The sequence below is a fragment of the Ambystoma mexicanum genome, chromosome 1p, assembly GCF_040938575.1.
Source record: "Ambystoma mexicanum isolate Mex_15411 chromosome 1p, UKY_AmexF1_1, whole genome shotgun sequence".
Classification (NCBI taxonomy): domain Eukaryota; kingdom Metazoa; phylum Chordata; class Amphibia; order Caudata; family Ambystomatidae; genus Ambystoma; species Ambystoma mexicanum.
In genome coordinates this window covers 2,255,699-2,399,877 of record NC_090921.1, presented here as the reverse complement: position 1 = coordinate 2,399,877, position 144,179 = coordinate 2,255,699, and the positions used below count along the sequence as shown (strand labels likewise).

The 144,179-nt window shown below is 46.5% G+C and overlaps 11 non-coding genes across 11 annotated transcripts; 3 read left to right on the top strand and 8 right to left on the bottom strand.

The window, feature by feature from the left end:
- Window positions 1–20,361: 20,361 nt before the first annotated feature.
- On the bottom strand, window positions 20,362–20,443 carry TRNAS-GCU (transfer RNA serine (anticodon GCU)). The gene has a single exon. It is a non-coding gene; the product is annotated as a tRNA-Ser (tRNA).
- A 63,467-nt stretch (window positions 20,444–83,910) lies between these two features.
- Window positions 83,911–84,005, bottom strand: TRNAI-UAU (transfer RNA isoleucine (anticodon UAU)). Its single transcript has 2 exons — window positions 83,968–84,005; window positions 83,911–83,946 (listed from the first exon to the last, which is right to left on the bottom strand). It is a non-coding gene; the product is annotated as a tRNA-Ile (tRNA).
- Window positions 84,006–88,827: 4,822 nt separating this feature from the next.
- Window positions 88,828–88,922, bottom strand: TRNAI-UAU (transfer RNA isoleucine (anticodon UAU)). The gene is made up of 2 exons: window positions 88,885–88,922; window positions 88,828–88,863 (listed from the first exon to the last, which is right to left on the bottom strand). It is a non-coding gene; the product is annotated as a tRNA-Ile (tRNA).
- Window positions 88,923–89,476: 554 nt separating this feature from the next.
- On the top strand, window positions 89,477–89,550 carry TRNAN-GUU (transfer RNA asparagine (anticodon GUU)). Its single transcript has one exon. It is a non-coding gene; the product is annotated as a tRNA-Asn (tRNA).
- Window positions 89,551–98,756: 9,206 nt separating this feature from the next.
- TRNAS-GCU (transfer RNA serine (anticodon GCU)) lies at window positions 98,757–98,838 on the bottom strand. The gene has a single exon. It is a non-coding gene; the product is annotated as a tRNA-Ser (tRNA).
- Window positions 98,839–107,099: 8,261 nt separating this feature from the next.
- Window positions 107,100–107,194, bottom strand: TRNAI-UAU (transfer RNA isoleucine (anticodon UAU)). Its single transcript has 2 exons — window positions 107,157–107,194; window positions 107,100–107,135 (listed from the first exon to the last, which is right to left on the bottom strand). It is a non-coding gene; the product is annotated as a tRNA-Ile (tRNA).
- Window positions 107,195–107,748: 554 nt separating this feature from the next.
- Window positions 107,749–107,822, top strand: TRNAN-GUU (transfer RNA asparagine (anticodon GUU)). Its single transcript has one exon. It is a non-coding gene; the product is annotated as a tRNA-Asn (tRNA).
- Window positions 107,823–117,016: 9,194 nt separating this feature from the next.
- TRNAS-GCU (transfer RNA serine (anticodon GCU)) lies at window positions 117,017–117,098 on the bottom strand. The gene has a single exon. It is a non-coding gene; the product is annotated as a tRNA-Ser (tRNA).
- An 8,261-nt stretch (window positions 117,099–125,359) lies between these two features.
- Window positions 125,360–125,454, bottom strand: TRNAI-UAU (transfer RNA isoleucine (anticodon UAU)). Its single transcript has 2 exons — window positions 125,417–125,454; window positions 125,360–125,395 (listed from the first exon to the last, which is right to left on the bottom strand). It is a non-coding gene; the product is annotated as a tRNA-Ile (tRNA).
- A 554-nt stretch (window positions 125,455–126,008) lies between these two features.
- On the top strand, window positions 126,009–126,082 carry TRNAN-GUU (transfer RNA asparagine (anticodon GUU)). Its single transcript has one exon. It is a non-coding gene; the product is annotated as a tRNA-Asn (tRNA).
- A 9,111-nt stretch (window positions 126,083–135,193) lies between these two features.
- On the bottom strand, window positions 135,194–135,275 carry TRNAS-GCU (transfer RNA serine (anticodon GCU)). Its single transcript has one exon. It is a non-coding gene; the product is annotated as a tRNA-Ser (tRNA).
- Window positions 135,276–144,179: the final 8,904 nt, after the last annotated feature.

Below are 144,179 nucleotides of genomic sequence, written 5' to 3'. Positions count from 1 at the left end.
ACGCTCCTTGCGAAACGGTGAGGTGTGTTTGTGCAGCATGGGTTGTCTGACCGCCACTACATTTCCTACCTCTATGTGGGCCGCTTGCGCCCGCCAACGAGTGTCCGCGTATTCCTTCATTCGGGCCTTCACTGCCTCATCCTGCTCCCGCACCTCCAGGTCTAGAGCAGGGGGTGGGCTGATCGCATCAGCCTGTGGAATTTGCGTTTGTGTATTCCGTCCAAACATTAATTCGGCCGGGGTGTTCCCCGTGGTGCTGTGGGGTGTCCCCAGGTAGTCTCTCATGAGTTGGTTTAGCACTTGCTCGTATGGCTGTCCTGTCAGCCGGGCAATCTGTAGAGCCCTCTTGAGATTCGACATGAAGCGTTCAATCATCCCATTTGCTTGGGGCCATAGAGGGTGATCTTTCGATGGAGAAACCCTAGATATTCGGCGAATTGGGCAAACTGATGCTTGCAGAACTGGGGTCCATTGTCAGTCTTAAGTATCTTCGGTACTCCATAGGCTGAGAAGATGTGGTCCAAAGCGGGGATGACATGATGAGCTGCCGTCGATGATATTAGCTGAACGTCCGGGTACCGTGAATATTCGTCCATCACGGCCAAGAAGTATCTTCCTCCCTCAATAGGTCCAAAGAAGTCAGCTGCGACTGCCTCCCATATTCTCTGCGTGAGCTCGGACATGACTAGTGGTTCGGGGTGACAGTTTGGCGTGATGAGGCAACACGTGGGACATGCTTTCAGTGGTGTCTCTACCATGGTGTCCATGTGGGGAAACCACACTTTTTTGCGGAGTATGCGTTTGGTGGATACCATGCCCAGAGGGGTCTCATGGGCTAGCTCAATGACTTTTGCTCTCATGGCTTCGGGTATTACCAGTTTGCAGTCTTTCAATAGCAAGTGATCTTCAGACAGAGCAAGCTCGTCTTTCACTTGTATCAGGCGTTCCACGTCCTCTCTCACCTTGTCCCCTGCTGCTCTTCCCCTTTCCTTGGCCCTTCGTCACAGCCCAGACTCTAGTCCTTCACATATGATGCGACAGGCTGGGTCATTTTTGGTCTCCCTCGCGAGTGTCTCAGTGTTGACTCCCTCTGGCGTGGTCTGGTGGATGAGATATCTCAGGTACCTGTCGGCTACTGAGGGTTCGGGTGCACACCCTTCCCGTGGTCTCTGGGACAGGAAGTCTACAGGGTTTTCCCCTTTTCCCGGTATGTGTATGATTTCAAATGCATAGTCCTGTAATCTCAGGCCCCACTGGGCAATCCGAGGAGGCATCTTGGCTTGGGGGTTTCCATACAGGAATAATAGGGACTGGTGGTCAGCGACGACTCGGAACGGTTTCCCATACAGGAATAGGTGAAAGTGCTCACACGCCTATACGACGGAAAGGCCTTCTTTCTCTGCTTGAGAATACGCCTGTTCGGTGGTGGACATGCTCCTGCTGGCATAGGCCACAATGTGTTTCTGAGAGGGGTCCTTTGGGTCAATTTGTGCCAGAATGGCTCCCAGACCTACAGGGCTGGCATCAACAGTAAGCTTGGTGTTCCTGCTGGGGTCATAGTATGCCATGTTTTCCGCTTTTGCAACCCTTTCTCTTATAATTTCGAATGCCTTTTGACAGTCATCGGTCGATTTGAACGTTACATCCTGATGTGTTAGATGTCTCAGCGACTCGCTGACAGACGCAAAGTCCCGGATGTATTGATTGCAATAACTGGCTAGGCCCAGGAAGGACAGAAGTTCTGACACGTTAGCTGGGGCGGAGGTATCATTTAGTGCCGCTACCTTCTCGGGGTCTGGGGTCATTCCTGATTCCAAGAAGACGTGTCCAAAAAACTTAAGTGTGCTTTTGCGAAAATTCACACTTGTCCCTGTTCAAAGTGAAATTGGCATTGTGCAGGGCTTTGCATACTTTCATCAGGGTTTCATCATGCTTGTTCACGTCCGTTCCATACACCAATATGTCATCAGAGTAGTTGAGACAATTTAGGATGTGTTTGATGACGTTATGTACCTCGGCCTGGAAGATTTCTGCCGCTGAGTACACGCCAAAGCTCAGTCTTTTGTACCTGAAGAGGCCAATGTGAGTGACAAATGTTGTAATGTTCCTACTCTCGGGATTCAGTACCAGCTGGTGGTACCCTTTCTGCAGGTTGAGTTTGGAAAAGACCTTCACCCCATTCAGTAGGTGAATCATGTCTGTGATGTCTCTCCCGTCGGATGGCTTGATTCGGCGCCGCAAGTCTACGCACAGTCTCATGGCCTCAGACCCCTTTTTAGGGACCGGGACAATTGGGGACACCCACGTGGTGGGGCCTGTGGCATGTTCAATAATGTCCTGTTCCAGTAGTTTGTGAAGCTCATCCTCAACTTTCTTCTGGATGTTGACAGGAATTCCACAGTATGGTTGGGCCACTGGGCGTATGGAATTGTCCACGTGGAGCTTGATTTGCCTGTTTTTGAGTTTGCCAATTCCCTTGAATATTCTGGGGTATAAATTGGTGATCATTTCGACAGGGTCTATGTGTTTATGGACCATTATGTTGTATAGAATATGGATCAAGCCCATGTCGGCGGCCGCCTTGAAGCTTAAGACGCAGCCACTGTCTGTCTCTGTGGCCAGGACATGTATCGGTATATTCATTTTGTGTCCTTTGTAGCGACAGAGCCCGCTGAATTGTCCCAGACACTTTAAGGGTGTCTTGGCCCCATAGGAGTATATGTGGACAGTTGCTGGATGTAGCTTGGATTTCTGAGGTAAGTCGGCGTAGACGTTCTCACTTACCACTCTTACCGTGGCTCCCGTGTCTATGAGAAACTCTGTCGGTCTCTCATGAAGTTTGATGATGAGTGTTGGGCTGTGGGCTGTTGCCGTGGGGTTTCCAGGGCATAGACGTAGGCCTTTTTATTCTGGTCGCTCCCTGACGAGCTGGGGTCAGAGTCAGTGAGGGATTGTTTCACCAGATATCGTACGTGGCACCTCGATCTGCGCTCGGGTCTTGCGCACATCACAAATCTCCTTCTTTCTTTCCTCTCTCTCTCTTCTGCCGGTCCTCTCCTGAGTCTCTGTCCCTGTGGTCCAGAGTGGGTTGACTCACGATGCTTTGAGTGCTTGAGGCTGGGATGGTGTTTGACGACCCTATGTTCCGGCCTTTTGAACAGGATGGATTGTCTCTGGGTCGGTCTCTCCCTCGGTCTCGGAATAGTCTGCATACGGCCTTAAAGTACCCTTCTTTGCCACAGGAGGTGCAGCGTTGTCCAATCGCGGGGCATGTTCCATCATGTGGGTATTCAAACCGGCATTTGTAGCAGAAGAGCTCTTCGGTTTTTCTATCTAATTGTAGTCTGTTCACACTTTCCCCTGGGTTGGTGTTACCAAAGCTCTCAACTTGGGAGTCAATGGCCCTTTCAACTCTTGCTAGCGCCAGTATTTCCTCTGGGGTGCAGGATTTTTGAAGTAGCTTTCTGCGGAATGCTTGAGACTCGCATCCTGAGATGATTTGGGACCTCAGCGCCTCAGTGTTTGAATAGTTTACGAAGTCGCAGTGCTTTAGTTTGGTGCATAGTCGCATTACATAGGCGTCCATGGTTTCCCCCTTCGCTTGTTCGGTGCTGTGAAACAAGTGTCTTTCCTAATACACGTTGGTGTGTGGAGCGAAATATGCTGCTAGCGCATCTTTGTGGTCCTGAATCGAGTCTATGGAGTCTGGGGGCATTTCATCGATGATATCACGTGTGGCAGACCAACGGCCAATTTTAGTAGGCAGATTTGCATGGCGTTGACGACAGGCTCTGTTGCTCCCATATATACAGATCAAAGTCTCTGATCCACTTGGTCCATCTGGGACCCATATTACTGGTGCCAGTTACATCAAATGAGCCTGGCATCTGGGCTGCCAGGCTGTCTGGTAGGTGATAGGGCAGGTGATCTGTTGTCGGCACCGCCGGGGCTGGGCGCCCATTGCCCTGAGCCTGTGCTCCTTTCCCGTCATCCTGGCCCGACATTTGTGCACAGTCGGGGTTCACTTACTGGTTCTGGGCTTTCCTGGCTGCTTGCTGTGCTCTCCCTCTCCTTGATGGCCGCCGCTGGGGCACAAGCACCATCCGTTTGTTGCCCTTGGGTGGTGTCCTCTCTATACCCTTCTCCCTCCTTTGCAGGGCGTGGCCTCACCTGGTTTGAGGGTTGGATGGCCGCCAAGTGGCACAAGCACCACCAATGTGTCACAGTGCCATGTCGCAGTGGGCGTGTGCAGTGGAGGCTCTCTCCTGAGAGCGGCCCCACTTACTGGTTCTCTGTCCTCGTCGCCATTGTGGAGGTCTCGCTAGGCCCAGGCAGCGCGTGGCGCAGTGAAAGAAACACGGACACGGGGCTCTGCAACACACGTCCAACTTTATTCACTCCTCACAAGAACTGCCCCTTCCCCCACCCCCTCCTGCGTCACTTCCCTTCCCTACGTCAGTTCCCCTCTAACTCCCGCCCCTGCTCCCAAGACAACATAAACATGACAAAGAGGGAGTAGGATAGTGAGAGTAGTGGTGTCCTGTTGGCAGCTTCAGTTAGGTATACACTGTGCGCAGAGCTTTGGCGCGAGCATCGGATACTGTCAGTCCTCGTGTGCTGTTGGTGCGGGTTATGTGTTGTTTGTTTGTTGTTGCGGTGTGGTCAAGTGCGTGCGGCTTGCTGTGCGAGAGGTGGTTGTGTGAGTTTTTGTGTGAGTTAAGTAAGCAGAAATGTTGAGCTTTTTGGTTAGTGAATTATATATCTCTCAGCTAACCTTTGCAGTATGTCTCAATGCCTAGATCTGAGAATCCTATGTAGTGGGGGAGGTCCAGCTCTCATAAAACACTGCGCTTCACCATACAATAGACAAAGATGATTCACGTTTGCATTGCAGCTTCACAACTGGTGAAGTGTGGAACTGGAGTGGTTGAAATTACAGTACATTTTGAGAAATCTTCATGGATCTTGGCTTTTCATTTCCTCTATTGTCCATGATGGGACTAGTAAGGTGTGTGTAATGCCAACTGCGACTACCATTACCAGAATGCGCCAGATATGGACGTGAAAACATAGACTGGATTTAACTACAGAATGGACCGATATAAAGTTATTTCAAGTGTAAATTTGGATGATCTTGACAATAAAACCAAGTTAAACAGCAGACAGCCTGCAGTTTTGGAACCACAATTTCACAAAGGATCCTGCAAAATTTCAAGATGCGTCACACAATTTAGGGCCTGATTCACAGAGCATTTTCCTATGGGTTTGCGCCTTTATACCACTTGAATCAGGCCCTTCCACTTCTGTGAATCAGGCCCTTAGTGACGTAAGCAGGAAGCTGAGATCAGAGTTGTCAATACACCCATAGACCACATATCCCTTGCTTGTCTATTGGCAGTTATGTGATAAGCAATGGCCTGTTATTAACCATTAGCACCACGGTGCAGCCAATCAGGTTCAGCGGATGACAACTATAATCTGAGCCCGGGTTCCATGAACCTGCAGGCTGCCACCCTCGCCATGGGCCACCATCTTTCCTCCCGTAACATTTTGTTTCTGGTGTCCTGTTCCATTCTCCATGGGCCACCTGCCTAGTCTTTGACCACCTGCCATTGTCCATGTTTCCAGGACCCCTCCTTCTTACCTTCATTTAATTTATTTGTGCTTATATAATGCTTATCGCCGAAGCCCTGAACAAAGGATTTATACAGAAGTGAATCCATCAACGGTACATAAAATGAATGAAGAATAACAAGCCTTTAAGAAGAGAATAGGAGTTTTCAAGTGTGCGTGGAATAACGCGAACACAATAAAAAAGCAAGTGGGAGGGCAGAGAATTGCAAAGTTTAGCGGCTAGAAGGGAAATAACCTGGAGCAGTATTGGGCACAAAGTGGGTGAGGAACTGAGAGGAGAAAGGGGGATTGAGAACGAAGGGGGCGTTCCAGGATACAAGAGAACTAAGATAAGGAGGAGCCATATCATGAAGACAGTTGAAAATAATAGAGAGAAAGTGATATTAAAGACGGTGTTCAAAAGATAACCATTGGCATGAATTAAGAGCCTTGGACACAGAGCCAAGAGGAGTGAGGGAGCAAATCAGCATACAGACGAATGAACAATGGAACAACGTGGGGCGAGACGAGAAGTGGGGCGAGACGAGAAGTGGGGCGAGACGAGAAGTGGGGCGAGACGAGAAGTGGGGCGAGACGAGAAGTAGGGCGAGACGAGAAGCAGGAAGTCTGAGAAAGAGAGGAGGAACAGTCGAGGCGAGCAAGAATAAGGATAGAAGTAAAGAATGTATTTGCCCAGAATCGTAGAAAAGGACGAGCTGCGCATTTATTAGATGGATGAGGGAAGCAGGCATGGGAAGCACCAAGAATATACTAAGAAAAGGACAAAGAAGGGTCAAAAGTAATACAGCAGAAGTAGAGATAACTGTAGGCGGAAGTAAATAGAGGGCGGGGAATTGTGAGAAGTGTCACGGTTTTATTACACGGCACATTCCAGCTAGGGACTCCTTCCCCGACAATGAAGGTGGCGCACAATAAAGCGCTTTTTATTTTTTATAAACCACAAGTTCTTTTATTTGAGTAGGCCCGCAACCCGTCTCGCACCCAACCTACCCAATCACCCCCTGTCACAATGGACCAGGAATCAGGCCGGTATGTATCAGTAAGATATTTATTAATTTATTATTTAATGAAAAAGGAAAATCTTTTTATTTTTTTATTTTGTTCTAGTAACATTAGTTTAATAGAAAAGAAAGAAAAAACTTTAAGTTACAGTTCATCAAAAAAGGAATCAGTTTCCTTCTAGTTCTTTCTAATACATTCCATGCTTGTCATGTTGATTCAGAGATTATCACTCCTTATTGTTTAACCTCAAGGCATCCATGAAATGTATTGTGGCACAGATTAACTGAGTATTGAAACCCCCAATCAGATAACTCCACCATGCGTCCAAATTTCCTGACAGCGGTGCAAATTGGGCTAAATGCAATGAATGCTGTGCTGTAATCGCCTCACATTCGGTGATTAGATGTTTCACAGACTCTTCAGCATGATTACAAAACCGACACAGTGAGTCCTGGACAAGCGGGTCTCGCTTTATCAATTGAATATCCTTGGTGTAGTAAAGATTGAGACGTAAACGTAAGAACATGTTCCGAAGGTAACTTGATGGGAATTGCTCCAAGTATTTAGGGATCGCATCTAATTTGTTCAAAGCAATACCCAAGTCAAGCAATGTTACAAGATTCTTGTGCTTTTCTTCGTTTATTATCCAATTTCTTAGCCGCAGTTTCTTTTTTGCTTTGTGAGGTCTTAACAGCACGGTTTCTAAAGGAACATTTGCATTATCTAATACATGTTCCAATCTTGCACTCCACTCATTCAACAAGAAGGCAGAGGAATGCTTTGAAACTGAATGCAGGATTTCATAGGGTTTTACAACTGAGTTCATGCGCATTTTCCTGAAGGTAGAGACTGATTTCCATAGAACTGATCCATAGAGAGAGTCGATGCATAGCTCATACCGTATTGCAGTGGTTGACAAATTATTCGGTAACCTTAACACCTTACGCCAGAATTTACCTTCAAGCTTATCCCACAACTCGTGTGGAATATTCCAACTTGTTTTACTTCCAAACGTTATCGCTGGGACCACTTTTTGAAGATAAAATGATAGTACTGGCCTGAGAGTGAATTTTCGATAGGCCGCGTGCAATTTCGCCCCCTGTAGCGCGAACATTTGCATGCGAACCAACAGATCTTGTGTCCATTCCCATTCACGTATGTAGGTGTTAAATAATACACCTAGGTACCGTATGCTATTTGTCACCAAAACAATTTTACAGCCACTAAAGTTGTGGTACACATTTGCATTAATCTCTATAAAACAATTAGGTGAAGATATCTAGTTACAATTCTCACAATCTTTAATGGCAACACAGAAAAACAGCAATTTAGAAAGAGATAATACAAAAGATTTAGCACTCCCCCCTGCAACACTCACCCCCAAACATTAGCTAACTTGATTCCTTTGAATGGAAGGCAATGGCAAGGAGTAGGGATAGAGAAAGAACATTGGATTTAGAGTACAGCCCACAACCCCAGAATGGGAGGCCAGCAAAGAAAGTGAAAACCCATTTTTGGAGCAAAACGGCAGAATTTGATTTTGATTATTACTCACACGGCTACTCACAACTGCTACGGGACAGAATGAAAGGAAATTCGTGTTGCTACACTTGAGGAGATAGGGAAGCTTAGAGACTACTAATCAGCACACAAGAGCAACGTAGAAATAAAGTAGGAAAATCGATTTTGGCGCGAAAGCAAATGCAAAAGGAAAAATACAGACGCAAACGAAAATTCGTTTTAAACTGGATATACAATGAAAGGCAGCTCAGAGAAGGGGTATAGTTCAGAATAGGAAAAATGGTTTTCATTGAAACAGACAGCGACACATAACAGATAGACTTGTAGGCAAAAGGGATTGCTCTCAATGGGACTACGGTTTGGGGTTTTAATAGGAATAGATGCAGATAGGAATTTGTGGGGTAATGCACACAATACACAGGCAAATTCGGTTTTCAGTTACAAGGAGACTAATTCTTTAGAGACAATACTTTAATGACTATAATTATTAAAGAAAGACACTAGGAACAAGGGGGTTAATTTCAAATTTTGACCAACTTGTACCATGAATTTCAATGGGAAATTAATTGATTTACTTAAGAATATGCTAAGGATTTACGCAGACACTGAGAGGTTTACCAACGGGAATATGCTACCATGCTTTGACACAGGCTAAACACAGATTCTTCTATGGGAAGGTGACTGAATTACACCACCAATGTGAGGTTTTCAATTGGGTTTCAATGTGTTGTCAATGGGGTTTTCAATGGGGTTTTCTATGGGGTTTTCTATGGGTTTTCAATTGGTGCAATGCTACAAAAGGAAGGGCTTATGCAATTGAGGGCTGGGGTTATTTGCTACTTACAAAGTAAGCATTGGTTTTGGATTCTGGAAAGTCAGCTGGATCTCAGGACCCTCTGGACAGCTAGGCAAGGGGCCCGGTCACTGCACTCTCCTTGGTTTGGTATTCTGGACAGCCAGCTGGATCTCAGGACCCTCGGGACAGCTAGGCAAAGGGTCTGGTCACTGGACTCTCAAGGATGGTATGGATCAGCAGCCTCCTCTCCGTCCTCCTTCTCCTGTCTCCCCGGATTTCTGTGTCCTCTGACCTAGTACAGACCCCGTTATACAGCCTAAATGACATCACTCACTTTACAATCTAGGGGGATTACTCTATAATTACTGCTACCCCTCGGATAGGACAGTTTACCATTCCTCTCTCTGCCACCTGGCATGATTGGTCCAAGGGAAGAGAGCAGCATCTGTCTATTGGCATTTATTACCCTTCTTTGTTCTCTTGGCCACTTTTTGACAAAAAACCCAGTTATGTCTCATAACTTCATATTTCTACTAGCCCTTGACATATGCATTAGATATGCGGTTTGAGGGGGTCATAGGGAATTAGGTAAGCCGATCGCCAACTCCGTACAAGGCAGCTTGTCCCTTTAGCACATTTTTGTCATTTTCATAAAATATATAATAGTTATGACTTTGCAAATGATCAAGTATATTCCTAATTTCACCTTCCAACTTTCCATCAAATCCCATACTTGCCACATCTTCCAAGCAGCCAGAATCTAGTCTTAACTGGCCATTTCAGTGCCCAAAGTCCTAGGAAAATACTCTATAACTCTTAAAAATTGCCTGGAAATTACATAAAAACATAGCATAAAACGAAATTATTTCTCATTCCAATTGTTACAAAAATGCCTAAAATTGGACTCAGTCCTTTAATATCAATTTGAAGGATCTGTCCCCCTCTGTGGGAGGAGCACTTTATCCCCCACAGCCGGTGACCCGAGATTTTGATTTTCCCCTTTGAAGTTGTCAGCTTGTCCTTGGTAGTGAGTGCAGGAGGAATTCACACCTCCCCGTCATGTTTTAAGCCACGCTTGCTTTCCTTGAAGTCCTTGAGCGCCTGCCTTCAAGTCTGGCAGAGCAGGGAATTATAACGCCCTCAGTACATCACATGTCATTACAGGCTGATTCACTAGTAGGTGCGACTTTCAGTGGAGAGCGGGCTTTCAATTAAGAAGTTTCCTGCCTGAGCCCAAAAATAGTTTTTTCCGGTATTGTGAGCCTCTTCCAATGTGATTGAAGTCTTGTGGGTGGGAACATAATGTACATTGCTTAATCAACCCCCTCCCCACAGCATTTTTCACTGACATTTCTGTGCGAGCAAAGCTATCCTTTCACAGTGGCTTTTAAAAGTAATTTCTTTATTTTTACATGCGTGCAAGCCGTTTCTGCGTCTGATGTTTGAACTCCTACCTTATATGTCACGGGATTCTTTAATTTGTCATTTTTGAGTGAGTTGGCATTTGCTGTTGGTCAATGAGGTGTAGGCCCCCTTCCACAGTGTTCTTTGATTTGACACTGAATAAAAGAAAAAACCCAAGCCGTTTTTCATTTGCAATGTTTGGAAAGCAAAAGCCATGTCTGGTTGTAGGGTTGCAATTCTTGCCCCTCATGTGAATGAAAAGTACAATAAGGCGGTTTGTGATGCAGTGCATGACTTAATGTAATTCAATGAAAATAAAACAATGCAGGGCTGTATTTTTTTCTCGCATTTCTCCAATGCTTGCCACTCATGTAAAATAATTGCAAAGCATGCTGTTTTGGTGGCATTGTTTAAATGCAGTTTTTCAGTTGGAAGGCATTTCTGTTTAGGGTCTTTAAATGCACCCCACAGAAGGGACTTGAAAGGAAGGGAAAAATAAGATGACTTCCTTTTTGCAATTATCTCCTCAGCCGTCCTCCGAGTACCTGTGGCTTTAAAGTATCACTGTGGCTTGTGTGGCTTATTAGCTGAGATGGTCTGTTCTACTTTCACATTTCTGGTAGCAGCTTTTCTTTCATCCATTGCTTTCACTTACCATAACATCCATGACGTTTTCTCTCACCACACATTTTGAAATCCATGTCTTCTGAAAGAAGGGATTTCTTTCTTTTTAGGAATTGCAGACACTCTTTGTGTTAAAGTACCGGACTCCTTTAAAGCTCTGACAATGGGCCTCATTACGAGGTTGGAGGTAGCCTTGCCGGTGGTACCGGCAAGGCTAACTCCAGACTCGCATCCGGTTCCGGCACCCGTGAATGGGCAATTACTGGGCTATTCTGGCCCAGCCGGACCTGGTAATTGCCCTTTCGTTTGTGCCGGGCCCGGGACATTCCATTCCCATTTGAGCCCCACAGGGCTCAATGGGAATGGGGAAGGTGGTAGCACCGTACCGTTAATAACGGTACCGGTGCTAGAGTCCTGTTCCGCTCGCGGGTGCCGGTACGGCCACCAGGTCAGACCTGGTGGCTACTAGGGCACCCGCGAGCAGAACTCATAGTCTGGCGGTACGGTAGCAACGGTGCCGGTAGCTCTACCGGCACCATTGTTGTCTTACCGCCTTACTTGTAATGAGGCCCAACGACTTCCACCGTTTCCTGACTTCCGTAAACCAAAATCCTGAAGTGCTTGCAGCAAAGATAGTGGGGGGCACTACCCTGGACAGAGGATGCAGTAAGAAACATTTCACCTAGCAGCCCAGCTCTCGTGTTGCATGCCTTTCAGGATGACATCACTTTGTTATTATTATTTTTATTATTATTACATTTTTAAATCACAATGTTTATCACCAAGGTGGTCTCTTGGTGCTGAGGCAGGCCAGAGAGACTGAGCATGGCAATTACTACTGGAAGGGACAGTGGTGCAACAACCACTGAGCAGATTGGGCATTACCCCTTCCCTCCCCGAAATTTTGGGTTAGGTTGACTTGATCTGGTGACCCTACAGAGCCTTGGCATGACAGGACACAGACAATAATTACTAATGTAAAGCGTTTCATTGTTAGCACCTGAATTCGTAGGCATCCATTTTTATGCAATTAAAATTGTGATAGTGGTTGGAACTTGCATGCCAGGGAAGTGATTGGAAGGGTGGGCATTGGGGGCAGCAGAGAGCTCATTCTCACTGCTGTCATTACGTGTCTGGTTGCAGACATGGAGAGGAGAGTACTGATTTTCCACACTAACGTTATAGAAAGTCAAGATTCTATTAAAGACACAGAGGCAAAGGATTATGCTTCCTCTCTTTACTTCAATACTTGAGCAGCATTGAAACTATTACAATCATATAAAAATATTTCACATCAAAACTAAATTTCCCATTGAAAAGTCTTTTTGTGTGTAGTCCAGTCCATTTTTGATATGTCCATCAGAACACGTGACAATTTTCAACTAATCCTGACACCCATAGTCCATTATCTTTCCTTCCATTCCTCTGTCCATCCTCTTTCTTTGTCTGTCTCCAACTTTAAGACTTGCGCCCCAACCGGTAGACGCTGCATAGTTCTGTGGCCTTCTCTATCCTTGGTCATGGTCATGTCTTCACATCTGTTCCTGTGGATTAATCAAACAACAAGCTGAGGCTAGCTGTAATAGGGTGGGCAATCGTTACGAAACAGCAATCTTTCACAACATTAGTGTTCCATATGCATTACATGTATTTCATAAATTCCATATAACGACTGATTGGGTGGGATAATCCTTTGCCTCTGTGTCTTTAATAGACTCGTGGCTTTCTATAAAGTTAGTATGGAAAATCAGTATTCTATGTCTAGACCGGAGGCCCGGATAATGATTGTTCCAAGCTTACTTACCACCAACGCGGACATCTAATTTGTTGGTCTAAAGTAAAATTGTTTGTATGTTGATTCCCTTGACCAGTCCGCTGCCTTTAGGATGTCCTCCAACCTAGTTCCTGTGTTATAAGCCTTAGACGCCATAGCTCCTCTAATAGAATGTGCCCTGTAGGTTCCAATGTCAATGCCCGCCTGGAGCATACACCATCTAACCCATCTGGCAAGGGTTGGCCCTGATACGACCTTGAAAAGTTTTCTGAATGAGACGAACAATTGGGTTACACCAGTTGCTCTAAAATTACGTATAATTTCTTTGTAATTTTTCAGACCCCGGACCGGGGCATACTTTAGGCTGGTCCAGAAAAGCTGAGCAGGAAACTATTCTGATACCTGTCTTAGTTCTCTTGTTAAGGTAAAACGTGACCTCTGAAGGGCTAAAGGATATCCTGTCCATTTCAATATATGAGGCATAGCAGTATAGTGAGCTTTGCCAATATTGCTTTCCTTGTCAAGTGTTCCTTGTACGGCCAGTTATTAAACAAATTCAGGACCGTATCCACGTACCATGTTTGTGAATTTTTGGGTAACACTGGTCTTAAATGTCTCACTCCTCTGAGGAGTCTACATACAAGTGGGTGTTCTCCTACGGCCACATTCTCTATCTTGGGGTGCCTGGCAGATATGGCTGATCTGCATGTGTTCACTGTTCTGTATGCCTTGCCTTGTGCTGCCAGAGCTGCTTGAAAATTCTCTATCTGAGTTACATCCTCTCTAGTGGGATGAATGTGCTATTCCACGCACCAGCTTCCCCACTGTGTCCAGGCCAATCTGAAGGCTTTTCTGTTACCCAGTGCCCATGCTTCCTCAATGAATTTATTTGCGTTTCCCGAAGGTCCTGTGTTCTGCGAGGCTGCCCGGAAATCGCCCACACAATCGGTTTCACGTACCCTTCCTGGTTCAGCAGATGACTCTCCCCCATTGGATTCCGAATCAGTTCCTTGAACTGGGGCAGTATCAGTGGTCTGTCAATTGACAATTCGAGAAGGTCCGGGAACCACAGCTTACTCCTCCAGTCTGGTGTTACTATTATTAGTGTTGCCCATTGTCTCCTGACCTGTGCTACCACTCTCGGAACATTGCAAACGTGGGAAAAGCGTATTCCTTGTCTGGTCACCATTTCTGTAGGAATGTGCCTGTTGCCTCTGCTGCTGTATCCAGCCTCCAGCTGAAGAAGTGACTCAGTTGCGCGTTCAGCCTGGATGCAAACATATCCATCCTGCATGGTCCCCTCATTTCCAATAGTGATAGAAACACTGTCCTATCTGGCTGCCAATCGCTGGAATCTCTGAGATGTCTCAAATTCCAGTCTGCCACCTGGTTCTGCTGACCCGGGAGATATTCTGCTGCAATACTTATCTTGTTCTCTAGGCACATGTGCCAGAAGTCCTTTGCTAGTTCCGCTGGCATCCTGGACTTTGTCCCGCCAGCCTGTTTATGTAGCGTACTGCAGAGACATTGTCCATTTTCAGTAATACGTAACAGTTCACCATGTCTTGGGTCCAGCACCTTACTGCAAAGGACCCCGCCATCAGCTCCAGACAGTTGATATGTAGCTCTAGCTCCTTTCCTGACCACCTTCCCCCTTTTGTCATCTCTCCTCACCGGCCCCCCGCCCCAACAGCTGGTATCTGACTCTATGATGAGGTCTGGGGATGGGCCAAATATCGCACTCCTATTCCAGGCTTCCATATGCCTGAGCCACCAGCATAGTTCTGGCCTCTCTGTTCATACAATAACCCCTTTCGCAAGTGTTGGATCTTCAGGAGGTGCAGAGACCTGTAGCGAAGTGGCCCTGGGAAGATTGCCTGGATGGATGACCCCAGTCACCCTACCAATCTGGCTATCTCTCTGAGCTATAACTCCTCTCTCGCTAGTATTGAGCTGATCTCTTTCTTGATCCCATTCACTTTGTCCATCGGTAGGCTGAGCATGGCTGTTCTCGTGTCTATCACAAATCCTAGGAACTCTATTGTCTGTACTGGTTCCAAAGCAGATTTCTCCCAATATATGAGAAATCCCAGATTCTGCAATAGATAAATTGTTACCTCCATATGTTGCTCTAACATCGACCTGTCCTGCTCCATTAGACAAAGGTCGTCTAGGTACACTATCAGCGTGCTGCCCTGTTCTCAAAGGTGACTCACCCATGTCCTCATCAATTTCGTAAATGCCCAAAACGCTGATGCCAGACCGAATGGGAGGCATGTGAATTCCCAATTCTGGCCTCCCCACCAGAATTGGAGGAACCACTGATGTTCCTTCGCTATTCGGATCGTTAAATAGGCATCTTTGAGGTCTATCCTGACCAGCTAATCCTCCGTCTGTAACACGTCTCTCAAGAGATGGATACCTTGCCTTTTGAAATATCTGTATACTATGAATGTGTTCAAACTACTAAAGTTTATCACTGGTCTCTGTTTCTTTTTGCCCTTTACCAAGAACATATTGCTTACAAACTTGTTTGAGGAGTCGGACACTGGTACAATGGCACCTTTCCTCTCTAGGTTTAATATTTAATTGTCTTATAACCTTTTGCCTTCCTCGCTGTACCTTATGGGTCTCGGGTATTCTATCTGTACTGGATCTTGCCAGAATTCAAGCTGGAAACCCTGCAATGTCTGTTCTACCCATATATCTCCTGATACCTCTCGCAGGTTTTCTAAAAACTGTGCAGTTATCCCCCTATCACTGGGGTCCTAGTATCTACTAGTTGATTGTGTAATACTGTGTTCAGGCTCACCTGTGTTTGTTTGTTGGCCTCTGTTGCTGCCTCTACAGCCTCTGCCTCTAGCCCTTCCTCTCGACTTAAAGAAGGGGTCGACTTAATGAAGGGGTTGGGTCTGCGTTCCTCTTTATCCTTCCTGTCGTTTCTGTTATTGTAGTTGGGCCTGTATGAGGAGTAGCAGCTGGCCGAGCGGCCCCTTCCTCTGCCAGCTCTTCCGAAAACCTTATGACCAAAGACTTTTTTTAATGATGCCTGTGCCTTGTCTATCACGGCGTAAGTGTTCGCAAACTTGGCCATCTCTTTGATAAATACATCCCCAAAGAGTCTGCCTTTACTGATGGAAGTTGATTCTGCAGTAGCCATCTTTCTCATTTTGGGGTCTATTTTGACGAGGATGGGCTTTCGTCTCTCCGTTGTTAAGGCATGTTAGCATTGCTGAGCAGCCATATTGCCCTCTGTGCCCACCCTGCTAGGATCTCCGGGTCCACCTTCTGTTCTGGCTGTCTTGCTTCTTCTGCCATCTGCCAGATTTTTGTTATTGGGCCTAGGACATCCAGGAGATCTTTCTATGCCCTTCTTGATGTCCCTACCGTAATGCCCCATGAAGGATAGCATCTTCTCATCTATTTCTGGCGTTTCTGCCATACCCTCTGGCACGTGGGGCCTGGTGCATTCCGCCCGGAGCTTGCTCCTGGCTTCTTTTGACAGGGGGTTATGAATCCTCCCTTTTATATAATTTGCAATTTTGGCAGGGGCCCCCCACTCCGCCGACCTGGGATGGATAAGAGAACCCAGGTCGAACATTTTGCCCATCTCTTCCTCCTCCCTTTGTCTTTTCCTTTTCTTGGCAGGCTTACGCTTGTTAGGAGGGCTTGGGGATGATATGTCTCGCTCTTCGACCTTTCTTCGGACGTCTCGTCCCATTATTCCTCGTCCAAGTCTTCTGACATGGACTCCTCATCCCTGTATACCTTGCCTCTCCTCACCCAGGACCTCACTCTTTTCTCCTCCGCTCTCCTGCCAGGTGTACCCGGGGAGGGTCGACCTGCTGCATGCATTTCATGCTTTTTATCTTCCCCCTTGTCCCTCTCGGTATCTCTCTTGGGCTTCTCCTCTTAGGACCTCCATCCCCTGGGAGAAAGTAATTAGGTCCTCCACCAAGCTCCTCCCCTGTGACAGCGCACCCAATCCTGTACCCAGTACACATTGTATTGCTTGTCCCTGGGGTTCCTCAAACTGTTCGCTGGAGCTGTTCATTTTTTAATGCCGGTAGGTCTCTGCAGGTTTACTGGGCCTGTACCCGTTCAAAAAGCAGCTATTGTGGGTCTGGATTACCTTGTTGCAGTTCGACTTGGGTCTGTGCCCGTTATTTAGTACGTAGCACTTCTTTAGAAACAGCTGCGGCCTTCCCTGCTTGGCTGCAGGTGATTGAAGCCTTGACAGCCTTTATTATCTGTCTTTAGTATTGAAAGCCACTAAGTGGTGGTCTGTTGCTGCTGAGCGGCAGCGTTCGCCTGACAGCGCTATGAGCAGCACTTTCACCGTGCTGGCAATAGCGCATGTGTTCAATATCTCTGTGAGATTCCTCTGACTACTGTTGAAGCATTCTCTCTCACCTCCTAAAGGTCCCGGAATGTGATCATAGAGCGCTGGAACTTTAATTGGTCCGGTCGCACTCTGGATCACTTCCGTGAAAAAACTTTTCCTTTTTCCTATCTCCATAACCACCACCCTCAAGTCCAAATCCAGTCCCCTGGAAACACCACCCGCAAGTCCAAATCCAGTCCCCTGGAAACACCACCCGCAAGTACAAATCCAGTCCCCTGGAAACACCACCCGCAAGTACCAATCCAGTCCCCTGGAAACACCACCCGCAAGTCCAAATCCAGTCCCCTGGAAACACCACCCGCAAGTCCAAATCCAGTCCACTGGAAACACTACCCGCAAGTCTTTGCTTCCCGCATAAGGAATAATCACTCTAGACCCATGGAAGCACAACCCTACTGTAGTGACATAGCTAAGATGAATTTCCATACTGGGACCCAACATGCACTATGAGGCCACAACAAAACACTCCACAAGGAAGAGACAACGGCCTCGATAAAATCTACACCTTACACTACCAGGAGTTCAACCTGCACCCACAGTGGGCCACAACATCAACACAACAACACACTGGCCCAAAACACTAACCTGCAATGTTCAATATTGTTCCAATTCAGACGGTTCTTTTAAATGCCCAAACACGAGATCTAAGAAGCGAAGGTCAGCGCCGGCACATAAACTCCCATCACACTGTTCGCTGTCATCTGCTGGGCTTCCAATACCAGGACCAGGACAGCACGAAGCACTCCTCGGAACGGGGTGCAAAATCCTCTGCTGGCAGACCCCACCAGGACCAGGACGATCCACCGCTTCTGACCGCCTTGCTGAAAAGGAAACATCCACGGCATCAGCCACATCGCCGTACTTCCGCATCACGTGACCGCCATTCGTACCCTCCGGAAACAAACTACGAAAGTTAGCATTGACCTCAATGCTGACATGGGCAGAACACCTCCCACAGGAACACCAACGGCCTTGGCGGTAATTGCCTAGCTTAGTGAGAGCCAGAGACGACGTCATCACTCTTCCTGCAGCCTTCGACCTGGCAACAACACTACCGAACGTTGCCGATACCTCCTCCGAGGACTTCCCAGGATGGCTCACGTCCGCTCTCCTGGACGCAAAAGTCAGTCCTGAGGAGGACCCTGGCACGCACAACTGCCGTTTGTCTGGCAGACACCCGGGCATGCTCTTCCTCTCCATGCCCGAAACCAGCCGTGTGCCTCTTCTTCACCGCTCCCCCTGATAAGCACCGCGATCAAATACGGAGCCTCGCCGGCATCACGCTCCGACTCCCAACCGCTCCCTCATACAGCGGACGGAACATAAGTGCCACCAAGCACTGGCAAGCCACCAAACCAGCTGCTAACGCGGGCACAAACCTCCAGCGAGAGCCGACATCAGCTGGAGTGGTACCTGTCTGTCCGCCAACTCCAATGCAGCGCTCCCAGGTGGAGCCCGCAAGACAGACAGAGGTACCTGTGCAAACGAAACCGCTCGGGGTGCGGGGCTCCCTCTGGGGGCAGTGTTCTCCGGTGGCACAGGGCTGCACCCCCCCCAGAAGCAAAGGTCTCCCGCTACAATCCCATCCTCGTCGCCAGTGTAGTAATGAAAGCTCCACAGCTCTCAAGGTAAGTTGTACTCTTTAATGTCCAGGTCCAGTTCCTTCTTCACACAACAGGATTGTAGGGGAAACACTAAGACAAACAGAAGGGAGAAACACTGGGACAGCCCCACACCCCATAAGCACCTTAACTCCACTGACTAGTCCCAACCGTCAATAGTAGAACCTCTGAACCCTCACATTCCACACGATGACACCCTCATCATTCCACTAGCTCATACGCCTACATTATAACACAGTGCCCCTTAACACTGATATAGGATGTTACGCTTGCCGGAGCTCACCGCCCCGTCGCGAATGCTACTAAAGTAATTAACTTTATCTGCCTGCCTGCGGATAAGCTCCGCCAAGACTCTGTCGCGCTGTGCTCGCGTTACCTGGCTGCGCTAGGCTAGGAGAATTACTACGTCTCACACAGTGCAAACATCATACACAATCAAACACTGTGTAAAGAGATACATCACTTAACTGGCTGCCCAAGCAGCAAAGAAAGAGGAAGGACAGAGGAATGGAAGGGAAGATAATGGGCTATGGGTGTCAGAATTGGTTGAAAAATGTCACGTGTTCTGGTGGACATATCAAAAATGGACTACACACAAAAAGACGTTTCATTGGGAAATGTAGTTTTGATGTGAAATATTTGTATATTGATATTTTATTTATATTGTGCTCGTACACATGTGTTTCAGAGCGCGACAAGGCAAGGGAGGGGAACAGGGGAGAACAAAACAACAATCTTACTAGGCCCAGTGACATTGAGAACGGGTAGGTACATGGGTGAGGGGGAGGGGAAAAGTGCATGGAAGGGGGAGAAGTGGAAAGTGCGAAGCAAAGGAGAAACAGATAAATAATATATGGTTGTAATAGTTTCAATGCTGCTCGAGTTTTGAAGAGAGGAAGCATATGCTGTGCCTCCAGTCTTGACATAGAATTAACTGCTTGTAACATTGCAGCTGCAGAACAGTAGTCTCATTGGAAACTATTAATAGGTTAGATGCCCCCACACAAGTAAGTTTGAGGCCCCCTTGAAGTTAGCCCCTCTCTCAACATGTGATATTCACCTCACAGCCTATCCCCACCAGCCCCTCCCCCAGCTCCCCAGAGTTTGAGCCTAGTTGCACTGATGGGAACGGCCCGGTATTCAAAACTGTGCAGAAAACTAAACAGAGTAAAAAGTTGCACCAAAAACCACTACCCGACTCTTTCATTCCTGCGTGATAGGGTAGCAAAAAGAGAAAACGCGTACAATCAGTAGAGACTGTGCCCCCGTATTTAAGGATTGAACTTGGTTCATTTTAAGAAGCTATGCGGGCATGTACAGATACGTTTCTATTATGCAGCCTTTGTCGGGTAAGATACGAACCAGGGACTCGCAGTTTGCAGAAAATTCTATGTTTAACTAAAAAAACACAATTTAATTTAAAACTAGGATTCGCTGTCTTCACAATGAGACGCGAGGTTCCTTCTTTTGGGTCATTTACTGCGCCTGTTTTTTCAAATCAAGTCATGATTTAGGCAATTTTAGGATTGGGATTCTTTCTCATGAGTCAATAGTTTGTTTGAATGGGAAGAAAAACAAACGACGAGGATGGGATTCGAACCCACGCGTGCAGAGCACAATGGATTAGCAGTCCATCGCCTTAACCACTCGGCCACCTCGTCCGATAATGTGTGACACCTGAGCCAAGTACACACGCATCTTTGCAAACACCAGGCAAATACTGCAGAACAAATACTACTTTGCAGAATACCAATGGTTAATAGCACTAGCAAAATGAAAGAAACGATATTAAGAAGGTGTACGAAACACATCATTATTAATCTGAAGTAAAAAAAAAAAACAACTAAACAATACATCAAATGCATTGGTTCTTTACATTTGAATTCATTTGATTAAATCAGACTATCTAACTTCTCTATTTTACCTTCAGAGTTTTCCAAAACAAATTCTATGACTCCAACCCTTTGAAATTGATATTTTATTGTACTCCTAGGTTATACTGGCATCTACTGGAGAAAAGTTGTATTGTCAATTATCATCTTTCCATTGTCTTTAAGGGGAGGAATTAGTCAACGTCCTGGCGGGAGTGCACTTTTTGGACCCTGTGACCCTGAAACGCAGTCAGCCCTGGCTCACTTAAAGCACCTGTGATTGATATATTGGCCTTTAATAGCTCACATGCTTTTTCTAGATGCCTGCCTAGGTAGATGCACAAAGAATATGCCAAATACTTCAGTGAGTTAATGGCGTTCCACGCAATTAATTATTTTGAAAAGATGTTATTTTAAGTTTGTTTCAACACATACTAGTTGTTGTATGCTGCGAATGGTCTCTCTAACGTCTGTGGTGTAGGCTTTTAACTGAGAATTCAGTCTACGCAAGAGCAATGTCAGTAGGTGGAATGTTCTGGATGCCTTTGTAGGACAGGTGTAATCATATACAAATGGCTATTATTGTACTAGTATATAAGGTTCAACATGGTTAGGCTTCCAATTTTATCAATACAATATTTCAAGCGCAAACATTAGTTTTGAAATACATATTTATTTTGTCAAAAGATCTCATGGTTTCAATGTAGGCCATAATAACTGGATCGTTAACCATTTCGATCCATGTGCAACACTACATTACCTCTCCAGACAGGGTGTTAATCCGTCTGCACTGAAGGCCAGTTACAGGGGGGTGACATGTACTGATCTTCTACTTTTTTCTAATTAAGTGTAGATAATTAAGTGTAGAACCATTGCCTTTACGTGGGCCTGAGTTAGCCGGGGCAGAGGCCTGACCGTCTCCAAAAAGGGCTCCTGAGCCAGGTCCCTGCTGGGCCCCCTTTCACAAACTAGCCCAAGATGAGCCAACCCCCTCAGGCAGCCCATTTAGTCAAAGTCCCGGTTGGTTAAAGGTGTTGGAGCTTCTGATTAGAAAAAAGGAGAGGCATTGGTCAGTGCCTCTCCTTTTTTTCTAATCGTGGACACCTTTAGGCATGCGGCACCTTGAGTGAAAGGGCTGCCTGCTGGGGGTTGGCTACTCTAAGAAACAAAGGGAGAAGCCTGGTGCCCCGGCTTTCCTTCTGTTCCTCGCAGCCTGACAGCAGGGCTTGGAGCCCTTAATTTAGGAACAAAAAGGAGAGGCTGGGTGTACTAAAGGTATGCTACCAGTGCGCCAGCTCTCCTGCTTGGCTCCCACTGCCTGGGAGTCAAGCCATCGCCCCCGCCCCATAGGCAAGTCCCCCCGCCCCTCCACTCCCTCGATTCTGCCTCCCACACAAAGCACTGTGTTTAACCATATTCAGTGATGTCATGAGCGAACTCTCGACTTGCCCATCTGCATCATCACAGCTTCATCGTAGGAGCCACTACACTGTGTCGCGGTCACCGGTGAATGGTTAAGTGGCAGCTGGGGAAGCAGGGATCACGGAGAGTGGGAGGTGGGACCCGCACTTGGCACTCAGACTCAGTGCAATGGGGAGGGAGCAGCAATGGAGCCAGCCAATAGCTTGTGAGGGCTTGCAATTTGAGGAAGGGGCCCTGCTGTAGCACTCAGTCCGTGGCGCGAAAGACTGCCAAATATATCGCCAATATAGCAAAGTTTAAGCCTCCATAAACAGGCAGCAGCAGTAACCATATAGTGGCAGAGAGGAAACGCTTGCCCTGCCCATATCCATATCCACCACGCGATGAGGCCGCTGGTCTGCCATCTCAATGAAGGGAAAGAGGGGCTCTAGTGGGCAAAGGGAAGGCGTAACATATATACATATATACATTAGATGGCCACTGTAGCAATGTAGTAATGGTTAAGTTGCTGTTTCCATAGGAAGAGCACTTTTTGGGCGGCTTATAACTCTGCTCTCCCTGGACGAATCCTCACCAAACTTTGCAAAAAAGTATATGGGCCACTCTTAATATTTTTGTAAAGTTTGGTCCGAAATCGTCCAGGGGGAGGGGAGTCATAGGCAGGTACAGGGGCTTGGTGCGGAAAGCGTGCTTTTGTAAATTTTATCACCAAACATGCAGTACGTTTATTTATAATTATGAAAAAGTAGGTCTGAAATAATTAGTGATATCTATGCCCGCTCAGCGGTCACACTTCCCTGTTCGGTCGACGAACAAGAAACCGATTGGCTAAGGGGCTGCCGTCATGACCGACCACGTACATGCAACGTCTCTGTCCATTGGCTGCTGCGAGACGTGTACTGCGTCAGATGGTTTGGATGCGCCTGACATCTTGGATCCGCGGAAAGCGGAGCAACAACCAGCGTACACATGCTTTTCTCATTACCCTATTTTGCTGTGGCACAGAGCATTGGGAAAGGTTCACACAGTAAGAAATGGGTGATCTATGCATTTGTTCTTCGGCCGTCATGATGTAATTTCTATGGACACCTTGTACGTACAGTAAATGTGTGGGGCAATAACGATAGCACTTCAGTCCATATAGTGGGCAGGACATTTGTAACACTTGACTGCATGTGGTGGACAGGAAATTTGTAACTCTTGAAAGCACACGGGTATGGGTAGGCAACATTGAAATTGACAACATGCCGTGACCGTATTATTTCTCCTAATGGGTATTATTACATTCATTAGTACGCCGCCATGGGTGGCACATGCTACGGTGGTAGTGGCCAGGGGCTACAGTCTTCACATATGGGTGATTAATGCACTTGTTCTGGGGGTCGGTCGTCATGATCTAATGTGTATGGACATCTTGAACGCACAGTACACTTATACCTACTTAATGACGTATGTTCTATGGCCTCCTTGTACGCACAGAAAAGGTGGGATCCAATAAGGGCAGTATTTGAGGCCGTGCATTGCACGGGGGAGTTGTTACATTTGTACGGACACGTGTGGTGTTAGGGAACATTGAAATTGCCTACATGCTGTGACTACATGACTGTTTCCAATGCCTATTCTTATATTCATTAGTACGCTGCCATGGTTGGCACATGCTACGGTGGTTGTGGCCAGGGCCTAGAGTCTTGGATGCATGGCCGTCGGCCAAAGGCCGAAGGCCTTACTTCCAAGACTCTAGGCCCTGGCCACAACCACCGTAGCATGTGCCAACCATGCATACACCCCTTGTGTTGCATTTTCATTGGCAAGTTGTGGGGAGTATGTGCAGTGTTGGGTGCATTGCCAAAGGCAAAAAAAGGCATTGGAAACAGTAATTACGTAGAGTAATTACGCAGAAATATGTAGAGTATTGAAACAAATGAAAATGCTACTAATAGATGAAGTGAGCATGGTCCCCAATCTAATGTTGGCTTTGATTCATCTCCGATTGCAAGAAGTACTTAAAAGTAATAACGAAGAACTCTTTGCAGGGAAACACATTATCGTTTTCAGAGATCGTTTACAATTGACACCAGTAGTAATCGGTGTAAAGTCACACTGCCTATGTTGTAGGCAGCTAAATCTGTGGGAGCTCTTACAACAGCTGACAGTTTGTTGTTTGTCAATTGTTGCAGGACCTTGCTGATGATTTTGATTAAGAATGTTTTCCCTGATCCAGCTTCACCACTGACGTACAGCAGTATAGGTTTGTAATTTTGGCAGGTACATTCTTTATTTGCGTGCTGTATGCCATGTACTATTTGTTTTGTTACCTCTTAAAAAATGGTGCGCTGATCGTTGTTAAGTTTTCGTTGAAGTACAGGTAAGTCGTCTGTATCTTCTTGATATTGATACATGGTGTTTTCTACTCCTGCCATAGCAACCTCAGTCTCATTTGCTATTAGTGGTTGTCATAATGGCTCTTGACTTCCTGTTACAGAAGGTTGACTACTGTCGGAAGAGTCTTTATCTAGTTGGGCCTGAATTTCTTCTTCCTGTTGCTGCTCATTGTGTAACATTGTTTTGTACTGCGTAAAGTTAACATCGGTGATAGTGCTTTCATTTGCTTTGAAAACATCTTCATAGCACTCATAATTATCTAGTATGTCTTCCTCTTTTCTCCATGGTTTGATAAGTTGTAAAAGAGACATGTAATATAGTTCTTTCTGTTGAGGAGTTTTTAATGACAATTTCACGTGATTAATTAAGCTTAGTTTGTTAAGTTTCACTAAGCTCCCTTCACAATCGGTCACTCTATATCGACGTTTGCTTTCATCGGGTTTTACATTATTTTTGTATGCAAAGTTTTGAGCTATGTGGTCCAGACACATGCTTTCCAGAGTGGTACTCCTGTTCAGATAATATGTGTCCAGTAAATTGTTTTTTAGAATGTCTTGGCTGTTGGGACCATTTTCTGGCAATTGTTTATATGTCCTCATATGATTTTTGCACTCTTTTTCTAGATTTTGCAGGACCAAGACTGAGCCATACTATGTTGTCTGATTTTCTGTACAAAGCAGTGCCGGTTAAACGATCTGCTGCTTCATAGGCCCTACATTCTCTATGAGAGAGCATTTTTATACCTAGGCTGTACAATTTCTGTGATAATGTTTTGTCTGATGCTCGGTCATCCCACAGGTCTTGAAGCTCTGTTTTTTCTGCTTATGTTCAGTAGGCTGTAACATATCGTGCAACAGCAGTTGCGTTGTCTGCAATGTACTGCACATCTACATTTGCATCCTATAATAGGGCAATGATTGCATTGTAATCATTGATATATTTTGATTCTTCCCTTCTTTTTTATGAAATACGTGTTTTTAGGTGATTTACTTTTAACACTATGTTGAACTGAAGACATGAAGTTGTTTACTTCACCTGTTTCTGTAACTGGTCTGGGGAAACCAAAGCGGCATTTGGTGTAGTATTTATCTTTGTTTTTGTATTTACGGCGACAATATTTGCCACATTTGTGTCTCTAAAATTGTAAAATCTGCCCATGCAGCTCACTATGAGTCTGTTGTGAAGGGATTTCACATGTGACATATTTTTGGATAAACTGCAAAGCAGTGCTATCACTGTCGTGCCCAAATTTCGGTGCACCTTTGATCCATAACAGCATGTGAATATGTGGTGCTCCTCTCGCTTGATATTCTTTTCTCCAAAAGAAGTGTTGCACTTCTCCAAGGGGAGGAACAGTTTTATTGCAAATAAAGTGTAGCATTGCAATGAAACAATGATGGAAATATCTTGAGACATTAACTGGATCTAGAGAGCAAAGTTCTCCAGGTGTTAATATATCTATGTTGTGTTTGTTGCTGTTTGCTATGCGTAGGAACTCATGTAAATCTTCCCATGCGTATTCTGCACAACTTAGCGTAACAAACCAAGTTGGTGGTCCAAGGTTTCTGATCATGCAACGCACGTCTCCGTGCCGTCTAAACCAGTATTCCTTTGTCCCGCTCATGTTTGCAAACAAATTTGTTATACTTGATTGTAAAACCTCATCTTTTTCTTGTACTTTTTGTATTAACTGCGTAGCTGACATATTTTGAAAGTGCGTTCCAGATTTAAGAATGTGTGCAACTCCATAACATAGTGTTGCTAATTCACTTTCGTAGAGTAGGTGGAATATGTTTCCACATTTTGTCTAAATCTGGGATCTTGGGAATACATTCGTAATAAGCGGTATTCTGATGCCCCAATCTGAGTCTGTCTATCATCGTACCTGCCACCTTTGCCAGTAGGAAATAGCAGTGGAAAAGCACGTGCTTCTATACTTTTTCCCCAAATACTCATTGGTGACCCTTTGGTTTGTCGCATTTGGTACGTTTCTAGTGCATCATCTATACTTTCATTGGAATGCAATGGATGAATTGTGTAATGGTCCAATAGGGTGGATACTGTAGCTGGATCCAGAAGTTTGAATTGTCCAGTTTCTGATGGCTCTTGAATTATTTCAGTTGTTTGCCTTAAGCTTTCATCAATATTTATTTCCTTGTAGTACTCATTGTTTTCTTTTAGATATTGCAATGCTTGTGTAACTTTGTGTAAGTCTACTAATTGTTGCCAATTTTTTTTGTCCTTTGTTGGTACACCATTTAACAAGATTATTAAAGAATGCTCTATTGAACGTTCCACTCCTAGAGTGTGTACATTTTCAGTTAGATCTAATGGCAAATAAACTACTTTGCCACGAATGCCTTTCACCAATTCAGAGCAAGGTAAATTTGCTGTTTTTGGATGAAGGCATATAATTGCTTGAAATGGGTGAACTGTTTGAATTATTATGCTCTCATACAAATTGAGCTGTTGCAGGATTTTTGGTAATGGAAACAATTCCAAATTATTTGTAATTGCACGTAAAGGAGTGTGGTTGTTGTCTAATTTTGCAGTATAGTAACTGCAACATATTAGGAGTTCAGTTACTTCATATTTGCTTTCAGCTAAAAGGTGCAAAGCTAATTCAAATCATTTAGAGTCTTCATTGTTTTCTATTTTGTATGCTATGTCCACATTTTTTGTGTTCCTTTTGTAAAACGTTCTGCGGCAACATACACACACATGGTTTGGTACTTCAGCCGATGACCTGTTACATTTGAGTATTTCTTTTCTGTATGTGTGTAATAGAAGGTTGCTATGTGCAGAATTGTCGCTACTATGCTCTAAAACGCATTTTCTACGTGGCTCTCACTTCCAAAATACTTTTTCTGAACACGGTCCATTTCTTCTTGTAAGTATTTGGATGTACCATGCAGAAGAGTGGTGTTTAAATTGCCTAATTCTGAAGCTGGACTTTTTGCACAGTATATTTTATACACTAAATTTCTTACTTTGGATTGATGTACTGATATTCTTTTGATATCATGGAAGGTACTTTTGCAAATAGGCCCAGAAATGCAGGCTAATGAATGTCCTTTTAGCTCTGTGTGTTTCCGCACTACACAAATATCCATATTTTGCAGCACTTTGATTTTACTTTTGTCTTTACCTTTTAAATATTGAAGGCGAGCGTCCCCAGATAGCACGATACTCCCCACGATGAGAGACAATAATGGACTCTCCCAAGATGGGAATTTGGCTAAGACAAAGTGCGGGTGAGCTTAATGGGAATTTATATAAGTCAAAATAGGGCATGCAAAGGACTCTGCAAACTCCGAGAGCGCTCTGTCTGACATTAGCAAAGACAGGCATATATATTTACAAAATACGTCATAAGAACCTAAACACTATAGGGGGCACATGTTCGTGGGGATTGGGTGGCGACGACTAACTATAGGTGCATCTGTGATGTGGTGCGCCGTGGTTGGCGGACGTCACTGGTTGCCAACGTGGGCCGGGCAGGTCAGCTGGGCTCATCGGGGCGGTGCTGTTGTGCCAGGCGTGGCCAGTGTCATTGATGAACGTCTTCCTTGACTTTCTGCCCTAAGGCCACGCACACCGCAGTCATTCAATACCGCAATATTATCTTCCCCGCTAAATCTTCCAATAGGTTATTCTACAGGTTAATGCAACACAGGAGGAATGCACCTAGAGTGGGGTCCTTTGGTAATACATCAATAAATGGTTACCATTATCCTGTTGACCGGGTATCATAGGTCACGAGGTTGGGTCTCAGGGTAAGGGGCGAGCTGTCCAAGTTATCATGTCTCGTTAGAAGTCATTATGAATGTGTTCCTACAGTGTTGCTATAATATTGGGTGTCCTAATTTTACAGGGGCCATTAACCTGGGGTGAGCTGGTGGGTCGTGGAGCCTAAGAAAGGGCACCTTTTGGCCTGTGTTTATGGCCGGGGTTTACTGCTGGGTTGTAAATAATTCAGGTGGCTGGCCGCGGCCCTGGGAGCTGCGGGGGAACGTGAATGCTTGAAGCGGCTCCAGCCGAATTGGGGGAGGTGAGGAAGAGCAGCACAGGCCTCTGCTTTCCGTCTGGCAGGCTTCAATGGGGAGGAAGGGGGAATGGCCTTGGATATACCCACAATGGTATTTTCCTCGTGTGTTGCAGATTATGTGAAAGAGGCATAAATATTCATGTAATGTACAATACTCATTGAGTCTTTTCAAAGGCTATGTTTCTACATTGTTAGTGCCTTTACATGGCCATTTCAAATGCGTTACCTATACCCATTTTGCAATTGATAAATATATGTTAAGTATTTAACAACCACGACATTTTGTTACATTTTATGCATGCATGGTAAGCGAGGTAGTATTAAGGTTGGTGGAGCACGCAGGAACAACTGGCCACTGAGACTGATGGCAGTGACACATGGTGAGCTTGGACATTCAAATATATTCTGTGCATTTTCGTACACAATTTACATGAGCTCCCAATGTGGTTGCACTTGTCTTCATTTGCACTCTAGCAGCATTAGTTCAGTTATGGCATAGGACCTTGGAGTAAATTCTTCTCGGCGAAACATATAACATAAAAACCCCGGGACACTTTTACCATTTGCGCATAGCTACGGGGATGTGGGTACTTCAACCAGAATGCCACATGAACACACATTCTGCCATCTTCATGGAGGTTACATGTTTTATCCAAAGGTCATGGAGAGAAGAGTTTCATCACAGGCAGTTTGCTCATCAGTATTTGAGGGCTCTACTTTTATCGGGGGACCATTTTACAGTTCTTTTCCACCCTGGCCCTGCTGGCTGGGTCATACTGAGGACAGTGATACACAGCGGAAGGTGAATGTTACAGTGTTTGCGTCTAGCACTAGCTCACTAGCTCAGTCTGTTCGTGGGAACGGCTTCTCAGCGGATCTGCCAGGAAGCTGCAGCCGCAGGGACAAGTGAGGACTCGCCAAGGGTGGGGGCCGTGCTACAGCGCACAGGGGCTCATGTGATTCTGGTTTCACAAAATGGTTTCCAGGGCCTAGCGTAATACAGCATGTTTGGTCAATGTCTCAGCCAGTGGCCCGCCCGCCACCTGGGCCCTGGTGGCAGGGTGGACCCCCGACAAGCCATGGACTTCACAAGGGGGAGGGAGAGCTGCAGGGGAGGGAGGTCCCTTGGACCTATCCTCCCATACATTTCCCTCCTTTCGTTACTTAAGTAACGAATACTGTAACTGCCTCAACCTCTGCCGTTCCTCTTCTTCAGCTACTGCCTCATCCCATGCAGGGGTGCCTTTTATGGGCATCCATGCCCTACATACCCCTCGCAGGCTTTCTCCCCTTCTAGCATACTCGTCTGGTGTGCAGGTCATATATATACAACCACCGCCCCCTTCCAAATCCACCCACACCTCTTCATACCACTCGAGTTCATGGGGCCCTTTGATTGTAGTGTGCCATAGCCTGTCTACTACATCCCCGCTGTGGTATATGGGCACCATCTGGAATCTTGGTGTGTTTTCTGCTCCTGTTTGTACCTCTACCTCCTGCATATTTTGTATTGTACCGCAAGCGTTGCCCATTGTCACCATCATCATTGCACCATTTGGTACTGCGTTTGCACAACATCGAAGACCCACCTGGCACACGCAAAAAATAAAAGGAAGAAACACCACTGCTGGCATCAGTAATTTAACAGTCATTCCCAGCCATGACGGGACCCAGGAGAAGATGTTGTCGAACCAAGTGCTTTCTTCTGCTCCACCTTCCATTTTCATTCTTTCTCCTAGGTTAAGTACGGCTTTGATCACGTGGGATAAGGAACCATTATCTGCATCTTCGGAAGGTACGAAAGTGCAGCAAGCACTTCCAATTTTTCGGCAAACACCTCCGTCCATCGCTGTTAACAGGTCTAAGACATACCTATTTTGCATGGTCATTAGCCGCAGTGCTCGCAGTTCCACTTTTATTATGTTAAATCCTTCTTCAGTGTCATTTGCCAGCTGGATCACCTCCCAGCGTGTTATTTGGAGCCATTTTGCATTTGCCCTGGCCTGGATGCTGGGGATGAGTGAAGCGAAGAAAGTCTCTGCAGAGCTGAACAATCGATATCTGTCTGGGATCTGTGCCAGTAGTTCTGAGGATGCTTTTGATATGTAGTTCGACGATTGTCTGTTCCGAGACAGCATCTCCCCCTTATTACTGGAAGACAGGACATATAATTGTGATTCTGCAGTTGGTTGGGCCTCATTCTGCTGAGGGGTCTCTCGCATTTTCTTGCTCCCATCAATGTGGCTCTCCGGTATCACCATTAGTGCAGAATGTAGGGTGGCCAATGAGCAGCTGCCACTCAAGGATTGTGGGAGGTGCAGGTATGTCTGGTTGCCACATACCCAATAAGTGTCCATGAGGGCCGCTCTCCCTTTTCTCATATCCGGGATGGTGAGGGTCTTGTTGCAGTTTTTGTTTCCCCCCATGATAGTTTTCCCGTCTCCCTTGAAACACAGTTCATAGTTTATTTCTTTCTGTAGCTTGAAGGGCTTTTCAATGGCAGTCACGCAGGCCAATTTTGAGATGTGATCTTTCCATACTGATGTGCATGTCTTCTCTATCCACTGCATTTTCTCTGGTGCCACACCTCGCAGCGCTTCAGCTTTGCACATTATCTCTTCATCTTTCCACTTATTTTCTAAAAATAATGTCCCTTGTATTATAAAAAATGGTTCTTCCAAACATATCACTCCTTCCGCTTTTGGGTAGCAGGTCTTCTCATTCTGCAGCATTTTAAAAGTTACCTCGTGTGCCTGGAAGGTGTTCTTAATTCTACAGAATGTGAGATGAAGGAGGCATTGGGCATCCATAATAGGCAACTCTTTTGGCAGCAATATTTTGGGTGTGCCTGAAGCATGGGGAATAAGGGAGCAGACATAGCAACACTCATTTGTTGTTTGTTTTGCAGTTGCACTCATGTCTGCATACCATTTATTTGTCTGGTGGGGGTGTCGTGGGTCTTCCATCTTGTCCAGCCCCAACCCGTAATATTCGTCATATTTTCTCCTCCCCACCTCCCTTTTCCTCCTATTATTTCTCAGATATCTCCCAGCTTCATGGGCGAGGAACAGTCTAGGCCCCCCTTTCTCCCCTCCGCCCCCCTTTTCCCATTCATCATATAATGCTGTGCATCTCACTGCCATCTCTTCATTCTCTTTCTTTATTCTATCGGGTAGTGTGTTCTCTATGTGGGGGTGGTTACATGTGTGGGCACACTAGTGGAGGTGTTGTACATCCATGATATAACAGAGGGGTTGCGATCATTTAAACTGCGGGCATTGTAATCGGAGACATTTGGCGGGGAAGTTGTGCTATTTTGCATTTTATCCTGCATTCTTTCATTTGGCGGGGTAACAACATTGGGCGGTTTTGTGTAATATCCCCATACAAGTTTAGATCCGTCCCACCTAAAAAAATCACCTTCTCTAGTATCCGCAGCTGTAGTTTGATTTGTTACCTTAATCCTGTTATTCCCTCCCCCCTCGTTCATCTCGATAGAGATGAACGCTATGAACCAATAAGTAACCAAACCAAACAGCATTGTAAAAAATAATATAATGCATACAGACAATCCACACTCATACGAATATCTACACCTTTCAGCAAAAGCATCCCTACATCTAGTCAATCTATTCGTTGCAGGCTGCCCGTTTGTTGCCATGGTAGTTCCTGTTTGAGATATAAAAGTGCATTAAGTACGTGCATGTAAACATTTTTGTTGGCACTCTATGTACCAGGAGGTCATAAAAAGGGAGATGGTTGGGGGGGAAGGGGTGCACAGAGAAGGGTGCAGAAAATACATATATTTTACACTGTTATTTTCAATTAAACAAAATTTTCTTTTTTTTTCATTTATCTTGATCAATGACCTGTAATAGAATGGTTTCGTTAACAGCTTTATTTATCAATTACACTCATCCATTCATCTGTTCATGTTCACTCATCATTTCCATTATGTTGGTTTGCTGTTGTCTGTACTTCCCCATCCACTTCTTCCTGCACACTAGTATATGCCTTCCGCACATCTGTCAAATGTATCCAATACCTGAGTCCTTTCACCTTTACAGCTGTGGGTGTGCAAAACACTACTTCGTATGGCCCATGGAACCTTGGGGCATTCCACTGGCGCACAAAGCTCCGGACATAAATGAACTCTCCTGGCATTAATTGTCCTTGTGTGTCCGGTTCCACAAAGGACACCGTTGTGTTCCCTTCTTCCCTTGTGAATGGTGGTGAGAGCTGCCTTGAAATTGCACGCGCTGCCCTAGTTAGCTTCTTCAGGTAATCTGTGAATTCATCTCCTAATATGGTGGCGCTTCTGTGTGCATCTGAGTGTTGGCGCAGTGGGGAATGTGCTGTGTGCATCCGTCTCCCTGTAACTATTTCGTGCGGGGACAGATGGTGATCCTTGCTCGGCTGATTCCTCAGCTCAAACAGTGCAAGGGGTAAGCAGTAGATCCAGTTTTTCTTTAATGAAAAACCCAATTTAGACGATCTTCCTTTTAACAGGCCGTTCATCTTTTCGACAACGCCGTTACTTTGAGGATGATAAATCGAGCAGAGTTTATGCTTTATTCCCAATAACGCAGTCACCTCCTTGAAGAGCTCGTTCACAAAATGAGTGCCGTTGTCTGAGCGAATTACGTCACAAATTCCCCAGCGTGGGAACACTTCCCTCACTAGGAACTTTGCAGCGCTCTTAGCATCAGGTCGCGCACATGGACCCACTTCCACCCACCCGGAAAATGGACATACAACCACTGTGATGTAGCGTGCCCCATTGCACCTCTCCCTGTAGTGATACACAAAATTGCAAATTTGCCAATCAGGGCTTTAGATGACAGCATTAGCCGCTGAAAGCCAATAGTTTATTCAAAGTATGTGCCAAAAATGCTGACAGTAGTCTGTTGTAGCACTTCCATTACACAGTAGTGAGCTACAAGGAATATGCAGGCCTAGTAGGAGTGGTAGGTCACATTATGCATTGTAGATAGACAGGCAGGGCGAAGGCCCCAGTTCTGTAGCTAATAGACATTATTGGAGTGTTTGTAACATTATGGCACCTATATAGCGCTTAGATAGCCAATCTTAAGCGCTATGAACACTAAGCTATGAGTGCATGCCTTTTAGAGCTTGCTCACATAGGGTTAATTCATCTCGACTTCTCTTAGAATATTCTGCCTTTCTAACTGTAGCCCTTAATGGCTTCGTAAACAAATCCTCTTTCTCTGGGAAGGCACTGATAAGACATTCCTGAGCTTTCGCGCAGATGGGCTCCAAGCAGGGAGGGGCACAGAAAAGGAGCACGGTGGAAATTCACAGAGCTGGGTTTTTCCATGAGCAAGCCTATATTTTGCACAGGGAAAGTTCTGGAACTGTGCGTCATGGACTGACAGCACGAGATTATAAAAATGCATGCCCACATGACTCAGGTGGGAGATCGATCTGTGGACTTGGTTTGAGCAAAATCGAGTGTCCGGAACCTGCTGCTCTGTCGACACCCTGCAGCGCTGTCCTCTGAGCGGGGCTTGCAACAGCTTTCTTATGAGGGCCAGGGTCTCCCAGTGCTGATTGAAGGGGCGTAAGACTGTGTTTCTCTATGTTTCTGTAAGTATTATGTTTCTCTATATTTTGTATTTCTCTAAGTTTTGTGTTTTGTAATCTTCTCTAACTTGAATCCCAAGATGTTGCTGAAATTCACTGTTTAGAATAAATGCTAAAACTTTTTGAAGGTGTCATTTGTCACTAGCATGAGTTCACTGCTCGGCACAATAGAACCTGTATTTTGGGCTGAATTGGGTAATTTTTGCTCTCAAGGGCTGGTCCCGAGGAAGATTTTCCCCATATCAAGACATTTGGTGGCAGCAGTGGCATATGTGCAGAGCAGTTCCTTGCTGTGAAATGACAAATTGTGTGAGAGAACACAGTGCAGAGTGAGGAGCTGGCTGTCGCATTTCCTTGGTGGTCTCACTGCTGCTCTGAGACACCAAACAGACAGCACATTGGTGTCGGCTTGTCGCGGCCGATAGCTTGTGTAGTTAAGACTTTCCCCTTCAGTAAATCAGTCGTGGCTGACTTACTGCTTGGGAACGAAGCCAGGGAGCACAAGGCGATAAACAAGCGGGAAATGGCTATGTTTAAAGCGCTCCGATGAATGGTGAAGAAAGATTTATGTTCAATTAGGAAAGAATTTTATCATGCGGTTTCCCCAGTTTAAAGTTGCAATTTGGAATGCAAAGTGAGACGGAGTTCTCACTCTATTCTGTCATGAGGGCAGGAAAATAGTTGTGAGGATTTGACATGCAAATTGTGAATAGTAATTCAAACATTGTGATTCAGCCCCAGTGTGCTAGCGGTGGGGGGCTGTAATGTAAGGAGGCGAAGGTTCGCTTTTTAAATGTATGCTTTTGAAGTATTGACATTCCTGAAGATAACGGTGGAATGAGCAGAGTTTAGGAGAAAGAGTAACATCTGTGTTGAGAGCCTAAAGGGTTTGTTTTTTGGCAACTGTAAATTCCATGTGCTGGTGGTGAATTATGTTTAAAGAAACACACTAAAATGGCTACATTGCATTTTAGCTGTGCCATGCTTACAATGGGTGAGAGACTCACTTAAAAAAGAAAGTGAGTGAATGGCATTTGGATTTTCGATTTTTGTGCATTGATTTGGAATTGCAGAATCAGTTTGCAATGGGTTGGGGGAAAAGACAATTTATATTTTCTAAATTGCCCCTAGAGTATTTTTGACTGTTCCCACGCTATGCCATGGATTTGCTGCTAAAAGACAAAGTACTGTTGCGTTATAAGTGATGTATGTTTTGGAAATAGTGACCTGTTGATTGCAGTACATGGTGAAAAATGTTGTTGACACATTAACAGCGCACAAGCAATATAGAGTGTGGGTTGCTCTTGCAGAGAAGAAAAACGTGCAGGGAGCTGCACTACACATGGCATGTTTTAAATGCACTGAAATAATTGGGTTTAATTTGGCAATGGTACAACAGAATGAAAAATCTGTGTGTGATAAGACAGCACAAAGATTTAGTGGGCTGCAGGTTCTTTTTTTTAAAGATCGCACATTGCATTGGAGTGAGTTTGTGAAGCCAAACTACAAGGTTACGAGGAAAAAGAAAAATGTATGCCTTTACATGGGACATTGATCAGTTTAAAACAGGCTAAAAGACATTTTGCAAAATTACGTGGAGTTGAATCTGATGACAAGAAATGTGCCTCTTTTGAAAATAAGAGTCTTGCTGTGCAGTGCTTGTGCCTTGAAGATAACTTGCACTGTCTTGGGCGAGGTGCGCAAAAAAAAAAACTGTTGGAGGAAGGCAGGAAAGCAGAATGCTGCGCTCCTGTTCAGTAAAATGGTGTTTACAAAAGCTGGCAGATATGGGAGTTTTCTGAGTTGCTGAAGCAGTGCAGGAAACAGTTAATCTGGATGAACTGTCTGAAATGAGTGCCTTCCATTGAAGCCGCCCCAGCTTAAGAGTTATAGGCAAAGAGATAAGCTTGCTCCGTGCATATGGCGCTGCCATGTGCACAGGAAAGATAAACAATGACATTCCTGCATTCCATCCCCTGTGAGAGACACCGTCAGTGTGAGCAAAGACTGAGGAGGGTGGTGCAAAGGCAGAATGCTGAAACAGAACTGAAGGCAATAATTGCAGTGAGTGAGAAGATGAAAAAGAGTGCAATCTACCTTACACATGCTGATGTACGCATGCTTTCTGACACTGGCATGCAATAACAGAGCTGATCAGAAGTAAAGAATTTGCCCAGTATTAACACTGCAAGGAAAATAAATGCTGCATGCAGAATGGCAGATGGGCGCATCACATCTGAACATTTGGGGAAACTGTGCATCTGTGAATGGGCTAAGAAAAAACAGTTGCCCATTTCAAGAGACATTGCCATGCAAGCTGCATCCCCATGCCCTATGTGATGTGAAGTGAAGAGACATTGCCGTGCAAGCTGCATCCCAGTACTCTATGTGATGTGAACTGAAGTAAAGCGCTGTGCACTGGAGAAGAAACCTCCAGGTGCTTTGAGAAGTGAAAATACACAGCTGGCAAAAATGCAAGCTACATTGCCAGGGCTGGAGTAACTGACAAAGGCATTATGGCATTCCAGATGGAAGCAAAACTGACAAAGGTAGCCGTTTTGCAAGAAACAACACGCAGAGCGGGGCTTTGGAGTATAACATGAACACTGCACATTAGCCATGATCCAGAAGCCTCACGGCTTAGTGCAAGAATGAATGATTTGTTGAAGCAACAAAAGAAACTGACTTAGACCATTGTTCTCAAAGGGTGGCCCAAGAAATCAGCAGACACCCTTTAGGAAAATGACAAGTGGAAAACCAGAGGCTTGAAAGACACTAGCTGTATGGAGAAAAATAAACAAAGCTGCTTGTGCAACTGCAGGCGGTATTGGACTGAAGGACTTTACCTTTGAAAAAATGGAGTGATGCCAGCAGGGCAACCTAAATCAAGAACATGAGACACTGGAAGTAAGTTGGCGCCTGGCATTCATGATCACTTTGGTGACAAAGAAAAGCATTGATCCATTGAGAAGTGTGACCTGGGTACTTATTATATGGCTTTTGTAAAATCACAGATCAGTCTGAGGTACCATTGACCAACTATGATCGCATTGCACAAATGAGTTTGTGATTAGGCAGTCACACCCCGTATGGTTGAGTGCAAATAAGCCCCCAGTAACATGCAGAAGGGTGACAAATAATTGCAGTAGCAATGATAAAGTGTGTAGTTACCTGATGAGACTTCTGAAGGGGAGGGCGGTAGTAAGGGAAGGGGTGGATAACGCTGATATTGTAGTTTTGATGACATCCTAACGTGAATAACAATGACATTGTACTTTTGATGAAATCCTAACATTTCTGTTTGTATTTTGCCTAGGCAAAAAACCAAGACAGTTGCGTGCCATGATTGGGGTAGATATGTGCAATTTGCGGGTGACACTGATCAGTCGAGCAGACGCATTCTCAGAGAAAGCGAGTCACTGCGAGATGATATGTGAACTTTGAACCTGTCCTGCACCGCACTCAATGCTGCTAACATGCATTACGTATGAGGACATTTGTTCTGCAACCTGTGAGAAGTGTCCAACAGAGTAATAACTTTTGCTGAACTGGCACGGTGCAGACTTGGCTAGTTATCAAACATTTGATGCTGCACACTCAAATGATTCAGTTGCTGGAAATAACCTGGTTGATATGTTTTGCCTTTCTTGTTTAAAGGACTGTGGACAATGGGTTGTGGACGGTGACATCATGCACCACAAACAGCTGTGTGACACAGCACTTGAATGCTAACACATTGAAAATGGTTTTTAAATGCACTTTTTGAGATGAATCTGAAAAAACGAAATGTTTTGCTCTTCCAACTTAATTGCTTTAACCAGAGATATTTTGCCTTTTCTAAAACTACTACGTTGCACGTAGGCAGGAAAATGATTTATGAATTGTTGGGGCAGCAGGATTATGCAAGCAGGAGCGTAATATATTTTGAGATAAAATGAGTGCGCACACCAAAGTTAGCTGTGCATAGGTTAAGGTTCTTAATTTGTAGTAATGCTGCCAAGTGTGTGAGCTCTAATTTGAGATGGTAATCTTCGAAACACTGGATACTTTTACAGCCAGCCTTAAGGCGGGTAAATGAAACCATGTCATGTTTCTGTGGGGACAGCTGTCTCCAGCACACTAATGCAAAGAGTCACCTTTTGATTGTAGACATTTAGTATAATTCCTTGGAAAAGCGCTACACATGAGTATCCACATGGAATTGCTAGCGTACTGGCCTGGCACGTTGTCGGGCATCTTTTGTCACTGACTCATATGACTGGTGCTTATGAAATCCTAGGCCCAAATGTTTCAGTGAATGGATCCAACAATTTGTTTAATGTTTTATGTTTTTCCTGACCAAGAACTGCAGCGAGTGTTCTCGCCAAGATTTTATGGACTATAATTTGACTAAATGCATTTCACACAATGGTACGATGAAACAGCCACTGCCGGATGGTAGTATGGTGTTTGTAGCTAAAACTAATATTGTATATGGTAGGCATCCCACTTGAAGAAGGGTATTCTCCAAGTCACACAAGGTAGAAACTGTGAACATGTTAGATTTTCCAGTAGTAAGGCAACATTTAAAGTGTAAGCTGGTAATGCACACCTCTATTATTACAGTGATACACTTGGACATAGATTTATCACAAGGCAATGTTTGCTTGGTACTACCAAGCTGCTACAAATGGAGTCAATTCCTATGGCCCATCACCAGAGTGCGCGTAGCTAGGGAGCTAGATTCATTAATTGCGGGAGCAGCGGGGGGTAACAGGAGCTTTATACGATTTTGACATAGAAACTGTGCACAATAAGCTAGCCACTATGGGTTCTGATGCCAGCACTGCTATAAAACCTCTGGCCTAGTGGGGTCCATTGATAAGCCCAACACTGCTACAAGTATTGGCCACCACTGCAGATGGCAAAACTTTAGTTATGAAGACATTTTTTTCTGCCATAGGGCAGGTCAACAAGACTGCTAAATACACATGATGCATTTTATGGCAAACATTGTTTAATCAGCAGGTGTTGGCTTTTCGCTCCGAGTGGGTGCGACCATCCTCAACCCACTGCCTCACAGAGCTACAGTTACCAGCAAACATATGGATCAAATCGCTTGCTTTTGATTGCATGAATAACACATGCCATGCTTTGATGTAAATTAGTAGAATTGTTTTTATTTAGATAACCTGTTGCCCATGGGTGCACCTTGCTTATGAAATTAGATGGTTTTTGGTTGGGTTCCACATACATGGGGGAAGTGTCTAATCACACAGCCCATAGTCACGTTTGAATGCCCTGGGATCAGGGGGAGGGTAGGCCCTTAGAGTGAAAGGCTGCCAGGTTTAGAATTGGTAACCATACATAAATGCAATAGTGCATTGTAGATTAAACTACACCGGATTGCCTTGATATTCTAACTGCATGCTGCTTTTTAACTGACAATCAGTTATACGATAATTATTTAGGTGTTTTTGTGTAGGCCAGGTTTTGGCTAGAGTAAATGTCCATGTTCACTTTGTGTAGGTATTTTTGTGTAGGCCAGGTTTTGGCAAGGGTATATGTCCCTGTTCACTTTGTGTACATTTTTGTTTAGGTAGTGTTTTTACTAACCTTGCATGCCACGCTGACTAACCGCTAGAAGATAGTTTGCTTAAACCTTTTGCAAAGCCCCAAGGTCTTTATCACTGCACTACATACTAAGTTGATGGGTATTAGCCAGCATTGTCGCACACGCTTTGAATAGGGGTGGAGTGTAGTGATACACAAAATTGCAAATTTGCCAATCAGGGCTTTAGATGACAGCATTAGCCGCTGAAAGCCAATAGTTTATTCAAAGTAGGAGTGCTAGGTCACATTATGAATTGTAGATAGACAGGCAGGGCGAAGGCCCCAGTTCTGTAGCTAATAGACATTATTGGAGTGTTTGGAGCATTATGCCACCTATATAGCGCTTAGATAGCCAATCCTAAGCGCTATGAACACTAAGCTATGAGTGCATGCCTTTTAGAGCTTGCTCACATGGGTTTAATTCATCTCAACTTCTCTTAGAATATTCTGCCTTTCTAACTGTAGCCTTGCATGGTTTCGTAAACTAATCTTCTTTCTCTGGGAAGGCACTGATAAGACATTCCTGAGCTTTCGCGCAGATGGGCTCCAAGTAGGGAGGGGCACAGAAAAGGAGCACAGTGGAAATTCACAGAGTTGGGTTTTTCCATGAGCAAGCCTATATTTTGCACAGGGAAAGTTCTGGAACTGTGCGTCATGGACTGACAGCACAAGATTATAAAAATGCATGCCCACATGACTCAGGTGGGAGATCGATCTGTGGACTTGGTTTGAGGAAAATCGAGTGTCCGGAAACCTGCTGCTCTCTCGGCACCCTGCAGCGCTGTCCTCTGAGCGGGGCTTGTAACAGCTAGCTTATGAGGGCCAGGGTCTCCCAGTGCTGATTGAAGGGGCGTAAGACTGTGTTTCTCTATGTTTCTCTAAGTTCTATGTTTCTCTATATTTTGTATTTCTCTAAGTTTTGTGTTTTGTAATCTTCTCTAACTTGAATCCCAAGATGTTGCTGAAATTCACTGTTTAGAATAAATGCTAAAACATTTTGAAGGTGTCATTTGTCACTAGCATGAGTTCACTGCTCGGCACAATAGAACCTGTATTTTGGGCTGAATTGGGTAATTTTTGCTCTCAAGGGCTGGTCCCGAGGAAGATTTTCCTCATATCAAGACACTCCCCCATGTCTGCATAATCGATGTGCAGTTCTCTGAATGGCCCTGTTGGTTTTGGGATTGTCCCCCTGAGTTTCCATAGGGTCATCCCGGAGTTATATATTTGGCAAGTTGTGCACTCCATTGTCAATCTAGATATGTGTTCCTGGAGACATGGCACAAACCAATCTTCCTGTATCTCTACCGCAATGTGTTGCTTGGTATTGTGCGCTGGAAAGTGTAATTGCTGGAATGCTATCTCAAACAGTTTGATGGGCATTACTACTTTTCCTGAGTTATTTTGGCGCCACAATAAGTCTTTTGCCAATTGGCTGCACCCCCTTTTTTCCCACACCATCTTTTCTTCACAACTTGCACCTTCCTGTAGCTCTAGTATTTGCGATATGGGCATGGCATTGTATCCTTCTGGAAGCTCTTCGTTCGTCTGGTGCTGCAATAGGTACTCACCTGTTCCATGTCTTTCGAAATACGAAGCCTCCTTGGCAGCAGCGTCTGCTGCCGCGTTTCCTAAAGAAACAACGTCGGTGTTGGACGTATGTGCTTGGCATTTCACTATTGCTATCATTGTTGGGCCTTTCAGGGCCTCAATCAATTCCTTCAACAGTTCGGCATGTTGCACTGGGGTCCCATCCGCCCTTCGAAACCCTCTCCGCCCCCACCGGGCTAGACCTCCGTGTACGGTGGTCGTCATGTAGGCTGAATCTGTGTATATCGTTACTGCACATCCTTTAGCTGCATGTAATGCTTCTATTAGGGCGATAAGTTCTGCTGCTTGGGCTGAGAAATGGGATGGAAGGCGGTATTGTACTAACACTTCATACTCACCTTCTTCTAGCCTCACTACTGCTAGTCTCACATGTTTCTCTCCTGTGTCCATATCAATAGATGCTGACCCATCTACAAAATACATATCTCCTTCGCTCAGAGCATTTTCACACACCGCCATGCCCTCCCCTGTTTCTCCTGTGTATGTTGCACAATTGTGTTCTTGCATGTCCTCTAGTGTGCATGGTTCTGTAATGAATGTTGCTGGGTTTACTGTCCTGCACCTCACTACATGAATATTGGCGCTGGACAATATTATCTCATAGGCAGTTGCTCGCTGTGTAGTCAGTGTACTTTTTGATCTTTCCAGTATTGCAAACAATGAGTGTTCCACGAATAACGTCACAGGGCACCCCATTACTATTGTTGCACTCTTCTCAATGGCGAACGCGGCGGCAGCGAGAGACTGCTCACACGCGAACTGGCCTTGCATTACTGCATCCAATGTGCCGCTATAGTAGGCCAATGGTTTGTGTCCTAGGGAAGTCTTTTGTGTCAGTACAGCCGTCATAAGAGTCCCCTTGCAATGTGAGAACAGGTAAAATGTGCGCTCATAATCAGGATTGGCGAGTACTGGAGCACTCGAGATCAGCTCCTCTAGCGACTCAAACGAGTCACTCATTTCTTTTGACCACTCTATTTTCCTGTCCTCTTGCTGGGCCTCTTTGAGTGCTTGCAGTAATGGTCTGGTGTAGGCTGCATAATCTAGTATCCATGCTCTGCAATAGTTACACATTCCCAAGAATTTCTGCATCTCCTTCACTGTGGTTGGTTTTCTCACTGACCTTATTGCTTCCACTCTGTCAGGTATTATTCTTTTCCCGTCCTTTGATATCAGCTGTCCCAGGTACAGCACTTCTGACTGGCAGTATTGTAGTTTCCCTTTGTCTACTTTGTACCCTTTACTGACCAGCAGCGTGAAGCGGGTAACTGAGCCTCTTCTGCACATCTCTTCACTTTGTGCGCAGACAAGCAAATCGTCTACGTACTGAATGATCGTGCTTTCAACTGATAGATTACCCAGGTCTTCGTGTAGTATGCGGTTGAATATGCTTGGACTTTCACAGTACCCCTGAGGTAGCCTGCAATGCTCGTATCTCTTCCCCCCTAATGTGAATGCTGTCAAGTATCTGCTTTCTTCTGCCAAGGGGATGGAGAAGAATGCATTTTTCAAATCAACCACTGTGAAATGTGATGCCGTTTTTGGGATACTGCACAGTATGGATGCAGGGTTCGGGACCAAACGAAATTCTTTTTGTATGACGTCATTTAGGGGGCGTAAATCTTGGATCATCCTCCAAGCTCTCCCTTTGCTTTTTTAATCGGATAGATACAGGTGTTACATGGGGAGTTTGAGGGCACTATTATCCCTTGTGCTAGCAATGCATTTATTGTCTCTTTTATCCCTTCCTCAGCTTCGCGGGACAATGGGTATTGCTTCACTCGGGGCACAATTGCCTCTGATTTGAGTTTCATTACCACTGGTGTCACTCCATGCAACAAGCCTACATCATGGGGGCCTGTTGTCCACAAATTGTTTGGCACCAGTCGCATGTCATCATCAAAAAATGACGGTGGTGCTCCCACCACTGCCATCAACTGGACGGGCACTTGTCTTGTTTGAATTAAAATGTCACAGGGTATTGCTATTTCCATTATTATCTCGCCATCACTCTCCGAATCAGAGAAGAGATCCTCATCAGATAAGTCTCCTAGGGCAATACCAGCATTGATGCACAGTACAGTGCGCCATTCACACCCATCTATGTCCATCCCAATTACTGCAATCCTTTTTGCTGATACTTGTACAGCATGCAGGTCTAATGATACCACTGAACCTGGTGCTATGTCTGGGCGTACTATTGGGCGGAAGATAAATTCTGCTGGTATCCTCCACTCTAACTTTTTTAGCTCGGGAACTACTTGGGCCAGTGTTTTTAATCCTTCGATAAACATTGTTTCGTCCACTGGCATGCCGCGTATTTCTTGTGCTGTTGCCCGGGCATGTACCACCAGCATTACGCGTAATGGTCATATTCCTGGGGTTCAGCACACTATCCCTCTTTCTGTAAATGATATTGTCATGTTTAGCTTGCTAAGAAGGTCCCTTCCGAGCAGGTTTATTGGCGATTGTTCATAATACAGTAAGGGTGTCTTTACCCCCCACTGTCACATCCAAATCTTCTGTGTAAGGAACTTCAATTACAGCCCCAGAGAACCCCTGCGTCTCTAACTTCCGGTTAGATAGCGGAAACCGGCCCTCACGGATACATGATTTCTCGGCTCCCGAATCTACCATAAATATGAACTGCTTGTCTCCTATCTGCGCCCCTACCAATGGTGCCTCCGCTGCATCGTAGGTGGTAGATAGTACAGGACACGCAAGTGTTCTCTGTGGGCTGTCCTATGCTGGTTGTCTCATTGTCCCCCCCTGCCTGAAGACGTTTCCTGAAACTACTGACACACCACTATAGGGGGCCGGGGCTGGTGCTCCATTGGCATTCGTTGCGAAAGGGTTGCCTGGGAGTAGTGCATATTATCGTTGTTTTGTGGGTGATTCTGTGTTCTGTAATGGTGCGCTTGCCTTTGCTCTGGGTACCCCTGTTCTTGTTCCTTCTGTTGTCGTCCCATTGGAAGACCGTATGGGCTTCCCGGGTGAGGGTTACCATAGTGTTCCATCTCTTGCAATCCGTTGTTCGATCTAGTCCTGCACTCTCTGGAAAAGTGCCCCCACCTCCCGCAGTTCCAACAGCTTCCCTGCGCACCTCTGGGACCTTGCCATCCATTTCCTCCATTTCCCTGTACCCTTGTCCACCCCTCTGCGACCCCTGCACCCACCTCGTCCCCCTCGAGGGGCCCAATCTTGCCACTGCGGACCTCCGTTCTGCTCCTGCTCGTTCCACTGTAGTTGCCCTGCTCCTGCCCAATTCGTTGCCATCCTCCCCTGTAATGTTACCAGCCCCTCCTCCTCCTCTTCTCCCTCCCTGCTGTGTAGGAGCGCGGCTACTGCTGCAGCGACCTTCACCAGTTTTGTTTGTACTAGCTTTGCCTCGTCTGCCGATCTTCTTTGCGCTATCTCCTTTTCCCTCTCCTTTATTCGTTTACAATGGTGAACTATTATGCTCTGTATTTTGGGCCACCCTTTTGCTTCAATACCTGCAATTTTGTCAAGTGCCTTTTGTACCTCTTTAGGGAGCCCTCTCTTTATTATAAAGTAAAATAATGAGGTTGGCTGATACCAGGGCGTGCCCGTTTCCGCTCTCCACATCTCCTGGACCCGAAAAATGTAATCCATAGCATCATCGTACATTGCATGACTGACTGCAAATCTGGGGTGTCTGGGAATGTCTCTCTTAATGCGTCCCACACCCTTGCACGTACTGTGTTAAAAGAGGCCCCATCATGGCGATCGCTGTCCAACGTTACTCCCGGGAAGCCAGCCTTTACCCATACTCTGTCAGCTTGATCCCCAACTGCCGATACTAGCAGACTTTTCACGTCACCTATTGCTAGTGGTACCCCGGCCATGTGCTTCTCAAATGCATATATCCACGTGCTTGCCCCTCCTGATAGCGGTGGTAATAGCTTTAACAAATTGGCCTTGTCCATCTGAGCCCAGGGTATGTAATTCGGCCTCCCTCCTCCCCTGTGTATTAGTGGGAGTTGTAACTTCCCCTTTGTTATCTTATCTGTACTCACCTTCATTCTGTTCTTTCCTAGTGGCGCCATTTTCCCCAACCTATTCCTTAGTCGTCCGGTCCATTCTTCTTCCATTGTTCTTCCCGAACATGCGCCATCCAACCCCTCATTTCCTCCTCCCATCGCCATGCTTAATCTTTCACTTTCATCTAAGTCCTCTTCTATATCACACAATAGTTCCTCTCTACCTCCTGTGGCCATTATCTCATTGTCAATATGCTCCTCCCTTTCCTCTCGCTCAATTATTCGAGTTGGTTCTTCTTGTATTCTGAACAGTATCTTCCCCTTCTTCCACCCTTCCTCAATTGTTTTATCATGACTCTGTGCTCTTGATGTCAGCTCTGACCGTGCAGAATTAGCCCCAGTCTGTTCACCTATGCTTTTTATCCTCGAGAGCTTGTCTTTTGCTACAGAGAGCCTAGACTCTAGGTCTTTTGTTAGTTTCTCTATGTTTACTATTGGTGTACTTACCTGGTCGCGCTCTCTATGGCTCTCATACGGTGGGGGTGCTGTTGGCCCTCGAGTCGCGGTGACTGATGTTGGGGGCACGTATGTGGGATCACTGTATCCTTCTGCGGCCACTGGTTTATTTAATATTGGGTACAATTTAGTTACCTCTACTGGTGGTTCCCCTTCTTGCAATACCTTGTCGTCTTTTGGTATCAGCAATGGATTGTCAGTAGTAGATGGCAAATCAGTACCTAGCTCTCTTTTTTGGGAGGGGGTACTTCATCAAACAATCTCCATAGATCTAATATTTCTCTCCTATTATGTAACTGCTTCCCCTTGTATTTTAAACAAATGCATGTAGCTACCATATCTAGGACACTCTTGTCAAACGATCCCCCTTCTGGCCATATTTGGGTAACCCTTCCCCCTTTAGTTCTGTAATCCACTTATCGTGATATTTCTTACTACGCTCAGCGTACCCAGGTAGATTCTTACAAATATGGGCCAATGGTGTTTCTGCCCCCATGGTTCGTGGTTGCACGATATAGATATATATGTATATATATATATCACCAGATATATCTATGTATTTGTGTATCTCTGCGTGTAGGGACCTGTGTGTGTTTCCGCCACCTGGGCAATATGAGAATGGGCGTGCACAGCCTCTATTCCGTATAATTTAGGGGGCACATACAAAAGCAAACCACCCTTTGTACACCACCAATATCTTCAGCACATTTATTCAAAAAACAGTCACTTAACTGCATCGGGCTCTTCCCCGTAAAATTTCTTCTGGTCACACTTACCATGACCACACCATAATTATGCACTTTTTACCACTTTTACACATTCATCTTGACAAATATGTTCTGACACATGTGATGCGTACACACCAATAGGCAACACTCTATTCACAGCTCAATTTGTAATCCCTTTCCTCCCTTGCTAGCTGTCCCTTTCTTTCTTAATCTGATATGAATTCGTCTTGTAGTTTTGATATAAACTCGTCTTTTTACTTAGGTTATCTTCTTTTTTTATTTATTATTATTATTATTTTTTTTTTTTTTTTGGTACTAACCCTGTTTTTTCCCCATAAACCCAGAGAGAAGGATAGAAAGAATAGCAGTTACTAATGAATTCACTGTCTCTTCCTTTTACCAGACACCTTTATCTCATTTTCCATTTCTTCATGTATTCCCAGTACTAGTCAAGATAGCACTATGCGGCGCCGCCTTCTACCCCCTCGCGGAGCTAGGTTCCCGTCTCTGTATCTCTTTTCACCTCTTGATCCTAATGGCCATATGCAAAGAAAAAGTAAAGAAAGCCTAGAGTGGTTCTTAGTAATCCCAAAGTGTCCCTTTTCAAACAACCTCGTTTCTGTCCTGTTTTCCTCCCCTTCTCCCTTTATGGTCGCTCGCACTTAATACGCACGTGCCCGTCTTGAACCGAGAGTCTCCGAACTGGGTCCGTCCAGGCAGTGTTGCCGTACGCTCAACCGTCAGCCCCGGCTCCGGCGAGCGGTACTCAAAGGGGATTTTTCAACCGGGATCCCGTACCCTCTCTCTGTTGAGTGCGCACTTCTGAGCGTACCGGTCGCCGTTGGCGGGCAGCCTACCGGAGCCGGCGCACCGTGCGTATCCCTTTTCGACCAGAGATTTTCGTGCCAAAGGGGACGGTAGGGATATATTTAAGGAAAAATAATCACGCTGTCGGGGTCACCATTGAAGGCGAGCGTCCCCAGATAGCATGATCCTCCCCACGATGAGAGACAATAATGGACTCTCCCAAGATGGGAATAAGGCTAAGACAAAGTGCGGGTGAGCTTAATGGGAATTTATATAAGTCAAAATAGGGCATGCAAAGGACTCTGCAAATTCCGAGAGCGCTCTGTCTGACATTAGCAAAGAAAGGCGTATATATTTACAAAATACGTCATAAGAACCTAAACACTATAGGGGGCATATGTTTGTGGGGATTGGGTGGCGACGACTAACTATAGGTGCATCTGTGATGTGGTGCGCCGTGGTTGGCGGACGTCACTGGTTGCCAACGTGTGCCGGGCAGGTCTGCTGGGCTCATCCGGGCGGTGCTGTTGTGCCAGGCGTGGCCAGTGTCATTGATGAACGTCTTCCTTGGCTTTCTGCCCTAAGGCCACGCACACCGCATTCATTCAATACCGCAATATTATCTTCCCCGGTAAATCTTCCAATAGGTTATTCTACATCTTAATACAACACAGGAGGAATGAACCTAGAGTGGGGTCCTTTGTTCATACATCAATACATGGTTACCATTATCCTGTTGACCGGGTATCATAGGTCACGAGGTTGGGTCTCAGGGTAAGGGGCGAGCTGTCCAAGTTATCATGTCTCGTTAGAAGTCATTATGAATGTGTTCCTACAGTGTTGCTATAATATTGGGTGTCCTAATTTTACAGGGACCATTAACCTGGGGTGAGCTGGTGGGTCGTGGAGCCTAAGAAAGGGCACCTTTTGGCCTGCGTTTATGGCCGGGGTTTACTACTGGGTTGTAAATAATTCAGGTGGCTGGCCGCGGCCCTGGGAGCTGCGGGGGAACGTGAATGCTTGAAGCGGCTCCAGCCGAATTGGGGGAGGAGAGGCGTAGCAGCACAGGCCTCTGCTTTCCGTCTGGCAGGCTTCAATGGGGAGGAAGGGGGAATGGCCTTGGATATACCCACAATGGTATTTTCCTCATGTGTTGCAGATTATGTGAAAGAGGCATAAATATTCATGTAATGTACAATACTCATTGAGTCTTTTCAAAGCTTATGTTTCTACATTGTTAGTGCCTTTACATGACCATTTCAAATGCGTTACCTATACCCATTTTGCAATTGATAACTATATGTTAAGTATTTAACAACCACGACATTTTGTTACATTTTATGCATGCATGGTAAGCGAGGTAGTATTAAGGTTGGTGGAGCACGCAGGAACAACTGGCCAATGAGACTGATGGCAGTGACACATGGTGAGCTTGGACATTCAAATACATTCTGTGCATTTTCGTACATAATTTACATGAGCTCCCAATGTGGTTGCACTTGTCTTCCTTTGCACTCTAGCAGCATTAGTTCAGTTATGGCATAGGACCTTGGAGTACATTCTTCTCGGCCAAACATATAACATAAAAACCCCGGGACACTGTTACCATTTGCGCATAGCTACAGGGATGTGGGTACTTTAACCAGAATGCCACATGAACACACATTCTGCCATCTTCATGGAGGTTACATGTTTTATCCAAAGGTCATGGAGAGAAGAGTTTCATCACAGGCAGTTGTCTCATCAGTATTTGGGGGCTCTACTTTTATCGGGGGAACATTTTACAGTTCTTTTCCACCCCGGCCCTGCTGGCCGGGTCATACTGAGGACAGTGATACACTGCGGAAGGTGAATGTTACAGTGTTTGCGTCTAGCACTAGCTCATGTCCGTCTGTTCGTGGGAACGGGCTCTCAGCGGATCTGCCAGGGAGCTGCGGCCGCAGGGACAAGTGAGGTCTCTCCAAGGGTGGGGGCCCTGCTACGGCACACAGGGGCTCATGACATTCTGGTTTCACAAAATGGTTTCCAGGGCGTAGTGTAATACAGCACGTTTGGTCAATGTCTCAGCCAGTGGCCCACCCGCCACCTGGGCCCTGGTGGCAAGGGGGACCCCCGACGAGCCATGGACTTCACAAGGGGGGGAGAGCTGCAGGGGAGGGGGGGTCCCTTGGACCTATCCTCCCATACAATATTGATTGAGGAACAGACGTAAAGATTTGAAAGCTTTATTTGGAATGGCACACATTGATGTGCACGGCCATTTGTATACTGGGCGGTGTGGTTCGCTGATTCGAGAGGTAATTCTGAGTTTTCAGAAGACAGTTTTGTAAGCAGTGTTTCTTGTTCCATGATGGTAGTATTGATTTTCTCATACCCACGTCCACTGCTATGGATGGGAATTGTGTTTGTTTTATTTTCTTTGTATGCTTCTTCATTGAAATATGGCTCTGTGGTTGTTGTGTGACTCCATTCATCACCACAAACATGCAAAAAATAATTTTTGTTCACATTACGTTTATTGCTGAGTTTCATTTGTAGTTTGGTACTTAGTTTTTTGTTAGTGCTTTCATCCTTTTTAACACTAATATGAACTTCCTTTTGAGAAGGATTGCACTGTCCACGAGTGCTTGTACAATTAACTTTCTACGGTACATTTTAAGGGGTGAGGATGACTTTGGTCCTCTTCTTAGTAGATTCTGAAGGACTCTGTGACAAAACATTTTTACTAAAATACTTTTTTTACTATGGGTTCTGCTTACACTATCAGGATTATTAGGAACATTGTTAGCTGTAAAGGCAGACTTTTTTTTTTACATCATTTCTGTGTTTTGTGACACTTTTTGATGGAGGAGGTACAGTTTCGGTAGTTGAGACTTCTTTTATTATGTTACCCAATTGCATTAGGTGGTTTGTACCAAGATTCTCCCCTAACTCTACAACAGGTGGATGCTTACATTGGGTACCTTTATTTTTATTTGCTCTAATTCTGCGTTCCTTTCTACAGAGCTGCTTTTTGGTAGGCATTCTTTGGTGTCTGTTGAGAAAAAATATATACTTTGGTCTGTTGTCCAATGTATGTGTGCTGTGTGCATGTGTGCATAAGTGTGATGGGGAAGCTCTTTGGCATGGTGCGTCAACGCACAGTGACCTCTAACTATCATTTGGTAAGGCTACTTTACTGTTTGTATGCTAGTACAATGTGCTTTAGATGAGAGTACAAAGTGCCCTAGTTGTGCCGAGAACCATTATTAATAACCGAAAAGGCAAAAACTTGCTACCGCCTCTTATTTTAACAATCTAACCCTCCAAGGATTTCCTATTTTATTTCAGTACCAAACACACAGGGATTGTCAGCCATTCCACCTGTTAATCTTTGTCCTATAAATGGATATTTGTAGGTAGAATGGTTTACAAATGAATGCTTCCTTTGGTGCCCAAAATAAACAAATAACCCACGTAGCCTCTTTAAGGAGAAGTTACAATATGAAGGTTGTACTGTACTTCCTTTTTTGTGCAAGATGACCAGGTTTCTTTGGATATGTCGTCTGCAGTGTAGATGTTGTTGATTCTCAGTAGAGTAGTCTTCACTGTGAATTAAAAATACGATATCAATTACTTTGTGTGTTTGCAGCCGTCATGATACTGCAGACTTTACTTGTACTTCTTTTGTCATACGATTCAACTTTCATATTTCAACCCAATCCACGTGCACATTTCACTTCTCTCTGTGCAGTCTTTGCATACTACTTTCAATATGGTACTTCAAAGTCCTTCAAAATATCAACATTTTTTAAAGGTTTGGAAATGCCTTGTTCTTTACAAAGTGTAGTATGCATAGGAGAGTGGTTTGTAAGTGATAGGGCAACGTAGTAGATGGGCAAACATTTTGTACTTCTTAATGAAAAGCACGATGCCCAAAAATCGGGTGACTCTGCGAAGGACATATCAGCACCACAATCAGGAGCGATTACTATTCTCATAAGATCACATTGTAAGTAGCATTACTGTTGGCAGTACAGAGGACAGAACTCCGACATTTTCACATACAAAATTCAGGTCTGCCCTAAATTATACTTCTCAACTCACACGCTTTTGGCGGGTGTCACCCGCCTTGTAAAGGGCAGACTCACCCGCCAAGCCTCCTGCACGGCCATTCATTCCAATGGGCGTGTCACCCGCCAAAAACAAAATCAGCTCATTTCGCCCGCACTTCAGACAAAAATGGTTGAGAGCTATGCCTAAATAGGCATGCTTGCAACGTATGTACAGGTTATGCAGAAGAAAGTAAGCAGTCGTGCAATTTGTAAATGGCTGAATCGGCAATCTTGCACTTTAAAAGGGGGAGCGTTGTTATGTGTTTCCTATGGAAACTTACCAGCATTATTTTGTCTATTTTAAATCATAAGGCTTCCACATGTACTCTGATTAAAATGTACATACCTGTACTCTATACTGATGTATGTGGACATTCATGGAGCTGTACGTATAAATTTGCAATCCTTGCACAGTAGCTTGTGAAGTAGGTGCTTTGCAATGGTATGCGATTTCCATTAAGAATCATCGACAGTAATTTTGAAGTGCGCAATGTTGATGAGTTAAAATTAGCGATGTTCTATGTGATTGGTGGATGATTGTGCGCCCGCTTAGTTGTGTCCAATGATGGACTCACTTTGGTACCGCTGTAGAAAGGGTGGAAGGACTGGATAAGAGTTAAGTGCCGCACGTAGGCAACGCTTGTCCGCTGGTAGGGCGTGTCACATACGGGTTTCTACAGCAAATCCTGCATGGAAAGACGACTGTAGGCATCAGCCAATCAGATGTTCACATTACATCTTACAACACTATGCCAAGAGTAGGCATGTGGCACACCATTTCGATGTGCAAGGAGTGGAGGTGGTCTGGAGCACTGACACTGATGCCAATGCTGCAGCAATTCTGCAAGTTTGCAGAGACATGCGTAGAATGACCACTCCTCATGTGGTAATTTTGCACTACGGTGCTTGCCACTTGGGATACCTGACTTCACGTACTTTGTTGGCAGATTTGGCACAGTTGGTTGAAGCACTCATGACCATCTTCCCAACATCGAAAGTCATTTTTTCTGCTTTACTCCCCAGACTCCAATGGACCAACACTGTTTTCTGTCCAGATCAAAGCATCGGGAGGTGCATCATCAATCGCGGCATGCGTGCATTCATGCTGCGAGTTGGTATGTTTTTTTGTAGCCACAATAACATTGCTCCAAGCAATGCACATTACTTTGAAGGAGATGTCATGGCGCTATCCTTTTTGGGAAATGCGATATTCGGGGATTGAAGGGTGGAGCCGCATGTAAATGAGAATGAGCAGAGCTGGGGATTGGTCCATAAAGTTTAGTAGGTGCGTTCTGACCGACGTACGTAAGACTGTCTTCTCCCTCCCAGGACACCACACAGCCATGGCTTTCCATGCTCAAAAACAGATTATCTGGATTGTGGGAGACTCATGGCTACATTGGTTGAAGGTGCATGCAGAAAGCTGCAGTTTATCTACAAATCTCCGATTTCCACATGCGGAGGTGCACTGGCATGGCGTGCGTGGCATGAGATGGCTGGACTTGGTACCTCTTTGTGTTACTTTACAGACAGAGCATCCTCCAGATATACTCATCATTCATTGTGGCGGAAACAGTTTATGCCATGTATCTGGAATTTCTTTACAATTTGCCATGAAGGAAGGACTCGCGAAGCTCATGGACATGTTTCCAAATTGTCAAATACTTTTTTCCTGTATTGCCCAAAGACAAATATGGTTGCGTTCTTCTGCATTTGGTCCACAAATGGAGAAAGCGAGATGCAATGTGAATAAGGCTGTGTGTGCCTTTTAAAGAGATGTTGGTATGTCCTCTTTCCACAATGAAAACATTTTGGGGGTAATTCATAGAATTCAGCGCACACGGCTGGCGCACAGTGTGCATGTGCGACTTTCTGCGCCAGCCGCGTGCGCTAAAATCCATTCCTGCGCAGAGCGTATTCATGGATTTTAGCTTCCAAAACAAGCCGCGGCGCAGAGTGGTGCAGCGACCCTGCAGCAGCGCCAGTTACGCCCCCAACCCCTCCCCGTGCGCCATGCACAGTGCACAAATCCCGTACATGGTGCACAGGCCCCCAACCACGAAAACGCCTGTTAAACTCCCCACGCACCCCTCCGAATACACGTACCCCACTGCACGGGGAGTCTCACACGCGATTGGAGCAGTGTACGTGTATAACTGGGGTTCAGGGGAAGTTTCACATGCGATTGAAGTGGGGTACATGTATTTCGGGGGTGCGCGGGAAGTTTCACACGCGATTGGAGCAGGGTACGTGTATTTCGGAGGTGCGCGGGAAGTTTCACACGCAATTGGAGCAGGGTACATATATTTCGGGGGTGCGCGGGAAGTTTCACACGCGATAGGCCCTGTGCGAGTGGGGTATGTGTATTTCGGGGTACGTAGGAAGTTTTACACGCGATTGGAGCAGGGTACGTGTATTTCGGTGGTGCGCGGGAAGTTTCACACGCGATAGGCCCTGTGCAAGTGGGGTACGTGTATTACTGGGGTTCGCGGGAACTTTCACACGCGATAGGCCCTGTGCGAGTGGGGTACGTGTATTTCGGGGGTGCACGGGAAGTTTCACACGCGATAGGCCTTGTGCGAGTGGGGTACGTGTATGGCTGGGGTTCGCAGGAAGTTTCACACGCGATAGGCCCTGTGCGAGTGGGGTACATGTATTTTGGGGGTTCGCGGGAAGTTTCACATGCGATAGGCCCTGTGCAAGTGGGGTACATGTATGACTGGGATTCACGGGAAGTTTCACACGCGATAGGCCCTGTGCAGTGGGGTACGTGTATTTCAGGGGTGCACGGGAAGTTTCACATGCGATAGGCCCTGTGCGAGTGTGGTACGTGTATTTCGGGGGTTCGCGGGAAGTTTCACACGTGATAGGCCCTATGCAGTGGGGTACATGTATTCCGGGGGTGCGTGGGAAGTTCCACATGCAATTTCGCTGTCAGAGCGGGGTACGTGAATCCAGTGGGGTGCGCGTGGTGTCCCACACGTGAATTAGCACTGTAGGTCCTCCCAGGTGTCCCCTCTACCCACTCCACGGCCCCTGCAGGCAGCCCACACCACAGGGGACTACCCTGCACCCCTGGTCATGTGCTGCAGGCAGTCCATCCACCATGGGCATGCCACCCAGCCATGCCACATGTAAACTTGCACTAGTGGTCACCATCTCATGTCCCCCAGCACCCCTACCCCCCAGCATTCAGGGGTACCTGCCAGCAGGCCCCCACACATGTCCCCCAGCACCCTCACCCCCCAGCAGTCAGGGGCACCTGCCAGCAGGCCCCTACACATGTCCCCCAGCACCCCCACCCCCCAGTAGTCAGGGGCACCTGCCAGCAGGCCCTCACACATGTCCCGCAGCACCCCCACTCCCCAGCAGTCAGGGGCACCTGCCAGCAGGCCCCCACACATGTCCCCCAGCACCCCCATCCCCCAGCAGTCAGGGGCACCTGCCAGCAGGCCCCCACACATGTCTCCCAGCATCCCACCCCGCAGCATTCAGGGGCACCTGCCAGCAGCCCTCACTCATGTCCCCCAGCACTCCCACCCCCCAGCAGTCAAGGGCACCTGCCAACAGGCCCCCACACATGTCCCCCAGCAGCCCCACCCCCCCAGCATTCAGGGGCACCTGCCAGCAGGCCCCCACTCATGTCCCCCAGCATCCCCACCCCCCACCAGTCAGGGGCACCTGCCAGCAGGCCCCCACACATGTCCCCCAGCACCCCCACCCCCCAGCAGTCAGGGGCACCTGCCAGCAGGCCCCCACACATGTCCCCCGGCACCCCCACCCCCAGCAGTCAGGGGCACCTGCCAGCAGGCCCCCACACTTGTCCCCCAGCAGCCCCACCCCCCAGCAGTCAGGGGCCGCTGCCAGAAGGCCCCCACACATGACCCCCAGCAGTCCCACCCCCCAGTAGTCAGGGGCACCTGCCAGCAGGCCCCCACCCATGTCCCACACATGTCCCCCAGCACCCAAACCCCCCAGCATTCAGGGGCTCCTGCCAGCAGGCCCCACTCATGTCCCCCTGCCCCCACATCATGACGATCCTGAATCATGGGCCTTATGGCCAACCACTTCACATCCCACGCCACCCCAGCCCAAAGACCCAACCAAGTATTGTATCGACCCACATAGAAATGCCCATTACATGATACAACCCAAATGGCAAGTATGTAAATGAACACATGTCCACAATGGGTGCAAGTGAATGTGAAAACCCACATCATGACATGCATGAAATCAGTGAGAGAATACCACACATTGAAGTATGAAAGAAAAATGTATTGAACCCAAAATGAATGTAATGAAAAGAAAACACACAATAATGTGAAGAAGAAATCAAACGCAGCATGTCCGGAAAATAATCAAAAATATGAAATCAGAATCCAAAGAAATCGAAATGAAAATGTGTCCAAAGTCTCAGTCCAACAAATCAAATCCAAGGGAAAAAAATAAGTGAAATCCATTGCTCGATGGTGAAATGAAAAAAAAAAGACAAATCCACTGTTGAACTATATACAAATCACCAATCCAGGGTCCATGAGCTCAACAAATGAAATGAAACCTACTAAAAAGACTTCCTAATAAAGAACTATATACAAAAACGTGGTGCATTGTCCAAGCGCCCCAAAATTTAAAAAAAAACAGAAAGGAAACCTAACACTATCTAACTATATCCAATGGCGGCGGGCAAGTCCTGCGGCTCACTCTGTGCTGTCCTGGGCCAAGGCATCATTGAACTCCATGTCGATGTCCCGGAGGCGGGCCTCTGCCCTGGCCCCGAGGTCTCACAGGGAGGCACTCATGGCCTGTTCCAACTCCCTGCGAGTTGCCTCGAGGCACGCCTCAACGCCCGACGCATGGTGAACTCTGCCCTGACCATGGTGAGCTGCGCCTCTTCCGCCCGCCGCCGCTCTGCATCTATCCGCTGGCCCAACCGCTGCCACACGGAAGACACTCCCGTTCCTGGGTCCTCCTGCCCTCTGGCTGATGCCTGCCCCTCCGATGTTGATGGCCCCAAGCCATCAATGCTCCCACCTACAGCCTGCTCCTGCTGCTGCTGCTGCTGTCCATGTGCCCTGTCCGATGATGCCTGCACATCCTCCATCAGCTGGTCTCCAGTTGTGGTGTGCACCCCTGCTGGACCGCCGACTCCCGACTGTGGCAGGGATGTGAGCTCCACCAAGCTGGCTGTGTTGGTCGGGCCAGGTCCACAGGGGGCCCTGGTGGAATCTGGGCCGGAAGACGGCAGGGAGAACGACTGGCGCATTGTCTCCACAGAGGAGGAGAGGTCCACCAGAGTGCGCGACACATGCAGGAACCCACCGACCAGGGCCCCTCCCAACAGTGCCATGTCGCGACGCTGCTGTTTGTGATGGCGTGCGTTCTCCGCCCAGGAAGAATGCACGTCATCATGAATGTCACGCGTGCGCCACGCGATACCAATCAGGATGGAGCCCATACAGTCATGGGACCCCTCGTCCGCAGGTAGAGGAGAGGCAGATGACATGGCACTCTTCCCTATCTGCGGACGGGCCTAGGACGGGGCATCCCTGCTGGTGCATGGTGGTGCAGTCACAGTGTCAAGGACAGGGACATGCACAAGCCCCTCCGCGGTGACCTGTGCTGCCTCCTGACCCTAGCCCTGGACTGCACTACTTGCACCAGTAGTACTACCCCCACCAGGCCCCATGTGCGGCTCAGTAGCGGGCCCCTCCTCCTCTGTGGAGACCACCAACTTGGGTGTCTCTGTACCGTCTTCCGCCATTGCAAGCCCCTGTGGGGGCTCACCCAGCCCTTCCGCCACGGCCGTAGTGGCAGACGCGGCACCAGCCCCCTTGCTCCCGGATGATGGGAAGTCCTGGGAGGGTGGCTGGGCCTTGCGCCGCCGCCCGGTGGAGGCATCCCCGCCGCTTGGCTCCACAGCACCGTCTCCGCCCTCTTCTTCACTTGACGCTGCATAGAGGGAGACATAGAACACAAGCATCAGGGTACAGTACAGCATTCCCCTAGACAGGAAGCAATAACACATGAGATTCAGTGTCTAAAGTCACTTCCATCCTGTCCCTCCACAACACATGGGTGAATGCACGCAACATACATGCATCAACAGGCACGACGCCTGCAATCAACATCAGCATCCATGTACAATGACCTCTATTAACCAAAATCTTGCCTTCAAACTGACATGCATCATGGCTCACACTGATCCCATGCACACACATCACCGGAGGGTCATGCATCATGCCTTGCACACCACAGACACAGTGGATAGACACAGTGCATACAACGGTGACCGCACTGCATGAGTGAATGTACACATCCTCACAGACATGTGTCATGAATCCATGGCGTACCTAAGTCACACACACACTTCTCAGACACACACACATGTGCACCATACATGTACATGACAGTAGCACCCATCCCTCACACCCCCACCATGTGCAAGAACAGACACTGGCATGCTTTCATGTGTGCATTTGCCATACTGCATTGTAACTCATGCTCCAACCATGTGGTTCACACATTACTGGTCTCACATGCATGACCATGATGTCCCTGCACACACACATCCATACATGGCCTATGTCACATATACAGGCAAGTATCAGACTACCAGCACACTGCAACATGCCTTGTCCCACACACCAATGCTTGGCCACTTACCGCTCAACTCCAGACGGGTCTTCTTCTGCATGATCTGGGTGTGGAACGCTGGGCCTACGCGTTCCAGGACCCTCATCTGGATGTCACTCATGCTGACCCGGCCCCCCTCTGTGAGGCGCCGGGCCTTGTAGAGGGTCCTGGACCTCAAGTCCTCTCTGCGCTTCTTGACGTGCTTGATGTCACGGGTTGCCATCCCCTCCGCGTTGATGGCAACCACTACGTCATCCCAGATCCTCTCCCGTCCTTCCTTGTTGGTGCGTGATGTTCCGAAGAGGGCATCAAAATGCCCCAGGACATGCTCCACCAGGACACCAACTTCCTTCACACTGAAGCTGGTGGCCCTTTGCCTCTCTGGCTGGGGGTCGCCAGTGGTCTCAGATGGTGTTTGCACCGACATGGCGACCCCCGAGGTAGGCGAGGTTGGGCAACTGGGTCCTGGGGCTGGGCTGTGGAGCGATGGTATCCCAGTCGGGAGTCTTCTGTTCCAGCAGGGGTGGACACAGCAACTGGAACCCTGGCTGACGTGCAGGCACCAAATAGCAGGGCATGTGGGCAGCAGGCAGGCAGGCAGCAGCAGTTGACAGGTGGGAGCGTGCTCAGGGCTCTGGGGGGCAGTAATTCGGCCTTCTGGGCAGGAGCGTGGTCTTCCATGTGTTGTTGTGTGGCCAGCTTGATACGGAGTGATTTGGCACGTGAAAAAATTGCACGTCAGCGTGTAATTGGAGGAAAGGCCCTTAGCGCGTAAGCGCGTCAGCACACGTACGTGATTTCATTGGACCAAAGGCCCTTAGTGCGTAAGCGCTACTGTGACGTTATGCGCGCGGGCGTTTCCCTCGTGACGTGGGCATAGCGGTTCAGCGCGCGTAAAAAAACTGCACATCCGCATGTGAATGCGTGTAATCCGAGGAAAGGGCATACGCACGTAAGTGACGTGACGCACGCGGGCGTTTCCATCAGCACGGGTTAAAGGTGAGTGGGGGCAGCAGTTTGCTGTACATGCCTTTCGTGGAGACCGACGTGTGTTCCTGCTTCGTGTTGTTTCGCGCGCCATCACAACTTCACACCTATCAAGGACGTATCTCGTCTTTTGGCGGGGGTATTGGCTATGCGTGTTTTTCTGCATCACGCTAGTCAGACGGTGAGTCGCGCACGCTATTTTTGCCACTGTGGGTGCCCCTGTGTATCGCACCCATTTTCGAGGTCATAGTAGTCTGCGTGTCCCACGCGTATGCGTTTTTCGTGTTACTGGGTGCCACCGCGTACTGTGGGAGGTTGATTCCACGCACGTAGGCGCAGGTTTGTGTGCACGGTTTTACTGCAGTTTTTGGGTGCCTGAGCGTAGCGTGACCCGTCACTACATCACAGGGGTCACATACAGCCTTGCAGGTGCAGGGGGGCTGTTAACATCTTGCATCCCACCCCCTTCACCCCAATTGCCCAGGTCAATTGTGGTGTACACCTCCCATTGGCACTACTCCATCTGTTCCGGCACTACTACATCTGTGGCATGGTTGGGAGGCCACCAAAGGTGAGGGGCACCTCAGCTGGGCATCCTCCTCGTGCCGGGCGTGGTCAGGGACGTGCCGGGGTGACCAGGGAGTAGGGGGACTCCAGGGTGTCCAGGGTGGCTGCAGAGGGGGAAGAGGCAGGGGTGCGCCACTTGAGCACGATGTTGTGCCATGTGTCGGTGCAGTCTTGCCACCACCCCCTGTGGTTCCGGGAGATGCAGCTTCTGCATCTGGCACTGGCGCCTGTGTGACCCGGCAGTCCGTTTCATCGACTGCCACGGGCCCAAGGGTAGTGGTAGCTTCAGGTGCAGCTGTGGACACCACCATCCAGGCTCAGGGTCTGCCAGCGCAGGCTGCGTTGGCACTTGAAGAGCCCTTGGAAGATTACCAACAGGCCAGGAGGGAAACCGTAGGGGCACGCAGGGCTGCCCTGACCAAGACACATGTCCCAGGGGAAGTTATGTCATCTGCTGCCCCGAACAGCCGGGTGTTGGCAAGTGCAGGGGCAGATGCACCCAACAACACCCCGGTCGTGAGTCTGCCAACCAGGACAGTTGCGGTCAATGACCGTGCAACAGCGGATGTTGCTGCGCAGGGTCCATTAGAGGGCACCCAGCTGCCACTGACACAAGTCAGGCCGTTGGTCGTCCCTCCACCTGCCATTCCCTTGGCTCAATCCACCGAACCCACTGGCCATACTGATCAGGGCGGCATTAGCCAGCCAGGGTCTGCGCCACAATCCAAGAGGAGGAAGGTTGCACCTGCAGCACAGGCTGGGACCCCACACACACCCACGACTTCCTGCACGTCGAGGAAGAAGCCTTTCTGCAAACAGGAACTGGACTTCCTTGTGGACTACGTGCGGAACCACAGCCGTGACATGCTAGTGGGTGCTAATTGTCAGACTACGGCTGCTCACCGTGATACCCACTGGAAGCAAGTTGCGGAACATGTGAGTGCATTCGGCCATGAGGTGCGCACGGAGTAAGAGTGCAAAAAGCGTTGGAATGACCTCAAATGCAGAGCTAAGGCTAAGCCTGCTTCAAATTACAACTTGGCTCTGGTGGGCCTGCACCAGAGGAGGAAGACCTCAGTCCGCATGAGTCACTCGTTGCGGAGTTCATACCATCTGAATCGGTCGAAGGAGTGGGAGAGATGCCGGACTTTGATGCCCAGTCCAGTGAGTGTTGATGCGTGTTTGTCGAGGGCGAGTGTGTTTTACTTGTGTGATGTGTTGTGCATGACTGCCACTACATGTTACGTGTACAGGGTTCTGATGTGCAAGTAATGCAATGCTTCCCTGATGCATGTCTACTCTGCTGGATGGTGGACATGTGGAGCAGACAGGGACTGTCCGCATCACCACTATTGCACCCTACTCACATGCTGGTTACCAGTATGCCCCTCCGGTCCATGTTCCAGCTCACTGGCACTTCTGCATGTAGTGTGGGGTGACCTTCCTCTCAGCCAAGGGACTATGCATAACATGACTGGCGTGCATGTGTCTTCTGCCTGCAAGCGGGTACTCAATGTAGGCATGCTCCCTTGCCCCTCAACCCCCGCTCTGCACCCCAATTCCACCTTTGCACTGGTCAGCTACAATATTGCCGTTGGGTACTTCCCTGTTCATGCCTCCTGTGTACATGCTAACATCCAGCGGCCAATCTGCCAGACATATGCTGTGCATTACATCCTTAGTACTTGATGCAGGGTGTCTCACTTGGACTGTGCAGAGGTCAGATGCCCCGCAGGGACATGAGTGCCCATTCATGCTCCATGTGCATTCCACGCATGCCCCTAGGTGTCCATGACTGGATGATCACTGTAATACAAGTCCTGGATGACCTACATTGCATGGCATTTCATCAGCCTTCCCATGTCCATTGTGGCTCAATCCTGTGTTGCACACATGTTTAGGGTCTTGACAATCTGTGTGGGTCACAGGCCTCAGCCTGTTTAATGGCCAATGACTCTCTCCAACTGGTGTAGTGTCTTCTTCACAAGTGGGTGGACTCCAGAGGTTTCATCATGTGTCCTGTTTACTGTCCCATCATCATTTGCTGTGTTGTCACTTGACTCACATGATGCTGTTGATGCTAGTCAACACTGTCTGTCAATACACAGGTCTATGGTCAGCCTTTTGATACCATGCTAGGCATCCCTGCTTTTGCACTTGGGGGGAGGGGTGGTTTGCTTGTAGACATGCTACCCATTGAATGCACATTGCACGTGATGGCTGAAGTTGACCTTGCACTGCCTTCACATTTTCGGACACACACCATGAAGTCCTTGTACATGTAGATAGTGAGTAACATGCATATTTGCTGCACTGCATAGACCCACTTCAGTGCAAACTGCCACCTTTCCACATGTCTAATCACAGAAGCAATTTCAAGTTGACCCAGCATGCATGCCAGATTCTGTTTTGTGTGTCACATGTCTGCCTGATGTGTTTGGTGTCAGTGTGTGTGTGTGTGTGTTGTGTGCTTCTAACATGTCTAGTGACCTTTTTTCTCCCTATTTTTCAGATGATGACGCAGCAGCAGGTGGCACGGTCCACGGCCCACTCGCTCAGGGTGGGCATGGTGGCCTCAGACAGGGCACGCCAGGCTGAAATGTCATCTCTGCATCAAGCAATGGCTGCTCACGCAGAGGCACACATGAAGGCCCTGAGGGAGGGTTATGCTTCCCTCAGATCCACTCTGGGTGTCCTTCTGATGTCCCAGAGGGAGCAGGCAGAGGAGAGGTTTGCACAGCTTGAGCGTACCATCTTGGCTGAGCTACATGCTTGCTGGGAGGTGCAGCGGTTGTCCAGCCAGGCCTTGCAGGAGGAACTCCGTGTTACACTTGCTACCTTGCAAGAGGAAGCACGTGTATCACGGGAGGTTCTGCATGCAGACCTACGTGTCATCGCCACACAGGACCAGGCTCACCCATCTGGCAGACTTGTTGCCGACGAGGGGCAAGCTGCAGCTAGGCGTGGTCATGCTCCTGTGCCACATCCTCCTTTCCATGAAACTGTCATGGGTGGAGCCAGGGTAGTTTGCATAGACAGAGGTGATGATTCCCTTTGCATCGCATACCACCTGTACATTGATGGAATGCCAGTGCTTGCGGTTTCGGTAGATGTGCTCAGTGGCCCTAGGTGGACGTAGGGCCACATGGGTGCAATCTATGGCACAGATCACTTTGGGGAAGTGTGCCACCCTGTAAAAGTCCTGGACAACGGCCTGCCTTTCTGCGGGTGTTCTGGGCATGTATATGTGCCTGCGGACTGAGGGGCGCGCTGTCATGATTGCCAAGACCTGGTGTAGGCAGCGTTTCTGCGTGGCCTGTGTGTGAGACCCCCCCCCACTATGGCAGTAGTCCGCTGAAATGACCCAGTGGCCACAAAATGCAGCACATTGAGCACCTTCTCCAAGGGGCTCAATGCTTGGGAGCAGAGGGTGGGGGGTGTAAGGTCATCTCCCACTCCCTGACCAGGTCTAGGATGATACGGGGTGTAAACCTATACCTGCCATAGACCCGGTCATCAGGCATCCCAAAAAGGCTTGTCCGTGGTGATAAAATGCGTGCCCTGGCTATTCTTCTCCTCCTGCGGTGTCCCACGATCAGTGCTGCGACAAATGGGGCATTCATCGTAGCTGTATATACGTGTTTGTTGTTTGCGCGCACTTTTATATTATGCACGGGGACGCTTCCACCTGCCTTCGTGTGGCGGATGCGTTGACGCCTGTTGCCGTGCGCAGGTTTCCCGTATTGGAATCCATGAATACGGGTTGTTTGCGTGCGTGTGTGCCTTCCGTGTGGTTCCCTGCAGTACTTGCCCAGTTACGCCTTCTTTTTCACGTGTTATTCCCCATGCCGCGTGCAACGCCCACTGTTCTGCCCGCTTTTGTTGTGTGTACCGCGCTATGTGTTCTTTTGCTGTGCGCGTAGCGCATGCCGTTGGATGACATGTGTGCCCGCGTGCGCCATGCACGGATTTGGCGCACAACCAGTGGGAAAGAAGTGCAGTGCCTTCCTTGAATCGCACATGTGCGTGTGCGCTTGCTTTCTCGCGCTTGCGCCACCTTGCGCCTGCTGGCGCTGGGATTTCTGGCGCACGTTTGTTCCATGAATCGGCCCCTTAGTTTCGTAGCAGTTTCATTTTCCACAGAGATGGAGTCCACCTCACATATGCAGGCAATCAGATGTTTCTTCACAATATACAAAATGCATTGCACCCTCTTTTGCATTCACACTTACTCCTACGTCCCGTCCCCTTTCCTCCATACTTATGGGACATCTATCCATCCTGTGGGACGGGACCGGAGCACTTTGTAAAAAGCATCCACATTTTTTTCAAAAATGTGTCCCTCCTCTCTTTCCTGCATGGAGCCCGGCACACGGCCGTAACCCGCCCACCTTGGCTCCGCCCTGCGCATCGCCCATCAGTCCTTTTCTCTGCACGATCGGGGCCGGACGCACTTGCATCCTTGGAAGATTTTCTTCCCTTTTTTTTCCCTCTCTGGCTCTCGCTAGCGTTCGTTTACTAGTCTGTCTATGTCTTTTAAACTAGATTTTCCAGACTGTTCATCGTGTCACCGTCGCTTCGCGAGGGCGGATCCCCATCCTCTGTTTATAGTGTTTGGGTCCGGAACACCGTTGGGACTCCTGTTTTTACTGTGACTCCCTCTCGGTCCGGGCACTTCAACGTCGGTTGGAGCGGTGGGAAGAGGTGTTCGGACGGACTCCTCCTTCGCATTTTCAGGCGTTCATCGACGAGAAGAAAAAACACTCGGTAAGTTCTTTAATTTTCAGAGCACCCCGGCCAGGGGATACCTTCCCGGGTTCCTCTCGAACCGGGAGGGGCGTTGTTCGCTCTGTTACCGGGTTTTGCCCTGAGGTGCCTGTTGGGCCTAATAATTCTACCGAAGTTTTCTCTGAGGGTCTCCGTAAGGGGCCTGTGAACACCAGAGTATGCTCCAAGGCCCCTCCTGTGGGGGCTGTTTGTAGACCCAGTTCTACTGAGTCGTGGGGTACCAGAGCCTGCTCTCAGGCCGCTCTTTCGGCTTCCCTCAAAAACAAAACCGGGGTATGCCCCGAGGTCTTGGCTGGACTTGAGGTTACTGAACGGATGTTCGAGGCCCGTGCTGATAAGGCTTCTACCGGGCCTAGGTCTGAGGTCTCTCGTACAGAGGCTAAGGAAACCAACAGTTCTGAGGGGCCGGGCAAGGCCCTGTCGGTTGCCAGCGCACCGTTCCCGCTCTTGTGGTGACACCAGATCTGTTAAGGGGGCAAAGAAGAAAGTTTCTTCTTTTACCGGCAGTGCCGAGGCTCTTCCTTCGAAGGCTCAGTTGGCGGTTGGTATGTCGCAGAAACATTCCAGGCCTCATAGTACCGGCTCTGCCGAGGTTCCTTACGTTAAGGCTAAAATTAAGACCCCTTATCCATCGACGGGGACCCCTGCCTCACTTCCTCACGTGCCGCAGTTCCCCTCAGATGAGGACAAAATGGCGGCCGTTCCCGCCACGACCACGGCAGCCATTTTGGGTACTACCCCTACAACTACGCCATCGGCCCCTGGTGTAGGGTTCAGTCCTTCGGGTGAAGCCAAGGTCCCTTGTGCGCATCCTTTCCGGCTGGTTTATGATTAGAACGCCCGGATGCCTCTTCCGCACAATGTTTCGTTGCCCGCGGGGGTGGCTCCCTTGATTTACGTAGATTTATTTTATTTTATTTTTATTTTTTACATTTGTAAAGCGCCACACAGCCCAGAGGCATCGGGGCGCTGTTGCAAGATAATGATTTAGTTGCAGTGCAAGGAGGGGTAGATAGAGGAGGTTACAGCAAGATCGTATCTACCCCTAGCCTGGTGGGATTTGATACCTCTAATCTCGGCGGGTAATAAGTTCCAGTTGGTGGTGGCGAGGACTGGGAAGCTAGTGCCACCTGCTCTGGTTCTGAGGCTTTTTGGAATTGCTAGGCGGTTGGTGTGGCTAGATCTAGTTGGTCTGTTGGAGGGGGGATCAGAGAATCTCTGCGCAAGGTAGCGTGGTGCTGTGTCCTGTCGGCATTTGTGGGTGAGTGCCAGTGATTTGAAAAGGATTCGTTCCATAACTGGAAGCCAGTGGACGGATTTTCTGGTGGCTGAAATGTGGTCTCTTTTCGAGATTCCTGTTGCTGCTCTGAGGGCATTGTTTTTTAATGTTTTTGGCTGAAGTGCCTAGTAAGAGTGCATTGCAGTAGTCTAGGCGGGATCCTATGATAGCTCTTGCGATGGTGAGGGAGTTTTCCTGCGAAAGGAAGGGCCTTGCTGCGTTGATAAGTTTTGAGTAGTAGGCTGCTGCTGAACAGATTGCGTTGACCTGTCTGTCCATGGTGAGGTTGGAGTCCAGGTAGACTCCAAGGGTTTTGACTGTTTTGGAGACCAAAATGCAGCAGTTGTCGATGATGAAGGAGCCATATTGGGGCCCCATTTTATTGATTGTGGCCGGTGATCTGATGATGAGTAACTCTGTTTTTTCGCTGTTGAGGCAGAGCCAATTCTCAGCAATCCATGTTTGGATGGTGGTGTAGATGATGGAGATGAGGGTTTTTTGGTCGGCTTCGTAGTCTCCGGTGAGAGGGATGAGGACTTGTGTGTCATCCGCGTAGTTTGTGTATGTGATGCCCATTGCATCGAGGTATTTGAATAGTGCCCTTGTGAAAAGGATGTACAGAGTAGGAGATATGCAGGATCCCTGCCGGACACCACATTTAATTAGATGTGACTGGGTGCAGGATGTGTCCGAGAAGACTTTCATTTCTCTGCCCTTACGGAAGGATGCTATCCAGGTGGTGGCTTCTGGTGAGAAGTTGCCCGCTGTAGAGAGGTGGTGGCAGAGGGTGTCATGATTGACCAGGTCGAATGCCGCCGAAAGGTCTAGTAGAAGTAGGAGAGCTGGTTTGCCTACGTCTCTTAGGTCATTGATTTGGTTCTTGAGGTCCAGTAGTGCTGTTTCTGTGCCATGGTTTGGCCGGAAGCCAGATTGCTGGAGATCAAGTAGGTGATGCGTTTCTAGGTAGTTTTGAACTTGGATGTATGCAGCTTTATCCAGGATTTTGAGAAGGAAGGGAACTGTTGTGATGGGCCTGTAGTTCCCTGGTACTTTGGGGTCTAGTGTAGGTTTTTTCAGTAATGGGCGGACCCAAGCTTCTTCTTCTAGATACATCGGCGAAGGGGCTGGTGTGGCACCCTTCCCCGTTACGTCCCTGGATTTGTCCACCTCATGAGAGGCCTCCTGAGGTTCCGAAACAATCTCCTGAGGACGCTTTTTTCGGTAAATTTCAAGCGCTTATGGGCACCGACCCCATGAGGGAATATTTCAAAGGGCTTTTCAAGGAGATATGTCCACCCACTCCTCTGGCTCTGCCCGTTCTGACGGTGGTTCTGCCGGTGGTTCTGCCGGCGACTCCCTTGCTCGTGGTGCCTCCCCCTGCGCTTCCGCCTGTGCCACCATTGTCCCCAGTGGACAAGGCAGTGCCTGACACGGTTCAGCAGGATTCTGACCTGTCAGATGACCCTCAAGGCGATCAGGACAACGAGGACCTGCCCCGCTCTACCAGAGCTTTCCATGACCGGGTTCTGGACATGATGAGCTTCTTAGAAGATCCGGTGCCCGAGGCACCTGCTCCGCAGGAGGGCGTGCTTTCTGGGCGTTCACCTTGTCTCTTTTGGAGCGTACTGGCCTGTTCTTGCAGAAGGACGTTCTGGCCGAGGTCCGAAGAGTTTGGGAAAAGCCACACTCAGGACTTTTTGTCAATAAAAAGATTGACGCGAGGTACAGGCTGCATTCTTCGGAAGAAGTGGCCTTGTCGTCTTGTCCGCCTCCCTCCTCCACAGTGGTGGCTGCGGCTACGTTGTAATCCAGGCCTGCAGCATCCTCCTCTGCGACGGCTACTCAGGTCTTGGGAAAGGAGGACAAGCTCCCGAATCCCTAGGGAGGAAAATCTTTGCCAATTCGGCCTTACAGCTCTGGCAGGCCAATGCAGAATTGATTTTGGCGGGAGCTAACATGCGGATGTGGAGAGGTCTGTCGGAGTTTGAGGAGCACATTCCGGTCGAGAAGTTGGAGGATTTCAGAGGAGGCCTTCCGATGCCAGGGTCTTGGCCCAGGATCTCCTGGAGGCTGCGGCTCATCACATAGACACCTCGGCTCGGGGTCTGATGCTTGGGGTTGATACCTCGTGGCATGCGTGGCTGCATGCCACTAAGTTCTCGAACGAGGTGAAAGACAAGGTTCTGGACCTTCCATTTGATGGTAAGGAGCTTTTTCACTCTTCTACTGATGTAGAGCTCACCAAAACCAAAGATAGCACTCAGATGGCTAAATCATTGTCTGTTCTGGTTAAAGCTCCCTTCAAGTCTCAAAGGCCGTTATCGCAAGGTCGACCTTCCTCTGGTTTTAGGGGCTTCCTCGACCGCACATCTCGCAGGGTGGATACTCCTGTGGGGAATAACCGCCGTAGACAACAGCGTACGCGGTTTCTCTCCCGCTCCTCAGCCTCCTCATCAGGTTCAGGTGGCACCGCCACCAATAAGCCTGCCAAATGAGGGTTTTCCGCGCTCGCACGTGTCCCTGGTGGGAGGACGCATTGCATCTCATTTGGAGGCATTGCAGGCCATCACAGAAGACAGATGGGTCTTGTCAGTCGCTCAAGCTGGTTTCAGCTTACCTTTACCCCCTACCGCACTCTTCAACCCTCCTCTTCAGCTGTCGGGCTCACCCTCCCTCAAGGCCGAGGTTCAGAAACTTCTGCACCTCAGAGCTGTGGAACCCGTTCCCCTTGGGGATTGAGGGGAGGGCTTCTACTCCCAGCTGTTTACGGTGCCCAAACACAACCAGGCTGGCCTGCGCACCATCCTAGACCTTTCGCAGTTCAATCTTTTCCTACCCCAAGAGAAATTCAAGATGATCACGCCCAGCCAGATACGCTCCTGCTTGCAGATGGGCGATTGGCTCAGCATTGTGGATCTTCAGGACGTGTACATGAATATCCTGATTTGGAACCCACAAAGGAGATATCTCTGCTTCTCTTTGGGAGAGGAGCACTTCCAGTTTCGAGTGCTTCCTTTTGGCCTCAGCTCGGCGTCGCGTGTCTTCACGAAGATGATGTCGGTGATTGCGGCCTAACTTCATCTCCAGGGTATCCATGAGTATCCGTATTTGGATGACTGGCTCTTATGCCGGGGTGCGCCCCGAGGCCTTGGTGGGGCTTGGTGCTACCGAACGGATGTTTGAGGCCCGCGCGAGTAAGGCTGTTACCGGACCTGGGTCCGAGGTCCCTCGTACAGAGGCTAAAGCTACCAACATTTCTGAGGGTCTGGCAAGGCCTTATCGGTGAAGGTTGTTTCTCACCGTTCCTGCTCTTGCGGCGACACCAGATCTGCTGAGGGGGCAAAGAAGGGAAATTCTTCTTTTACCGGCAGCGCCAAGGTCCTTCCTGAGAAGGCTAATTTGGCGGTTGATATGTCGCAGAAACATTCCAGGCCTCATAGTATCGGCTCTGCCGAGGTTCCTTATGTTAAGGCTAAAGTTAAGACCCCTGATCCATCGACGGGGACCCATGCCTCACTTCCTCACGTGCCTCAGTTCCCCTCAGGGGATGACAAAATGGCACCCGTTCCCGCCACGACCGCGGCAGTCATTTTGAACGCTACCCCTACAGCTGCGCCATCGGCCTCAGGTGTAGGGCTGGTTTCTTGGCCTTGTGCACATCCTTATCGGTCAGTTTATGACCGGAATGCTCGGATACCCCTTCAGCAACAATTTTTTGTTGCCTGCGGGGTGGGCACCTTTGGTTGATCTGTCCATCCAGATATAGGAGTGGGACATGCTTCATGGCGTCTGGCTGCTTGCGGTGCACATCCCGGGCCAGCTGAATGTCACAGCTGATGCCCTCAGCCGGTGGACAGTGGTCAGCTACAAGTGGGAGTTGAAGGCGGAGATCCTCTCATGGATTTTCTTGCTTTGGGGCACACCGGAGATGGACCTCTTCGCTACGGTGGTAAACAAGAAGCGTCATCGGTATGCCTCCAGAGGGGGGCTGAGCGCCTCCTCTCTGGGGGATGCTCTCGAGATTCCATGGCACAACATGAGAGCTTACGCCTTCCTGCCTCTGCCTCTAGTTCATCGAGCAATTGGGAAGCTGAAGAACTCTGTGAACTGTTCCCTTCTGCTCATGGCACCGTGGTGGCCGGCCAGTTTTTGGTTCTCAGAACTTCAACACCTGTCGGTGTTTCTGCTGATCTGGTCTGTAACCCCAGATCTTCTTCATCAAGGGGAACAGCATTTGTGGCACCCATCCCCACAATCGCTCAGCTTGGCGGCATGGTGCCTGAGTTCAAGTCTTAGAGCATTTTAACTTGTCTACGGATAACATACGTATTATCCAGGCAGCCAGGGAACCCTCGACCAGATCCCAATACAGGAGTAAATGGCTCAGGTTCTGTTGTTGGTGTTGGAAAAGCGGTTGGGTCCAAGGGTGGCTACGATTGACAAGGTGCTGTCCTTCGTGTCCTCCCTAGCAGAGTCGGGTGTTTACGCTCTGTCATGCAGAACTTAGCTTTCAGCGGATTCTGCTTATCTTGCTATAGACCAATGCTCTTATTCTCTGAGTAACCCAGTGGTTAAGAGGCATTTTGCAGGCTTGACACTCCTCTACCCTCCGGTTCGTTGTCCGCACCCGCCTTGGGACCTAAATGTAGTCCTGACGGCGCTGTGCCATAAACCCTTTGAGTCAATGGCTACGGTTGACCTCAAGTACGTGTCCTGGAAAATGTCCTTCCTGGTAGCCGTTACATCAGCGAGGAGAGTGAGTGAGCTCCAGGCATTGTCGGTGGAGCACCCTTTCTTGGTCTTTCACAAGGACAAGGTAGTCCTTCGGACGAACCCAGCTTTCCTACCAAAGGTAGTGACCGAATTCCATCTGAATCAGTTTATTTCCCTTCTGGTCTTTTTTCCGAACCCTGCCTCGGAGGCGGAAAAGGTTCTACATTGCCTGGATGTCCAAAGAGCTCTTAGGTTCTACCTAGACAGGACTGCCGAGCTTCGGAGCTCTTCCCAACTGTTTGTGACCTTCGGTAAGCCTCAGGGCAGGCCGGCATCTAAGGCATCTATTTCCAGATGGATTACCGCCTGTATCACGGAATCTTTCACCGTCCAAAAGCTGAAACCTCCTAAAGGTATCCATGCACACCAGGTGCGAGGCAAGGTAGCCGCGGTTGCTTTTCAGAAGTATGTTCCCTGGGAGTCCATCACTAAAGCGGCTAATTGGGCCTCCCCATCTGCTTTCTGTAAGCATTATTGCCTCGATATGAGCTCTGCTCTAGAGCTGACGCTTAGTTCGTCCAGGCTTTGCTGAATAACCTGTGTCAGTAAGGGGTATTTCCATCCACCCATAGTTCCTGTAAGGAGTGCTTGGGAATCTCCCATAAGTATGGAGGAAAGGGGACGGGACGTAGGAGTATTACCAGGTTACTCACCGTAGTGACCACCTTACTCTTAATCCATAGTCCCCTTTCCTCCATACGCCCGCCCACCGTCCCCTCTAATAAGGTTCCTCTGTTATTGCTAATGGGTCTTTGACCCTGCGATAGAAAAGGACTGATGGGCGATATGCGGGGCGGAGCCAAGGTGGGCAGGGAAACGGCCGCGTGCCTGGCCCCGTGCAGGAAAGAGAGGAGGGACACATTTTTGAAAAAAATGTGGATGCTTTTTACAAAGTGCTCCGGTCCCGTCCAACAAGACGGAGAGATGTCCCATAAGTATGGAGGAAAGGGGACTATGGACTAGGAGTAAGGAGGTCACTACGGTGAGTAACCTGGTAAAACCTATCTGACAATCCATTTTACCCAATCCACTGTTTTTGACCCACACAACACACCACCAAAAGGCTCTTTTCAGAACCGCCACTTACTCCCAACGTACACTTTATTGCGTTTGCTCCGCTTGCACCCTCCCTTTTTACCCTCTACGACTGTCCGCACACTTTTGCTGAACTTCGCAGGGCTCTACAGCCTTCACTTCATAGTTCTATTGTTACACTGAGAAAGGTGGCTCTGAAAAGAGCCTTTTCTGTCATTTTTGTTGTTTTTAGGTTAATTGATTAACAGCACTCGACACACTAGGAGAAGAGGCGAAAGGAGGGTAAGGAAGGGATAGCAGCCACGGGGATAAGAAAGGGCAACTGAACAGAGAAATATTAAGGGTGATCTTTATTTAGGTAAGGAGAAAATCTTCTGGTGCTCGCTGACTGCAGCCTCAAAAGCACTTCGAAGACTCTCCCTCCTGCAGAGTACTGCATCACAATACGTGCACACTACTGTCACCTTTGAAAGGTAAGGGTCCACAGCATTGCGAATGGCTTGTGAAGCAGCTGGAGGGAGGCGCTCCCCCACAGGAGTGTCTCTTGTGGTGGGAGGATCAGATTCCGAGGATGCTCTGGAGGACCTCAAACGACTACGCTCTTCACATGGCACCACCTTGCGAATGTCCGCAGTGTGGAACGAAGTGAGGTGTCGCTTCATGGTTGTCGTACTAAAACTGTACACTCCAGATCTCCCGCTACTCAATACCACATCACACTGGTTACACTTCTCCAGGTTCACACGTGCTTTTAGTACGTTCCCATAAACGGAAAACAACCGCCACACCCACGACTTCCGCCGAGTGCTCCTAGTGCGGAGTTCCTCCACTTCATTCTCTTCCTGCTCTTCTTCCGCAATCTCTATATCCTCACCCAAATATCTCTCTGCAGGCCCTTGGTGAGGTGGTGATGGTGGCGAGTTTGTGGGTTGTGCAGAGGCCAATGACATTTGGCCTGCATCAATCAATGACATTTGTGATGTCATCTTAGATGTCCTGGGTGTTAGTCTTAGCAGTGCACGGTGGTGGCACGAGTTATGGTTGCTTAGCTTACCATAACTGGCGAATTTCAAGGGTTTTTCGGTTTTACTTGGAACCATAACGTCCCTTTAACAAAGTTTTTTCACTGAATTTCATAGGTTTTTAGTAGCGCAACTTAACCATAACGTCCCTTTAACAAAGTTTTTTTCACTGATATATATATATATATATATATATATATATATATGTGTATATATATATATATATATATATATATATATATATATTGTCCTAGTCTCTGAGGAAGGGGGTTGGATGGGTTAATGCACCTACTGCATCTATGTGTAACCTGTAGGCAACACATCTAGTCCCTGGTGCAAATCTCATACAGGTTTGCCTGCTAAGCGGGGACCTGTAGTCACCTCATATTACCTCGTGAAGGTGCCCTGTTTGATTCCCAGCACAGTTATCTTATCAGCACTGACCTCTATGCTTCAGTCTTTCCCACAATGTAGTCTCGTCTCTTAGAAGCAGAGAGACAGCCTATGCATGGTCAGGGTGACCGAGGGCAGAGAGCTTAAAGCAAAGGCCCATTGATAATGGCATGCAGGTACTCGTAGGGACATTGAGTATTGTGTCACTCGCGACCCTATTCGCCACCAACTTTATAAAACTGTCTTGCAGCACCCCCAACATTTAGAGGCTGGATCCACCCTTGATAGGGTGCATCGGTGGGTACTGGGATGGGGGGTTATCCCCAGCAAATGAGAGGACAACAGTCAGAGAAAAGCAACAAGTAGGCAGTGCTTTAAGTGGGACGGGGCCAGCCGGGGTAAGGACCCAGCAGTCTCCAAAAAGTGGAGCTCAGCTGGGGCCCCCGGTGGCACCATGCCACAGCGGGACATTATCCCATTGTAGCCGCAACGGGACATTAGCCAGCGGCGCTGCAGCTGGAGTGAGAGAAGTGTCAGCTACCGCATCGCGCACAAGTTACAGTGCGCACAACGCTGTGGCTGGCATTTCTGTCAGTCACAGCTCTGACTCCCTCGATCCGCACGGTCACTTGCGGGAGTCGCAGAGACCAAAACAAAAGAAATCAAGACCGTTGCCAAGCCTGTTAGCCGCCAGGCACTCATCCTCAAGGATTTGCTGATGACAGTGACTGATGAGTACCCCTAACACTTTCCCCAAAACACTCCACCCCCCCACTCCCACCAGCAACCGCCTGACACCTGAGTTATCTTCGCTTTCTCTGGAAGGGAGCATCATGATATCCAGCAGCTTGATAACCATAGCTCAGATGCACAATAGCTCAGAGGCTTCAGCCAACGCTAGAGACCCCTTACTGGTGCAACATAGGGATCTAACCCTTTTATGACTCAACTGTCCAAATGGACTATGACCAAGACCAATTCTAAGAAAGTATGAGCCCTGATTTGAGAAAGGCTTTGCAAGCCGAAACACGTGTCATCAACGAAGGCTAACAACATGACCAATTAAAGTTTGAGCTTTCCAGAAACCAACTGGTGCATTGTCTCATGTCTGAGTATGGTCTCTAATTATCAACTCTCAGGTGGATTACTAGGCTTTTCTACCACCCAACTCATAGGAGACGCGACAGAAATAGAGATTCTGCTTCAGTATAAGTGATACGTTGAATTAAGAGTCAACCAAGATTAGTGTCGCCTAACGGATCAGCCCAACAAAAGCCTTCAGTAGTTTACACAATGTATATAGATGAGTGGGATACTGCATGTACTGCAGAATAAGGTGTGTCACCCTCAGGACGAGTCCCAATAGTAATTAGAGTGTGTCTGTAAGTAATCTGCCCATTGATATATTTTCGTGGGTCACTGCAACCACGCCACTGCCATTTCTTGGCCCTGGAGAGCAGAGCTTAATAGCTCAGGGGATGGCGCAGGAAGTGGCTCACCCAGACAGATGCCTCCGTGCTCACCATGGGAGAAATGGTCAAGTGCATATTATCTAAGATGTTCTGGAGACAGACAGCCTGTGTCCCTCTTTGTCCCTCTTTGTGCTGGCAGCCTTTCAAGTGGGGGCAATTTATAAGTGATGGTTCATTTAACAAGCCATTGTTATTACACAGTATATGCCTAACATTTCAGTGTTAAGAAATTACCATGGGGCTTTTTTTTCAGAAGGCCAGCACAGTGCATCAGTTAGCTGACGAAATCTAGGCAGTCTTCAAAGAGAATTAACATGCTACACAGAAAATACTTTAAACTATGTTCTTTATTTTCATGTCTTTTTATTTGACACAACAAATACTTTTTATGTGCATTACTTTTTAGTTACGTATGGTGCATGCCTGGGAAGGTTAACTGTCATTTTCTTTCCTTGCTTAAGTATTGCTTAAATATTCTAGTGGCTGCTTTGGGGCATGGACTAAATGCATCCGCTCAGCATCAAATGTCTTTTAATTTTTTTAATAAGCCAACCACTGCCTGGCACACACCAGATGGCTCCTCAATGTGACTTGGCACCTTGATTAATAAAGCAGGTTTCATTGTGTGTCGCCATGCAGACAGTAGTCCATGGCAAATCAATGCCGTAATATGTGTGCAGCAATGATTTGTGCACTGTACAAGCCACCACCCTGTTGGTTAATGGCATCTATATGGTGCTCCTCTATGTAACAGCACATATGCCTGTTTTTGTCTGTTGTGTCCAATGTCCGTGCAATAGCACACTGGAACGTGTTGTGTATGTGGCTCTGACAAGCATGCCATACTGTGCACACACTTGAACACATAAATCAATCAAACAAGTTGCCTCAAATTGTACATCCACTAGGCCAAACACCCTTTCTACACTGCCCCACTATGATTTTCACTAGCTGCACCCAGCACTAATACGAGATGCTAATGCCAACTCTGTTTGATACAGCATGGGCCTTCTCTTTTTTGCAGAAATAACCACTGAGGCCTGCGTAATGGTGAGGAGGTAGTGGCTGAGGAACTTCGGACTCTTTACCATGCATTGGAAGCCAGACAGTTTTGTTTAATATGGTTCATCAGCTTATTACTGGTCAGGCTAAAGTTTGTAAGAGGTAAAATTCGTTCTGTGCATTGCTTATTGGGTGTCTCTTGTAGGGTTTCCTTTCCTGTCTATGGATATAATTCCTTAAAGATGTTTCTGTATTTGGGGCTGGGCACACTCACACTGAGACCTAGCCCCACATACGACCCAGTGCATTTTTAAATGTTCTTCTTTAGGCCATGCACATCATGTCTTAGACCACGCCCATTGTGCAAGCCACGCCCCCAAATGAGGACCCCACTTAAAGCACTGCAAGGGGTTGTGCCAGAAGAGTGGGGTTAAGAGGAAAGAGAAGAAGAGAAAGGGGGCTGGCTGTGGGGTTGTGCCCCACAAACAAAAGAAGAAAAATGGGTGGCACGTGAGAGAACGGGAGTGGTGAGAGAATTCCAAGCATGCCAAAACAAAAGGCCGAGGAGAAAACGAGGGATGGTTGGCGGGGCCAAGCTGAGAGTATGTGGGGTCCTCCACAAACTGAACGAGATCCTAGCAGTGTCGAGATTTCCCGTAGCTGTGATCCCTGAATGCGAACATGATTTCGACCTTTCTGGAGTGCGTCATCAATTTCCACTGCGAGAAAAATAAAATCTCGCAATCTCTTCCATTCCGCTACTGTGGCTGGGATGCCCTTTGGTTTTGCCATGGCTGAGGTTCTGAGGGCAATTAACCACCCATTCAAGGGGCCAAGAGGAGTATTAACATGCCAAGATTATATTCTACTATGGCAGAGCTGGCAGGGAACATGATGTGCGGTTGAGGGAAGTACTGTGTTGGCTGCAAAGGATGGGGCTTATGACAGAGCACAACCAGCAAAGGTTTCCAGTGAGTGAGTTTGAGGTCTTGGAGCATAAAGGGAGGGCACATGGGTATCGCTCCAAGGAGGATTTACTCAACACAGGTAATTGATGCAAAAGGGCCCTCTGTAATAATGGCAGGTGGTGCAATGAAGACATCAGGACTGTGCTGCTGCAGGGTGGAGAAGTGAGACCGGTATGCCCAGATGTGGACCCTGCTGCTGCTGTGCCTAGACTCGCGCTACACATCCATTCAATGAGGCTGAAACATGTCTGGGGTTGCTTCAGATCTTGTGCAGAAGGGCTGTGACCTAGCAGTGCAGGCTGGAATACATGTTCGGGGTGCAAGTAAATAGGATCTTTCCCCTTCTGTAAAGACATGGCAGACTGAAAGACGATGGCCTGGTCGGTTGTCCAGATCAACACTGGTTGCTGTTGTGTTTCATTCAGAAACTTGCAGCCATCACTCTTCAGTGTTGCTGATTGATGAGACAACAGAAATGTGATTTTTTGTTCTTCACCGGTGATGATTGATGCTCAGTCTAGGCACTCGCTTAAAGAACTTGTGTTTCTACCTTGCTGCTGTGGGGTGGAGTATTTAAGGCAACACGAGTGGGCAAAGGAACCATAGTAACCACAAGTCACTAATGAAGGTGTTGACTGCTAAAGGTATATCATGAGTGTCTCCCAGAAACCCTGGACTGGGAATGAGAGTAAAGGAACAGGACTCCAAGGATATGATAATGATATGATATGATAGTTTATTTATATAGCGCCTATACACAATGTGTTTCAAAGCGCTTAAAGGCAAGGGAGGGAACAAGGGAAAATACAATGACATTCTTACAGGCCATGAACAGTAAGGATGTTAAATTAACTATCGTACTCGGCCTGACGACATTTCAGATAGTGCAAGAGCTAATACATAGATAAGGAAGGGAGGGGGAGAGTGGGAAGGAAATAGAAAAAGACAGGCGACTACCATACTAGGCCTGACGACATTTCTGGTAGAGCTGGAGAAAAACCAAAGGTGAGGAAGAGGGGTGCAGAAAGGGAGGGTGGGAACAAAACAAGCAACTATCGTGCTAGGCCTGATAACTTCTCAGATAGTGCCCGAGGGGGGGGCAGTAAGGGTATGGGGGAGCGACAGACGAGGTTGCTATCATACTAGGTCCAGGGACAATTCTGATAGAGTAAGTGCGTAGAAGAAAGTAAGGGGAGGAGGAGAGGAGATAGGAATAGGGAGAGGGGAGGAGAGAACAGAGAGTAAGCAGTCAAAAAGAGTGGAGAAGCAAGAGGGGAGAGCGAATACAACTGCAGAAGTCAGTAGTAACACATAATTTTGCAAGCCAGGATACAAGATGAAGATGGGAAAAGTATGATTCAGGGTCACCATGAGTACAAGATGCAAAGGAGTTCCAGCATGATAGTTGATAGTTGAGAAAGGGTAACGCACCGTGAATCAATGAAGTCCATAAAAGTAAAATCCAGCATTAGCCACAAGACGGTGATGGTGAAACCAGAATGTAGCAGGAAAGACTCCTGTGTGCGGGAACGGGGGGCACAAGGGAACAACACGGGGGGACCAGAGAGGGTGGGGATGGCCTCTGGGGACAGAGGGTGTAAACACATGTTGGTGCATGCTTACCTGCTGTCTTAGCAGGGTTTTGGGTCCTGGATCCTCCTGGTCCGAACAGTTCCAAACAGGAATTGCCCCTTTCTTTGACTGCCTTTTGCTTTGGACACCCAGGCGAGAGACGCCCCTGATCTAAGAGTTAAGAGCAGGAAGGAAGTGGCAGGGATAAGAAGGTGGGTGGTGCTTAGGCCAGGTGACCTAAATACACTTACACCTGCTCCCCAGCTGCAAAGGAAAAGAGGCTGGAGGGCTCCTTACGTAGGGAAAAGAAAGGCAAGCAGGAAGGCACCAGGTGGGCGGGGCTTGCTAAGTGGTGAAAAAGAGCGGCAACCAGGAAGGCACCAGCAGGGCGGGGCTTAGGCGAGGTGACCTAGATCCACTAACACCTGCTCCCCAGCTGCCTATTTCTATTTACCAGGAAGCAAAGTTTAGCAGATGTTTCTATCTAGAATTCCAGTTGCTGAGAGCATCCAGGGACTTGAGGAACATGTTATCCCCTTCTCTGTGAGAAGGCCATGATAGTGCTTTGACTATTTAAGAGTTAATGACAACTTTGTATGAAGTAAAGAGTTGTGTTAAGTATGTGAGTGAACCAAGTAGGGGTCACCAAATAAAATCTTAAGGTGTGACCCTTGCCGACGGTACGAGGACATTAAAGAAGAGCTACCATTGGGGGATGCATTAATGCTATGCAGCCAATCATACAGATCATGCATGAGGGCCCTCCAGGTATGATAATAATAAAGAGGCAGATGAGTGAAGTCTATTGCTGGCCAAGTATGGATGTGTGTGTAGAGCGGAAGGTAAGGGATTGTGGGCCATGCGTACATTGAGCTAAAATGCAGAATATCACAAAACTACCCTTTGCTCCATTACGTGTATCCAAAGGTCCTTGGTGACACCTAGGGATTGAAATATTCGGAGCATGTATTACTCTACGGAGATCAAGCAAGGTCATTATTGTGATGATAGACCATTTTAGCAAATGGTTAGAGACCAAGTCACCGCAAAGAGAATCACAGATTATTTAGAGATAATAGTTAGGAGAGACAGTGACTTCTGACGTTATCCTACGCGACAATGCACCACAGTCTGTTTTCGTACCACCCGAAGATCAACGGTATGCTGAAACTACTTAAAATATGTATGGGCCAGAATACGCAGTTAGCCACTGCAATTACACTAGAGTAGAAGAGTATTACTTTCACCCCCTCATGGGCAGGCAGACATGGGCGGCGAGGGCCTGCCAGTCTGAGCCTAGGTAGGCCCGAGCGAATCTATGGCCACGGCGAGGGCCGTTCCTGCGAAACTCCCTGTTGCCTCCGCACATACAAATAAAAAAGAAGATGGTGCCCCCCGGGGAAGGACCTCGGGTGGCTGGGTACAGCAGGCGAAGAATGTGTATTCTCACCCACTGATTCAGCACCTGATTGGCTGAGCGCCCTTCCCCGGGTGCGAATACATTCAAAGAAATTTGGTGCAGTCTTAAAAACAGCCAATAATAACAAAATCTCCATATCCCCCTTCAAGCATATGTGAGACAGAGAAGTAAATTCCGAGCTGGCCCTATCTATGGTTAACAATAGGGTGAAGGGAACAGAAGGGAAGCTGGGAGAGATGAGAAACACAATCAGAGACACCTAATAAACAAAAAAAGGATTTAATGACTCCAGGATGTGTGATAACGTTTTCACAAATGCCCTATGATAACCGGGAAGAATGTCTACCGAACCAAGAGCTGGGCTCTAAGGCAAAATACTGCAAGCAACAGCACCCCAACAACAACACACCTCTTCAATTCCTCTCTGGGACTCTAACCCTAACCCCACCACTCCCTGTCTTCCCCTGCTTCTCCCCTCTCTTCATCAGCCAATCTCTTCTCTCCAAATGGAAGACCTCGGGACTCCCCACCCCTATGATCCCCATCCAGGAAAATTCTTTAAATCCCTGTGGCCTGAAATCTCTGATCACAACGTGAACTTGGTGACTCACTCCCTTCCTTTTGGTCTGTTTCCCGCCCCCATGAAGAAAGCAGTTACCATTCCCCTACTAAAGAAACCCAACATAGACTGTTACATTCGTTCGTCCTGCTCCCCCCAAGACTAGCGCAAATCCAGCTCCCTCACCGGTCTCAGGCATTCCAGGCACTCAGCACTCGGCACTCAGACACAAATAATACACAAAGCTAGAAGTGGGGTGTAAAAGCGCTGTAATCTTAAAACACACACCAGGCTCTGGAGGGCTGCATCGACTCTCCCCCCTCCCAGGCCTGGCTCATACTTATATACAATGCGAAAGAACAGAGAGAGAGACAATATATTTCGTAACTTCAGATTGTCTTTACAAGGCAATTTCTTATCAACCTTGCCTTGGGACCTGAGCCAGCAGCTTCCAAACTGTGTACTTCTCAAAGAGGGAGGGCTATGGATGCCCATCTCTGAGGCCTGCCTGCAGCGGCATTCCACAGTAGCTGCTGTTTTCTGCGACATCTGCTTTCATGACTGTTTGATGTTTAGGCCAGTCCTTATAAAAAAAACATTATCAAACTAAGACATCTTATTTATATCTTTACTAATTTAAAGCCATTCACTGTACTGTATTGCATAAACACCTATTAGCATCAGCCAGAATCTAGGGTGCATCTAAAACAGCAAAAACCGGCATAACTACATGTCCCGCCCATTCTAGCTCTGAGCATCCCTGTCACTCTCACATTCAGCAACACCCCCTTCATGTGTCTGTCATGTTTGTTTGCACTGTCCAAGTCAAAGTCAATCTCTTCCTTACTTTCCAGTATATAGTACCCCTCCAGTACCTCCCAGTACCCAGGTGCACCCGCAGTCACTGTCAGCAGCAACATGTCAGTGCTTGTCATATTTTTCCCAAATAGCATCTTGCATGGTGAATACCTGGTCGCTGAAAACTCTCTCAGCAGTCCATGGAGAACACATGATAGCCATTCCTCCCTCTGTGTGTCTTTCACGTCCATCTGTTTGAAATGCTACTTCTTTGGCACCTCTTTCTGTTTTTAATTCCATTGAGCCACACACATGTCCATGTGTTCCTGCCAGTCTTCTTTTGCCATGGGCCACCAGGCTCTCTCTGTCGGGCACTGAAATGCATTGTCTTGCCCTTTCTCTGCATTGAGATTCTGAATCATTAGTTCTTCCTCCGCTTTCCAAATGGCCAGGAGGCGCTCACATTTCTTTTGATCCTGCTTCTTGCTCTTCTGTAGGAAAATCTCCACCACTTCAAGTTGTGGGCCCTCAATCACATGACACTCCTTATCGTCTATGGATGCTATGAGCTGTGGCTGTGGGTCATTGGCAGGTGTCACAGGCCACTCTCGCTCAGATACAGTCATCTTCTTTCTTCCTAGAGCCAGCACCACTGATTGTGCTTCACCATGCTGTGCTCTTTCCCCCCAAAACACTATTAAGTCACACTGACACTGACCACCAACTTCATATGTGGGCCTCTGTCATGGAGGTCATCCTCTGTCATGGAGGTGTCCTCGAGGGGTTTGTCCACTGTCATGGAAGTCATCCTCTGTTATGGAGGTGTCCTGGAGGGGTTTGTCCTCTGTCATGGATGTAATCCTCTTTCATGGAGGTGGCCTGCAGGGGGTCATCCTCAGTCATGGATGTCATCCTCTGTCATAGATGGATGTCATCTTCTGTCATGGAGGTCATCCTCTGTTATGGAGGTGTCCTGTAGGGGGTTCGTCCTCTGTCATGGTGGTCGTCCTCTGTCATGGAGGAGGCCTGGAGGGGGTCATCCTCTGTCATGGAGGTCATCCTCTGTCATGGAGGTAATCCTCTGTCATGGAGGCGGCCTGGAGGGGGTCATCCTCTGTCATGGAGGTCATCCTCTGTCATGGAGGTGTCCTGGAGAGGTACGTCCTCTGTCATGGAGGTCATCCTCTCTCATGGATGTCATCCTCTGTCATAGAGGAGGTCTGGAGGGGGTCATCCTCTGGCATGGAGGTCATCCTCTGTCATGGAGGTCATCCTCTGTCATGGAGGTGTCCTGGAGGGGGTCATCCTCTGTCATGGAGGTCATCCTCTGTCATGAGGTAATCCAATATCATGGAGGTGGCCTGGAGGGGGTCATCCTCTGTCATGGAGGTCATCCTCTGTCATGGATGTGTCCTGAGGGGTTCATCCTCTGTCATGGAGGTGTCCTGGAGGGGGTCATGCTCTGTCATGGAGGTCATCCCCTGTCATGGAGGTCATCCTCTGTTATGGAGGTGTTCTGTAGGGGGTTCGTCCTCTGTCATGGAGGAGGCCTGGAGGGGGTCATCCTCTGTCATGGAGGTCAGCTTCTGTCATGGAGGAGGTCTGGAAGGGGTCATCCTCTGTCATGGAGGTCATCCTCTGTCATCAAGGTCATCCTCTGTCATCGAGGTCATCCTCTGTCATGGATGTGTCCTGAGGGGTTCATCCTCTGTCATGAAGGTGTCCTGCAGGGGGTCATGCTCTGTCATGGAGGTCATCCCCTGTCATGGAGTAGGCCTGGAGGGCGTCACCCTCTGTCATGGAGGAGGTCTGGAAGGGTTCATCCTGTCATGGAGGTCATCCTCTGTCATGGAGGTCATCCTCTGTCATGGAGGAGGTCTGGAAGGGGTCATCCTCTGTCATGGAGGTCATCCTCTGTCATCAAGGTCATCCTCTGTCATCGAGGTCATCCTCTGTCATGGATGTGTCCTGAGGGGTTCATCCTCTGTCATGAAGGTGTCCTGGAGGGGATCATGCTCTGTCATGGAGGTCATCCCCTGTTATGGAGTAGGCCTGGAGGGCGTCATCCTCTGTCATGGAGGAGGTCTGGAAGGGTTCATCCTGTCATGGAGGTCATCCTCTGTCATGGAGGAGGTCTGGAAGGGTTCATCCTGTCATAGAGGTCATCCTCTGTCATGGAGGTCATCCTCTGTCATGGATGTGTCCTGGAGGGGTTCGTGCTCTGTCATGGAGTTGGCCACAGGATCTCTGGTGTGAGCCTGATAATGTGGAATTCAGCAACACGTTTACAATTTTACTATTCCAATGAACATTCTTGTCTGGCTACACCTGCTCCAATGTACACGTATCTACCTCTATTGATATTTGCAGTTTAAATCTGGCCTACTCAGGGGGTATCTGGAATGAAACTTAATTATCTGCTTTTAATGCACGCTGCTTTAATATCCTCTTTTCGCCCTCTGGCGATGTGAAGCCACTTTGTATGCATGAAGTGCAATATACAAACACAAAATAAATAAGTTATGCCAGTTCTATGGCATGTGATGACAACACCAGGTTTATGATACCTGCCACAGGAACATCATGGCCTTGCCTGGCAAACAGTGAGATTACCCAACCCGCGCCTGCCGGTAATGCCTGGCATACAATGGCAATGTCTCCCAAATGATCAGCCTGCCTGTTAATTTGATTTGTAAATCACGCACATGGTATAGGTACCAGGGCATAAAATGGCAAACACGTGGAGGTGGTAGGAGTAAGTAGGCAAATGATGGCAGTAACTGTCAATGATGTGAGTACCTGAGAAAATGATGGCAATACTTCGTTTATAATAGTGATACCAGCTATGTTTTACTAGGCGTTTGGCAGTAACTGGGTATACAATGACAACAGGTGACAAAAGGTGAGCAAATAATTCTTATATATAGCAACTCAGAAAATAACACCAGTCTTTACAAGACTGCAGGGCCCAGCTTCTGTAGTTGGTAAATTAAGTCAAATTAAACTTTCTACTTAAATTACCATTCCTAAATTAGAAGTGGGAGAATTCTGGCATTGTTATTACCACAAAAGCAAAACGTATTAGCTGCACAGAAACTGCTAACAGGGTTTGTGGGACAACGGGAAGAGCTGCAAATTTTTTCTTAGGTGTTTTTTTATGAAGCTGATGATACAAAAGTGCACCTGCTCCAGGTGAGGCTCGAACTCACAACCTCGGCATTGCTCATCGCATGTACTGCTGTATAAGTACCGCGCGCTAACCGATTGCGCCACTGGAGCTAGATGATGTTATCGTTTTCCTAGCTCTTCATATTTCTGTGATAGGACATTCCTACTTGTGATCTAATGTTCTTTTATTCATTCCGAGACTTTATGATGATCAATCATAAATAGTTGGCATAATTCAAGGATTCGGCATTTAATTTTCACCTCAAAGAAAGGGGCGTGGTCAGCGAACAGGAACTGCCCTTTTCTTTGACTGCCTTTAGCTTTGGGCACCCGGGTAAGAGACGCCCTTGATCTAAGAGTTAAGAGCAGGAAGTAAGAGGCAGGGCTAAGAAGGTGGGTGGTGCTTAGGCAATGTGACCTAGATCCACTTGCACCTGCTCCCCAGCTGCAAAGGAAAAGAGGCTGGAGTGCTCCTTAAGTTGGGAAAAGAGCGGCAAGCAGGAAGGCACCAGGTGGGCGGGCCTTGCTAAGTGGTGAAAAAGAGCGGCAACCAGGAAGGCGTCAGGTGGGCGGGGCTTAGGCCAGGTGACCTAGATCCACTTACACCTGCTCCCCAGCTGCAAAGGAAAAGAGGCTGGAGGGCTAGGGTGACCAGATTTTCAAGACACAAAACCGGGACGGCCAACAACATAAACGAGGGACTACCCCACTGCAGCCCACCAATTACCGCCCCTCCCCCAACACGCCCCCACAACCACCCCTCAGCCATATTTCCAGCACTTCTCCTTTCTATAAACTGTATATAATCTCATTTGTGCAGTTTTGTCTGTGAATCGAGGCATGTTAATTCAAAAGGAGCGTTTGCTATCATTGATATTACATGGTTTGCTGTACAGTAATTTCCAAACCAAAACCAGTCTCTATGGCACAGTCAGTAAGTGTTCTGAATTGTACCTGAGAGGTTGGGGGTTTGAGCCAAACCTCCAACTTCAAAATTCTGAAAGTGTTGTGAAATCATAATCAGAGACACCTAATAAACAAAAAAAGGATTTAATGACTCCAGGATGTGTGATAACGTTTTCACAAATGCTCTGTGATAACCGGGCGAATGTCTTCCAAACCAAGAGCTGGACTCTAAGGCAAAATACTGCAAGCAACAGCACCCCATCGACAACACACCTCTTCAATTCCTCTCTAACCCTAACCCCACCACTGCCTGTCTTCCCCTGCTTCTCCCCTCTCTTCATCAGCCAATTCAAATCTCTTCTCTCCAAATGGAAGACCTCTGGACTCCCCGCCCCAATGATCCCCATCCAGGGAAATTCTTTAAATCCCTGTGGCCTTCAATCTCTCATCACAACGTGAACTTGGTGACTCACTCCCTTCCTTTTGGTCTGTTTCCTGCCCCCATGAAGAAAGTAGTTATCATTCCCCTACTAAAGAAACCCAACATAGACTGTTACACTCGTTCGTTCTGCTCCCCCCAAGACTAGTGCAAATCCAGCTCCCTCACCGGTCTCAGGCATTCCAGGCACTCAGCACTCGGCACTCAGACACAAATAATACACAAATCCGGAAGTGGGGTGTAAAAGCGCTGTAATCTTAACACACACACCAGGCTCTGGAGGGCTGCGTCGACTCTCCCCCCTCCCAGGCCTGGCTCATACTTACATACAATGCGAAAGAACAGAGAGAGAGAAAACATATTTCGTAACTTCAGATTGTCTTTACAAGGCAATTTCTTATCAACCTTGCCTTGGGACCTGAGCCAGCAGCTTCCAAACGGTGTACTTCTCAAAGAGGGAGGGCTATGGATGCCCATCTCTGAGGCCTGCCTGCGGCGGCATTCCACAGTAGCTGCTGTTTTCTGCGACATCTGCTTTCATGACTGTTAGATGTTTAGGCCAGTCCTTATAAAAAAAACATTATCAAACTAAGACATCTTATTTATATCTTTACTAATTTAAAGCCATTCACTGTACTGTATTGCATAAACACCTATTAGCATCAGCCAGAATCTAGGGTGCATCTAAAACAGCAAAAACTGGCATAACTACATGTCCCGCCCATTCTAGCTCTCAGCATCCCTGTCACTCTCACATTCAGCAACACCCCCTTCATGTGTCTGTCATGTTTGTTTGCACTGTCCAAGTCAAAGTCAATCTCTTCCTTACTTTCCAGTATATAGTACCCCTCCTGTACCTCCCAGTACCTAGGTGCACCCGCAGTCACTGTCAGCAGCAACATGTCAGTGCTTGTCATATTTTTCCTAAATAGCATCTTGCATGGTGAATACCTGGTCGCTGAAAACTCTCTCAGCAGTCCATGGAGAACAAATGACAGCCAGTCTTTCCACTGTGTGTCTTTCACGTCCATCTGTTTGAAATGCTACTTCTTTGGCACCTCTTTCTGTTTTTAATTCCATTGAGCCACACAAATGTCCATGTGTTCCTGCCAGTCTTATTTTGCCATGGGCCACCAGGCTCTCTCTGTCGGGCACTGAAATGCATTGTCTTGCCCTTTCTCTGCATTGAGATTCTGAATCATTAGTTCATCCTCCGCTTTCCAAATGGCCAGGAGGCGCTCACATTTCTTTTGATCCTGCTTCTTGCTCTTCTGTAGGAAAATCTCCACCACTTCAAGTTGTGGGCCCTCAATCACATGACACTCCTTATCGTCTATGGATGCTATGAGCTGTGGCTGTGGGTCATTGGCAGGTGTCACAGGCCACTCTCGCTCAGATACAGTCATCTTCTTTCTTCCTAGAGCCAGCACCACTGATTGTGCTTCACCATGCTGTGCTCTTTCCCCCCAAAACACTATTAAGTCACACTGACACTGACCACCAACTTCATATGTGGGCCTCTGTCATGGAGGTCATCCTCTGTCATGGAGGTGTCCTCGAGGGGTTTGTCCACTGTCATGGAAGTCATCCTCTGTTATGGAGGTGTCCTGGAGGGGTTTGTCCTCTGTCATGGATGTAATCCTCTTTCATGGAGGTGGCCTGCAGGGGGTCATCCTCAGTCATGGATGTCATCCTCTGTCATAGATGGATGTCATCTTCTGTCATGGAGGTCATCCTCTGTTATGGAGGTGTCCTGTAGGGGGTTCGTCCTCTGTCATGGTGGTCGTCCTCTGTCATGGAGGAGGCCTGGAGGGGGTCATCCTCTGTCATGGAGGTCATCCTCTGTCATGGAGGTAATCCTCTGTCATGGAGGCGGCCTGGAGGGGGTCATCCTCTGTCATGGAGGTCATCCTCTGTCATGGAGGTGTCCTGGAGAGGTACGTCCTCTGTCATGGAGGTCATCCTCTGTCATGGATGTCATCCTCTGTCACAGAGGAGATGTGGAGGGGGTCATCCTCTGGCATGGAGGTCATCCTCTGTCATGGAGGTCATCCTCTGTCATGGAGGTGTCCTGGAGGGGGTCATCCTCTGTCATGGAGGTCATCCTCTGTCATGAGGTAATCCAATATCATGGAGGTGGCCTGGAGGGGGTCATCCTCTGTCATGGAGGTCATCCTCTGTCATGGACGTGTCCTGAGGGGTTCATCCTCTGTCATGGAGGTGTCCTGGAGGGGGTCATGCTCTGTCATGGAGGTCATCCCCTGTCATGGAGGTCATCCTCTGTTATGGAGGTGTTCTGTAGGGGGTTCGTCCTCTGTCATGGAGGTCGTCCTCTGTCATGGAGGAGGCCTGGAGGGGGTCATCCTCTGTCATCAAGGTCATCCTCTGTCATCGAGGTCATCCTCTGTCATGGATTTGTCCTGAGGGGTTCATCCTCTGTCATGAAGGTGTCCTGGAGGGGGTCATGCTCTGTCATGGAGGTCATCCCCTGTCATGGAGTAGGCCTGGAGGGCGTCATCCTCTGTCATGGAGGAGGTCTGGAAGGGTTCATCCTGTCATGGAGGTCATCCTCTGTCATGGAGGTCATCCTCTGTCATGTGTGTGTCCTGGAGGGGTTCGTCCTCTGTCATGGAGTTGGCCACAGGATCTCTGGTGTGAGCCTGATAATGTGGAATTCAGCAACACGTTTACAATTTTACTATTCCAATGAACATTCTTGTCTGGCTACACCTGCTTTAATGTACACGTATCTACCTCTATTGATATTTGCAGTTTAAATCTGGCCTACTCAGGGGGTATCTGGAATGAAGCTTAATTGTCTGCTTTTAATGCACGCTGCTTTAATGTCCTCTTTTCACCCTCTGGCGATGTGAAGCCACTCTGTATGCATGAAGTGCAATATACAAACACAAAATAAATAAGTTATGCCAGTTCTATGGCATGTGATGACAACACCAGGTTTATGATACCTGCCACAGGAACATCATGGCCTTGCCTGGCAAACAGTGAGATTACCCAACCCGCGGCTGCCGGTAATGCCTGGCATACAATGGCAATGTCTCCCAAATGATCAGCCTGCCTGTTAATTTGATTTGTAAATCACGCACATGGTATAGGTACCAGGGCATAAAATGGCAAACACGTGGAGGTGGTAGGAGTAAGTAGGCAAATGATGGCAGTAACTGTCAATGATGTGAGTACCTGAGAAAATGATGGCAATACTTCGTTTATAATAGTGATACCAGCTATGTTTTACTAGGCGTTTGACAGTAACTGGGTATACAATCACAACAGGTGACAAAAGGTGAGCAAATAATTCTTATATATAGCAACTCAGAAAATAACACCATAGTCTTTACAAGACTGCAGGGCCCAGCTTCTGTAGTTGGTAAATTAAGTCAAATTAAACTGTCTACTAAAATTACCATTCCTAAATTAGAAGTGGGAGAATTCTGGCATTGTTATTACCACAAAAGCAAAACGTATTAGCTGCACAGAAACTGCTAACAGGGTTTGTGGGACAACGGGAAGAGCTGCAAATTTTTTCTTAGGTGTTTTTTTATGAAGCTGATGATACAAAAGAGCACCTGCTCCAGGTGAGGCTCGAACTCACAACCTCGGCATTGCTCATCGCATGTACTGCTGTATAAGTACCGCGCGCTAACCGATTGCGCCCCTGGAGCTAGATGGTGTTGGTGTTTTTCTAGCTCCTCATATTTCTGCGATAGGATATTCCTACCTGTGATCTAATGTTCTTTTATTCATTCCGAGACTTTATGATGATCAATCATAAATAGTTGGCATAATTCAAGGATTCGGCATTTAATTTTCACCTCAAAGAAAGGGGCGTGGTCAGCGAATCCTAGGGAAATGGAGTGACTTCCATTGTAATTGACTTACTATATTTACATGTCCTTGATGTATACCATCCATAAATTGTAAACGACCTCTACATGTAAGAGCTGATCAGCATTCCGTCCCACCATCACAAAGACAACAACAGGCTCTGTGGCATAAATAGTTTGCATAATTCAAGGATTCCACATGTAATGTTCACTTCAAAGAAAGGGGCGTGGTCAGCGAATCTTAGGGAGACTAGTCCAGAAATGGAGTGACTTCCATTGTAATTGTCTTAATACTTATGTTTTCTTGATGTTTGCCATCCATACATTGTAAACAGACCTGTACATATGAGAGGTGATCTGTAGTGCGTTTCACAGTCACATGGCAAACAACAGTCTCTTTGGCGCAATTGGTTAGCGCGTTCGGCTGTTAACCGAAAGGTTGGTGGTTCAAGCCCACCCAGGGACGGATTGTACCTTTTACACATATAGCAAACAGAAACTACGTATTTTAATTTTAAATATCCGGAATAACTTCTTTTTCCGACACCTCCCTCCTTTCCACACATTTTAGAGTAGGAACGGCCATCCGAATCTGCAGTGTATAGCAAAGCATGATCTGGACCAATTACCAACAATTTACGTTTCCGTAGTCTTTCAATGTTTTTAGATGTAAACATATTTCCATCCACTCAATTTTGGGAGTAAACGACTTGCATGACAAACAATGGAAAGCAACTGTCAGGTAAAAAAAATGTAGAATTCTCCTGTACAAGACAATACAGAATGGCATTGGGAAAACATTTCATTCTGGTCAAAGGTTTTAGTGGAATGGTCTATGAATGCTTTCAAGGAAATCAAAAATACCATTAGCATATTTAAGAATACACACGAGGCTACAAAAGTGGGCATCATATTTTAAGAAAAAACTCTCCCAGCTTATCAGGATTTCTTCTAAGTCAATACAAACCACAAAGAAATATGAACAAAAATACAAATGTATTCTATTTCATACTTATAAACATAAATAATGCATAAATAACTTACACATTTACTAAAATAGCATAGTCTTTAAAGTGTTCTTGATAAGAGAAACCACTCCACATACACAATTTAATCTTTTTTCTTTTATTTCAATTTGCAAGGTGATTTAATACACAGTGATCAGCAAACATACATTTGTGTCCAGTCTCTCTGGTTGGAGCTCCACATATGTTGTGCAAATGATCCTCTACCTAAACAGCCATTTGTACTGCTAGACGTTCCCTAAATACAGATGTTTCTGTCCAGATGGCTCTAAATGCTGGCTATTGTTCAGGGGATAATGTCTCCAGCGATACTCATAGGTTGTCCCTGAGAAATGTTCATTAGATTATGATTTCCTTCTGGAGATGAAGTCTCTAATACATATCATCCGAATTGCAGACACGTGGCCGTTTCTCTCCAATACGTTCTACAAAATAAAGAAAACATTTTCTTGACTCAAAATACCTCATAAGCTGGTCGAACAATTGTTTTACAATTCCCAAATGGCGAGACTAAAGTGTCTCCTACTTAGAGGAGATACGTTCCTGGTGTTTTAAAACTGCAAGGACAACATCAATTCTAAATGTAGAGGAAGTTAATCAAAACTCTCATTGTTATATATATGGCAGAAGATAAAACATTGGCTTCAGTGACCCATATTTTGATAAAATTGTCAAGGTTGTATCAAAAACATCTACCTTATTTATATTCCAATAGACAGTTCCAACAACACTACGTAATACAACCCACCCTGTAAATGAATGCAGAAGACACACTCATTCAAAGAAGGAAAAGGGATGCACTCTGAATACTGACAGGAGGGTAGTTGCTATGATTAAAAACCACACGAATGTAAGGTTTCTTGGATTCAGCACAAAGGGAGCAAAGGGTCTTCAAATGTCTCTAGGGGCCTTCTTTGAAGGACCAGGGGGACAAAACCACAATGCACCTTGTGCTGTAGGTGTTCTTGGTGCTCGACAGGGTGGAGTTGGCTTCAGGAGGCTTTGCAGGCTTCTGTGACAGAGTTCAAGATGGAAGTCAGCTGCGGGTATCAGGTGGCAAGGTGGTTCAGCGGGTGAAGCTGGTCGCGCGGCTGCAGGCTGGCCTAAACAGCGGCTCAGGGTCAGGAATCGTTGTCTCAGTGCTGATCGGCGGTTCTGTAGCACTGGTAGAGACATCTTGGATGTCTTTAAGTGAGGGTGGCTTGATAACAGTGTTGCCATCGGTTTCAGATTGTGGAACTTGACTGGCTCGAAAATGTACTTTAATGCAACCGACAGTAGATGCTCGTCGAGGCACTTCTCCCAGCTTCTTCAATGGACTTCTGTTGGCCTTTAAGTTGGACGGCCCAGAACTGTGGAGTGTATTGCAGGCAGCTGCCTTGGTTGTAGGGTCAGAGACCTTCCGGCACTTCCTATCTAGGAAGCTTGCCGCAGGGCATGCTGTGTGCTGGCTGGGCACCGGTCCTGGAGCGGGTGCAGGGTCCTCTGGGTTGTGTATCTCTCTCTGATCCCTGGGGAATGTTTATGGGAGTGATCATGCTTCCCCTTTGGATATCCTGGCCTTACTTCACTCACAGAAGATGTAGGCAGACTGTACCTTTAGCCAGGGTCCAAGGTTGAGTTCTTCTTTCTGCTTCTGGTGAAGGATTCAGATGATCTGCTTAAAGAGGGGCTCCATCCAGCCCTCCATTCAAGGCAAGTGGGCCACAGTGATTGGTGAAGGCTAGGCCTACCTTAATGAACTAATCCTGGGTTCCCTACCAACAATATCCTATATGCATGTCATAACCAGAGTGCTTTGCAACAGGAAAGCTAAAGGGGTGAAAACAGAAACAAGGTGTGGGTTGATCTGTATTGAGTTGGCAATTCATTCTGGGGTCAGCAAAGTAAATTCAAAATTAATTTTAATGTTATCATTCACTAATAGTACAGTTCAATTGTCTAATGAATTCAACCATAGAAAACTCAATTTATCATGACCAAGATTTATTCAGATGCTGGTGGCAATGCCTGCTTGCAGCCCGGTAGTACTCCCCTACCAGTATGTGCTCACAGTGGATCATCTATTGCAACTTTCTGCATGTAACGTACAGTTGACCTCTGTGGGCTTCCGGTATGTTGTGGTCTCTATTTTGTTCTGGGCTATGTATATATGTAGATCAGGAAAGTCAATACTACTGTCACTATATTGACCTGTCAGTGCAATACCAAAGGTGTAATCATTCAGATAGTGTTCAAAGCCCTGTTTGGTACCATGCCAAATAATGATGATATCATCGATGTAGCGGTTCGAGATGATAACGCTACCAATATAGTCGCTGTTATTCAGAGGATGTGTATGTTCATACTGTGCCATGAACAAGTTGCATGAAGGTGCAAACCTAGCCGCCATAGCTACACCTTTAGTTTGTACATAGTAAGAGTCATCAAAGAGAAAAACATTGGTCAAAAGTGTGAAGTTTAAAAAGGCTATCAAGATCTCAAAGTGTTTATAATGGGATGCAGAGGAGTCTCGATAGGTTTAATCTATGGCTTGGATGGTTAGTTTGTGTTCAATTGTACTTCTGAAAGGAACTGGACTACTTGAGTTCTGTCCCTAATGTAAGATGGTAGTCTCTCAACATGTACTTTAATGGCATTATCAATGTATTGTGACAAGCCTTCGGTTGCCGAGCTACCCCACCCACAATAGGGCAAACCTCTGGCAGTATTTCGAATGGTTTGTGTGTCTTTTACAAGACTTATATTGTTGGCATCACTGGTTCGGTCACATTAGGAGTTTGTCCTCATCTGCGAGGAATCCTAGTGCATGCCATCTGTGGAACATCATTTGTAACTCTTGGATAATTATCTTGGTAGGAATGTTTGCTATTTTTATTATAGGATCACAGATTCTCTAAGTGTTTCTTGGCCATCTTCATGTAGTCCTGTGTGTCCATTAGCACACCATTCCCACCCTTGTCTACTTCCTTGTTAACTAGACGTTTGTCATTGGCCAGATTAATCAGGGTAATTTGTTCATTCCTGCTTAGGTTTTTCCTCATTTTATTTCTTATCTTGTTTTTCTTGTCTAAGTGCTGATAGACTTCATTCATAACTGCATTGTGAAATGTGTCAATAAAATTCTCGTTTGTCAACTGCGGGGTGAATTTAGATTTGGGCTTAAGTTCTTGTAATTGCAGGTTTCTGGCACTCGCCCCGAACTCTGTGAATAGATCCTCCTCACTGATGTCACTTTCTCATTCTACAGACTTCAAGAGGCTTATGTTTTCCATATATTCCATAATTAGATTAATCAATGGTTCTTGTCTTGGTGGCGGTACATATGTCTTCACTCGTGTTGCAAAGAATTTTTTCAATTTAAGTTTTCTGACAAATTTGAAAACATCAATTTGAAAATGTATAAGATTGTTAGGTTACAACTCTTAGGCAGGTCGAGGGGTGCTAGGAGTTTGTGAACCCAGAACTCATGGACGGCCTGACTCCTTCCCTTCCCAAAAGGAACTAAGGTCCAGACAAAAAGCAGGTTCAAACTGCGGTTTATTACAGCCCAAAAACCAACAGGGATCAGTACAAGGATAAAGCTCCTGGTACATCACAAAGATCTCTGGCTCACAAGCCAGTTGTTAGGCAAATCCATGTCACACCTACATCACAACCTGGACCCTTCTCCAGCAAACCTATCGAGCAAGTGGATTGGGCGTTGAGTGGTAGTTCCCCAATAGCAGTCCCTATATTGTTTAGTTGACTGGCTCTCCCATGTCAGGTGTCAGGCCTGGTTCATCCCCGAAAACTTCTACGTCTACAATGTTGCACTATTCAGATCTGATGATTGGTCTATGACCATGCCTACCCACCCCTAGGGTCCTGAGCTGTGATTGGTTAGAGCTGCTGCCCCCAGGCCTGGAACCCAAGTTGGTGCTCAGCTCCAAGTGTACCTCTTCAAGGTAATAAGAGCAACTTTGTGTCTGCATTGTTATTGTGTGTGACCACCATGGACTATGCGAGTGCTTGTTCTCATCATGCAATGTTAATCTTCTTGCTGTATCACTTTGTTGCAAGCTATTGTCTGGCCCGTGAGACCGTTCTGCTTCCCAGCTGCTAGTTTCGGTTCATCCTCAGCTTGGCCAGTCACGTGTCCAGAGGCCGTGTTTCTGCACTCTGCTGCTCTGAATTAGTCAGAGTTTGTGGGGATTATTCGTATTGTCTTTGGCTGGGGTTACTCTACATCAGGGAAAGGAATGTTGCTTGCTTTGATGGCCTTGCTGGTGGCCCAATCCCACTCAGTTGCTTTCTCCTGTTCGTTCTGAATTTTAGCTCTGTAAGATTTTACTGAGACGGTTGTGGCCTACTGTAATTTTCGTAAGCCATGGCATGGCTTCTACTGTTTCATGATTTCGATAGTGTCCATAGGTAAGTGGTTTATGGTCCTGTCAGGCCCTCAGGTGTCCCTACAATTCCATTGGATTAGTTGAATCTAAGTATCTGCAATCTATACAGGATCTCTTTCCTCCTTGCGGTTTCACTGCTGCTGCAGCAAGCTAATGACAAAATAATAAACGCGAAGACAGCATATATGTGTCTCTGTCCTCTAACTCATAGAACTGCACGCATGTTTTCTTTGTGTATTTTGGATGCGTGATTGTGTCCCGATGTGCGGATGGCACGTGTGCTTCATGTCTAACGGTATGTCGTGGTGTCTCTAACGACTTTGAGCACATCTTCTTGGCACTTTAGTCACGGCTATCAATAGAAGTGTCTCTGGCGACATCTGGTGACTCCTCATCCACTCTAGGCAGTGTCGGTGCTGGTACTAGGCTGTCGGGTTGACAGAGTTGGTACCTTTCTGCGTATTTGTCAAGCAAGGGAGCAGTGGGGGTTGGTGCAAGCTCGTACGAATGGCCATATTGTTGTCGGTACGCCTTCTTCTTCGAGTGTTTTGCTGGTGGGGGAGCAGGGGCAGATTTTGACCTTCCCTCTTCAGTCACCCCTCTGGCCCACTTGTCGACTACATTGCGATAAAACACTTCTACTTCTATCAATCCCCATATCTTTGTTAACCCCCCAAGATGTCCATAATAGTTCACATGATCTTCGAATGACCAGTACATCTAGGTGCACCCTCCTTTAGGCTTGCACCAAACCTACTTCCCTTCATACTTCATACTTCCTTGGGTTACCTGGATTGTCTACTTCTGTTCCTGCCAGAAATGGGTCACATGTTATCTTCTCTCTTAGTCTGTCACCCATTGCTCCTCCTATGTTCACATCCATCAGAATTTGCATCCCTATTGCTTCTTCAGCTGTTTTCTTGCACCTTCCAATACAAATCTTGATCCCACACACAAATACTGCTCCTAGTGCCAGTGCTCCAACTATCACCTTCAGTCTGTCTGCCAGCCATGATAGCATCCATGACCACAGATACACTGGCCAGCTCTGGTCCTTCCCTGTTCCACGTGCTTCGTCCTCCATCCTCGCATGCATCTGGGCCAATTGTGCAACTGCATCTAAGAGAGTTCTGTTATCTTCGTCATTGGAGATGCAATAAGACACATTTGATCCTCATTACCGGCACTATCCAAGGGGGTCAGAATGCTAAAAGACTCTACATGTGGACCTGACAGTGACCCCATTACCCCAACACTCACGCCGAGTGGGGTTCCACCTGCAGGCACAAGTGTTAAAAGAACTCCAATTCCTACTGGACAATGACATAATTGAAAGATCAGTGGGCCAATGCCATGTGTGTCTCCGCTTGTAGTGGTTCCAAAAGGAAATGGCCAACTGTGGCTCTGTGTGGACATGCGCATTCCAAACACGGCGATACAGAGGGAAAGGCATCCTGGCCTCAATATTGAGGATATGATCATTCACTTGAATCAAGCGGTACGCTTCTCAAAACTTGACCTCAATCAAAGTTACCACCAGATGGTAATACATCCGGACTCGAGACCAATCACGACATTTCCGTCTCACAAGGGACTCACAAGGGACTCTTTCGCTATAAGCTGCGGAAGTATTCAAAGAAACAATCCGCTGACTGATCTCATCAGTAATACCAAGCTTTTAATTACAGTTTCGATATCCTGGTGTTCGTAAAACCCAAGACCAACATGATGCAATACTACAACAAGCATGTCAGATTCTGCAGTCAGCAGGACTCACCCTGACTGAGGATAAATGCGAGATCAACAAGCCCAGTCTGATGTTTTTCGGGCACATCTTCTCAGATGTGGGGATGTTGTCAGACCTGGACAAGATAGAAGCCATCATGACCCTGGATCCGCCCATCGGCGTCTCTGAGCTGAGATCATTCCTGGGCATGGCAGGATACTATGTAAGTTATCTCCCTAGTGATGCCACACTCGCTGGATCCGCCCATCGGCGTCTCTGAGCTGAGATCATTCCTGGGCATGGCAGGATACTATGTAAGTTATCTCCCTAGTGATGCCACACTCGCCGATCCATTGAGGTCTCTAAACAAGAAGGACATACCATTTATGGGGACGACCGAGTGCGAGAGCGCGTACCAAGCCATCAAAACAGAGCTAGCAAACAGCCGCAGGTTGGCCTACTTCGACCCCACATGGGAAATGGAGATCACGGTGGACGCCAGCCCGGTAGGCTTGGGAGACATTCTAGCCAAAAATGCATCCATACATCGTCCCGAATGGCGCATTGTTGCCTACGCCAGCCGTGCCATGTCACCTACGGAGAGGGCATACTCTCAAGCTGAGAGGGAAAGCCTTGCAGCGGTATGGGCATGTGAGAATGTCCACCACTTTATCATTGCCCGCAAATTCACCCTCGTCACGGACCATCAGGCACTGCTGTCGCTATTTGGGAATCCCAAGACAAAGATGCCGCTATTCCAAGGTTACGACTTCAGGAAGTTTGCAGCATATGTGGGATTCACCGACCAGAAAAACAACCCACACTAGCCACAAGCGAACAGAATAGTAGAGCGATTTATGGCCAACATCGTGAAGACCCGCCAGAAAGCAAGGATAATCCCGATGCCATTTCGACAAGCCCTATACCAAATGCTATGAATCTACCGGACCAACCCACACAAGGCCACAGGGAAGACCGCAACTGAAATGATGATTTGATACAAGCCCCAAACAAGGCTGCTACAGTTTGAACACTACACAGAAGACCAGGATGCCAAAATCAGGGAGCGAGATGCAGAGCCAAAGAGAACGGCAAAGAGGTGGTCCAACCAATGGAAAGGAACAAGAGTCCACAATGCCAGTGAGAGAACTAGTACTGGTACGGCAGAAGCAACAGAGGAAAATAGACACCAGATATTACCCTGAACCCTTTCAAGTGGTGGAAGCAATAGGGTCCATGATCAGGGCTGCAAGAGATGGGCAAACCATAACCAGGAATGTCTCCTTCTTCTGCAAGCTGCACGCAACGGAGAAAGAGGATGAGGAGTGGGAGCCAGCCGAGGAGTAAGAGGGAACAGTCAGGCGATCAGACGAATTACAGGAGAAACCAGATGAGGAGGAACCTGAGAGAGGAAGGCACTTTTCCCTGCACTTGCGCGATTTGAATGACATCTGGTCTAGTAAGATCGTTGTCTGTCCTCCCTTGTTCCCCCTCCCTTGCCTCGTCGCGCCTTGAAACACTTGTGTATAGGCGCGTTATAAATGCCATATCATATCATATCATTATATCATATCAAGGAGAGACTTGCGAGTCCCCGGGGAGACCACACCAAACAGTTTGGAGGCCATCGAGACTCATCAAACAGATATAATCAGTGAAGCGCCATGATAAGTGGGGTGGGGAGATGTTGTGAAGGGAAAAGGACACTAGCCCTAATAGAAGGGAGACACTGGGAAGGGAGGGCACGTGGGATGACGGAGGAAGGGGCGGGACAAGAAAATGAATTTTCAGTTTTGAGTTGGAGATTAATATAGGAAGGTTAATGTTACATCAGCTCCATGTTTCAATAGCACCAAAACATAGTGGGTGGGAGGTGAGCAAACAGCTCATTCTCGCAGCAGTCATTAAGTGTCTGGTTGTAGACATAGAGAGGGGAGTTAACTGCGTGTAACATTGAAGCTGCACCACAGTAGTCTTGTTAGAAAGTATTAAAAAGTTAGATGCCCCCACACAAGTAAGTTTGAGGCCCCCTTGAAGTTAGCCCCTCTCTCAACATGTGATATTCACCTCACAGCCTATCCCCACCAGCCCCTCCCCCAGCTCCCCAGAGTTTGAGCCTAGTTGCACTGATGGGAACGGCCCGGTATTCAAAACTGTGCAGAAAACTAAACAGAGTAAAAAGTTGCACCAAAAACCACTACCCGACTCTTTCATTCCTGCGTGATAGGGTAGCAAAAAGAGAAAACGCGTACAATCAGTAGAGACTGGGACTTGGTCCATTTTAAGAAGCTAGGGCATCCACATATGTCCACAAGGGCCTTGGTGTCAGAGACCGTACTTATTATGCAACTTTGGTCGGATAAGACACGAACTAGGGACTCGCGGTTTGAAGAACATTCTATGTTTAAATAAAAGAACACAATATAATTTAAAACTAGGATTCGCTGTCTTCACAATGAGAGGGGAGGTTCCTTCTTTGGGTTATTCACTGTACCTATTTTTTCAAATAAAGTAAAGAAGAAAAAGCAAACGACGAGGATGGGATTCGAACCCACGCGTGCAGAGCACAATGGATTAGCAGTCCATCGCCTTAACCACTCGGCCACCTCGTCTGATGAACACAAATATTCGAGCCAGGTAATTCTAAGTCACCAACGTATCTAGAAAACTGTGACAACTTTCTATAATACTGAGTTAACAATGGTGATGGAAAGTGTCATTCTTGGAATACCTTCAGGATAGGATTATATTAAAATCAGATGACTGCAAGGATCTTGTGACACAACGTTCATGCAAAAAGAAAAAGTCCTTTCAGTTTTTTCTGTTTACTTAATCACCAGGCAAATACTGCAGAATGAATACTAGTATGCAGGATACCAGTTGTTAATAGGCAATAGCAAATGCAACTATATTAAAAAGGTGTATGAAACACCCAATTATTAATCTGGAGTCAAAAAACCAACTAAAGAATGCAATGCAGCATCAAATGCACTGGTTCATTCCCTGGAATTCATAATTCTTATCAATTCATTTTATTAAATCAGACTATATAACCCTATTTTACCTTCTGAGTTTTCCAAAACAAATTATATGACTCCAACCCTCTGAAATGGATAATTTATTGTACTCCTAGGTTATACTTACATCTACTGGGGAAAAGTAGTATTGTCAATTAACATCTTTTCATTGTCTTTTAGGGGAGGAATCAGTCAAAGTCCTGGCGGGATGGCACTTTTTAGACCCTGTGACACGGAAACCCAGCCAGCCCTCGCCCCCCACTTAAGGCACTTGTGATTGATTAATTGGCCTTTATTAGCTCACATCCTTTTTCAAGACGCCTGGCTAAGTAAATGCAGAAGGAATAGGCCAAATAGTTCAGTGAGTTAAATGTGTTCCCTTTCCTTATTTTCATCTTGATGTCTCACACAATTAATTATTTTGAAAAGATGTTATGTTATGTTTGTTGCAACACATACTATATCATCCACAATACCCCAGGCGAGGTGAGTTCAATTTAACCCCCATGCTCCCAGCCAGCCATCTAGAATATTTGTCAGTGCTTTTAAAAGCACGTAGTGCGAGGATGCAGCTTCCTCCTTCCCCTCCCATGCCTTCCCCGTTTCCTGGTCCTGTAATGCCGCCTCCCCGTGGCCCTGATTGGCCTTCCCACCTCCATGCAGACACAGGCCAGCAACCGGCGTGCACCGAGACACCAGTGCCATTATCCACAATACCCCAGGCGAGGTGAGTTTAATTTAAAGGATAGTTCCGGGACTTTTTTTTTATTGTCCCTACGGTTCGGCCATGTGTTTTTAAGCATAACTCGGTAGATCGTAGAAAACTTTCCTATGGACCTTACCCGACTTTTCGTCCATTAACGCACTCGAAATCAGCCGCCATTTTCTGATAATCCTATCATTTCCCCCCATCGCCCTGGCTCACCTGCTTTTGCGGCACTAAATCAAATCCCCCGCCCCTGAAACAGACTTTATCAAAACATTCATATTCCCCGCCTCTATCCGTGACGTGACTGAGCTGCGTAGGCAAACGCTCCCAGGCGTCTTCTACGCGACTCCACACAGAACCAGGAAATCAACACAGATGAGCTCACACAACACAGCGCGCCACAATTGGGAATATGAAACTGTACTTTTAAATTAAACCGCAAGATTGTAAATTTGGTAAAGTACATTTATTTGACATCAAATGTTTTGAGAATATTCAGCGATTTGCATTTTTATTTGCTCACGTTCCAAAAAGTTCGTTTTGAGGCACGCGATGTTCCTTTGCTGTACACAGGGTCTTAGATCATCTCACAATACAGCGCCACAATTCGGAATATGAAACTGTGGTTTAAAAGCAAACGGCAAGATTGTACATTTGGCAAAGTACATTTATTTGACATCAAATGTTTTGAGAATATTCAGCAATTTGCATTTTTATTTGCTCTCGATCCAAAATAGTTCGTCTTGAGGCAAGCGATGTTCGTGTGCAGTATACAGGGTGTTGGTTTACGATAAAATAAGCTCTTCGGTCGCACTGATAATCGCATGGCTGTTCCAACAACGAGGCACTAGGCCACCACAACGGTCTGTATGTTGCATCTAGCCATTAATACCGCGTAAGGGCATACTTGTACTTGGCGATCGTCCCATAAAATGGTCAGGGTGGTAACGTTGTTCACGCGGAGAAGCAACTGGCGGTTAAAAAACCCATCCGCCGGTGTCTGGTACTCGTGACACATGCAATAATGGATGATGTACCTGTTTGAAAAACATAAAAAATGAAATTAGTCTCACCATCAGATCTTTATTAAAATTATTCATTTTATATATTAGGTCGGGAAATTATTTCATAGCTAGGACAGTGCAACTGGGTATTATACGTCAAGGGGGGGCTGTAGGATACTGAGACAGTCCCCCAGTGCAGGGGTTGACAGGGAGGCAGTGCAGGTGGAGAGTGGAAGGGCCCAGGACCGGGGTCGCAGACAGTGGACCAGTTGTAGCAGGGGAGAGGGAGAGAGAAAGCAGAAGCAAAGAGGAAGGTTTTGAGGTGCTTCCGTAAAAGGAGATGGTTCTCCTCAAGATAGTGCGCGGTACAAAACAATATGCCACATAGAACGAACAAGTACAACTTAACCCGTCTTTAAAGCTACTGTATAGTAATTAAATTGCGGTATAAACTCATCTAAAGAGTTACTTACATTATATTTGCATTTTCCATTGTGTCTGTGCGTAGGGCAGCCCCGAAATACCACTCCTTCTATGCCGACGTTATTTCTTCTAATGAACGAACATTAAATGGCTTTCGTTTCTGAAATTATATTCATTATCGTTTCTTACGTTATTGCCCCACACCCCCAAAAAGAAGTCTTTCGGGATGGTCCCGGCCTGTCAAGGTCAAATAACAATAGAACCTTATACTGAGTCGTGGGCCATTCCGGCACCCGAGCAAAAAATCAAAGCAGCTGACCTTCACTTTGAACGAGCACACATTCCTAGTTAGCTACATTCAGTGTAAGGCCATCTCACAGGACTTGAAATTTACACTCCATCTTTGCATTTTGTCTGCGTGCTTTGCAGCCCCAGAGAACCATAAATACGGAGACATTCTATATTTTTTGAAAAATGATTTATATTACTGTTTGGTTTAATTTAATGCGCAAATGAACAAGGTTGGATAGACACATTGCATGTAAACTGAGCAATCACTTTTATTTACACATTACATAGATACACATATTCAATGGGCCTGCGACATGAGAAGACTCGAGAGAACAGACAATCAAATTACAATCATTTAAACTCTGATGTGTATTTCTCAATGAGCTCTTCTTTAGGTGGACATGGAACAGAGGCAATGTTGGGTGGCAATGCAGTTGTCCCCTGCACAGGTTCGTTCACAACTCCATTTATGTGCCTATCTAGGACGTCAACAATAAGTCTCTCAATAAACTCATATTGCATATCCTCAAACACTGGTTTGATCACCCATTGTTTACTTCTTTTAGTGAAGGCCTTATTGTAGCGAAGCGTCCCTAAAGTTCCGGTCGTCCTACTTTGTTGACGGCCAACATTATGGTTATGTGCCAAGACCGCTAGAAGAGTCCGATTTATCATGCCCTCCATGCCAAAATGCAATCGTTTTTGGCCTGTACTGTAGGCACATATTGTGGAACACCTCCAAATCTCCTGTGTGGCAGAATTCCGTGAGTCCCCTCAAATCTCTTGTTATAGTTTTATCAAATACAATATTTTCAATGGCTTTGTGAGTGGGTGATGAAGGAATCAACCAATTCTTCTTCCGTGCCTCCTCTGTGGACAAATGGCCATGTTCACAATTGTGGAAATGTTGGTTTGTGTTCCAACGGTGAACGTTGGTACAGTGTAGCATTACTGACCGCTGGAGTGCTCCTTAAGTTGGGAAAAGAGCGGCAAGCAGGAAGGCACCAGGTGGGCGGGCCTTGCTAAGTGGTGAAAAAGAGCGGCAACCAGGAAGGCGTCAGGTGGGCGGGGCTTAGGCCAGGTGACCTAGATCCACTTACACCTGCTCCCCAGCTGCAAAGGAAAAGAGGCTGGAGGGCTAGGGTGACCAGATTTTCAAGACACAAAACCGGGACGGCCAACAACATAAACGAGGGACTACCCCACTGCAGCCCACCAATTACCGCCCCTCCCCCAACACGCCCCCACAACCACCCCTCAGCCATATTTCCAGCACTTCTCCTTTCTATAAACTGTATATAATCTCATTTGTGCAGTTTTGTCTGTGAATCGAGGCATGTTAATTCAAAAGGAGCGTTTTCTATCATTGATATTACATGGTTTGCTGTACAGTAATTTCCAAACCAAAACCAGTCTCTATGGCACAGTCAGTAAGTGTTCTGAATTGTACCTGAGAGGTTGGGGGTTTGAGCCAAACCTCCAACTTCAAAATTCTGAAAGTGTTGTGAAATCATAATCAGAGACACCTAATAAACAAAAAAAGGATTTAATGACTCCAGGATGTGTGATAACGTTTTCACAAATGCTCTGTGATAACCGGGCGAATGTCTTCCAAACCAAGAGCTGGACTCTAAGGCAAAATACTGCAAGCAACAGCACCCCATCGACAACACACCTCTCCAATTCCTCTCTAACCCTAACCCCACCACTGCCTGTCTTCCCCTGCTTCTCCCCTCTCTTCATCAGCCAATTCAAATCTCTTCTCTCCAAATGGAAGACCTCTGGACTCCCCGCCCCAATGATCCCCATCCAGGGAAATTCTTTAAATCCCTGTGGCCTTCAATCTCTCATCACAACGTGAACTTGGTGACTCACTCCCTTCCTTTTGGTCTGTTTCCTGCCCCCATGAAGAAAGTAGTTATCATTCCCCTACTAAAGAAACCCAACATAGACTGTTACACTCGTTCGTTCTGCTCCCCCCAAGACTAGTGCAAATCCAGCTCCCTCACCGGTCTCAGGCATTCCAGGCACTCAGCACTCGGCACTCAGACACAAATAATACACAAATCCGGAAGTGGGGTGTAAAAGCGCTGTAATCTTAACACACACACCAGGCTCTGGAGGGCTGCGTCGACTCTCCCCCCTCCCAGGCCTGGCTCATACTTACATACAATGCGAAAGAACAGAGAGAGAGAAAACATATTTCGTAACTTCAGATTGTCTTTACAAGGCAATTTCTTATCAACCTTGCCTTGGGACCTGAGCCAGCAGCTTCCAAACGGTGTACTTCTCAAAGAGGGAGGGCTATGGATGCCCATCTCTGAGGCCTGCCTGCGGCGGCATTCCACAGTAGCTGCTGTTTTCTGCGACATCTGCTTTCATGACTGTTAGATGTTTAGGCCAGTCCTTATAAAAAAAACATTATCAAACTAAGACATCTTATTTATATCTTTACTAATTTAAAGCCATTCACTGTACTCTATTGCATAAACACCTATTAGCATCAGCCAGAATCTAGGGTGCATCTAAAACAGCAAAAACCGGCATAACTACATGTCCCGCCCATTCTAGCTCTGAGCATCCCTGTCACTCTCACATTCAGCAACACCCCCTTCATGTGTCTGTCATGTTTGTTTGCACTGTCCAAGTCAAAGTCAATCTCTTCCTTACTTTCCAGTATATAGTACCCCTCCAGTACCTCCCAGTACCTAGGTGCACCCGCAGTCACTGTCAGAAGCAACATGTCAGTGCTTGTCATATTTTTCCCAAATAGCATCTTGCATGGTGAATACCTGGTCGCTGAAAACTCTCTCAGCAGTCCATGGAGAACAAATGATAGCCATTCTTCCCTCTGTGTGTCTTTCACGTCCATCTGTTTGAACTGCTACTTCTTTGGCACCTCTTTCTGTTTTTAATTCCATTGAGCCACACACATGTCCATGTGTTCCTGCCAGTCTTCTTTTGCCATGGGCCACCAGGCTCTCTCTGTCGGGCACTGAAATGCATTGTCTTGCCCTTTCTCTGCATTGAGATTCTGAATCATTAGTTCATCCTCCGCTTTCCAAATGGCCAGGAGGCGCTCACATTTCTTTTGATCCTGCTTCTTGCTCTTCTGTAGGAAAATCTCCACCACTTCAAGTTGTGGGCCCTCCATCACATGACACACCTTATCGTCTATGGATGCTATGAGCTGTGGCTGTGGGTCATTGGCAGGTGTCACAGGCCACTCTCGCTCAGATACAGTCATCTTCTTTCTTCCTAGAGCCAGCACCACTGATTGTGCTTCACCATGCTGTGCTCTTTCCCCCCAAAACACTATGAAGTCACACTGACACTGACCACCAACTTCATATGTGGGCCTCTGTCATGGAGGTCATCCTCTGTCATGGAGGTGTCCTGGATGGGTTTGTCCACTGTCATGGAAGTCATCCTCTGTTATGGAGGTGTCCTGGAGGGGTTTGTCCTCTGTCATGGATGTAATCCTCTTTCATGGAGGTGGCCCGCAGGGGGTCATCCTCAGTCATTGATGTCATCCTCTGTCATAGATGGATGTCATCTTCTGTCATGGAGTACATCCTCTGTTATGGAGGTGTCCTGTAGGGGGTTCGTCCTCTGTCATGGTGGTCGTCCTCTGTCATGGAGGAGGCCTGGAGGGGGTCATCGTCTGTCATGGAGGTCATCCTCTGTCATGGAGGTAATCCTCTGCCAAGGAGGCAGCCTGGAGGGGGTCATCCTCTGTCATGGAGGACATCCTCTGTCATGGAGGTGTCCTGGAGAGGTACGTCCTCTGTCATGGAGGTCATCCTCTGTCATGGATGTCATCCTCTGTCACAGAGGAGATGTGGAGGGGGTCATCCTCTGGCATGGAGGTCATCCTCTGTCATGGAGGTCATCCTCTGTCATGGAGGTGTCCTGGAGGGGGTCATCCTCTGTCATGGAGGTCATCCTCTGTCATGAGGTAATCCAATATCATGGAGGTGGCCTGGAGGGGGTCATCCTCTGTCATGGAGGTCATCCTCTGTCATGGACGTGTCCTGAGGGGTTCATCCTCTGTCATGGAGGTGTCCTGGAGGGGGTCATGCTCTGTCATGGAGGTCATCCCCTGTCATGGAGGTCATCCTCTGTTATGGAGGTGTTCTGTAGGGGGTTCGTCCTCTGTCATGGAGGTCGTCCTCTGTCATGGAGGAGGCCTGGAGGGGCTCATCCTCTGTCATCAAGGTCATCCTCTGTCATCGAGGTCATCCTCTGTCATGGATGTGTCCTGAGGGGTTCATCCTCTGTCATGAAGGTGTCCTGGAGGGGGTCATGCTCTGTCATGGAGGTCATCCCCTGTCATGGAGTAGGCCTGGAGGGCGTCATCCTCTGTCATGGAGGAGGTCTGGAAGGGTTCATCCTGTCATGGAGGTCATCCTCTGTCATGGAGGTCATCCTCTGTCATGTGTGTGTCCTGGAGGGGTTCGTCCTCTGTCATGGAGTTGGCCACAGGATCTCTGGTGTGAGCCTGATAATGTGGAATTCAGCAACACGTTTACAATTTTACTATTCCAATGAACATTCTTGTCTGGCTACACCTGCTTTAATGTACACGTATCTACCTCTATTGATATTTGCAGTTTAAATCTGGCCTACTCAGGGGGTATCTGGAATGAAGCTTAATTGTCTGCTTTTAATGCACGCTGCTTTAATGTCCTCTTTTCACCCTCTGGCGATGTGAAGCCACTCTGTATGCATGAAGTGCAATATACAAACACAAAATAAATAAGTTATGCCAGTTCTATGGCATGTGATGACAACACCAGGTTTATGATACCTGCCACAGGAACATCATGGCCTTGCCTGGCAAACAGTGAGTTTACCCAACCCGCGGCTGCCGGTAATGCCTGGCATACAATGGCAATGTCTCCCAAATGATCAGCCTGCCTGTTAATTTGATTTGTAAATCACGCACATGGTATAGGTACCAGGGCATAAAATGGCAAACACGTGGAGGTGGTAGGAGTAAGTAGGCAAATGATGGCAGTAACTGTCAATGATGTGAGTACCTGAGAAAATGATGGCAATACTTCGTTTATAATAGTGATACCAGCTATGTTTTACTAGGCGTTTGACAGTAACTGGGTATACAATCACAACAGGTGACAAAAGATGAGCAAATAATTCTTATATATAGCAACTCAGAAAATAACACCATAGTCTTTACAAGACTGCAGGGCCCAGCTTCTGTAGTTGGTAAATTAAGTCAAATTAAACTTTCTACTAAAATTACCATTCCTAAATTAGAAGTGGGAGAATTCTGGCATTGTTATTACCACAAAAGCAAAACGTATTAGCTGCACAGAAACTGCTAACAGGGTTTGTGGGACAACGGGAAGAGCTGCAAATTTTTTCTTAGGTGTTTTTTTATGAAGCTGATGATACAAAAGTGCACCTGCTCCAGGTGAGGCTCGAACTCACAACCTCGGCATTGCTCATCGCATGTACTGCTGTATAAGTACCGCGCGCTAACCGATTGCGCCACTGGAGCTAGATGATGTTATCGTTTTTCTAGCTCTTCATATTTCTGTGATAGGACATTCCTACTTGTGATCTAATGTTCTTTTATTCATTCCGAGACTTTATGATGATCAATCATAAATAGTTGGCATAATTCAAGGATTCGGCATTTAATTTTCACCTCAAAGAAAGGGGCGTGGTCAGCGAATCCTAGGGAAATGGAGTGACTTCCATTGTAATTGACATACTATATTTACATGTTCTTGATGTATACCATCCATAAATTGTAAACGACCTCTACATGTAAGAGCTGATCAGCATTCCGTCCCACCATCACAAAGACAACAACAGGCTCTGTGGCATAAATAGTTTGCATAATTCAAGGATTCCACATGTAATGTTCACTTCAAAGAAAGGGGCGTGGTCAGCGAATCTTAGGGAGACTAGTCCAGAAATGGAGTGACTTCCATTGTAATTGTCTTAATACTTATGTTTTCTTGATGTTTGCCATCCATACATTGTAGACAGGCCTGTACGTATGAGAGGTGATCGGTAGTGCGTTTCACAAACGTACGGCAATCAACAGTCTCTGTGGCGCAATCGGTTAGCGCGTTCGGCTGTTAACCGAAAGGTTGGTGGTTCAAGCCCACCCAGGGACGGATTGTACCTTTTACACATATAGCAAACAGAAACTACGTATTTTAATTTTAAATATCCGGAATAACTTCTTTTTCCGACACCTCCCTCCTTTCCACACATTTTAGAGTAGGAACGGCCATCCGAATCTGCAGTGTATAGCAAAGCATGATCTGGACCAATGACCAACAATTTACGTTTCCGTAGTCTTTCAATGTTTTTAGATGTAAACATATTTCCATCCACTCAATTTTGGGAGTAAACGACTTGCATGACAAACAATGGAAAGCAACTGTCAGGTAAAAAAAATGTAGAATTCTCCTGTACAAGACAATACAGAATGGCATTGGGAAAACATTTCATTCTGGTCAAAGGTTTTAGTGGAATGGTCTATGAATGCTTTCAAGGAAATCAAAAATACCATTAGCATATTTAAGAATACACACGAGGCTACAAAAGTGGGCATCATATTTTAAGAAAAAACTCTCCCAGCTTATCAGGATTTCTTCTAAGTCAATACAAACCACAAAGAAATATGTACAAAAATAAAAAATACTTAAAAACATAAACAATGCATAAATAACTTACACATTTACAAAAGTAGAATCGTCTTTAAAGTGTTCTTGAATAAGAGAAACCACTGCACAGACACACTTTTATCTTTTTTCTTTTATTTCAATTTGTAAGGTGATTTAATACACAGTGATCAGCAAACATACATTTGTGTCCAGTCTCTCTGGTTGGAGCTCCACATATGTTGTGCAAATGATCCTCTACCTAAACAGCCATTTGTACTGCTAGACGTTCCCTAAATACAGATGTTTCTGTCCAGATGGCTCTAAATGCTGGCTATTGTTCAGGGGATAATGTCTCCAGCGATACTCATAGGTTGTCCCTGAGAAATGTTCATTAGATTATGATTTCCTTCTGGAGATGAAGTCTCTAATACATATCATCCGAATTGCAGACACGTGGCCGTTTCTCTCCAATACGTTCTACAAAATAAAGAAAACATTTTCTTGACTCAAAATACCTCATAAGCTGGTCGAACAATTGTTTTACAATTCCCAAATGGCGAGACTAAAGTGTCTCCTACTTAGAGGAGATACGTTCCTGGTGTTTTAAAACTGCAAGGACAACATCAATTCTAAATGTAGAGGAAGTTAATCAAAACTCTCATTGTTATATATATGGCAGAAGATAAAACATTGGCTTCAGTGACCCATATTTTGATAAAATTGTCAAGGTTGTATCAAAAACATCTACCTTATTTATATTCCAATAGACAGTTCCAACAACACTACGTAATACAACCCACCCTGTAAATGAATGCAGAAGACACACTCATTCAAAGAAGGAAAAGGGATGCACTCTGAATACTGACAGGAGGGTAGTTGCTATGATTAAAAACCACACGAATGTAAGGTTTCTTGGATTCAGCACAAAGGGAGCAAAGGGTCTTCAAATGTCTCTAGGGGCCTTCTTTGAAGGACCAGGGGGACAAAACCACAATGCACCTTGTGCTGTAGGTGTTCTTGGTGCTCGACAGGGTGGAGTTGGCTTCAGGAGGCTTTGCAGGCTTCTGTGACAGAGTTCAAGATGGAAGTCAGCTGCGGGTATCAGGTGGCAAGGTGGTTCAGCGGGTGAAGCTGGTCGCGCGGCTGCAGGCTGGCCTAAACAGCGGCTCAGGGTCAGGAATCGTTGTCTCAGTGCTGATCGGCGGTTCTGTAGCACTGGTAGAGACATCTTGGATGTCTTTAAGTGAGGGTGGCTTGATAACAGTGTTGCCATCGGTTTCAGATTGTGGAACTTGACTGGCTCGAAAATGTACTTTAATGCAACCGACAGTAGATGCTCGTCGAGGCACTTCTCCCAGCTTCTTCAATGGACTTCTGTTGGCCTTTAAGTTGGACGGCCCAGAACTGTGGAGTGTATTGCAGGCAGCTGCCTTGGTTGTAGGGTCAGAGACCTTCCGGCACTTCCTATCTAGGAAGCTTGCCGCAGGGCATGCTGTGTGCTGGCTGGGCACCGGTCCTGGAGCGGGTGCAGGGTCCTCTGGGTTGTGTATCTCTCTCTGATCCCTGGGGAATGTTTATGGGAGTGATCATGCTTCCCCTTTGGATATCCTGGCCTTACTTCACTCACAGAAGATGTAGGCAGACTGTACCTTTAGCCAGGGTCCAAGGTTGAGTTCTTCTTTCTGCTTCTGGTGAAGGATTCAGATGATCTGCTTAAAGAGGGGCTCCATCCAGCCCTCCATTCAAGGCAAGTGGGCCACAGTGATTGGTGAAGGCTAGGCCTACCTTAATGAACTAATCCTGGGTTCCCTACCAACAATATCCTATATGCATGTCATAACCAGAGTGCTTTGCAACAGGAAAGCTAAAGGGGTGAAAACAGAAACAAGGTGTGGGTTGATCTGTATTGAGTTGGCAATTCATTCTGGGGTCAGCAAAGTAAATTCAAAATTAATTTTAATGTTATCATTCACTAATAGTACAGTTCAATTGTCTAATGAATTCAACCATAGAAAACTCAATTTATCATGACCAAGATTTATTCAGATGCTGGTGGCAATGCCTGCTTGCAGCCCGGTAGTACTCCCCTACCAGTATGTGCTCACAGTGGATCATCTATTGCAACTTTCTGCATGTAACGTACAGTTGACCTCTGTGGGCTTCCGGTATGTTGTGGTCTCTATTTTGTTCTGGGCTATGTATATATGTAGATCAGGAAAGTCAATACTACTGTCACTATATTGACCTGTCAGTGCAATACCAAAGGTGTAATCATTCAGATAGTGTTCAAAGCCCTGTTTGGTACCATGCCAAATAATGATGATATCATCGATGTAGCGGTTCGAGATGATAACGCTACCAATATAGTCGCTGTTATTCAGAGGATGTGTATGTTCATACTGTGCCATGAACAAGTTGCATGAAGGTGCAAACCTAGCCGCCATAGCTACACCTTTAGTTTGTACATAGTAAGAGTCATCAAAGAGAAAAACATTGGTCAAAAGTGTGAAGTTTAAAAAGGCTATCAAGATCTCAAAGTGTTTATAATGGGATGCAGAGGAGTCTCGATAGGTTTAATCTATGGCTTGGATGGTTAGTTTGTGTTCAATTGTACTTCTGAAAGGAACTGGACTACTTGAGTTCTGTCCCTAATGTAAGATGGTAGTCTCTCAACATGTACTTTAATGGCATTATCAATGTATTGTGACAAGCCTTCGGTTGCCGAGCTACCCCACCCATAATAGGGCAAACCTCTGGCAGTATTTCGAATGGTTTGTGTGTCTTTTACAAGACTTATATTGTTGGCATCACTGGTTCGGTCACATTAGGAGTTTGTCCTCATCTGCGAGGAATCCTAGTGCATGCCATCTGTGGAACATCATTTGTAACTCTTGGATAATTATCTTGGTAGGAATGTTTGCTATTTTTATTATAGGATCACAGATTCTCTAAGTGTTTCTTGGCCATCTTCATGTAGTCCTGTGTGTCCATTAGCACACCATTCCCACCCTTGTCTACTTCCTTGTTAACTAGACGTTTGTCATTGGCCAGATTAATCAGGGTAATTTGTTCATTCCTGCTTAGGTTTTTCCTCATTTTATTTCTTATCTTGTTTTTCTTGTCTAAGTGCTGATAGACTTCATTCATAACTGCATTGTGAAATGTGTCAATAAAATTCTCGTTTGTCAACTGCGGGGTGAATTTAGATTTGGGCTTAAGTTCTTGTAATTGCAGGTTTCTGGCACTCGCCCCGAACTCTGTGAATAGATCCTCCTCACTGATGTCACTTTCTCATTCTACAGACTTCAAGAGGCTTATGTTTTCCATATATTCCATAATTAGATTAATCAATGGTTCTTGTCTTGGTGGCGGTACATATGTCTTCACTCGTGTTGCAAAGAATTTTTTCAATTTAAGTTTTCTGACAAATTTGAAAACATCAATTTGAAAATGTATAAGATTGTTAGGTTACAACTCTTAGGCAGGTCGAGGGGTGCTAGGAGTTTGTGAACCCAGAACTCATGGACGGCCTGACTCCTTCCCTTCCCAAAAGGAACTAAGGTCCAGACAAAAAGCAGGTTCAAACTGCGGTTTATTACAGCCCAAAAACCAACAGGGATCAGTACAAGGATAAAGCTCCTGGTACATCACAAAGATCTCTGGCTCACAAGCCAGTTGTTAGGCAAATCCATGTCACACCTACATCACAACCTGGACCCTTCTCCAGCAAACCTATCGAGCAAGTGGATTGGGCGTTGAGTGGTAGTTCCCCAATAGCAGTCCCTATATTGTTTAGTTGACTGGCTCTCCCATGTCAGGTGTCAGGCCTGGTTCATCCCCGAAAACTTCTACTTCTACAATGTTGCACTATTCAGATCTGATGATTGGTCTATGACCATGCCTACCCACCCCTAGGGTCCTGAGCTGTGATTGGTTAGAGCTGCTGCCCCCAGGCCTGGAACCCAAGTTGGTGCTCAGCTCCAAGTGTACCTCTTCAAGGTAATAAGAGCAACTTTGTGTCTGCATTGTTATTGTGTGTGACCACCATGGACTATGCGAGTGCTTGTTCTCATCATGCAATGTTAATCTTCTTGCTGTATCACTTTGTTGCAAGCTATTGTCTGGCCCGTGAGACCGTTCTGCTTCCCAGCTGCTAGTTTCGGTTCATCCTCAGCTTGGCCAGTCACGTGTCCAGAGGCCGTGTTTCTGCACTCTGCTGCTCTGAATTAGTCAGAGTTTGTGGGGATTATTCGTATTGTCTTTGGCTGGGGTTACTCTACATCAGGGAAAGGAATGTTGCTTGCTTTGATGGCCTTGCTGGTGGCCCAATCCCACTCAGTTGCTTTCTCCTGTTCGTTCTGAATTTTAGCTCTGTAAGATTTTACTGAGACGGTTGTGGCCTACTGTAATTTTCGTAAGCCATGGCATGGCTTCTACTGTTTCATGATTTCGATAGTGTCCATAGGTAAGTGGTTTATGGTCCTGTCAGGCCCTCAGGTGTCCCTACAATTCCATTGGATTAGTTGAATCTAAGTATCTGCAATCTATACAGGATCTCTTTCCTCCTTGCGGTTTCACTGCTGCTGCAGCAAGCTAATGACAAAATAATAAACGCGAAGACAGCATATATGTGTCTCTGTCCTCTAACTCATAGAACTGCACGCATGTTTTCTTTGTGTATTTTGGATGCGTGATTGTGTCCCGATGTGCGGATGGCACGTGTGCTTCATGTCTAACGGTATGTCGTGGTGTCTCTAACGACTTTGAGCACATCTTCTTGGCACTTTAGTCACGGCTATCAATAGAAGTGTCTCTGGCGACATCTGGTGACTCCTCATCCACTCTAGGCAGTGTCGGTGCTGGTACTAGGCTGTCGGGTTGACAGAGTTGGTACCTTTCTGCGTATTTGTCAAGCAAGGGAGCAGTGGGGGTTGGTGCAAGCTCGTACGAATGGCCATATTGTTGTCGGTACGCCTTCTTCTTCGAGTGTTTTGCTGGTGGGGGAGCAGGGGCAGGTTTTGACCTTCCCTCTTCAGTCACCCCTCTGGCCCACTTGTCGACTACATTGCGATAAAACACTTCTACTTCTATCAATCCCCATATCTTTGTTAACCCCCCAAGATGTCCATAATAGTTCACATGATCTTCGAATGACCAGTACATCTAGGTGCACCCTCCTTTAGGCTTGCACCAAACCTACTTCCCTTCATACTTCATACTTCCTTGGGTTACCTGGATTGTCTACTTCTGTTCCTGCCAGAAATGGGTCACATGTTATCTTCTCTCTTAGTCTGTCACCCATTGCTCCTCCTATGTTCACATCCATCAGAATTTGCATCCCTATTGCTTCTTCAGCTGTTTTCTTGCACCTTCCAATACAAATCTTGATCCCACACACAAATACTGCTCCTAGTGCCAGTGCTCCAACTATCACCTTCAGTCTGTCTGCCAGCCATGATAGCATCCATGACCACAGATACACTGGCCAGCTCTGGTCCTTCCCTGTTCCACGTGCTTCGTCCTCCATCCTCGCATGCATCTGGGCCAATTGTGCAACTGCATCTAAGAGAGTTCTGTTATCTTCGTCATTGGAGATGCAATAAGACACATTTGATCCTCATTACCGGCACTATCCAAGGGGGTCAGAATGCTAAAAGACTCTACATGTGGACCTGACAGTGACCCCATTACCCCAACACTCACGCCGAGTGGGGTTCCACCTGCAGGCACAAGTGTTAAAAGAACTCCAATTCCTACTGGACAATGACATAATTGAAAGATCAGTGGGCCAATGCCATGTGTGTCTCCGCTTGTAGTGGTTCCAAAAGGAAATGGCCAACTGTGGCTCTGTGTGGACATGCGCATTCCAAACACGGCGATACAGAGGGAAAGGCATCCTGGCCTCAATATTGAGGATATGATCATTCACTTGAATCAAGCGGTACGCTTCTCAAAACTTGACCTCAATCAAAGTTACCACCAGATGGTAATACATCCGGACTCGAGACCAATCACGACATTTCCGTCTCACAAGGGACTCACAAGGGACTCTTTCGCTATAAGCTGCGGAAGTATTCAAAGAAACAATCCGCTGACTGATCTCATCAGTAATACCAAGCTTTTAATTACAGTTTCGATATCCTGGTGTTCGTAAAACCCAAGACCAACATGATGCAATACTACAACAAGCATGTCAGATTCTGCAGTCAGCAGGACTCACCCTGACTGAGGATAAATGCGAGATCAACAAGCCCAGTCTGATGTTTTTCGGGCACATCTTCTCAGATGTGGGGATGTTGTCAGACCTGGACAAGATAGAAGCCATCATGACCCTGGATCCGCCCATCGGCGTCTCTGAGCTGAGATCATTCCTGGGCATGGCAGGATACTATGTAAGTTATCTCCCTAGTGATGCCACACTCGCTGGATCCGCCCATCGGCGTCTCTGAGCTGAGATCATTCCTGGGCATGGCAGGATACTATGTAAGTTATCTCCCTAGTGATGCCACACTCGCCGATCCATTGAGGTCTCTAAACAAGAAGGACATACCATTTATGGGGACGACCGAGTGCGAGAGCGCGTACCAAGCCATCAAAACAGAGCTAGCAAACAGCCGCAGGTTGGCCTACTTCGACCCCACATGGGAAATGGAGATCACGGTGGACGCCAGCCCGGTAGGCTTGGGAGACATTCTAGCCAAAAATGCATCCATACATCGTCCCGAATGGCGCATTGTTGCCTACGCCAGCCGTGCCATGTCACCTACGGAGAGGGCATACTCTCAAGCTGAGAGGGAAAGCCTTGCAGCGGTATGGGCATGTGAGAATGTCCACCACTTTATCATTGCCCGCAAATTCACCCTCGTCACGGACCATCAGGCACTGCTGTCGCTATTTGGGAATCCCAAGACAAAGATGCCGCTATTCCAAGGTTACGACTTCAGGAAGTTTGCAGCATATGTGGGATTCACCGACCAGAAAAACAACCCACACTAGCCACAAGCGAACAGAATAGTAGAGCGATTTATGGCCAACATCGTGAAGACCCGCCAGAAAGCAAGGATAATCCCGATGCCATTTCGACAAGCCCTATACCAAATGCTATGAATCTACCGGACCAACCCACACAAGGCCACAGGGAAGACCGCAACTGAAATGATGATTTGATACAAGCCCCAAACAAGGCTGCTACAGTTTGAACACTACACAGAAGACCAGGATGCCAAAATCAGGGAGCGAGATGCAGAGCCAAAGAGAACGGCAAAGAGGTGGTCCAACCAATGGAAAGGAACAAGAGTCCACAATGCCAGTGAGAGAACTAGTACTGGTACGGCAGAAGCAACAGAGGAAAATAGACACCAGATATTACCCTGAACCCTTTCAAGTGGTGGAAGCAATAGGGTCCATGATCAGGGCTGCAAGAGATGGGCAAACCATAACCAGGAATGTCTCCTTCTTCTGCAAGCTGCACGCAACGGAGAAAGAGGATGAGGAGTGGGAGCCAGCCGAGGAGTAAGAGGGAACAGTCAGGCGATCAGACGAATTACAGGAGAAACCAGATGAGGAGGAACCTGAGAGAGGAAGGCACTTTTCCCTGCACTTGCGCGATTTGAATGACATCTGGTCTAGTAAGATCGTTGTCTGTCCTCCCTTGTTCCCCCTCCCTTGCCTCGTCGCGCCTTGAAACACTTGTGTATAGGCGCGTTATAAATGCCATATCATATCATATCATTATATCATATCAAGGAGAGACTTGCGAGTCCCCGGGGAGACCACACCAAACAGTTTGGAGGCCATCGAGACTCATCAAACAGATATAATCAGTGAAGCGCCATGATAAGTGGGGTGGGGAGATGTTGTGAAGGGAAAAGGACACTAGCCCTAATAGAAGGGAGACACTGGGAAGGGAGGGCACGTGGGATGACGGAGGAAGGGGCGGGACAAGAAAATGAATTTTCAGTTTTGAGTTGGAGATTAATATAGGAAGGTTAATGTTACATCAGCTCCATGTTTCAATAGCACCAAAACATAGTGGGTGGGAGGTGAGCAAACAGCTCATTCTCGCAGCAGTCATTAAGTGTCTGGTTGTAGACATAGAGAGGGGAGTTAACTGCGTGTAACATTGAAGCTGCACCACAGTAGTCTTGTTAGAAAGTATTAAAAAGTTAGATGCCCCCACACAAGTAAGTTTGAGGCCCCCTTGAAGTTAGCCCCTCTCTCAACATGTGATATTCACCTCACAGCCTATCCCCACCAGCCCCTCCCCCAGCTCCCCAGAGTTTGAGCCTAGTTGCACTGATGGGAACGGCCCGGTATTCAAAACTGTGCAGAAAACTAAACAGAGTAAAAAGTTGCACCAAAAACCACTACCCGACTCTTTCATTCCTGCGTGATAGGGTAGCAAAAAGAGAAAACGCGTACAATCAGTAGAGACTGGGACTTGGTCCATTTTAAGAAGCTAGGGCATCCACATATGTCCACAAGGGCCTTGGTGTCAGAGACCGTACTTATTATGCAACTTTGGTCGGATAAGACACGAACTAGGGACTCGCGGTTTGAAGAACATTCTATGTTTAAATAAAAGAACACAATATAATTTAAAACTAGGATTCGCTGTCTTCACAATGAGAGGGGAGGTTCCTTCTTTGGGTTATTCACTGTACCTATTTTTTCAAATAAAGTAAAGAAGAAAAAGCAAACGACGAGGATGGGATTCGAACCCACGCGTGCAGAGCACAATGGATTAGCAGTCCATCGCCTTAACCACTCGGCCACCTCGTCTGATGAACACAAATATTCGAGCCAGGTAATTCTAAGTCACCAACGTATCTAGAAAACTGTGACAACTTTCTATAATACTGAGTTAACAATGGTGATGGAAAGTGTCATTCTTGGAATACCTTCAGGATAGGATTATATTAAAATCAGATGACTGCAAGGATCTTGTGACACAACGTTCATGCAAAAAGAAAAAGTCCTTTCAGTTTTTTCTGTTTACTTAATCACCAGGCAAATACTGCAGAATGAATACTAGTATGCAGGATACCAGTTGTTAATAGGCAATAGCAAATGCAACTATATTAAAAAGGTGTATGAAACACCCAATTATTAATCTGGAGTCAAAAAACCAACTAAAGAATGCAATGCAGCATCAAATGCACTGGTTCATTCCCTGGAATTCATAATTCTTATCAATTCATTTTATTAAATCAGACTATATAACCCTATTTTACCTTCTGAGTTTTCCAAAACAAATTATATGACTCCAACCCTCTGAAATGGATAATTTATTGTACTCCTAGGTTATACTTACATCTACTGGGGAAAAGTAGTATTGTCAATTAACATCTTTTCATTGTCTTTTAGGGGAGGAATCAGTCAAAGTCCTGGCGGGATGGCACTTTTTAGACCCTGTGACACGGAAACCCAGCCAGCCCTCGCCCCCCACTTAAGGCACTTGTGATTGATTAATTGGCCTTTATTAGCTCACATCCTTTTTCAAGACGCCTGGCTAAGTAAATGCAGAAGGAATAGGCCAAATAGTTCAGTGAGTTAAATGTGTTCCCTTTCCTTATTTTCATCTTGATGTCTCACACAATTAATTATTTTGAAAAGATGTTATGTTATGTTTGTTGCAACACATACTATATCATCCACAATACCCCAGGCGAGGTGAGTTCAATTTAACCCCCATGCTCCCAGCCAGCCATCTAGAATATTTGTCAGTGCTTTTAAAAGCACGTAGTGCGAGGATGCAGCTTCCTCCTTCCCCTCCCATGCCTTCCCCGTTTCCTGGTCCTGTAATGCCGCCTCCCCGTGGCCCTGATTGGCCTTCCCACCTCCATGCAGACACAGGCCAGCAACCGGCGTGCACCGAGACACCAGTGCCATTATCCACAATACCCCAGGCGAGGTGAGTTTAATTTAAAGGATAGTTCCGGGACTTTTTTTTTATTGTCCCTACGGTTCGGCCATGTGTTTTTAAGCATAACTCGGTAGATCGTAGAAAACTTTCCTATGGACCTTACCCGACTTTTCGTCCATTAACGCACTCGAAATCAGCCGCCATTTTCTGATAATCCTATCATTTCCCCCCATCGCCCTGGCTCACCTGCTTTTGCGGCACTAAATCAAATCCCCCGCCCCTGAAACAGACTTTATCAAAACATTCATATTCCCCGCCTCTATCCGTGACGTGACTGAGCTGCGTAGGCAAACGCTCCCAGGCGTCTTCTACGCGACTCCACACAGAACCAGGAAATCAACACAGATGAGCTCACACAACACAGCGCGCCACAATTGGGAATATGAAACTGTACTTTTAAATTAAACCGCAAGATTGTAAATTTGGTAAAGTACATTTATTTGACATCAAATGTTTTGAGAATATTCAGCGATTTGCATTTTTATTTGCTCACGTTCCAAAAAGTTCGTTTTGAGGCACGCGATGTTCCTTTGCTGTACACAGGGTCTTAGATCATCTCACAATACAGCGCCACAATTCGGAATATGAAACTGTGGTTTAAAAGCAAACGGCAAGATTGTACATTTGGCAAAGTACATTTATTTGACATCAAATGTTTTGAGAATATTCAGCAATTTGCATTTTTATTTGCTCTCGATCCAAAATAGTTCGTCTTGAGGCAAGCGATGTTCGTGTGCAGTATACAGGGTGTTGGTTTACGATAAAATAAGCTCTTCGGTCGCACTGATAATCGCATGGCTGTTCCAACAACGAGGCACTAGGCCACCACAACGGTCTGTATGTTGCATCTAGCCATTAATACCGCGTAAGGGCATACTTGTACTTGGCGATCGTCCCATAAAATGGTCAGGGTGGTAACGTTGTTCACGCGGAGAAGCAACTGGCGGTTAAAAAACCCATCCGCCGGTGTCTGGTACTCGTGACACATGCAATAATGGATGATGTACCTGTTTGAAAAACATAAAAAATGAAATTAGTCTCACCATCAGATCTTTATTAAAATTATTCATTTTATATATTAGGTCGGGAAATTATTTCATAGCTAGGACAGTGCAACTGGGTATTATACGTCAAGGGGGGGCTGTAGGATACTGAGACAGTCCCCCAGTGCAGGGGTTGACAGGGAGGCAGTGCAGGTGGAGAGTGGAAGGGCCCAGGACCGGGGTCGCAGACAGTGGACCAGTTGTAGCAGGGGAGAGGGAGAGAGAAAGCAGAAGCAAAGAGGAAGGTTTTGAGGTGCTTCCGTAAAAGGAGATGGTTCTCCTCAAGATAGTGCGCGGTACAAAACAATATGCCACATAGAACGAACAAGTACAACTTAACCCGTCTTTAAAGCTACTGTATAGTAATTAAATTGCGGTATAAACTCATCTAAAGAGTTACTTACATTATATTTGCATTTTCCATTGTGTCTGTGCGTAGGGCAGCCCCGAAATACCACTCCTTCTATGCCGACGTTATTTCTTCTAATGAACGAACATTAAATGGCTTTCGTTTCTGAAATTATATTCATTATCGTTTCTTACGTTATTGCCCCACACCCCCAAAAAGAAGTCTTTCGGGATGGTCCCGGCCTGTCAAGGTCAAATAACAATAGAACCTTATACTGAGTCGTGGGCCATTCCGGCACCCGAGCAAAAAATCAAAGCAGCTGACCTTCACTTTGAACGAGCACACATTCCTAGTTAGCTACATTCAGTGTAAGGCCATCTCACAGGACTTGAAATTTACACTCCATCTTTGCATTTTGTCTGCGTGCTTTGCAGCCCCAGAGAACCATAAATACGGAGACATTCTATATTTTTTGAAAAATGATTTATATTACTGTTTGGTTTAATTTAATGCGCAAATGAACAAGGTTGGATAGACACATTGCATGTAAACTGAGCAATCACTTTTATTTACACATTACATAGATACACATATTCAATGGGCCTGCGACATGAGAAGACTCGAGAGAACAGACAATCAAATTACAATCATTTAAACTCTGATGTGTATTTCTCAATGAGCTCTTCTTTAGGTGGACATGGAACAGAGGCAATGTTGGGTGGCAATGCAGTTGTCCCCTGCACAGGTTCGTTCACAACTCCATTTATGTGCCTATCTAGGACGTCAACAATAAGTCTCTCAATAAACTCATATTGCATATCCTCAAACACTGGTTTGATCACCCATTGTTTACTTCTTTTAGTGAAGGCCTTATTGTAGCGAAGCGTCCCTAAAGTTCCGGTCGTCCTACTTTGTTGACGGCCAACATTATGGTTATGTGCCAAGACCGCTAGAAGAGTCCGATTTATCATGCCCTCCATGCCAAAATGCAATCGTTTTTGGCCTGTACTGTAGGCACATATTGTGGAACACCTCCAAATCTCCTGTGTGGCAGAATTCCGTGAGTCCCCTCAAATCTCTTGTTATAGTTTTATCAAATACAATATTTTCAATGGCTTTGTGAGTGGGTGATGAAGGAATCAACCAATTCTTCTTCCGTGCCTCCTCTGTGGACAAATGGCCATGTTCACAATTGTGGAAATGTTGGTTTGTGTTCCAACGGTGAACGTTGGTACAGTGTAGCATTACTGACCGCTGGAGTGCTCCTTAAGTTGGGAAAAGAGCGGCAAGCAGGAAGGCACCAGGTGGGCGGGCCTTGCTAAGTGGTGAAAAAGAGCGGCAACCAGGAAGGCGTCAGGTGGGCGGGGCTTAGGCCAGGTGACCTAGATCCACTTACACCTGCTCCCCAGCTGCAAAGGAAAAGAGGCTGGAGGGCTAGGGTGACCAGATTTTCAAGACACAAAACCGGGACGGCCAACAACATAAACGAGGGACTACCCCACTGCAGCCCACCAATTACCGCCCCTCCCCCAACACGCCCCCACAACCACCCCTCAGCCATATTTCCAGCACTTCTCCTTTCTATAAACTGTATATAATCTCATTTGTGCAGTTTTGTCTGTGAATCGAGGCATGTTAATTCAAAAGGAGCGTTTGCTATCATTGATATTACATGGTTTGCTGTACAGTAATTTCCAAACCAAAACCAGTCTCTATGGCACAGTCAGTAAGTGTTCTGAATTGTACCTGAGAGGTTGGGGGTTTGAGCCAAACCTCCAACTTCAAAATTCTGAAAGTGTTGTGAAATCATAATCAGAGACACCTAATAAACAAAAAAAGGATTTAATGACTCCAGGATGTGTGATAACGTTTTCACAAATGCTCTGTGATAACCGGGCGAATGTCTTCCAAACCAAGAGCTGGACTCTAAGGCAAAATACTGCAAGCAACAGCACCCCATCGACAACACACCTCTCCAATTCCTCTCTAACCCTAACCCCACCACTGCCTGTCTTCCCCTGCTTCTCCCCTCTCTTCATCAGCCAATTCAAATCTCTTCTCTCCAAATGGAAGACCTCTGGACTCCCCGCCCCAATGATCCCCATCCAGGGAAATTCTTTAAATCCCTGTGGCCTTCAATCTCTCATCACAACGTGAACTTGGTGACTCACTCCCTTCCTTTTGGTCTGTTTCCTGCCCCCATGAAGAAAGTAGTTATCATTCCCCTACTAAAGAAACCCAACATAGACTGTTACACTCGTTCGTTCTGCTCCCCCCAAGACTAGTGCAAATCCAGCTCCCTCACCGGTCTCAGGCATTCCAGGCACTCAGCACTCGGCACTCAGACACAAATAATACACAAATCCGGAAGTGGGGTGTAAAAGCGCTGTAATCTTAACACACACACCAGGCTCTGGAGGGCTGCGTCGACTCTCCCCCCTCCCAGGCCTGGCTCATACTTACATACAATGCGAAAGAACAGAGAGAGAGAAAACATATTTCGTAACTTCAGATTGTCTTTACAAGGCAATTTCTTATCAACCTTGCCTTGGGACCTGAGCCAGCAGCTTCCAAACGGTGTACTTCTCAAAGAGGGAGGGCTATGGATGCCCATCTCTGAGGCCTGCCTGCGGCGGCATTCCACAGTAGCTGCTGTTTTCTGCGACATCTGCTTTCATGACTGTTAGATGTTTAGGCCAGTCCTTATAAAAAAAACATTATCAAACTAAGACATCTTATTTATATCTTTACTAATTTAAAGCCATTCACTGTACTCTATTGCATAAACACCTATTAGCATCAGCCAGAATCTAGGGTGCATCTAAAACAGCAAAAACCGGCATAACTACATGTCCCGCCCATTCTAGCTCTGAGCATCCCTGTCACTCTCACATTCAGCAACACCCCCTTCATGTGTCTGTCATGTTTGTTTGCACTGTCCAAGTCAAAGTCAATCTCTTCCTTACTTTCCAGTATATAGTACCCCTCCAGTACCTCCCAGTACCTAGGTGCACCCGCAGTCACTGTCAGAAGCAACATGTCAGTGCTTGTCATATTTTTCCCAAAGAGCATCTTGCATGGTGAATACCTGGTCGCTGAAAACTCTCTCAGCAGTCCATGGAGAACAAATGATAGCCATTCTTCCCTCTGTGTGTCTTTCACGTCCATCTGTTTGAACTGCTACTTCTTTGGCACCTCTTTCTGTTTTTAATTCCATTGAGCCACACACATGTCCATGTGTTCCTGCCAGTCTTCTTTTGCCATGGGCCACCAGGCTCTCTCTGTCGGGCACTGAAATGCATTGTCTTGCCCTTTCTCTGCATTGAGATTCTGAATCATTAGTTCATCCTCCGCTTTCCAAATGGCCAGGAGGCGCTCACATTTCTTTTGATCCTGCTTCTTGCTCTTCTGTAGGAAAATCTCCACCACTTCAAGTTGTGGGCCCTCCATCACATGACACACCTTATCGTCTATGGATGCTATGAGCTGTGGCTGTGGGTCATTGGCAGGTGTCACAGGCCACTCTCGCTCAGATACAGTCATCTTCTTTCTTCCTAGAGCCAGCACCACTGATTGTGCTTCACCATGCTGTGCTCTTTCCCCCCAAAACACTATGAAGTCACACTGACACTGACCACCAACTTCATATGTGGGCCTCTGTCATGGAGGTCATCCTCTGTCATGGAGGTGTCCTGGATGGGTTTGTCCACTGTCATGGAAGTCATCCTCTGTTATGGAGGTGTCCTGGAGGGGTTTGTCCTCTGTCATGGATGTAATCCTCTTTCATGGAGGTGTCCCGCAGGGGGTCATCCTCAGTCATTGATGTCATCCTCTGTCATAGATGGATGTCATCTTCTGTCATGGAGTACATCCTCTGTTATGGAGGTGTCCTGTAGGGGGTTCGTCCTCTGTCATGGTGGTCGTCCTCTGTCATGGAGGAGGCCTGGAGGGGGTCATCGTCTGTCATGGAGGTCATCCTCTGTCATGGAGGTAATCCTCTGCCAAGGAGGCAGCCTGGAGGGGGTCATCCTCTGTCATGGAGGACATCCTCTGTCATGGAGGTGTCCTGGAGAGGTACGTCCTCTGTCATGGAGGTCATCCTCTGTCATGGATGTCATCCTCTGTCACAGAGGAGATGTGGAGGGGGTCATCCTCTGGCATGGAGGTCATCCTCTGTCATGGAGGTCATCCTCTGTCATGGAGGTGTCCTGGAGGGGGTCATCCTCTGTCATGGAGGTCATCCTCTGTCATGAGGTAATCCAATATCATGGAGGTGGCCTGGAGGGGGTCATCCTCTGTCATGGAGGTCATCCTCTGTCATGGACGTGTCCTGAGGGGTTCATCCTCTGTCATGGAGGTGTCCTGGAGGGGGTCATGCTCTGTCATGGAGGTCATCCCCTGTCATGGAGGTCATCCTCTGTTATGGAGGTGTTCTGTAGGGGGTTCGTCCTCTGTCATGGAGGTCGTCCTCTGTCATGGAGGAGGCCTGGAGGGGGTCATCCTCTGTCATCAAGGTCATCCTCTGTCATCGAGGTCATCCTCTGTCATGGATGTGTCCTGAGGGGTTCATCCTCTGTCATGAAGGTGTCCTGGAGGGGGTCATGCTCTGTCATGGAGGTCATCCCCTGTCATGGAGTAGGCCTGGAGGGCGTCATCCTCTGTCATGGAGGAGGTCTGGAAGGGTTCATCCTGTCATGGAGGTCATCCTCTGTCATGGAGGTCATCCTCTGTCATGTGTGTGTCCTGGAGGGGTTCGTCCTCTGTCATGGAGTTGGCCACAGGATCTCTGGTGTGAGCCTGATAATGTGGAATTCAGCAACACGTTTACAATTTTACTATTCCAATGAACATTCTTGTCTGGCTACACCTGCTTTAATGTACACGTATCTACCTCTATTGATATTTGCAGTTTAAATCTGGCCTACTCAGGGGGTATCTGGAATGAAGCTTAATTGTCTGCTTTTAATGCACGCTGCTTTAATGTCCTCTTTTCACCCTCTGGCGATGTGAAGCCACTCTGTATGCATGAAGTGCAATATACAAACACAAAATAAATAAGTTATGCCAGTTCTATGGCATGTGATGACAACACCAGGTTTATGATACCTGCCACAGGAACATCATGGCCTTGCCTGGCAAACAGTGAGATTACCCAACCCGCGGCTGCCGGTAATGCCTGGCATACAATGGCAATGTCTCCCAAATGATCAGCCTGCCTGTTAATTTGATTTGTAAATCACGCACATGGTATAGGTACCAGGGCATAAAATGGCAAACACGTGGAGGTGGTAGGAGTAAGTAGGCAAATGATGGCAGTAACTGTCAATGATGTGAGTACCTGAGAAAATGATGGCAATACTTCGTTTATAATAGTGATACCAGCTATGTTTTACTAGGCGTTTGACAGTAACTGGGTATACAATCACAACAGGTGACAAAAGATGAGCAAATAATTCTTATATATAGCAACTCAGAAAATAACACCATAGTCTTTACAAGACTGCAGGGCCCAGCTTCTGTAGTTGGTAAATTAAGTCAAATTAAACTTTCTACTAAAATTACCATTCCTAAATTAGAAGTGGGAGAATTCTGGCATTGTTATTACCACAAAAGCAAAACGTATTAGCTGCACAGAAACTGCTAACAGGGTTTGTGGGACAACGGGAAGAGCTGCAAATTTTTTCTTAGGTGTTTTTTTATGAAGCTGATGATACAAAAGTGCACCTGCTCCAGGTGAGGCTCGAACTCACAACCTCGGCATTGCTCATCGCATGTACTGCTGTATAAGTACCGCGCGCTAACCGATTGCGCCACTGGAGCTAGATGATGTTATCGTTTTTCTAGCTCTTCATATTTCTGTGATAGGACATTCCTACTTGTGATCTAATGTTCTTTTATTCATTCCGAGACTTTATGATGATCAATCATAAATAGTTGGCATAATTCAAGGATTCGGCATTTAATTTTCACCTCAAAGAAAGGGGCGTGGTCAGCGAATCCTAGGGAAATGGAGTGACTTCCATTGTAATTGACATACTATATTTACATGTTCTTGATGTATACCATCCATAAATTGTAAACGACCTCTACATGTAAGAGCTGATCAGCATTCCGTCCCACCATCACAAAGACAACAACAGGCTCTGTGGCATAAATAGTTTGCATAATTCAAGGATTCCACATGTAATGTTCACTTCAAAGAAAGGGGCGTGGTCAGCGAATCTTAGGGAGACTAGTCCAGAAATGGAGTGACTTCCATTGTAATTGTCTTAATACTTATGTTTTCTTGATGTTTGCCATCCATACATTGTAGACAGGCCTGTACGTATGAGAGGTGATCGGTAGTGCGTTTCACAAACGTATGGCAATCAACAGTCTCTGTGGCGCAATCGGTTAGCGCGTTCGGCTGTTAACCGAAAGGTTGGTGGTTCAAGCCCACCCAGGGACGGATTGTACCTTTTACACATATAGCAAACAGAAACTACGTATTTTAATTTTAAATATCCGGAATAACTTCTTTTTCCGACACCTCCCTCCTTTCCACACATTTTAGAGTAGGAACGGCCATCCGAATCTGCAGTGTATAGCAAAGCATGATCTGGACCAATGACCAACAATTTACGTTTCCGTAGTCTTTCAATGTTTTTAGATGTAAACATATTTCCATCCACTCAATTTTGGGAGTAAACGACTTGCATGACAAACAATGGAAAGCAACTGTCAGGTAAAAAAAATGTAGAATTCTCCTGTACAAGACAATACAGAATGGCATTGGGAAAACATTTCATTCTGGTCAAAGGTTTTAGTGGAATGGTCTATGAATGCTTTCAAGGAAATCAAAAATACCATTAGCATATTTAAGAATACACACGAGGCTACAAAAGTGGGCATCATATTTTAAGAAAAAACTCTCCCAGCTTATCAGGATTTCTTCTAAGTCAATACAAACCACAAAGAAATATGTACAAAAATAAAAAATACTTAAAAACATAAACAATGCATAAATAACTTACACATTTACAAAAGTAGAATCGTCTTTAAAGTGTTCTTGAATAAGAGAAACCACTGCACAGACACACTTTTATCTTTTTTCTTTTATTTCAATTTGTAAGGTGATTTAATACACAGTGATCAGCAAACATACATTTGTGTCCAGTCTCTCTGGTTGGAGCTCCACATATGTTGTGCAAATGATCCTCTACCTAAACAGCCATTTGTACTGCTAGACGTTCCCTAAATACAGATGTTTCTGTCCAGATGGCTCTAAATGCTGGCTATTGTTCAGGGGATAATGTCTCCAGCGATACTCATAGGTTGTCCCTGAGAAATGTTCATTAGATTATGATTTCCTTCTGGAGATGAAGTCTCTAATACATATCATCCGAATTGCAGACACGTGGCCGTTTCTCTCCAATACGTTCTACAAAATAAAGAAAACATTTTCTTGACTCAAAATACCTCATAAGCTGGTCGAACAATTGTTTTACAATTCCCAAATGGCGAGACTAAAGTGTCTCCTACTTAGAGGAGATACGTTCCTGGTGTTTTAAAACTGCAAGGACAACATCAATTCTAAATGTAGAGGAAGTTAATCAAAACTCTCATTGTTATATATATGGCAGAAGATAAAACATTGGCTTCAGTGACCCATATTTTGATAAAATTGTCAAGGTTGTATCAAAAACATCTACCTTATTTATATTCCAATAGACAGTTCCAACAACACTACGTAATACAACCCACCCTGTAAATGAATGCAGAAGACACACTCATTCAAAGAAGGAAAAGGGATGCACTCTGAATACTGACAGGAGGGTAGTTGCTATGATTAAAAACCACACGAATGTAAGGTTTCTTGGATTCAGCACAAAGGGAGCAAAGGGTCTTCAAATGTCTCTAGGGGCCTTCTTTGAAGGACCAGGGGGACAAAACCACAATGCACCTTGTGCTGTAGGTGTTCTTGGTGCTCGACAGGGTGGAGTTGGCTTCAGGAGGCTTTGCAGGCTTCTGTGACAGAGTTCAAGATGGAAGTCAGCTGCGGGTATCAGGTGGCAAGGTGGTTCAGCGGGTGAAGCTGGTCGCGCGGCTGCAGGCTGGCCTAAACAGCGGCTCAGGGTCAGGAATCGTTGTCTCAGTGCTGATCGGCGGTTCTGTAGCACTGGTAGAGACATCTTGGATGTCTTTAAGTGAGGGTGGCTTGATAACAGTGTTGCCATCGGTTTCAGATTGTGGAACTTGACTGGCTCGAAAATGTACTTTAATGCAACCGACAGTAGATGCTCGTCGAGGCACTTCTCCCAGCTTCTTCAATGGACTTCTGTTGGCCTTTAAGTTGGACGGCCCAGAACTGTGGAGTGTATTGCAGGCAGCTGCCTTGGTTGTAGGGTCAGAGACCTTCCGGCACTTCCTATCTAGGAAGCTTGCCGCAGGGCATGCTGTGTGCTGGCTGGGCACCGGTCCTGGAGCGGGTGCAGGGTCCTCTGGGTTGTGTATCTCTCTCTGATCCCTGGGGAATGTTTATGGGAGTGATCATGCTTCCCCTTTGGATATCCTGGCCTTACTTCACTCACAGAAGATGTAGGCAGACTGTACCTTTAGCCAGGGTCCAAGGTTGAGTTCTTCTTTCTGCTTCTGGTGAAGGATTCAGATGATCTGCTTAAAGAGGGGCTCCATCCAGCCCTCCATTCAAGGCAAGTGGGCCACAGTGATTGGTGAAGGCTAGGCCTACCTTAATGAACTAATCCTGGGTTCCCTACCAACAATATCCTATATGCATGTCATAACCAGAGTGCTTTGCAACAGGAAAGCTAAAGGGGTGAAAACAGAAACAAGGTGTGGGTTGATCTGTATTGAGTTGGCAATTCATTCTGGGGTCAGCAAAGTAAATTCAAAATTAATTTTAATGTTATCATTCACTAATAGTACAGTTCAATTGTCTAATGAATTCAACCATAGAAAACTCAATTTATCATGACCAAGATTTATTCAGATGCTGGTGGCAATGCCTGCTTGCAGCCCGGTAGTACTCCCCTACCAGTATGTGCTCACAGTGGATCATCTATTGCAACTTTCTGCATGTAACGTACAGTTGACCTCTGTGGGCTTCCGGTATGTTGTGGTCTCTATTTTGTTCTGGGCTATGTATATATGTAGATCAGGAAAGTCAATACTACTGTCACTATATTGACCTGTCAGTGCAATACCAAAGGTGTAATCATTCAGATAGTGTTCAAAGCCCTGTTTGGTACCATGCCAAATAATGATGATATCATCGATGTAGCGGTTCGAGATGATAACGCTACCAATATAGTCGCTGTTATTCAGAGGATGTGTATGTTCATACTGTGCCATGAACAAGTTGCATGAAGATGCAAACCTAGCCGCCATAGCTACACCTTTAGTTTGTACATAGTAAGAGTCATCAAAGAGAAAAACATTGTTCAAAAGTGTGAAGTTTAAAAAGGCTATCAAGATCTCAAAGTGTTTATAATGGGATGCAGAGGAGTCTCGATAGGTTTAATCTATGGCTTGGATGGTTAGTTTGTGTTCAATTGTACTTCTGAAAGGAACTGGACTACTTGAGTTCTGTCCCTAATGTAAGATGGTAGTCTCTCAACATGTACTTTAATGGCATTATCAATGTATTGTGACAAGCCTTCGGTTGCCGAGCTACCCCACCCATAATAGGGCAAACCTCTGGCAGTATTTCGAATGGTTTGTGTGTCTTTTACAAGACGTATATTGTTGGCATCACTGGTTCGGTCACATTAGGAGTTTGTCCTCATCTGCGAGGAATCCTAGTGCATGCCATCTGTGGAACATCATTTGTAACTCTTGGATAATTATCTTGGTAGGAATGTTTGCTATTTTTATTATAGGATCACAGATTCTCTAAGTGTTTCTTGGCCATCTTCATGTAGTCCTGTGTGTCCATTAGCACACCATTCCCACCCTTGTCTACTTCCTTGTTAACTAGACGTTTGTCCTTGGCCAGATTAATCAGGGTAATTTGTTCATTCCTGCTTAGGTTTTTCCTCATTTTATTTCTTATCTTGTTTTTCTTGTCTAAGTGCTGATAGACTTCATTCATAACTGCATTGTGAAATGTGTCAATAAAATTCTCGTTTGTCAACTGCGGGGTGAATTTAGATTTGGGCTTAAGTTCTTGTAATTGCAGGTTTCTGGCACTCGCCCCGAACTCTGTGAATAGATCCTCCTCACTGATGTCACTTTCTCATTCTACAGACTTCAAGAGGCTTATGTTTTCCATATATTCCATAATTAGATTAATCAATGGTTCTTGTCTTGGTGGCGGTACATATGTCTTCACTCGTGTTGCAAAGAATTTTTTCAATTTAAGTTTTCTGACAAATTTGAAAACATCAATTTGAAAATGTATAAGATTGTTAGGTTACAACTCTTAGGCAGGTCGAGGGGTGCTAGGAGTTTGTGAACCCAGAACTCATGGACGGCCTGACTCCTTCCCTTCCCAAAAGGAACTAAGGTCCAGACAAAAAGCAGGTTCAAACTGCGGTTTATTACAGCCCAAAAACCAACAGGGATCAGTACAAGGATAAAGCTCCTGGTACATCACAAAGATCTCTGGCTCACAAGCCAGTTGTTAGGCAAATCCATGTCACACCTACATCACAACCTGGACCCTTCTCCAGCAAACCTATCGAGCAAGTGGATTGGGCGTTGAGTGGTAGTTCCCCAATAGCAGTCCCTATATTGTTTAGTTGACTGGCTCTCCCATGTCAGGTGTCAGGCCTGGTTCATCCCCGAAAACTTCTACGTCTACAATGTTGCACTATTCAGATCTGATGATTGGTCTATGACCATGCCTACCCACCCCTAGGGTCCTGAGCTGTGATTGGTTAGAGCTGCTGCCCCCAGGCCTGGAACCCAAGTTGGTGCTCAGCTCCAAGTGTACCTCTTCAAGGTAATAAGAGCAACTTTGTGTCTGCATTGTTATTGTGTGTGACCACCATGGACTATGCGAGTGCTTGTTCTCATCATGCAATGTTAATCTTCTTGCTGTATCACTTTGTTGCAAGCTATTGTCTGGCCCGTGAGACCGTTCTGCTTCCCAGCTGCTAGTTTCGGTTCATCCTCAGCTTGGCCAGTCACGTGTCCAGAGGCCGTGTTTCTGCACTCTGCTGCTCTGAATTAGTCAGAGTTTGTGGGGATTATTCGTATTGTCTTTGGCTGGGGTTACTCTACATCAGGGAAAGGAATGTTGCTTGCTTTGATGGCCTTGCTGGTGGCCCAATCCCACTCAGTTGCTTTCTCCTGTTCGTTCTGAATTTTAGCTCTGTAAGATTTTACTGAGACGGTTGTGGCCTACTGTAATTTTCGTAAGCCATGGCATGGCTTCTACTGTTTCATGATTTCGATAGTGTCCATAGGTAAGTGGTTTATGGTCCTGTCAGGCCCTCAGGTGTCCCTACAATTCCATTGGATTAGTTGAATCTAAGTATCTGCAATCTATACAGGATCTCTTTCCTCCTTGCGGTTTCACTGCTGCTGCAGCAAGCTAATGACAAAATAATAAACGCGAAGACAGCATATATGTGTCTCTGTCCTCTAACTCATAGAACTGCACGCATGTTTTCTTTGTGTATTTTGGATGCGTGATTGTGTCCCGATGTGCGGATGGCACGTGTGCTTCATGTCTAACGGTATGTCGTGGTGTCTCTAACGACTTTGAGCACATCTTCTTGGCACTTTAGTCACGGCTATCAATAGAAGTGTCTCTGGCGACATCTGGTGACTCCTCATCCACTCTAGGCAGTGTCGGTGCTGGTACTAGGCTGTCGGGTTGACAGAGTTGGTACCTTTCTGCGTATTTGTCAAGCAAGGGAGCAGTGGGGGTTGGTGCAAGCTCGTACGAATGGCCATATTGTTGTCGGTACGCCTTCTTCTTCGAGTGTTTTGCTGGTGGGGGAGCAGGGGCAGATTTTGACCTTCCCTCTTCAGTCACCCCTCTGGCCCACTTGTCGACTACATTGCGATAAAACACTTCTACTTCTATCAATCCCCATATCTTTGTTAACCCCCCAAGATGTCCATAATAGTTCACATGATCTTCGAATGACCAGTACATCTAGGTGCACCCTACTTTAGGCTTGCACCAAACCTACTTCCCTTCATACTTCATACTTCCTTGGGTTACCTGGATTGTCTACTTCTGTTCCTGCCAGAAATAGGTCACATGTTATCTTCTCTCTTAGTCTGTCACCCATTGCTCCTCCTATGTTCACATCCATCAGAATTTGCATCCCTATTGCTTCTTCAGCTGTTTTCTTGCACCTTCCAATACAAATCTTGATCCCACACACAAATACTGCTCCTAGTGCCAGTGCTCCAACTATCACCTTCAGTCTGTCTGCCAGCCATGATAGCATCCATGACCACAGATACACTGGCCAGCTCTGGTCCTTCCCTGTTCCACGTGCTTCGTCCTCCATCCTCGCATGCATCTGGGCCAATTGTGCAACTGCATCTAAGAGAGTTCTGTTATCTTCGTCATTGGAGATGCAATAAGACACATTTGATCCTCATTACCGGCACTATCCAAGGGGGTCAGAATGCTAAAAGACTCTACATGTGGACCTGACAGTGACCCCATTACCCCAACACTCACGCCGAGTGGGGTTCCACCTGCAGGCACAAGTGTTAAAAGAACTCCAATTCCTACTGGACAATGACATAATTGAAAGATCAGTGGGCCAATGCCATGTGTGTCTCCGCTTGTAGTGGTTCCAAAAGGAAATGGCCAACTGTGGCTCTGTGTGGACATGCGCATACCAAACACGGCGATACAGAGGGAAAGGCATCCTGGCCTCAATATTGAGGATATGATCATTCACTTGAATCAAGCGGTACGCTTCTCAAAACTTGACCTCAATCAAAGTTACCACCAGATGGTAATACATCCGGACTCGAGACCAATCACGACATTTCCGTCTCACAAGGGACTCACAAGGGACTCTTTCGCTATAAGCTGCGGAAGTATTCAAAGAAACAATCCGCTGACTGATCTCATCAGTAATACCAAGCTTTTAATTACAGTTTCGATATCCTGGTGTTCGTAAAACCCAAGACCAACATGATGCAATACTACAACAAGCATGTCAGATTCTGCAGTCAGCAGGACTCACCCTGACTGAGGATAAATGCGAGATCAACAAGCCCAGTCTGATGTTTTTCGGGCACATCTTCTCAGATGTGGGGATGTTGTCAGACCTGGACAAGATAGAAGCCATCATGACCCTGGATCCGCCCATCGGCGTCTCTGAGCTGAGATCATTCCTGGGCATGGCAGGATACTATGTAAGTTATCTCCCTAGTGATGCCACACTCGCCGATCCATTGAGGTCTCTAAACAAGAAGGACATACCATTTATGGGGACGACCGAGTGCGAGAGCGCGTACCAAGCCATCAAAACAGAGCTAGCAAACAGCCGCAGGTTGGCCTACTTCGACCCCACATGGGAAATGGAGATCACGGTGGACGCCAGCCCGGTAGGCTTGGGAGACATTCTAGCCAAAAATGCATCCATACATCGTCCCGAATGGCGCATTGTTGCCTACGCCAGCCGTGCCATGTCACCTACGGAGAGGGCATACTCTCAAGCTGAGAGGGAAAGCCTTGCAGCGGTATGGGCATGTGAGAATGTCCACCACTTTATCATTGCCCGCAAATTCACCCTCGTCACGGACCATCAGGCACTGCTGTCGCTATTTGGGAATCCCAAGACAAAGATGCCGCTATTCCAAGGTTACGACTTCAGGAAGTTTGCAGCATATGTGGGATTCACCGACCAGAAAAACAACCCACACTAGCCACAAGCGAACAGAATAGTAGAGCGATTTATGGCCAACATCGTGAAGACCCGCCAGAAAGCAAGGATAATCCCGATGCCATTTCGACAAGCCCTATACCAAATGCTATGAATCTACCGGACCAACCCACACAAGGCCACAGGGAAGACCGCAACTGAAATGATGATTTGATACAAGCCCCAAACAAGGCTGCTACAGTTTGAACACTACACAGAAGACCAGGATGCCAAAATCAGGGAGCGAGATGCAGAGCCAAAGAGAACGGCAAAGAGGTGGTCCAACCAATGGAAAGGAACAAGAGTCCACAATGCCAGTGAGAGAACTAGTACTGGTACGGCAGAAGCAACAGAGGAAAATAGACACCAGATATTACCCTGAACCCTTTCAAGTGGTGGAAGCAATAGGGTCCATGATCAGGGCTGCAAGATATGGGCAAACCATAACCAGGAATGTCTCCTTCTTCTGCAAGCTGCACGCAACGGAGAAAGAGGATGAGGAGTGGGAGCCAGCCGAGGAGTAAGAGGGAACAGTCAGGCGATCAGACGAATTACAGGAGAAACCAGAAAACCAGATGAGGAGGAACCTGAGAGAGGAAGGCACTTTTCCCTGCACTTGCGCGATTTGAATGACATCTGGTCTAGTAAGATCGTTGTCTGTCCTCCCTTGTTCCCCCTCCCTTGCCTCGTCGCGCCTTGAAACACTTGTGTATAGGCGCGTTATAAATGCCATATCATATCATATCATTATATCATATCAAGGAGAGACTTGCGAGTCCCCGGGGAGACCACACCAAACAGTTTGGAGGCCATCGAGACTCATCAAGCAGATATAATCAGTGAAGCGCCATGATAAGTGGGGTGGGGAGATGTTGTGAAGGGAAAAGGACACTAGCCCTAATAGAAGGGAGACACTGGGAAGGGAGGGCACGTGGGATGACGGAGGAAGGGGCGGGACAAGAAAATGAATTTTCAGTTTTGAGTTGGAGATTAATATAGGAAGGTTAATGTTACATCAGCTCCATGTTTCAATAGCACCAAAACATAGTGGGTGGGAGGTGAGCAAACAGCTCATTCTCGCAGCAGTCATTAAGTGTCTGGTTGTAGACATAGAGAGGGGAGTTAACTGCGTGTAACATTGAAGCTGCACCACAGTAGTCTTGTTAGAAAGTATTAAAAAGTTAGATGCCCCCACACAAGTAAGTTTGAGGCCCCCTTGAAGTTAGCCCCTCTCTCAACATGTGATATTCACCTCACAGCCTATCCCCACCAGCCCCTCCCCCAGCTCCCCAGAGTTTGAGCCTAGTTGCACTGATGGGAACGGCCCGGTATTCAAAACTGTGCAGAAAACTAAACAGAGTAAAAAGTTGCACCAAAAACCACTACCCGACTCTTTCATTCCTGCGTGATAGGGTAGCAAAAAGAGAAAACGCGTACAATCAGTAGCGACTGGGACTTGGTCCATTTTAAGAAGCTAGGGCATCCACATATGTCCACAAGGGCCTTGGTGTCAGAGACCGTACTTATTATGCAACTTTGGTCGGATAAGACACGAACTAGGGACTCGCGGTTTGAAGAACATTCTATGTTTAAATAAAAGAACACAATATAATTTAAAACTAGGATTCGCTGTCTTCACAATGAGAGGGGAGGTTCCTTCTTTGGGTTATTCACTGTACCTATTTTTTCAAATAAAGTAAAGAAGAAAAAGCAAACGACGAGGATGGGATTCGAACCCACACGTGCAGAGCACAATGGATTAGCAGTCCATCGCCTTAACCACTCGGCCACGTCGTCTGATGACCACAAATCTTCGAGCCAGGTAATTCTAAGTCACCAACGTATCTAGAAAACTGTGAAAACTTTCTATAATACTGAGTTAACAATGGTGATGGAAAGTGTCATTCTTGGAATACCTTCAGGATAGGATTATATTAAAATCAGATGACTGCAAGGATCTTGTGACACAACGTTTATGCAAAAAGAAAAAGTCCTTTCAGTTTTTTCTGTTTACTTAATCACCAGGCAAATACTGCAGAATGAATACTAGTATGCAGGATACCAGTTGTTAATAGGCAATAGCAAATGCAACTATATTAAAAAGGTGTATGAAACACCCAATTATTAATCTGGAGTCAAAAAACCAACTAAAGAATGCAATGCAGCATCAAATGCACTGGTTCATTCCCTGGAATTCATAATTCTTATCAATTCATTTTATTAAATCAGACTATATAACCCTATTTTACCTTCTGAGTTTTCCAAAACAAATTATATGACTCCAACCCTCTGAAATGGATAATTTATTGTACTCCTAGGTTATACTTACATCTACTGGGGAAAAGTAGTATTGTCAATTATCATCTTTTCATTGTCTTTTAGGGGAGGAATCAGTCAAAGTCCTGGCGGGATGGCACTTTTTAGACCCTGTGACACGGAAACCCAGCCAGCCCTCGCCCCCCACTTAAGGCACTTGTGATTGATTAATTGGCCTTTATTAGCTCACATCCTTTTTCAAGACGCCTGCCTAAGTAAATGCAGAAGGAATAGGCCAAATAGTTCAGTGAGTTAAATGTGTTCCCTTTCCTTATTTTCATCTTGATGTCTCACACAATTAATTATTTTGAAAAGATGTTATGTTATGTTTGTTGCAACACATACTATATCATCCACAATACCCCAGGCGAGGTGAGTTCAATTTAACCCCCATGCTCCCAGCCAGCCATCTAGAATATTTGTCAGTGCTTTTAAAAGCACGTAGTGCGAGGATGCAGCTTCCTCCTTCCCCTCCCATGCCTTCCCCGTTTCCTGGTCCTGTAATCCCGCCTCCCCGTGGCCCTGATTGGCCTTCCCACCTCCATGCAGACACAGGCCAGCAACCGGCGTGCACCGAGACACCAGTGCCATTATCCACAATACCCCAGGCGAGGTGAGTTTAATTTAAAGGATAGTTCCGGGACTTTTTTTTTATTGTCCCTACGGTTCGGCCATGTGTTTTTAAGCATAACTCGGTAGATCGTAGAAAACTTTCCTATGGACCTTACCCGACTTTTCGTCCATTAACGCACTCGAAATCAGCCGCCATTTTCTGATAATCCTATCATTTCCCCCCATCGCCCTGGCTCACCTGCTTTTGCGGCACTAAATCAAATCCCCCGCCCCTGAAACAGACTTTATCAAAACATTCATATTCCCCGCCTCTATCCGTGACGTGACTGAGCTGCGTAGGCAAACGCTCCCAGGCGTCTTCTACGCGACTCCACACAGAACCAGGAAATCAACACAGATGAGCTCACACAACACAGCGCGCCACAATTGGGAATATGAAACTGTACTTTTAAATTAAACTGCAAGATTGTAAATTTGGTAAAGTACATTTATTTGACATCAAATGTTTTGAGAATATTCAGCGATTTGCATTTTTATTTGCTCACGTTCCAAAAAGTTCGTTTTGAGGCACGCGATGTTCCTTTGCTGTACACAGGGTCTTAGATCATCTCACAATACAGCGCCACAATTCGGAATATGAAACTGTGGTTTAAAAGCAAACGGCAAGATTGTACATTTGGCAAAGTACATTTATTTGACATCAAATGTTTTGAGAATATTCAGCAATTTGCATTTTTATTTGCTCTCGATCCAAAATAGTTCGTCTTGAGGCAAGCGATGTTCGTGTGCAGTATACAGGGTGTTGGTTTACGATAAAATAAGCTCTTCGGTCGCACTGATAATCGCATGGCTGTTCCAACAACGAGGCACTAGGCCACCACAACGGTCTGTATGTTGCATCTAGCCATTAGTACCGCGTAAGGGCATACTTGTACTTGGCGATCGTCCCATAAAATGGTCAGGGTGATAACGTTGTTCACGCGGAGAAGCAACTGGCGGTTAAAAAACCCATCCGCCGGTGTCTGGTACTCGTGACACATGCAATAATGGATGATGTACCTGTTTGAAAAACATAAAAAATGAAATTAGTCTCACCATCAGATCTTTATTAAAATTATTCATTTTATATATTAGGTCGGGAAATTATTTCATAGCTAGGACAGTGCAACTGGGTATTATACGTCAAGGGGGGGCTGTAGGATACTGAGACAGTCCCCCAGTGCAGGGGTTGACAGGGAGGCAGTGCAGGTGGAGAGTGGAAGGGCCCAGGACCGGGGTCGCAGACAGTGGACCAGTTGTAGCAGGGGAGAGGGAGAGAGAAAGCAGAAGCAAAGAGGAAGGTTTTGAGGTGCTTCCGTAAAAGGAGATGGTTCTCCTCAAGATAGTGCGCGGTACAAAACAATATGCCACATAGAACGAACAAGTACAACTTAACCCGTCTTTAAAGCTACTGTATAGTAATTAAATTGCGGTATAAACTCATCTAAAGAGTTACTTACATTATATTTGCATTTTCCATTGTGTCTGTGCGTAGGGCAGCCCCGAAATACCACTCCTTCTATGCCGACGTTATTTCTTCTAATGAACGAACATTAAATGGCTTTCGTTTCTGAAATTATATTCATTATCGTTTCTTACGTTATTGCCCCACACCCCCAAAAAGAAGTCTTTCGGGATGGTCCCGGCCTGTCAAGGTCAAATAACAATAGAACCTTATACTGAGTCGTGGGCCATTCCGGCACCCGAGCAAAAAATCAAAGCAGCTGACCTTCACTTTGAACGAGCACACATTCCTAGTTAGCTACATTCAGTGTAAGGCCATCTCACAGGACTTGAAATTTACACTCCATCTTTGCATTTTGTCTGCGTGCTTTGCAGCCCCAGAGAACCATAAATACGGAGACATTCTATATTTTTTGAAAAATGATTTATATTACTGTTTGGTTTAATTTAATGCGCAAATGAACAAGGTTGGATAGACACATTGCATGTAAACTGAGCAATCACTTTTATTTACACATTACATAGATACACATATTCAATGGGCCTGCGACATGAGGAGACTCGAGAGAACAGACAATCAAATTACAATCATTTAAACTCTGATGTGTTTTTCTCCATGAGCTCTTCTTTAGGTGGACATGGAACAGAGGCAATGTTGGGTGGCAATGCAGTTGTCCCCTGCACAGGTTCGTTCACAACTCCATTTATGTGCCTATCTAGGACGTCAACAATAAGTCTCTCAATAAACTCATATTGCATATCCTCAAACACTGGTTTGATCACCCATTGTTTACTTCTTTTAGTGAAGGCCTTATTGTAGCGAAGCGTCCCTAAAGTTCCGGTCGTCCTACTTTGTTGACGGCCAACATTATGGTTATGTGCCAAGACCGCTAGAAGAGTCCGATTTATCATGCCCTCCATGCCAAAATGCAATCGTTTTTGGCCTGTACTGTAGGCACATATTGTGGAACACCTCCAAATCTCCTGTGTGGCAGAATTCCGTGAGTCCCCTCAAATCTCTTGTTATAGTTTTATCAAATACAATCTTTTCAATGGCTTTGTGAGTGGGTGATGAAGTAATCAACCAATTCTTCTTCCGTGCCTCCTCTGTGGACAAATGGCCATGTTCACAATTGTGGAAATGTTGGTTTGTGTTCCAACGGTGAACGTTGGTACAGTGTAGCATTACTGACCGCCATTTTTCCAGTAGAATTTCCAACGACCCTCCACATGTTTTTGAGCTCCACCAAAGATGGTTGCTGATTGACTTGGACCACTGTGAAATACCTTGCATATCTTTTTTTTTACCTGCAGCCGATATTTTTTTATTGATTGTTTTTGCAAGATGCCAAACGTCAAATTGGTGATTTATATTTTTGTACTCTTCTCTCATTGTCTTGGCAATTGAAACGTGTCTGTCCGTGGCTATCAGGTCGATCACCATTCCCCGCGATTGTAGTTCTTGCAATTATGCTACAAAGCCAACTTTCTCCATGGCCACTGAGGATGTACTTTGTGACACCTGCACGACCACCGAACTCACAATTTTCTTACTTTCCATGTCCTGAAAGTGGTAGGTGCAGTACTTGGCTGAAAATCCTGGGCTGTCGCACTGTCCATCACCGGCTAGCCTGAACCGTTTGCCCGCGAATGTACTATCAATAGACATTTTTTCCATTCTCCAAGCTTCGCTAATGGCTGGAAATAGATAATCAGTTTGGTATTTGTAGAACTGAGTTTTCGCAATGAAATGGATTCCCACAAACTGAAAGAAAGACTCTAACTTTTTAAAACTTGAACCACTAAAAAGTGCAGCCGCTGCACAAAGTAGATTGCCTGCTGGCAGTTGCCCCAGCATGGGTTGTGCAGACCATGAGAATGGATGATATTTTGTACAGGTGGCATGTATTTTAAGGTTAGTGCCTCGAATTGCACGAGTCACATTAATCAATGGCTCCCCACATACTTCCCCACCAACCGAATGCCCACATTTCATCCGAATAATAATATCAATCAAACAACTATCGAATACAATGAATTTGGCCTCTTTTCTTATACTGTCACTCTGCATCCCAGCTGGTTCGGCCTGTAACGTTGAGGACATGTCACTCACATGAAAGGTAGAATCTCTGATATCGTCTTCCGCTATGTTGAGTGATATTGATGGTGTTTCATTGTCGTCCACTTCATTCTCTTCCATTGCAACATCTGTTCCTTCTCCGGCGATGGGTGAATAAGACAATTTCTTCAACTTTCTCGCGGTCTTAGTTTTTGCGGGTGTGGATTCTGTGAATTGATCTCCGACTGCATCCGAACTACCAGGAGGACATTCACTATCAATGGCTGGATGTGGTATAGCTCCGTTGTCAATCACGTCATATTCTTCCCATTGGCACGATGCATCTCCAGTCTCAAGTCCCTGCCAAAAGGTTTGACAAGCAACATCTCTCGTTCGCTTCACTGTCTGTGTAGATCTAGTTCGTACACCCACTCGCAACTAGAGGACAGATTGGAAAAGGGATGTTCAGTTTAAACACAACTTACAGTATTGAACTATTAACAGTGAAAAACAACATAATATAGTGACCAGGACACTAACCTTCTTTTGCTTTCTTTTCTTTGAAACTTTCTTGCCTCGAACTTCAACATCAGGACGCTGTTGCTCCGACTCGTGTGTGCATGTCTCCACTTCCTCTTGCGCTGCAACGACTATATTTTCATGATAAGCACATCCATCACGCACTGACGCTCCATCGACTCCCTGAAACATAGAACTTTCATTAGTATGTATAATAATATCAAAAACACAAAATGTACTTGGGGACCAATACCCACGTACATCTCAATAGCAAAACACGAATGAACGCTTTGTGTAGAACATTCAAACGACAATTATTCATGCATAGTTGATCTAGTTAGATGGAACTGTCAAGATCCATACCTCGGGCTCCTCATAGACTTCCATTGATTATATTATTGAAGATGATGCTTCAGTAACTCCCTGAAACACAGTAATTGCATTAGTATGGTTTTCTATTTTGATAAAAAGAACAGAAACTTTGTGCAGGCGTCAACGGCTCATCTAAATAGACCTGCACAAATGATCAGTTGTCTAAAATAAATAATGGATATCTAAATATGATTCGATTTGCTCGATCGTTGGAAGTGTCACCACCCAGAGATCTGCATCAACTACTAGGGGTGATGTTCTTGTAGAAGAAGCTCCGTCATCTCCCTGAAACATAGTACTTGCGTTAATAAAGAAGGAAGTATAGCGGATATAATCACGTCATATGATTTCGCTTGATCGAACTGTCAGTATCCATACCTCGAAATGCATAAGAACATCAAGGGACGATGTAACTGCGGTGCACACTTCTGCAAGCTGTTGCGCCGACCCGTAACTGCATTCTCCCCCTTCTTCTTGGACTAATGCTCCATCGACTCCCTGAAACATAGGACTTTCATTAGTAATGAACACAATATTGAAAAAAGAAGACACATAGGAGGGCGTCGACAGAAGGACATATCAATGGCTAAAAACGAAAGAAACATTGTGTGTAACAATCACGCTACAAGAATGCAAGATCTGATGATCTCCATCGATGGAACTGTCCGGAAACGTACCTCGAGCATCTGATTGACATCAACGGTAGTCGTCAATACGTTGGACTCCTCAGCATCTCCCTGAAAGACAGTACTTGCATTATTTTGGATAACAATAATTATAACTGAAAAGAAAGACTAGAGGACGAGTACAAGGGTGTACCATTAGGTAAAATAATTACACGATAAATTAAAACTATTGATTTACATGCCTAAAACAAGTCAGTGGCAGAATAGCCAAGTAAGATTACCCGATAGGCGCTTGAAGTGGCTGATGACTGCAATAACGACACAGATGGAGAATCTTCCGCCTTCATATTGAGTGGATACATAAATGGGGAAATTATTGTTAGCTAATGCTACACACTACCGCAAGGCCGAGAGATAAATACGTAAACTTGACTCACCAGTGGAGGGATGTGGACGAATAGACTTGGAATAGCGGTTGAGAGCAATTTTCGCCTCGCTCGCGGTGTGTTCTTCTTTATTAGCAATGATGTGGAGTACATGTCAGAGGTAAAGTGCCTGCTGCAGATGCGGTATCGATCACCCCTCTTGTCCGCAAAGACTTCTAGGACTCTACTTTCAAGCTCAGACGGTGGATATCCGCAATATCGGACCCATTCTCTTATCTGATCTATTGTTTTAGGGAAAACATGCATTATAGTACCTTCAGATTTATTATGGGTCTTCGAAGGGCAACCGCCAATGGAACAGGCAGGCATTGTGGAAAGTTCTGAAAAGTAAAGATCAACAATTCTCTATGAATACCAATGTAAACTCAGAACATGTGACTAGTTCCTTGCATGTACTGTCTTGAACGAAAAGAAATTGGACGCAAAATGATTATGGTACATGGCCTTACCTTCACGAACAAACAGTTAGATGCAGGGATCAGAGTAGTTTCTTGTCGTAGAACAGGGAGCAGTTCACAGGTTGCAAACTGAGGAGTTTCCTCGAAGTGGTCACGGAAGTTCACAGAGACGAAGAGCAGATAACTAGCACCTTCACGGGTTGACTAGCAAAGCGCAAAGAAGTGCTCATTAGAAATATGAAGTGGGTTATAAAGAATTCGAAACAGGGGTGTGTTTGTGAATGAATGACGTGTATATGTCGTGGCATTATGCGGTTTGCAGGGGGCCGTCCAGCGTGAGGGGGGATGCTTGGCAGGAGACACGGGGTCTTGAGGTAGACATGGGAACAACAACCCATGCTCTATAGACCACTTTGAAGTGTACATGGTCTTTGGCACCTCTTGGCCTTTATCGCTGCCTGACAGCTCCACTTGCCAGCACAAGTACCCCGGTGCGAACTGCCTTTGATAGGGCGGGGGGTGGATTGGGGCGGTGGTCGTGCAGACAAGACACAGGAAGACTCGTGAATGGAGACACACTTATGTGGATTGCAGGGGGCCGTCCAGCATGAGGGGGGATGCTTGGCAGGAGACACGGGGTCTGGAGGTAGACAAGGGAACAACAACCCATGCTCTATAGACCACTTTGAAGTGTACATGGTCTTTGGCACCTCTTGGCCTTTATCGCTCCCTGACTGCTCCACTTGGCAGCGCAAGTACCCCGGTGCGAACTGCCTTTGATAGGGCGGGGGGGGTGTGTGGATTAGGGCGCGGGTCGTGCAGACAAGACTCGTTTGCCGCAGGGCCTCACCAAGGAGAGGCCATCTAACTGCATGTAAGAGGCAGGCTGAAGGATCTAGTACATGGAAGGCAGGGGGGTGAGTTTATAAATACCTCAGCCTCCCAGGAGAATATATGGGTGCTGTTCACCCTGGAGACCCTGGATGCCTAGGCAGTTAGTCAGCAGCAGGCTGGCCTGTGGTGGCAAGGCGGCACGGGCCAGAGGGGGTCATCTCTGTACCCGGTGCCCAAAAGGATGATTTATTATGATCAACCATATTGATTATTTACCTATAACCATGTTTTGTATCAATAAAATCCAACGGCCTTCCTTTTATTGCCAACGCTTGAACAAAGTGGTGTTGTAAGTATTTTTGAGGGAGGAGGCAAGGCCGGGAGGCTTGATGCCAACCCGCAAAATAAAATATGGATTGAAGGTGGGCGGCCAGCGTGAGGGAGGATGCTGGCCGGAGACATGTGGTGTGACAAGACAAGGCACAGGAGGACTATTCAATGGAGACACACTAGATTCATTTAAAAAATCAAAACAACCATTGTTAAAATATATGTTGGGTTTTATTTTAGATCTTAATTTCAATTGAACATAAATAATAAACATTACACATTGTAAAGTTCCGGTTGCAGCATATCCAGGGAAAATCCGCGGTATTGTCCACTGTCGCTGGGGAAATGTTGTCTAATGGCAAGTACCGCACAGGCAGGTATTACTCTCCGAACGCGGTGTCCGAGCCTCCCGTGAAGCCACCAAGTGAAGCAACGATAGGCCACCAGCCTGTACCACTGTGAAAATGAAAGATACAAACTGTATTAAAATGACAAAACTTTCTTATTACTGTCGATTCAGGTAAACAATGTCATTCTGCTTTGAAAAAAATTCTATCTAGAAAATGCACAATATGGAACCAATTTACATGCATTCGAATGATATGTAGATGTCATTTTATATGTGGGAGACGACCATGACATAGTAGTGGCATCACTGACATCAAAACTAGAGTATACTTACTCGTTACTCGGATTACGCGGACGAACAGTGCCGCGAAGTTCGT